This window comes from Sitophilus oryzae, unplaced genomic scaffold (assembly GCF_002938485.1).
Source record: "Sitophilus oryzae breed Bouriz unplaced genomic scaffold, Soryzae_2.0 scaffold_860_pilon_pilon, whole genome shotgun sequence".
In the NCBI taxonomy this organism is placed as follows: domain Eukaryota; kingdom Metazoa; phylum Arthropoda; class Insecta; order Coleoptera; family Curculionidae; genus Sitophilus; species Sitophilus oryzae.
This window is the reverse complement of record NW_022147484.1, coordinates 1,599,131-1,721,984: the sequence shown is the minus strand read 5'-3', so window position 1 is coordinate 1,721,984 and position 122,854 is coordinate 1,599,131. Positions and strand designations below refer to the sequence as shown.

The following is a 122,854-nucleotide window of genomic DNA, read 5'->3' as shown; positions in this document are numbered from 1 at the left end:
AGTTATGATTAAAAATACGATTTTGGGCGCGATTCTCACTAAAAATTCGGCGTTCCACTAAAAAAAAAAGAAAAATAATTTTATATTTGATTGTTTGGTGTAGAATTTTGAACATATTCTATGATTTAAGAGTATGATATTTATAACAAAGTACAGACCATCTAAAGTAAATACCTGATATAGTTTTGATTTCAGGATAGATCTTGTATTTTTAATAAATTTTTAAGGAAGGCTGAAAAATATATATTTGTTATTTATTTATTATCTCGGAAATTATGGAAATATATTTATTCATATTTTAGGACTATGTAAAGTGATTTGAAAGAAACCAAAAATCCGATAATATACAGGGTGTTCTATTTAAAAAGTCATCCCTATCCACAGACACTTTTTTTGCCACCCTATTGAAGTTATGTTTGCACTTAAACAAAATTTTCAAGTCATGCCCCAAGCACTGTTGCCGGACCCTGTATAAATGTAATTTATAGTATTTCAGCAAGTGTTAGTTACATTAGAAAATAAGTTTCTTTTAATTGAAAGTTAAAAATCGTTACAAAATGTAATTTTCTTGTTTCCTATATATACATAAATTAATAACAAAAAATAGTCTCAACATAAATACCTATATAGTGAAATCAGAAACGAGAATGTATCTTATACCATATACAAAAAATGTACTAATAACATTAAATGTAGCATAAACAGTAGTGTCTGCAGGAACTGAATTTCCGTTTGTTTTTTAACAGGAATTTAGTAATTTACATGCAGGAAAGAAAGAGTGAATTTTAAGAGAATGCTACCTATTGCAGCGCGACATATATTTTATAATATAAATATATAAATTAGTTTAGAAATTTTGTAATTTTGGACTATTAAATAACGCGTATCCAAATTACTAATGTGTTACAAATTATCCAGAGAAAGTTCAGTTAAAGGAAATGGAAAGGAAATAATAATCTTAAAGTAATTAAGCGAAAATGGTTTAGATTTTTTAATTTTTAAACATATTTACCACAAAAACATCTAGGAAGTATTAGGTGTATAGATTAAGAAAAATAACAGGGGCATGTATAATATATAATCTATACTAATATATAAAATCCATTAATCACAATCCTGCTCAAACCACTCAAAGTAAGAAGCTCAATTTTGGCATACAGGTTGATTCTAGGGTGTAGAGGTTCGATAAGAAGGGATTTTCCGAAATTCCAGTTCCAAGAGGGCGAAACCACCCCTCAAATATTACAATATATTTGATTTAAAAAACGGTCAAGTTTCCGAAAAAACGCTTAAACACGTATATTTTATTTTGTTTTTTACATATTTTAAATTTTTTTAAAAATGTATACAGGGTGTTTTGAAAAATCTGGTCATTGATTAATCACGATCCTGCTTAAAGCGCTTGACGTAAAAAGCTGATTTTTGGAAAATAGATTGACTTTAGGGTGTAGAGGCTCGATAAGAAGGGATTTTTCGAAACACGAATTCGAAGGGGGTGATACTATCCCTCAAATATTAAAATATTTTTTATTTAAGAACCGGTGAGTTTTTCGGAAAAACTCTTAAACTTTCTTTGTTGTTTTACATATTTTAAGATTTTTTAAAAATTTATACAGGGTGTTTCATAAAATATGACCATTGAGTAATCATGATTCTGCTTAAACTGCTTGACGTTTAAAGCTGATTTTTGGCAAACGAATTGAAAAAGAATTGATTGAAAGCTGATTGATTCTCGAATCTCAAATTCCAAGAGGGTGAAAACGCCCCTCAAATATTAATATATTTCTTATTTAAAAAACGGTTAGTCTTTCGGAAAAACGCTTGGACAAGCATGATTTATTTGTTTTTTTTACATATTTTGAAATTTTTAAAAAAATCATACAGGGTGTTCCAAAAAGTTGGGTAATTGATTAACCACGATTTTGCTTAAACTGCTTGACGTAAAAAGTTTATTTTCGGCAAACGGGTTTTTCGAAAGTGAAATTCCAACGCGATGAAACTACCCCTCAAATATTACCAAGTTATATAATAATATCGCCATATTGTTTTTTCTCATGCTGACATAAATGTGAGAAAATTTTATCCAGTTTGTATGTTAATGGAAATTCTTGCTTTGCTTTATCACCACCATTACAAGTGATTAATTCGACGCGAACGACGTCGCTGGTACACGCTAGTTATTGATATAAACCTTATGTTTGAACCATAAAATCCATAGGAATGTGATAATTATTGAGTATTATTTTGATTTAATTGATTTAATAGTTATTGAGTAATTATTTTCTTAATTCTCAGAGAAAAAAACATAAATAATGGTTTTAAATTTGGAAACTGCTACATCTCAAATATGAAATCAAAATGTATTTGATCATAAAGTACTTTATCCTACTTATGACTAGTCTCGATCTTTCGCATTTTCTAATTAACAATTTTGAATTACGCGATAATTGTTGTTTCTCTCTCAAAAGAGAAACGAGATATAATTAGATATAGGTATATGAATTTATGTCGATACGTCCACGGTTTCAGATTTTGATTTTGAATAATGGCACAACGGATTTCTACAAGCCATTAGTACACTTTATAGTGAAACTACACATTATCTTTTTGTTGACAACTTTGCTTTAACTAGACATATATTGGATTTATTTATTGACAGTTTTCTGTAATGTTATTATTAATTATATAAAATTACAATTGTGGCCAGTGCATTACTTGAAAATCACACATACGACTTTAACCCTAATGTTGTTGACACAAAACTGTATTATGATTTATTTGCTTTTATTTTGTTCTTAGGCGTATCCTAATATTTATAAAACTAGATTAACCAGGCTCGCAAACTATGGTAAGGATCGGTTCCAGAAAAATATACGGAACATTTTGATAGAATAGCAGAAATAATATGTCAAATAATTACGTTTATTAAATTTCAATATTCTTATTGCAGAACATTTATTTCATGCTTGATTCATCTTTTCAATGGAGTTTAGTGTTGAGAAATAATTTGTCAATGAGGCGTTGTTAACACGTTACACAGTTTTTTTTTGCAGTTAAAATGGGATTGAATGACATACACGGTGTTTTAACAAACATGTGCTATCTCTCGTGAAGAGGTTCCTCTCGTAAGAATAAGATTTATTTTTCATATTAACATAGGTTCGAGTCTGGTTTGTTTGGTAGTTACAGGGGGTTAAAACCTGTTTTTTTTTCGATTTATTATAATTTTCTTCCAATAGTGGAGTGCCCAGAGACTTTTACCTCGGAATTCAATTACTGTGAATGTATTAATGTGAAACCTTCTGTATTGTGTTTTATAGATAAAATACTAAAGTGTTTACCCTTTTTTTTTTCGTTGCTATTAATTTTTTATTTTAATAATTTTAGTAAATTCTTAATTATTTCCTTCTTAATATTTTGATTTTTTTAATTCTTTTTCTAAGTAAATTTATTGAAATAAATAAATCTAATGTATATTATGCACCTATTCTGCTTATATTCTAATCATTGAAATTTTGATTGAAATCGAATTATACAGGGTGGCGCGTCATATGCGACGCGGTTTTTGTAAGGAGAACAAAAGTTTGTATTGAAGTGAAATTTTCTGAGCTTATGTAAGTTGAGATATGTCAATGAGTATATGAGTCAATTTAAAGTATTTTCTAAAATTATGTAGAGTTCTACAGGGTGTCCCCAAAAAAAGTTACACATCAAAGTTATGTTTTTTGTAATGGAACACCCTATATATTAATTGATTTTTGGATTCAAGTAAAAAAATAACGGTTTGTTTCATTAGAAAATTATATGACTAAAATGTATAGTTTTTAAAATACATTCACCGGCACGAAAAATGGGCACCTTAAAACTTTGATGTATTTTAAAGGTTAATATATTTTATTTTAATGGGCCGATTTTGATGATTTTTTAAGCAGTTTGTTGCCAAATTATTTGACTACTTAGTATCTTTTTCCAAATTAAAAACAAAACTCCCCATCTGTTAATTATACGAGGGAAAACAAAATGTTGATATTTTTGATGAAAGTTTGAAACACCCTGTTAAAACAGCAAGAAATTTAAAAATTATTTTATCATCTAGATACATCCTTTCTCGATGGTTTGTTTTTTGGTTCATCCCATTAGCTTTATTTTTGTTGGAAATATTCGGTTTTAAAGAAGGCACTAACATTTTTCGTAATTTTTACATTAAGACCATGCCTTTGCTTTTGGGCCTAGTCAACACATCTAGTAAGTTCTGGTCTCGAAGCAGGCCTTCTTGACATAAGATTTGCTTCGTTTAATCTTCTTCTTGTACTCCGTTAGTTAATATTTACGGTTCTTAAGTGCAATTCATTATCAGTTTGAAAAGCTGGCAAACGGCGGTTTCTTAGCGATAAACTTACAATAAATTGATCGTCTCGATTAGAAGTTCTCATACGAAGGTTCCTGGACTCTATATTGACGTCCCCATGGACGTGGTCATAATTCAAAGACCATTTAATATACTCTATGGTATTAAGGTATTTTTAGAACCAGAATTTTATAGCAAATTCACTAAACTCGAATAAATAAATGATATATATTTGACTCACCCTGTATATCTATAAAAATATTTTTGAAATGTGAACTACCATTAAACATATATTTTGTAAAAGGTTTGGAGTGAAAATCTCAAATAGGAATCCTGATACAGAGCTTTTCCGGAAAACGGAGCCATCTTGTATGTATGCATTTGTATATGTGTGTGTTTATTTAAATACTAAAGTGAAAGCAACGAATTTAAATAGGTAAACTTTGTAATATATCTTATTAACAATACAATGCAAAAAGTTTTATAAAAATTCGTTCACAGTAAATGAATTCCGAGGTTTGTATCTCATAAGGGCTTAAAACACTCTACTACAAGTGCTTTTAGCGATTCGGATGAACTTTTGAGGGTGAAAGTTACAATAAGTGAGGCATATTTTAATTCTAAAAAAGTGTCGACATATTAATCCAATTCTATAGTAACCTTTAAACATTTTTAATGTAATTAACTTGTCAAAATGTTAAATAGGTGATCACTAATTCCTCATCGAAAAAAAATAAAAAAAAGTTGCGGAAATGCATAGTTTTAAAGTTACAGGATGTTAAAACTTTTAAAAAATAGGCCTTTTTAAATTACCTTAAATACCATTATTTTTTGGGTGAGTTTTTTGTAGGTAGCACTGTAACATGATTTTGATAGATAATAAAATTTAGTAATAAATTAATTTATTAATTTTATTCTTATTATAAATTTATTAATTATTGTGATTAATAAAATTGCGTTTATCCCATAGAGATCAAAATGGGCAAAATATCAAGATACAACTTTTAATCGACCTTAAATGGCCTACACAGGGGGAATATTCTAATAAGGGGGAAAAAGTCAGTGGCGCACATTATTTTTTTTAGAAAAATATTTTAGTGATAACCCATATTCACGTCCCTGGTAAACCTGTCGACCCTTTTTTAACATTAAAATATGTAGCACTCATAGTAACTTTTACCCTCCAAATTTCATTAGAATCGCTAAAAGCACTTAGAAGAAAATTACAATAAATCGACAAAAAACGAAGACTGACGTCCTGTAGCTACGAAACAAAGTAGAATCAGCCCCATGTTGATATGAAAAATAAATCTTATTTTTACGTGAAAATTCTCCCCACGAGAGATGGCACATGCTTTTTGAAACACCCTGTATAACTGATATACGAACCCAAAAACAGCTTTTTTGTGCTGGTTTATTTGATCTGATAATAATGACAGATATTTTACAAAAACTCTGTTCAAAATATAGAAATAAAATAGAAAACCATAACCAAGGTAAGAAAAGGAATATAGCCTTCTGAAGCTACTGACAGACTTCAGATCAAAGAAAATTGATTTATTTTTCCCTTGCACCTGTGAGAATGTGAAGACGACCTCAAAATAACCAATTATTATTATTACTTCATATCATTACTTGCATTTAAATGAAAATCCTACACTTTCAAACTTTCGTTCGCCTATCATCAATGAATTTTGAAGTTCTTAACAAGCTTGAAGGAAAAAAATACAAAGAAACGTCGCTTAACATATGGAACCTAGTTTGGTTTTCAGCTGTTTTCACTTGAATACCAAGCAAACCTGTTGAAAATACTATATGTAAAATACCTACTTATACGTACTGATAAATGTACAACAACTGTTAACAGTGTGTAGATTTTGAAGAGGCATTAATATGTATATTTTAATATATTCTACTAGCATTTGTCAAATTAGCATATTGATTCTGTTTAAAATTTAGTATTAGGTAATATATGAATGTACTTTACTGTCAAGTGCATAGTAGATTAAATTTAATAGAAAGAAAATATCTAAAAATGCATTTAAATGAAATTACAGTTTTTTTTTATTAAAACCATTTTAAATTTTAACTGAACTAATGCATATATAATTTTCTTTAGCGTGGGAGCTATTTTTTATAAATAATTTACTTATTAATTTTATTATTAATACAAATAAACTCGAAATGCATGAACAACCTATAACATAGTATTAAATTAAGAACCCAGAGAGACATCAACAGTTGTATAGACGAGAAACCTGCTACCATTCCTGCAAAAGATTGTATCCAACTAGAGGATACATGACAGTGATCATTTTAATACACAGCAAAATTGGTTTTCAGACATTTATTGAATGTTGTCTGTCAAAATGTTCTCTGATTTACAGACTTTAGTTTTACAAGTATGTAGAATGTAGAAATGTTTGAGAGGGGAGATAATCATCGCGACCTTAGAGATCTATTGTGTGTCCGCCTTTCTTGAGTTATAATGAGTTATAACTCATCATACAGTTTCTTGGCTTTGACAAAAGGTGTTGAGGTGTTCTGTTGTTTTCCTATTTTCCCCACAGAATCTGCATTCGCCTTTATTTCTTACCTTCAATCTACTGGTGTTCAAGAAAAAGAGAAAAAATCAAATCTCGCTCGTAAGTTCTGAAAAATTTCTTCAGGTGTCTTAGACCGTTGGATGATTCCCATTCCAGGTTAGGGATCAAGAACAGTTAACCTAATAGGACTGTTCATTCAGCCAAAAGTGTCTGCCAGGTGCATGCGAAAACTCCTCGCTTTGTGACGTCATTGTAGTCCTTGTCATGGTTATTAGTCCTTATCCGGCTTATCTGTTAAGAATCAAATGGTACCACCATGTCTCAAACGTATCAGTCCTTGAAAAAGCAAGCTGCGAGAGCGCTGAAGTCATGATTACTAAATCTCGCTTAAGATGGGCTGGCCACGTATGCAGGATGCAAGAAAAAATGCTTACCGACATCTCTTCTTTACGGTGAACTTTTAGAGGGTAAGAGGAAACCAGGTGGACAACTCAAAAGATACAAGGATGTTTTTCATGAAAACTTAAAGGGGATAAGTATGCAGCATCAATGGAAGGAAGCAGCGCACAATAGAACGCAATGGAGAATTGTAAATTCAGTTAATAACGACAACCAAAAAGTAAAGAGGCAACAAAGTAATGAGATTTTTATATGTCCGGAGTGCGGAAGAGAGATAACATCACGTATCGGGCTTTTCAGTCACAGAAAAGCTCATGACAGGAAACGCATGCGTAACCATCTTCTGATGCGTGTCAAATACTCGTCAGCGAGTAATGGCAGTAGTAGTAGTAGTAGTAGTTCTTATCCGACAACCAATAATACACACACGTGCATTATTGGTTGCCGGATGCGAAACGTTCATTATTTAGTTTATTTATTTAAACACCTTATATGTATGCAGTATAGAAAATTAACTGTATAAATCGTATTAAATACTCGGATAATGCATTTTTAAGAACAGCAGTTCTCAGCATCACCTTTTGCAGGCATTCTTTTTAGAGTACTTCCATATTTTGCTTTAAAATAATTAATAGACAATATCGTTAATTATTAAGCACTTTGTCACAATCCACAACACAAAATGAACGTATTTATACATTCTTTATATAGCTCTAAAACTTTAAAAACACCCTTTTCACATTTAAAATTGACAAAATAATTAACTCAAAATTTCTCAGCTGTTATTTTTATAAGTTTAACATAGGCAACTAATAATACACACTATCATGACAAGGACTGCAATGACGTCACAACTATCAGCTGAAGCGCGGGAAGAGGCGAACAATAATAATAATAATGAGGATGAGCAATCCTATCAGCGATATAGAAGGGATATATATCTATCCATATCTCTGAATCCTATTAGCAGATTGATGGTTACTGAGTTGATCGCTTTTAGTGCTGCTTGACTATCGGATAAGATGACTAGCTATTTCCTGTTTCCGATAGTTCCAATCTAAGATAAATTTTACGCATCTTTCGATAGCGTAAATTTCTGCCTAAAGGATGCTAGGGTAGCTGCTCATTGATTTTACGAGTATAATAATAATGGTACGTACGCCTCTGTTTAATAATTTGCAGTTTACCACTCACTATCTGGGTCAATTGCATTTAAAATAAATATTTTTTTCTACTTTTACGCAGTTGACTGTGTGTACAAATTAAACTTTATTAAATTATTATAACATTTATATTGGGGTTTAATTACATACATTAAATTTGGAAAAACGAATTGAACGATACAATCGCTCAGAAATTGTTTTATATTAATTGAAGCATTACGAAATCGTTAAATTGGCTTTCTTATTGTATTTAAATAGTACAAACACTATTTATATTTTTTTATCTTTTTGTTAAACCCCATACTTACTATGCGCTGATGCGGTTCGTCGGTGCGGTTTGTTAATGCGTCGATTTGATGCGCCAACGCGTCGATGCGATGGATTGTGCGATGGTTCGGTGGAATGTAGGTTTTTGGGCGAACCGTCAAAAGAAATATCACGAACAAATGACGAATTTTCAAACGAACTAACGAATCGCATCGATAAACCGCATCATACTCACTATGCGTGTATAGACGCATCAAATCGATACTTCGCGTAGTAAGAGTAAGGGGCTGTACAGTAGGAAATTTTTTTGCTGTTTTTCCTATAATGATATAAATCAATATCGATTGAGGTATTCAATTAGTTTCGGTCACTTCCTGTTTTCTTGAAATGACAACAACTTTTGATGAGCATCAGTCTTCTTTGCAGTCATTTCGCCTCAGTGTCAGTTGCTTGGCAGTAACATGATATTTTGGCAGTACAGGTACATTTTTTACCCAAGTCGTGAGACACCCCTCGATTTTCTTAAGTGAAAATGGCAGAAAGATTTAATTATGTTATGTCATTCTATTCAGAATATAATTTTCTATCAAATAAAGTAAAAAAAATACCAAGGGTTCCAATTAAAAAATCAAAAATTGTAGTTAGGAAGTCATTTCCGGTGAAACAGGAGTGACGGAAATTCATTGAATACTTCATTCAATCCCGATCCAATTTATGTCATATACTAACATACCAAATCGGTTTTTTTTATCTGAGAAAGTAAAAAAATTATAGGGGTGAGCCACTTTTGAAAAACACCTGGTATAATGCTCCGAGATTTATATAGGGTGGTCCGAACTGTATTCCGGAAACTTCGGCAGCATATTCTGCAGATAAAAGTAAGTAAAAAAGTTCGTATGAATGTATGTCCTAAAATGCTTAGTTTCGGAGATACAGGGTGTAGAAGTTTCATTGTGATTTTGATTTTTTCCGAATAATTTGTGAAGCAACTTTGGATGAAAATTGGGGTCTGGGAGTTTTTTGACATGAGTAATTTGATTTTGATGTCAATATGACTCCTATTTGTAGGGGGCATCACCTACAGCTATTTTAACTGTTTTGAAGAGTAATAACTTTTCGTCCGTACCTGTATAAAAGTACTGAGTGAAAAAGTGTACATTTCCGAGACTTTTTGCGTAAATAATAAAATCGGGAAATTTTTATTTTTTTAAATTAACCATAGATTTTTCTGCGAAGAAATGATAATAAAACAGTTTTTGTTGAACTTTTGGCTCAAAAACATTTCAGTCAACATGTTATATACTTTTATACAAACTTTTTTACTTATTTTTATCTACAGAATATACTGCCGAAGTTTCCGGAATTCGGACCACCCTGTATATGACAGCGATCTTCATTTACAAACAAATAATTCTAATGCCGTTTTTTTTTATATCGAATAGTATATTTATTAATGATTACTTTTTAAAACCAACTAGCGTGTACCAGCGACTTCGTTCGCGTCGAATTAATCGTTTAAAATGGTGATGATAAAGCAAAGCAGGAATTTCCATTAACATACAAACTGGATAAAATTTTCTCACATTTATGTTAGCATGAGAAAAAACAATATGGCGATATTATTATGTAACTTGATAATATTTGAGGGGTAGTTTCATCTCGTTGGAATTTGACTTTCGAAAAATCCGTTTGCCAAAAATAAGCTTTTTACGTCAATTAACTTTTTACGCAGAATCGTGGTTAAGAAATTACCCAACTTTTTGGAACACCCTGTATGATTTTTTAAAAAATTTCAAAATATGTCAAAAAACCAAATAAATTATGCTTGTCCAAGCGTTTTCCCGAAAGACTAACCGTTTTTTAAATAACAAATATTGTAATATTTGAGGGGCGTTTTCACTCTCTTGGAATTTGAGATTCGAGAAACCCCTCCTTATCGAACCCCTACACCCCACAGTCAATCCGTTTACCAAAAATCAGTTTTAAACGTCAAGCAGTTTAAGCAGAATCGTGATTATTCAATGGTCATATTTTATGAAACACCCTGTATAAATTTATAAAAAATCTTAAAATATGTAAAATAACAAAATAAAATATACGTGTTTAAGCGTTTTTTCGGAAACTTGACCGTTTTTTAAATAAAAAATATTGTAATATATGAGGGGTGGTTTCACCCTCTTGGAACTGGAATATCGAAAAATCCCTTCTTATCGAACCTCTACACCCTAGAATCAACCTGTATGCCAAAATTGAGCTTCTTACGTTGAGTGGTTTGGGCAGGATCGTGATTAATCAGTATGTCAGTCACTTAAGGATTTTATATATTAGTATAGATATAGATAAAGAATTTCACTCCATTCAAAAGAAATCAAAAGTAAACTAAGTAAATATTTTCAGTAGTTTATTTCTAATAATCTGTAGGCCAATCACGCAGCGCCAATCGATTAGAATTCGGTTTAACTGACCCGAATTTTCTTTTTCTATATTAAAAACAAAAGTACCCTAAATTCTCTCCGATCTAATAGCTATTAAACGATGACGAATTCAGTCATAGAAAGTGACAAATTGCTATAAGTTGGCCGTACTTTGGTTACGGAGAAGGATATTGGAAAACAGCGCAGTACTAAGCTCGGTATGATCAATCTGATATTAGTCGATACTTGCCACGACCCTATTATAGTTCGTTTATCCGTCAACACGACGAATTTGTATTCCAAAAGCCGACTGAGAAAGTTTTTTCGTGTCCGGAATTGAAGAAAATTCACTCTCTATCATTTCTATAATAATTTTATATGATTGGGTTTGAGTTAATATTTAAAAATTAATTGCAATTGTTTTTCTTAAAAATCAACAAACTAGACAGAGCCAACAATAAAGAAGAATAGAACAACCTGGTAAAACTTACAATAGAAAATAATTTTTAGCATTGTTCGGGCTTTTTATATTACCGATTCTGAACCGTCTTAGAACTTACAGCGCGTGAGCACATGAAAAAAATTAAAAAAAAATTAAAGTATTTACTTCTAGGATAGTTCAGAATCGGTAATAAAAAACCGAAATAAGCTTTTTGATAACTGATTTGACAACTGTAACGAAGTTAGATATTTTTAACAACCTGAGGTTATATATTATACTAACCTCTACAGATGCATGAGCAATGCATTTATCTTTATTAAACTGTATTAAAAAAGCACCTTTTATTTTTTATTTATTTCCCATAGGACTTTCTTGAAGAAATGAATCCGCCACAGAGGTATAGACATTTTTTGTAACATTTTGCCGCTTTCGGGGTACACAGCCGCTGACCGACCGCTGAGAATTTTGCTCAGGGGCTGACCTTTTTGTGTGTAAAAATTGATCTTTCAGGGAAGTCGCTTACTCAGCCACTCAGCCGCTGACCGCCCCCTAACCTCTAATAGCATGCTCTAATAGCAGAATAACTATTAAAATATCTAAAAAATTTACGAAAAAAAATACAGGGTGACCCATTAGGGCGATGGGGTTCAATAACGTCGTTGTTGACAAAGATATGAAAAAATGTTTTTATACAAATGTTGAATTGTTTATAAAGCTGTATATTCTAATAATATTTTGTTGTATACAGGAAATACAAAATAACTGCTTTAATACATTGACTTTTATGAGATTTTCAGGTAGTTTTAGCTCTTTTAAGTTCTTCTCAAAATCAATCTGAACCAGACCATCGGTTAGGGTTTCCATAAAGGGTTTTGGAAATCCCGCACAAGTGAACTCAGAAATCCGGAAAAATGAACTCTGAAATCCGGACAAAATCCGGACTCGTAGAAACTATGAATTTATTTATTAACTTTTATAGGATGCAAATAACAACCCCGTAACCAACAAAATATAAACTAAACAACTTTCACTTTCCAAGAGTGCACCAAACACCAAAAGTCAAAAATTTGAGCGCCAAAGTATAGAAATGGGTACTTTCTATACTTCTTAAATACGATGCAGCTGTAGCATGGTAAAGACTAAAATATTCAACAAAGCAAGAAATTAAAAATTCAAATATAGCTGTAAAATATTTTACTAAGTTAAATTGTTTTTGCGGTCAGATTTCCCGGACGCTTTTCCAAATCCGGACATGTCCAGGTAAATCCGGACATATGGAAACCCTACACCCTACCATTGAAACGATAAATGGCAAAACCTTAAGCCAAAAATGAAGAACATGCTTTCTTATAGTCAATCCAGGCAGCTGATATATGCCTCTGTTTATCTTGGACCTGCCGTCCTAGTACATTGTCTATCACCAGAAGTTCTTGACAGTTTTTTTATCCTCGACGGCATCCATTCTATTCGATAGCTATTATGTTATTGGTATCCAGATGCATAGTTATTTTGTTACATAATACCTTGTGAAGAGCTTATACAGGTTGGATCTTTAGGAAGCTATTTCGGATGGTAGATTAAACGTTGGAAAAGTGCTGCTAAATGTCTGTGCAGTGCCGAGAAATATTTTAGCCATAAGTTATGTAATTTATCTATTCCAGGTCTTTTCCAGTGTTGCGTTGTTGCTATAACTTTTTGAACATCTTCTATCTCTATCTTTATATCTGCCATCTGTTCCAGTTCCTAGTTTCTATCCTGGTTTTATATCTGCCATCTGTTCCATTTCCTGGTTTCTATCTCCTCTGCTAACTAGTATTCGTCGGAATGGTTCACCACCTTGTCCCCACATGCTGTTCTAAAATCTGTACATGTCTTCTTTTGCTGGTAGTCCATAGTCCATTATTTGAAATTTTTGTTTCCTAATTGAGTCTCCTATAGAACTTTTTCTGGTCTTTTTCAAACAATAGCGATACAATCTTAAATGCTCTTTACGTTTGTTAGATTCGTGATGTCTTATTTTTGTTTCCATGGTGGCTCTCTTTTGTTTTAAGCGGTCTTTACTAGTGCTAAGGCTCCTTCTGTCTGGGGCACTTATAATTATTATTTATTTTTATTGCTTTCTTAAGTGTGTTACTTTAATTAAGTGTGTTCTCCGACAGAGGATCGTGGAAAATGAGAGTCGTCTGTGTGAACCACCCTATGCGATGCCTGGTTTCCAATATATTCGATAGGTTTGCTATGATTTAAGTGATATGCTCTAAGTAAGAGTAGTCTACTCTCTTTGATTATATATTGTGAAATGCATAATCATTTTCTATTTAAAATACAAAATAGAAAATACTTTGTCAAAAGTATTTAAAATAGAAAATAGAACATGCCATTTTGAATTTTGTATAAGTACTTAGACCCTTCTCTACTGATGTATATGGTGATAATGATTGAATTTGAAATAGTTACCCAGAAATATCGGAAATATGTTTGATGTATCCATAATATTTATGGTAATAGAACTTCAGCCCATTACTATTTACTTTTTCTTTGTCCATTGCCCATCACTAATAGTTTGACAGTTGTCATTTGTTGATTTTTTAATTTCTTGGTGTTTTTTAAAATCAAACAACCGTTGTTTATTATTTATAAATGCAACATAAACTACTCTAAAATTAGAATCTTGTGTACCTATATGAATTATTATGAGGTGATTCAACAGGATGTAATCGTTTGTTGTGATTTATGTAGCAATTTTTGGACTGTAGCACTTGTTTGTTTTGATTTCTAACCTGTTAGAAAATCACCCACCTGTTACATCCGTTTTTAAAATGGGCAATTGGAAGAAGATTGAAAATGAAAACGGATTTATATATTATGTAAAGTAAGTTAAGACGCTATTTTTTAAATTACAATTATAGAATATCATAATATGTAGGCTGTATAAGTTTTTTTTAAATACTACTCTTCAAAGATTTCATTTCAGAAAAGTTCAATATATTATATTTAATTTTAGTGAAGAAAAGGGTATTAAACAATGGGATCATCCAAAATTTTCAGATGTTAAACAAGGAATTGATGAGTGCAATTATGTAACTTACCCCTCTTACAGACTAGCTTTAAAATTTCGAGTTTTGCAAAGAGGTTTATTTAGTAAGGGTTAATGTTTTCTTATGTATTTTTTTCTTAATTTTATTTCTTTCAGTGGAAGAAGTATCTTTATCAACTATAATTAGTATATTTGAAAGACATAAGCTAGGAAATAATGAAAATAGCTTAGTGTTAGAAACCTGTGATTTAGAATCAGTGCTATCGGATATATTTTTTGCAGCTAATAAAAGAAATCATACAAACACTGATATAGATTTTGCTTCAGAACTAGTTTTAAATTTATTATACAATACTTTTGACTGGTTAGTAGAAAACTCATGTAGTTTCTAATACAAGAAATAGTGATTTATTTAAAATTTTTCCAGTTTCAGAGAAGGAAATATTCAAGTTTTTTCTACTAAAATTCTAGTGGGATTGTTAAGTAACTGCACACTTTTGGATTATTATAAATATCTATTTTCTATATGTTCTGACCATAACTATTGCATTACAAGGGTGAGACTTAAGGCATTGCTAATGAAAATGTACGATATTATAAAATATTTGCACGAAGATGTATCTTTTGGACCTCAAGTGGTAAATTCTACAGTTGAGAACTGTTTTCAAAATGTAATAAATCTGTTGTTAGAAGAAGTATAATGTTATTTATTCTTTTTTTAAATATTTTAGTCTCCAGGTTTGGTAGGAATAACAGAAAGTAGTTTTGTTACGTGGCTGGAAAGTGAACCTGCGTTATTAGCTTGGATACCACAAATTTATAAATTGAAATTTGCTGAAACAAGTAGGTTATTATAATTTAATCAAAATAGTATAAATTATATTCTTTTTTCAGTTATGCATGCTGTTAAATGTACAACTTGTAAAACGAAGCCACTAATGGGTCTAAAGTATTCTTGTGTAAAATGTTCAAGATATATTCAGTGTCAGAGATGTTTTTTAACTGGACGTATTAGTCATTCTCATAAACTTTCTCATTCTGTCAGAGAATATTATGGAGAGTCAGTGAACAATAAAGTTAGTATATTTTAAATAAATTAGTTATTTTTATTTTAATTAATTTTAAATTGTTTTAGGAAAAATCTAATGATTTAATTAAAATTTTTTGTGGGTTATTTTGTTCCAATTCATCAGTTGCACATTCTGTAGTTATTAATCCCACCAGGTATGCATAGGGTAGTTATATTTTGTTATATGTTTTAATTTTCATAAATATTTTTTAGTTGTGTAATGAAAGATATTAAATTATACCAGTCTTCAATTTCAATGGACATAGAACCTCTATCATCACCTCAGACACAACTTCAAAGTGTTATAAGGCAATTGGAGTCTCAGAACAGAGAACTTCAACAAATGCTTATATTTGGAAATTACAATGACAAAGAAATAAAGAAATACTTGGAAGAATATCGTATATTTATGGCAGAGAATATTAAAAAACTTAAAGTATTAAAGAACCAAATTAATATTGTACACAAAACAAAATCTACTGGTAAAAATTCTCCAATTGAAATTCCTAATATACAATCTACACCTATAGTGCAGTACAATAATAATCCCAAAATAATGACATTAAGAAATTTGAGCCCAATCACCATGATAACTGAATTAGAAGACAATGAATCTCAGCTTGGTCATGATGATATTGATCGCCATTCTTTAAGCTTGCAAAATGCCAATCAAAATGAAAATAATGATTTTGATATTTGGAATAGAGGTATAATTTTTTTTCTGTTAGTTTTCCTATATTAATTTTATATTTTTTGATAGAAAATGGGCAGAATGCAAGAGAACCTGAAGTGTTTACAACTGTAAGTGCTCCAAGGTCACCAGTTAAACTTTTGCATAATGACTTAGACGAAGCCTTGGCAAAATTACAGCAGATTTTAGCCAATAATTTTTCTCTTGAAGATTCCTTGAATCCCATGGATAACTGCAATTTAAAATATGCAGTAACTGAAGTAGAAGGTATGCTGACATCCATTATTGATAACGTTGAATCAAGTAGAAGTAGTTCTGCTTTGCCATGTAAGATTAGAGCATAAGGAAAATAAGACTGATTTTTTAAATTTTATCTTTTCTATAATTTTATATGTTTTAATAAGAATGGTTTATGTGCAATTATTTTTATTATGCTGTTTAAAATATATAATAAAACATTTTTAATTTATAAAAAAAACAAAGTTAAAAATAAATAATCTTTATTAACTTTAAATGCAATACATTACTGGAATGTGAATTTAAGCAATTTACATAATCCATTATTTTTTTTTTATTAAATTAATGGTAAATAACAGAAATATATAAAACCTTAATATGTGCATAACTATCATTAATTATTTGTCAAAATATATATTTTTTTATATAAATTTCTGTCTAGTGTCCTTTGTTATTGCACTTTCATTGAAGGTACCCATTTACACATTTTGATAACATTATTTACATTTGGTCAGCCTGAAAAAATATTGGGAAAGTTGAGACAGGTTGGGGAAATTTACAAAATAAGGGGGAAACCTCTCATTTTAAATTTAACAGTATTTTACGCAGGGATGGCCGTTTACTCGTCTATTTTAAATGCATTTAAAAAAAGATGTAAAGAAGTAAACGAAAATGACATTCCTGTTTCTTTTTAGTACAAATTTTCAGTTGTTTCCCTAAATTTGGATTTCTATACGAAATACCGGGTGCGTCCCGAAAGTGGTTCACCCCTGAATAACTTTTATTTTTTTAGATAAAAAAAACGAGATTTGGTATGTTAGTATATGACATAAATTAGGATTGACTGATGTATTTAATTGTTTTTGGTCACTTCCTGTTTGACCAGGAATGATTACAACTTTTGATTTGTAAATGGTACCCTCGGTATATTTCTACTTTATTCAATAGAAAGTGGCACTCTGAATAGAATAACATATCATATTTCAACTTTTGACATTGTCGTTTAAAAAAATCGTATTTTAAATTTCAATCTAGAGTGTCATGTTAACACTAATTTTTATTCAAGGAGCTTTGGAAAAATAGATTTGATCGCCTAATGTTTTTCGCGTCTTGTCTATCTCAATTTTTAAAAATTGGACAAGGGTCACTCATTAGTATATTTGGAAAAAGCATTTTTTTACGAATAATTTGGTACCACACACTTGGCATTTCAAGTCAAATTGTCGATATGAACCGCATGTTCACACCGCAACCACAATTTCAAATAAACCATATGCGGAAGTGTCAAAAGTTGACATATAATATGTCATTCTATTCAGAGGGTCATTTTCTCTCGAATAAAGTAGAAATATATCAGGGTGCCATTTAAAAATCAAAACTTGTAGTCATTTCCGGTGAAACAGGAACTGACCAAAGACAATTGAATACGTCAATCAATTCTAATTTATGTCATATACTAACATAACAAATCTCGTTTTTCTCGAAACCTGCAATATATGAAAGTTATAAGGGTGACCCACTTTTGAGACGCATCCAGTATAAAATGTATGTTATCAATAAAATGACGAAGTAGTGGAATGAAATATAATAAAATATTTTGTTTATAACGGCCATTAACAGGTTTTTTTTACAGCAATTTTTTATAATTGTCCATCCCTGATTAAACTATATTAATAATTGAGAGTGACTGTAGTAATAATTATAATTTGTGATATAAGGAGGATGATATAACTACAGTCTCTATATCCCTGGATTATTTAATTTAATTTTAGCAATATGTATTAACAGTTTTATCGGATTACTTTGTTTAAACAATTAATCTTAGGCAAATTAGTATATTTAACAACAAAACTAATTCTAAATTTCAGTTTTTCTCGATCGATTGTAGGTCAGGCAAGCGTTAGGCCTTAACAACATTAAAACATTTTAAAACAGACGTATGTATACACAGGGTGGCCCAAAAAACTCCTAAGGTTTTCAGTGAGAGATTTTTTACTCAGTTTTCTTTGTAGAATATGCAGCTAATAGTAATAGTAGCACACATTTTAAACATATTTTCATAGATACAGGGCGATTAAAATATATTTTTAGGAGACCTAGTTTTTCAAATGAAATAAAAATAATCATTTATAAAACAGGAAATTAGTGTTTAAATATCTATTTTGTATATAAAAACTATTTGGATAATGTCATTTTGGTTATAAAATCCAAAAAACATAATTTTAACTAATCATGTATAAACAGGAAATTTAATCAAAAAATCATCATACAATAACCATGATATAGGTATTTTTATAATTGAAATTTTCTGACAAATTTACTCCGACAAAAAATGTACAGCATTCTATTGAAAAAAGGTCTAAAACTTTGTGGAATAACGACTACGTGTATGGGCTTATAAGTATATATGGACTTGATCCAATTCAGTTGATCAGCTAGAAACACTTTTTGTTCAATTCCGTGTCTATCGCCATTTTTCTAATACATCTTAAGGTTTGTTCTTTCAATTTCTAAATATCAGATAAGGATAGACGAAAACTAATATTGGTGTCTGGAGCTCAATTTTTATCAAAAACGTAATGGTGAAAACCGCACATCGATATCTGTTACCGTTTCGGAGTTACAAAAAGTTTTACAAAAGTTTTTTACGAAGTTTTTCAAAAATCTGCATTTTTAACAAATCGCTGTAATTTTTTTGCTGTGGAACATTTTGTATTTTTGTGAAAACATTCCCAAAGCACCTTTTTACGTAGAATTTATTGGTTTAAGTATAATTTTTTTAAAATTAATAATTTAAGAGTTATCAACAGAAAAATTGATTTTTTATTTGGGCCACCCTGTATATTTTTAATTAAGTGAAAAGAACTTAAAATTACCTTTCCAAAAATATAGCATACTTGATAATTTGCTCGATTCCTCTTCGAGATATAGAGTTTTTAAAAAATCGCCCACTTTGAATAAGTAGGCTTTGAACGGCGCCGGCTGTAATGCAAAAAAAATCTAGCTGTGAGGAGCAAATTAAAACGAAAATAATATTTGCACTGAGAGATGCAGAATTTCATAACAATTTAAACTATATTTAACAAAATCAACACATTTAAACTATATCTAATAACAATAAAAATTAATAGCAAACCAAAACATGAGATTTTGCTACAGGTGTTGAACACGTCGGCCGTCTTCTGTTATGACCAGACGGGACCATTTTTGAACATTTCTCGCGGAATTCATTAACTCAGTGGGGGTGAAAGACACCGTCGCATAACTGCTTAGTATTTTTAATTCTTGTCTAGATTATACGGGCAATTTAAAAATAAGAACATTTATTCGTCCGCAAAGATAAAAATCCACTAAGGATAACAGGCACTAGATAAGTCCGGCGGCCTCAACGGCCAACGGCTGGGATCTTGGTTAGCTATTCAATTAGTCTCGAAATTGGCTGCAAAAGTTTGCTTCAGCGTACTGAAGCGGTGCCTCATCTTGCTGGAAAACATATTTTCGACTTCCATTAGGGGCAGATCATCAATAATGTGTCCAAAACCTACTAGTTAAAAGTGGAGCACTTTTAAAATTTCTCTTTCGTAGGGGACTGTAACAAAATATCAAATGTGCTATATTTTTGGTAAGGTAATTTTAAGTTCTTTTCACCTAGTTAAAAATATACAGGGAGTCCCATATAAAAAATCAGTTTTTCTGTTGATAACTCTTAAATTATTAATTTTAAAAAAATTATACTTGAAACATTAAATTCTACGTAAAAAAGTGCTTCGGAAATGTTTTCACAAAAATTCAAAATTTTCCATAGCAAAAAAGTTACAGCGATTTGTTAAAAATGCACATTTTTGAAAAATACTCCGAAACGGTAACAGATATCGATGTGCGGTTTTCACCATCATGTTTTTGATAAAAATTGAGCTCCAGACACCGATATTAGTTTAATCTATCTCCTATAGAAAAGGGTGTTTCCCTTTAAAAGCGTCCAATTTGACCCACCCTGTACAAAGATAAATAATTATAAGATGAAACAGATATTTTAGTGTTGTTTTAAGTATTTTTTGATATTTGTATTAACTTTTGACTGTTCTCCATTTTAAATAAGAAAAAGACAAAATAAAATTAGATATTTGGTCAGCATATAAATCAAAACAAACTACAACGAAAGTAAGGTTAGAAGGTTGTACTAAATGTCATTCTAAGTCGATCCTATCTTGTGTATATCAAATGATATTATGTTTGTATCCGTTTGAATAAGTTCAATCCTACCGAAAAAGAGGATCGAGTTAAGAATTTGGATGCGCATTGAGATTTCAATCGCCGCCGGGATATTATTATTTGGTATACTTATTATTGGATGGACTAAAGTGAATCTGATCTGTTCAATCGGATTGTAACTAGCCGATATATACGTAGTCAATATACCATATGATCGAAAAAAACGGCGTCCAGTTGGCTGGGAAATGAACATCGATGACATTTCCCATATAAATTTACATATAAAATGACAGCGATCTTCATTCCATAGCCATCGCTGACGCCGTTTTTTCTCGATCATACGGTATTTGAATTACCGTGTAATATCTCTGAAAAAAATGAGCGCTGCTTTTGCTCACATATTTTACAAAGAAGATTAGTTTCTTTTTCAGGACACTGGGACACACTGTATATTTACTCTTCTTTCATATAAACTTTTAATTTCACAACATTAGCACCTTATTTTTCAAAGTAGCCTTAATAGACTGGTATTACTCTGTAAGCGTCAATTTTTTTTAACATTAGGTTCGTTCAAAAGTAAAATTAATTTAGGACTAGATAACTTCTGAAAATAGAATCAAAAACTTGTCCTAATAACAAGAACAAAAAATATTAAACTTAATTTCGTTTGGACGAATTGATCAGGTATTTGCAGCAATGCGTGAGGAGGTGTTTTTCTCCAGGCGAGTCTTGCAGTGGCGCCATTTCTCTGGTATAAATGTCCAGCCCGTATTGACCCTCTTCGGGAAAACTGATATTAAAGGTAATTATGTCATCGGTAACATTGTGCGAAACGAATTTTGACAGTCGTTTTTCTTCTACGCCGTTTTTATGGAGCGTGGCCATAAAATCTGTCAATTGTCGTGACATTCTGAACTGGATTTCTAGTTCGCGTCCAGCAAAGATAAGCGCGTCCTGAAAATAACAAAGTTGACAGTGAGTCGCCCTGTATAATACTACTATTAAATTAAGTGCAAAATAATGCGCTGGTTCACCACGATACATTAAGACTTTACTTTTGACAGGACACTCAGTTCGCTAACCATGTTAGTGTCATGAGATGTATCATATCTGTCATTATACAGGGTGGTCCGAACTGTATTCCGGAAATTTTGGCAGCATATTCTGCAAATAAAAATAAGTGAAAAAGTTCGTATAAATGTATGTATAGAATGCTTAGTTTCGGAGATACAGGGTGTAGAAGTTTCATTTTTATTTCGATTTTTTCCAAATAATATCTGAAGTAACGTCAATATTTGGATAAAAATTGGAGTTTGGGAGTTTTTTGACATGAAAAATTTGATTTTGATGTCAATATGACTTCTATTTGTAGGGGGCGCCACCTACATGTGTTTTAACTGTTTTGAAGAGTAATAACTTTTCGTCCGTATCTGTATAAAATTACAGAGTGAAAAATCTACATTTCCGTGATTTTTTACGTAAAAAATGTCTCCTGTGCTCCGAGCAACCGTTCACACGATATTTAGAATAGAAAATTTCTATTTCTAATGTATTTAACAATAGTCAATACATTACAATAACATTACAATTACAATAACATTACACTAGTCAATACATGTCATTTTTGACAAAAAAATATACATGTTGAGTAGATGTTGAATTTTGGGCCCAAAAACATTTATGCTTTCAGTTTAATAACTATTTACTCAACATGTTTATTTTATGTCAACGATGACAGGTATTGATAATTTCGTTTCCAAATATCTCGAGAACCATTACTCGTAGAGATCTTTACCAAGAGAACTTTTTTACGAAACAGACGTCGTTAATGTATATTTTTTTAATCAGTAGTGTTATACAGGTAGGGACGAAAAGTTATTACTCTTTAAACCAGAAAAAAAATGTAGGTGGCGCCCTCTACAAGTAGAGGTCAAATTGACATCAGAATTAAATTTCTCATGCCAAAAAACTCCCAGACACAAATTTTGATCCAAATAACGTTAATTTACTTCAGAAATTATTTGGAAAAAATCGAAATACAACTGAAATTTCTACACCCTGTATATCCGAAACTAAGCATTTTAGGACATACATTTATACGAACTTTCTTAATTTTTTATCTGCAGAATATGTTGCCGAAGTTTCCGGAATACAGTTCGGACCATCCTGTATTGTAGGATTGTCGGATGTCCTACGCATGAAAATCCGCCTTAAAGCTTTTTGGTGTACTGTGGTGAACTAGCGTTTTATTTTGGTGGTGTAATACCAACTATATTATTAAATTAAGTACCTAAAAATTATGGCCTACCTGGTGTGTAATAGGTACCAAACCAAACAATCTTGTCGCTTTTGTAGGTCCCCATTCTCCACTGGCGCAATCTGGTAACGGTACCATGACAGTTTGCAAATCTTCACAGCAAATCTTAAATTTGCACACACTTTTGAACTTCATAGGTTCGCCAGTCAAATACTCTTTTGGGGTAACTGCGTTCGCGAAAATATCGAGCAAGAATGCCCCACTGCAAGGCGCGTGAACTCTGAAAGCGACTGTATTGCCCACTACAGACTAAAATAGAAGATTAGTTTAATATTATGTGTATTATTCGTATTACTTGTACTAATTGGTACATACCTGCATGACAAATCTCTTGAGCGATACACTTTCAAAGCTATCACCATCGCTGTCATAAAATTTCAGGTTATAATGGAAGATGAGGGTACCTTGCATATGAGCTGGCATAGCTATTTTCACTGTGGCTGCTCCTAAAAAAACAGTATTTTGAGTTTTATAAACAAAAATATCGTTTGTTTATACATTAATTTCTTAAACATTATTTTGCTTTTTTTCTGAAAAGTGTAAGTGTAAAAGTGTGTGAGAACCCACTATTTCCTGATTACAAAAAATTACCTATATAATTGCCTAAATTTGACTATAAATCTTTTATTTCGCGGAATAAATAAAAAATATTTTTTTTTAAATGGAAATCATAGTTGGCTATGAACTTAAAAAATGCTGACATTTAACCCTTTATATATTACTTAACCCTAAGATATACGTATCTATTTCTAAAAATAAGAGAAATATTAAGTGTTTCGAATAGTAGGGTAACTATTAAAATATTGGAAAAATTCAGAATAAAATATACAGAAAATTAATTTTTAAATTTATGTCAAGGTGTATGGCGACATCTGTCGGAGGAGCGAACAACCGCTAAGCGTGTTTGTATTGTCAAGAAGCGTGGCGACTTCGTTCGGGAAACTGAATGGTGCGCCATCTGTTGGTGGAAAATGTCGAACGAGATAACGGATATTGCTAGAAGGGTAAAGAATATTACAGTAGGTTCTAGAAATTGCGAAAGTGTCCGTTGGGAAATATAAGTTTGAAGCGTGCCAAGTCATTCAGTTAAAAAAAACTAAAATTTCAAATTTGCTTCCAAATTCGTATGGGATGGGGTAACTAGGGATGAGAGAGGTGAAAAAGTGCATTTGAAAAATTTAAACACATTCTGATCTTTTCCAAAAATTACACACCTCTAAATTTGGCTTATTAAACATATCTTTAAGAAACATATGACAAATTTACTTCCAAACTTATATTTATGATAGTTGTCCTAGTGGTCAATAGCGATGAGGCAGATGATGTCGGTAAATTGGCAATATCGATGACAACGATAAATTTAGTACAGGTATGTAGAATATAGAATGAATAAGTGGTGGGCTAATCACCGCGATCTTAAAGATCTATTGTGCATCTTTCTTGAGTTAAAACTCATCATACATGGGGATCTTCCTGTTTTAGGGGGCAGGGTATTTTACATCCACCTCTGACAACAACGGTTCATCCTCCGGCTGAGGCACCCTTGAGGTGGAGGCTGGAGGATCTGTCTCCATTTTCTCCCCCTCTTTAACTTATTTTTTGCTTAGACCTAATACCGGTGTTGTCCCGGATTTATAATAGAGGATATATCTCTCTTTCTCTATCGTCTCCTTGGATTTGAGGGCAATTTCTATTGTGACCTGACCATGGCCCTCCTCTCTCCAGTTGATGACTCGCCAACTCGATGTCCTTTAATTGGAGCTCTATCAAAGCTGGTGATACACCGTAGAGTTAGTCGGTCTACTTCTACAGAGCTCCGCATTTAGAAGTGAGGCGAGAATACAATGGGGTGCCCCCTGGTGTCCCAAGGTTGAGACCAGTAAAATTCTAGTCTTCTATTTAGCCACGCATCCCTTTGATCTAGTCATCTTAGGATTTGATACATGTAATACATGACCACAGACAGTGTGGTGCCTGGTATGACGGACAGGATAGTGAGATGGGACAAGATAGTGAGATGCTCCTTAGACACAGCCAAAATGCCAGGGGGGATACTCCCTAGCACCTGACTAGGATACATGCAATTTTACTGGCTTATTTCAAAAATGATATCTCGTACTTAACTATGATTGGACTGCACACAAATTCAAAGTTTTAGAAACTCCCTGAATCTTGGCGTATTAGCTTATTGTACTTTTAAATTCACCTGTGAATCATTAATAAAAATTGCCTACCTGTAGAATCAGTAAACATGACTGCTTTTGTTTTGGGATCAGAGAAGTACAGTCCATATCGGAAGAACAACGATCTAACGAAGGGTAGTTCTTCAAACTCTTGAAGCGTGATGGGGTTCTTCAATAGCTGCCATTCGGATTGAAGCGGGAAGAACTCGTAGATGAATTCCTTTGGGTCCGTCAAAAAGTAGTGGTCATCATATTCATATCTAATTTTAATTAATTGCGTAAATAAATGGGGGAGAACAATTGAAGTTAATCAGAAAAACAGAATAATATGAAGAAAATTTGAATCCTAGATCAATACAAATACAAAGTGTGCCCAAAAGTTCGCAATAGTATAATTAGTAACAAAAAAAAAGTATGACATTTGCCATAACCGTCATGGCGGCCATATATTATGCGACATTACCAAATGTCAACATGCTTTTTTTCTTATTGGACATGCTGGAGAGATTCTACGTTAAGTTTTCTTGTTGAAGTTTTTCAGCATGTTCAAGAATAATAAAAAATCCCATGTCACGAACTTTTGGAACACCCTAGGTGGACGATAGAAATAAGTAAATATCAACTCATTCTTACCTTAAACTATCTGACTTAGTCTTGTTTCCCGCCTTTGGTGCTTCTTTGGCGTTTACCAAATGTCTTGCTCCCCAGTTGCACTGTACGAACCTCCACGCACCGGCTACATAAACTGCGTTCCAGGAATTCCTGAATCGGTTATCTTCGAACCTTACACCTGGTTGGTATCCGGCCGATTTGGAGTAACCTTTGATAACTACACAGTGCAGACCTGCGTAACTAAAATTGATATGTGCAGATATGATAAAGAGCATGGACTGTTTAAAATGAAGGTAATTGACAATTTGACGAATGATATACTTTCTTTCTATGGACCTTCATAGTCTTTTTTCTTTAAAAGCTAATAATAGACACTTTAATAGGAAATCTTCGCCAGACCAGAACAGGACATTTCAAGCTGAATAGGCATTTGCAGATTCTGTCAATCAGAAGAAGAAACTGCAAAGTACAGCCTGTCAGTGCGACAGCCTGGCAAATTTGCGGTATTGTACTAGACGATGATAAACAAAAATATAGGCAAAAAACTATACGGAAGGTTTAGTTTTGAAGTTATTATGCTTTTTGAAAAATTAGAACTCTTGACTGCAGAATGTAATCTAGAGATATGGAGGGGAGCACATTAGATTTGTAAAGGCGCGTTTTCACGAGTCAACTGATTATATGACCATCTAAACATGACAAATCATACCAATACAAAGTGTGCCGATTCATGTCTCAGTTGAGTACGGTTTAACCTGTGGCTTTCGACTTTCAAGTGTGGTTTTTAAAATGGCGTCAAGTAGACGTTCAGAAGAATATCCTGTGAAGTCATTATATTATATATTGTGAAGGTGTATGGCGAACATCTGTCGGAACAGCGAACAACCGCTGAGCGTGTTTTCTGCCGATAAAGATTGCATTGGTAATACAGGACACTTTTTGGAGCGCCATTTCTTAGACACTGGTGGAAAATTCTGGATGTTGTAAAGAACTTTCTGGACACAAAAAGAGAGTCTAGAATAGACATTGCAAGAAGATCCATTAGAGTATTTAAAGCGTTTTCTGCGCTTTAAATTTAGTTTTTTGAATAGTTCTGTAATAAACGAATTGTGGCAAATTGGCGATACTTTTCCAAGAAGTTAATTGTGTTTTATTATTTTAAATTGTATGCATAGTTGGAAAATAAATTCGTTAAGTTTATTGTGTGTGTTTGAATAAGAACCCACAGAATCCAAAATACTAAATTAGGGAAAGAAGAGTGATTTCTAGCTTAAGCCAAGTAGAATTAATGTTACGTATCAATGTTTCTTGTTTTCTATTAATTCTGGGTGCAGTAGCTTTATTAAATTATTAGAAGCACAATAGCACAATAGAAGTAGATCAGCGGCTAATCTATTTTCTACTTTTACGTCTAGTTTTCTTACGCAACTTTCTGTTAATTCTATTGCCAAAATTTTAGCATTTTGAAGTATGTACAGTCTTACGCACTGTCGCCATTTTAAATCAATTACTTGATCAGATTCCAAAGGTCATGTTGTAATAGGCCAACAACCACTTCATAAAATCAAATCAAATCTACGTAGTTCAATACAGCATTTTGACTTTTAAAAGAACCTCTAATTCTGGACGAGTAAAAACCAGTGTATTTGATACTTGTAAAGTTAGGTACTTTTAATGGTCGAAACGTAGCAGAATAAAGATAGGGATGTCCGAGATAAGAAAGCATTTTGTTCTATGATATAAATAGTGAATTTACCTGCAAAGTCTTTTGAATAACACGTGATAACTTTCAGTACCATTTTTAATGCCTCTAAGTAATCCCATTGGTGTGTCTCCTCGAAGGTTGTCATCGAATGACATTGTGTTTAGGTTCTTTACTGTTATCCATCTAAATATTGTCCTGGAGAAGGAAAATGGATGATTAAAAAATGCATGTACATACATAATTTTGACAATATTACTTTAGAATTTTTTTTATTATAATAAATGACAATATTAACCTTAGAAATCAAATTTAGGAATGTGATCTTAAAACTCTAATTGGGTAAGATCTATATACAGATTGAGAAAGTGTATGAAGCATTTATGTTTTATATTTTAACTTATTTTTGGTTCTAAATTATTCGTATATGGGTAATATAAAAATAATGTTCTTTAAAAATTTGTCAAATCGAAAATTAGTGCTGTTTTTTATTGAAAGTGAGCTATGTAGTCTGAGATAAAAACTGAGTTTATTTTTATTATAAAATAAAGGCCATCCTTTTTAAATAGCTGAAAAAATTATTTAGTTTTGAGTTACCCTGTATATATCAAAGAATATAGCGTATGTTTCTCTGATAGACATAATAAACTCTATTACGAATTACCTTAAATAAATATAAAGAAGTGGCAAATCCTGTATATTATATTATTATGTAAAAATAAAGGGTCCACAGTTATTCTTTTTGAGTGAGTTATACAGTATGTCCCCGGATTGTCTTTACAACAGGAAAACATTTTATTATTAACAAGAAAAATACACTCTATAAAAGTTTTTGCTTATTATAGAATGGTTAATCCTGTTTATAATTTTTCAAATTTCCATACCGTTTTCGAGAAAAAGAAAAAAAATGTATGAAAATATATGTAGTTAAATTTTCCCAAAAGTCCTAAAAATCAAAACGCGTTTCAATCGTAATATTATTTTTAGTATTTTATTCTTTGATATACTGTTGTTATTACAGAAATTTTGATGAACGTCATATTTTTTGCTGTTTTAATATGTTAAAGAAACACAAAATAATTTAGATCAATGCTACGGAAAAAGGTGATTATACATTTTCACTTTGTGCTTCTTTAACATTTTTGAGTATGACTTTAGTTAAAATTAATGATAACCAACTATCAAAGAATGAAAACGAAATTTTACCATAGAATCGCCTACGATACTGAAAAAAAATTCAACTATATTTTCATATTTTCAATTTTTCTCTAAAATGATATGGAAATTCGGAAATTTTTAAACGAGATTAACCATTTTAAAGCAAGCAAAAACTTTAATGAAGAATGTATTTTTCTCAAAAAATTAATGATAAAAAAGTGTTTCCTCTTGTAAAGACAAACGGGGGACATACATACTGTAGGTATTTTCAGAATTTGCTGGACGCGCAAAGATATTTTCGTGCCAACGAATTCTTCAAGGATACTATTGTCAGAAAGATATAATAAAATTACTTAATACTTATAATAGAACTGACCTAGCTTTTTCTATATCCGATCCACATCTACCAACTAATTGTCTGACAAGGTCAGTGAAAGATTTTTGGTCTTCTTGAGCAACTGAAATAGCGATTTGGTCTACGTTCGAGAACTCCGCAGGGTCATTATACACCTAAAATTACAAATATTATTATTATATCTAGTATTAAATATCTATCACCGTAGAAGTACAACTTCGATTACGAGCCCTAACAACTAAATGTTCGGACAAACAAAAATTTATTAAAAACCTTTATTTTAATTAACTGAATTATTTACATTTAAGAAATATATTAAAATCTAACATTTCTAATGAGTATTTAAATAGTTTAGTTTCTATAAACATTAAAATGAACTGTAGGCCAATAAATAAACAAAAGTATTGCACAATATCGTGACAACTAAATGTTCGGACACTTTAAAAAATAACTGTTCTCGTATGGCGTTATATCGACATGAACTTTTGTAACCACTGCAAGCCTGTTTGGCATTGTTTTTATTAATGATTGACATATGCCAGAGTAAAAAATTTGCCATAATTCACTTAATGTCATCGTCAAATGGGCAACGGTTTCTTGAGGATCGTGGCACAATTTTTGTTTTGTTTTATGCCACATGTCGCGATAACATTAACGTCCGGACTGTGCGAAGGCCATGAGAGAACCTTGATATTCACGTCCCTAAACCATTTTTTAGTAGTTTTAGCCGTATGGCATGCCCCGCCATCCTGTTGAAATATAAAATTATTGTCCTGGTCTTTACCAGAACAATTGGTTAAAAGGACCTTTGTCTTTCCCACTTGACACAAGAATATTTTTCAAAATTCTTTGATTTTTTGACGCATCAATTTGCCTTCTACCACCCCATACTTTTCTGGGCCTATTTTGGACATACACCCTCAAATCAAATCATAATTTCCTTAAGGAAATTTCACTGTCCTTCTGAGGCAATCTTTATCAAATAGACACTCTAGCGGTGTTCGATTATATTTATTATATCGATACTAAGGTGGCTCATGGGCATATGTAATCCGTGCACTTGCCATTTGCGATTGAAATTATTAGCGTCGGATTGGGAAATAATTAAATATTTTACCTTAATGTCATTTTTGTAGTTTGCGACATCAGAAGTTCCAATCCGACGCTGTTAATTCTAATCGCAAACTGCAAGTTCAAGGATTACATCTGCACGCATGCATGATCTTTATGAAAGATGGAGAGTGGAATTTCCTAAAGACATTGTGCTTTTAGAGTTTATGTCCGCAATGGGTCTAGGAAGGTATGAGGCGGTAGAAAGGCACAACTAATGTGTCAAAACATCAAGAAATTTCGAAAAACAGTTTTGTGCGAAGTGCGAGAGACCTTTACCAGAATATGAATTTTATATTTCAACAGGATGGCGGGGCATGCCATACGGCTAAAACTACTAAAAAATGGTTTAGGGATATGAACATCAACGTTCCCTCATGGCCTTCGCACAGTCCGGACCTTAGTGTTATCGAGACATGTGGCATAAAACAAAAAAAAAATTGTGCCACGATCCCCAAGAAAACCGTTGCCCATTTGACGAGGATATTCAGTGAATTATGGCAAAATTTTTACTCTGGCGTATGTCAATCATGTCAAAGTTCATGTCGATGTAACGCCATATGAAAACAGTTATTTTAAGTGTCCGAACATTTAGTTGTCACGATATTGTGCAATATTTTTGTTTATTTATTGGCCTACAGTTTATTTTAATGTTTATAAAAACTAAACTATTTAAATACTCATTAGAAATGTTAGATTTTAATATATTTTTAATGTATTTCTTAAATGTAAATAATTCAGTTAATGAAAATAAAGTGTTTTAATAAATTTTTGTTTGTCCGAACATTTAGTTGTTAGGGCTCGTACTAAAGGATGTATGATCAATTCCTGCTGGTAGCATAATAAAAATAATACTACTATATACTAAGTTACTATGTTAAAAAAATTGGATACCTTGGTCGACTCCACTTTAAATTAATACTTGGGATTCAGAACCATAAGTTAATAATATACGGTAGTAGAGCTTGTTACACTACCTTCTCTAGTATAACTAAAGATCTAGTCACAGTTTGTGATCTAGTATAGAAAGCTGTACCACAGTACCGTGCTACATCCAAAATTTAAACCCTATACAGGGTGTAATTAGAAAATGAGAATATCTCGTAAATAAAAAATACATTGACCAGGACCTCAAATACGTATCAAAAGATTGAAGAGGAAACATTGATTTCCTTGATGTTTATTTGTGATCTCTAAAAAACATTTCTTGGTTAAGAACCAGTTAAAATTACTAGGTTTCAAAAACGTTGCCTAATTTCAATAGAAAAGTTCAAAGAGAAAGAAACGAACTTTTCAACAATGTGTCACACAAGGTAGGTTAGCAATAAAAATAGTTGGAGTAGCTAGTGTGGCTACCCTAACGTTTGACCTGTTCAGTCAAAATGTATCAGGTAAAACATGGTATGCAGAACAAAGGACGTGCGTTTTAAGCTTAGGTTTTAAGGTTAGGTTAGGTCTCATGCAAGGTAGGTTAGCAATAAAAATAGTTGGAGTAGCTAATATCTGACAAACGAATCCAAAACAGCGGAAGGAATTCGGGCAAAAAAAGTCGATGTTGTCACGTTTAATTATAGAAAAGCAAAGTTGCTCGATATTACCTATAAATTGAATATATTTTAGTTCATTTCAGCATACATAATTATATATATGCTAATATGTTGACGTAGGTAGTTCTTATTGTAATAATGTATATTTATCTAATTAACTGATTTCGTTCATTCTGCCTATTATAAAAGGTAAAGTATTTCCTTATGATATCGTCCGCTTAGGGTAAGCTGGCAACGCTGAAAAAATTCATCATGGCATCCCGGATTCAACCAGTCTGATTGGTCGAGATTCTCGCACGTCTTGCCGCCATTACCCCCAACTTTATGCCCCTCTCTAGGAATAGTAGAAACAGTCACTACTATTGAAAAATCCAGTGGCGGGGTTATTTTATTGTGTTTTATATCTTTAACTTGATTTGTGTTTATTGTAATTAGTACACGCGTTTTAACAAATATTACTATATTTGGCAAATGATTAAACAAAATGTAGGTACATTTAAAGTAAAATAATATTATAAACTTTACTGGAAAATATTATAAACATTCCTGATATATTTTTATGAAACACCGCACGCTCGTGGATATTTTATGAATGAAATCGGTCATGATTTTAGAAAATCGCGATCCCCTCACCGTTGCCCCGTTGTTTCAGATCCGTTTGTCAGACTGTAGTGTGGCTACCCTAACGTTTGACCTGTTCAGTCAAAATGTATCAGGTAAAACATGGTATGCAGAACAAAGGACGTGCGTTTTAAGGTTAGGTTAGGTCTCATGTACCCGATTTCCGACGGTACGATGCAGATAGTACGGCGGCTTTTCTATTGGGTAAAGTAATTTGACTGACATCCTGGAAATAAACTAATTTTTTTTTGCCGAAGTCATACGTAGCTGAAACCAGATCAAAATTAACTTTTGTCAGATATCGTGAAATTTTAATGTCAAGTCATTCTTAACGTTATTTTAATCAGCACTTTTATTTTTAATTTTGACTCCTAAATGATTTAAAATACTGTATAATCGAAAAAAAACGGCGTCAGCGATGGCTATGAAATGATGAAGATCGCTGTCATTTTATATGGGAAATGTCATCGATCATAACTAGTAGCGTTAGTGTTACTAAACTTTATTCTAAGTTTTCTCAAAACAAGTTTTTGGGGTTAGACCGTTTTTGCTCTGGTACCCTCCAATTATAAATATTAATATCGTATCATCAGAAGTCGGATATATGAGGCCCCATCTTAACTCGAACTGACTCCATATAGAAGATCATCTAGAGAACTGCGGTCGGCTCTCTAGACGGTGTTCCGTTTTAACTGATTTTAAATTACTTTTTTTGGTGACTTGCAAAATATAGCAGTATAACATTATGTCTGAACCGTACTTTAGAGGTGAAACGTAGTGAATCAAAAAGTACCTCATTTTGGTACTCATTTCTCTGACATCTTGCAATGTGTATCTATGACTGGCTTCTTCTTTAAAATGTTTAGCGCGATAAAATTAAAAAAAAACATCTGCATACCTGAAATTTACTTAATGCTGGAGGTGCGGGAGGTGGGGCGTGTACTGGATAGGGCTGTGCCTCTTCATTATAACCTCCTTCGTTGTGGTCTAAATATAATGACTCTGCCTGCATGTACTCACTCCTTTTTTCGTTGATCAGCTCTAACATTTCGTGGCTTTGTTTTTCGACCAATGCTGCAGTAGCCGCCCTAGAAAATTATATTAGTTAGAAAGTGAGAAAAATATTCATTTCATGTCTTAGTTTTATTCGAAACCAAAAAATGAGACTAAAACCTAATAAAAGATTCTATTTAAAAATCATATTTATAGTAAAAAGTTGATTTTTTAGGCACTAGCATCTGGAGTATTTTTACACTCTAAAGGTCTATACCGGATGCGTCTCAAAAGAAGCTCACCCCTCACAACTTTTTAATTTTCTCAGATAAAAAACGAGATTTGGTATGTTAGTATATGACATAAATTAGGATTGATTGATGTATTCAGTTCTTTTCGGCCACTTCCTGTTTTACCGGAAATGACTAAGACTTTTCATTTTTAAATAGCACGCTCTGTATTTTTTTACTTTATTTGGTAGAAAATGACTCTCTGAATAGAATGACATATCATTTGTCAATTTTTGACACTTTCGCTTAAAACAAAATTGTATTTTAAATTTCAATCTAGAGTGCCATGGCTGTGTTAAAATCACTAATTTTTAATCAAGGAGCCTTAGTAGTGTCATGTCCTGGCAGGTTAAAAGATACCCAAATCGTATTTTTAATCATATCTCATTTTTTCAAATGGGACGAGGGTGGCTCATTAGCATATTTGGAAAAAGCAATTTTTTTACAAATAATTTGGTACCACACACTTGCTATTTCGAGACAAATTGGCGTTATGAATCGCATGTTGCAATTTCAAATAAACCATATTCGAAAATGTCAAAATTTAACATATGATATGTCATTCTATTCAGAGTGTCATTTTCTATCGAATAAAGTAACAAAATACCGAGGGTGCCATTTAATAATTAAAAGTTGTAGTCATTTCCGGTGCAACAGGAAGTGGCCGAAAACAATTGAATACGGCAATCAGTCCTAATTTATGTTATATATTAACATACCAAATCTCGATTTTTTATCTGAAAAAATAAAAAGATATAGGGGTGAGTCACATGATGGAACTCAGAACCCGGCTTGTTATATAACATAAGATAAGCTAATATCTATAAATTATCTATATTGTAGGTATACAGATTCCCCCTTACGAATGATCCCATAAGTCGGCAGTCTGGTTATGATTAGGCTGTGCTTTAATACCATATTATATTCGAAAAAACGGTGTCACAGTGGTTTTTGAAGGCCAAATGGTGTCGTATCTGCCTTTATTTGACATTCTAAAAAATTAGTATTTAAATGGAAAAATTTCTAAACAAGCCAATCGGTCTCCGAGTCTTAATATATTTTTCACAAATTTTTATAGCAGATGTTTATAAATTTAAAACCACGACAATTTATCTACTTTAATCTCTGCCTGGTTAAATTATTAAGACTGTCAACCTTACACCCATGAGCGCTCTTTTTTTGTTAAAGAAGATTACCGCTCATTAATGCTTATAATATTCCTACACGAATCAAGATAGTTGTTAACGTGTTGCACGGACGTTTTCATTAATATCATGTTTACTTGCCTGCTACCTACATATTAATTAGTTGTTTTTTATGCTATCGTGACATTCTGCACCGTTAGGTAGCCATTTTGTTTTATCGATAAATTTGGTTGAGTTTGGCGAGAGATTTTAGCTGAGCAGCAGCGAGAGTAGGGTAGGGCTGTATAAAAAATTTAAAATATATTTTTTTTTAGTTTTATGTACTGTATATTTTCTTTAGTTTAGTGAAAATAAGTCTGTAAACTTCGTTATAAGCATCTAAATAAAGTCGAACTATTTTATAATATTTTTAGTAAACGACTGTTCAGCTAACCTGTAGATATTCCAAATTGAGTTTCTGTCGTATAATATCTTTTTTAATTTATTTTCTATTTACAGATAAATATTTTGTCTTCAAAAATATAATATAGAGATTATCTATATATAGATAATCTATCCAAAAATCTATATATAGATAATCTATCGGAAAAAAAGCGGCGTCACAGTCGTCTTTCACAGTCTGAAATGAAAATGAAAGACAATTTCTGTGCCAACCCTCATTAGCGTAACTAGCAATTCATCCTGGAGGGAACCTAGGGTTGAACCCAGAGGGACCTAGGGTTTTTGTTTGTTAAAAAATGTTGAATAATACTATTGAAAATAAACATATTTTTTAAATAAAACGTTTACATGAATTTCCCTATCAATAAATTTGATAGATTTGGTTATCAAACCGTGTTGCCGTGGATTACTTAAATAACTACAAATTTTGTAAAAAAATAAAAACTGATACACATTTTTTGAAAAAAAAAATTAACTAAATGAAACTAGAGAGACTGTATGATGAGTTATAACCCGTTATAGCTCAAGAAAGGGGAACACACAATAGATCTGTAAGGTCGCGGTGATTAACCCCTAAACATTCTACATTCTACACTTTACAAACAAAACTAGAAAAAGTCATTTTTACTACATCACAAGCAAATAAAAATTAGTATTTAGTCAAGAGTCATAATAAAGTCAAAATTTAAGATTTCTCTGGGGGGTGCCTAGCAGTGATTGGGATGGGCTCGGCACCACCGAGCCCCTTGTAATTTTTCCAATGCCAATCCTTCGTTTATTAAACATTGACATAAAACTTTTTAAAAAATTAAGAAGTAGCTGCAAACCAGACAAGAATCAATTAAAATTAGGAATTTTATGGAAAAATGAAATTAGGAAATTTATGAAACATTTTTTACTTGATACATTTTCTGATGACTGATTGGCCTGTGTGGAAACTTTTTACTTCTTTTATCTCAATATTAATTTTAGTACATCAAATTTTGATTGCAGTTTTAAATTAGGTATATTTTTGTTGGGTTTTGTTGGTGTCCAAATATTTATTGAATCCAATGATTTCTGAACATTAATTATTAGTAAATTCAACTGGAAAGTATACCGAGTGCGTCTCGAAAGTGGCTCACCCATATAACAATTTTTATCTTTTCAAATAAAAAAATGAGATTTGGTATGTTAGTATATGACATAAATTAGGATTGATTGACGTATTCAATTGTTTTTGGTCACTTCTTGTTCCACCGGAAATGACTACATCTTTTGATTTTTCAATAACACCCTCGGTATTTTTTTACTTTATTCGATAGAAAATGACATATCATATGTCAAACTTTGAAAGTTTCGCTTTAAAAAAAATCGTATTTTAAATGCCAATCTAGAGTGCTATATGGCTGTGTTAAAAATACCAATTTTTAATCAAGGAACATTGGAAAAATAGTTTTCATCGTCTAATGTTTTTCGTGTCTTGTGCTGTCCCGTAAAATCGTATTTTTAATCATATCTCAATTTTTTCAAATGGAACGAGGGTGGCTCATTGGCATATTTGGATATAAAACATTTTTTTACGAATAATTTGGTACTTTCAAATAAACAATATGCAAAAATGTCAAAAATTGACGTATGCTGTGTCATTTTATTCAGAGTGTCATTTTCTATCGAATAAAGTAGAAATATACCGAGGGTGCCATTTAAAAATCAAAAGTTGTAGTCATTTCCGGTGAAACAGGAAGTGACCAAAAACAATTGAATACGTCAATCAATCCTAACCTATGTCGTATACTAACATGTATACGACATAGGTTAGGATTGATTGACGTATTCAATTGTTTTTGGTCACTTTTGGTATGTACCAAATCTCGTTTTTTTATCTGGAAAAATAAAAAAGTTATAGGGGTGAGCCACTTTTGAGACGCACCCGGTATTGAAATATTCTATTAGTGTAAGGTGTATTATAGTATTATAGTTAAAATACAGGTATAATATATATATATATATATATATATATATATATATATATATATATATATATATATATATATATATATATATATATATATATATATATATATATATATATATATATATATATATATATATATATATATATATATATAATATATGGTATAATTAAATTGAGTTTTAAAATATCATGCGATAAAACAAAGCGACTAGGTACGCAAAAATTACTCTTTCAAATCTATGTAAGAATGGAAGTGATTAATTAATTAGTGATATAAACAGTAATATTAGTAAACTCGCACCTTTCGTGTTCCAACATTTTTCTTGTTAAAGACTCCTTTTTTTTGTCTCTCCTCAACGTCATATTTTTCTCTAGGTCTTCTCTTTCTTGTTGGTGCCTCAAAGTTAAGATGTTTTGGTCATCTCTCCTCCGTTTCATTTGCATTTCCCTCTCGAACCGAGTCGTTAACCTCTCTAATTCCTTTTCCCATTCATCCTAAAAGGAGAGTCGTTATTTTAATTAAACTTACTTCTCAATATTAGATACATATTACATAGCATTAAAAATAAAAGACATCAAACATTTCTACAGTTTTATGTTGATATATTAACACAAATCTTCAGGTTCATGTTGTAGGTGAAAGGGAAAATAATAATTTTTAATTGATGACGGTTTAAAAAATACTATAGATAATAAAAAGGCTATAAAGTTTCTCTAGTGAGAGAAGAAACGATTTAAACAGAGGACATTAGAATAATACACAACTATTGTCACTGTTAGTGACCACAAAGCAGTTGGTGGCCGACAAATCTCTAGAATGTTAGAAATATTCACCAGGAATATAAAACAATCCCCAAAATTTACTCATAGATCTGATAAGCATACACAAGTAAACAGTCAAATCTGTAGTAGACCCCCTATAACTGACCATTACAAGCTCAATAAGGCGTTAAAATGATGGGATAACAGGTAAAGCCAACTACAGATTCTGCCAATCAGAAAAAAAAGATGACAGAACACACTCTACGTTAGTTTGATAGTCTGGCAAATGTGCGGTTCTTTGTACTAAGCGATAATAAGCCAATGGAAGAGGAATATGTATATTGAAGTGCAAATAACAAATCCCAAGTATAAGAGTTAGACAGATATTAAACTGAAATTGGCAATATTCCTAGGCTGGAGATTATAGGAAATTTTAGTGGCAAAAATTACATGTGCGAAGATTATTAATGTCGATAAAATAACGGCAGTAAATTGCAAATAATTTTATAATAAGGAACTAACTAACAGACAAAAAAGTATTTTACGCCCTGATATACCGGGTACGTCTCAAAAGTGGCCCTATAACTTTTTTATTTTTTCAGATAAACGAGATATGACATAAATTAAGATTGATTGGCATATTCAATTGTTTTTGGTCACTTCCTGTTTCACCGGAAATAACTACAACCGTTGATACTTAAATGGGACTCAATAGAAAATGACACTCTGAATAGAATGACATATGTCAACTTTTGACATTTTTGCTTAATTTGTATTTTAAATTTCAATTTAGAGTGCCTTGGCTGTGTTACAAACACTAATTTTTAATCAAGATTTATAGATATTAAAAAGATATTTGATCGTCTAATGTTTTCGCGTTTTGTGCTGGCCGGTTAAAAGATGCCTAAATCGTATGTTTAATCTTATTTCAATTTTTTCAAATGGAACAATGATGGCTCATTAGCATATTTGGAAAAAGCATTTTTTTACGAATAATTTGATATGACACACTTGGTATCAAATTGTCGTTATGAACCGGATATTACAATTTGAAATAAACCATATGTGAAAATGTCAAACATTGACATATGATATGTCATTCTATTTAGGGTGCCTTTTCTATCGAATAAAGTAAAAAAAAATACCAGGGATGTCATTTAATAATCAAAAGTTGTAGCCATTTCCGGTGAAACAGGAAGTGACTAAAAACAATTGAATACGTCAATCAATTCTAATTTATATCATATACTAACGTACCAAATCTCGTTTTTTTATATGAAAAAATAAAAAAGTTATAGGGAGTGAGTCACTTTTGAGACGCACCCGGTATAATTGGATACTTACCTAATTTTGACTAAAGTTTTTAGGACAAAAGGTTTAAAAAAGATACAGCCGGTACAAATGTGATCCGTAGTAGGTATTTCAATATTCACTTTTTAAAATAGATTAATTTTTAGTTAGTTACACTATTATAAAGTTTATTTACCTTTTATTACAATTTCTAGTAATGATAGTTTGTTTAAAGTATAAAAAAATATATTTGTTTTTTATATATTTTTTGTAATATTCTTAAAAACAAATTTCAATTTTTATATCCCCTGTAAAGAAGATTCAAACATACAATAAATTAAAAACTATTAATCTAGCTAGTCTTCTCATTATCAATTGACTATTATTATATTTTTTCAACAGTTAAATTTCAAATATCCTATATTCAGGGGCAACTGCTATATATAGTTTATGTAATTTATTATTTAATTATGAAATTAATAAAGTTTATCATCACATCCACACATTTGAATATTATTTAGATTAGAGCCCATAGATCTTCGTTCTTACTAGTAATTGGTTAAGACACCGCAATATCTATACTAAATTATAGCAATTAATTATCCCTGTCAATTATACATTTATTCAAATAAAGAGATCCACATTAAATCGATATTTTATACATAATATTATAATAATTTATGTAACATACGAAATGACAAAAAATGATGCTTTTTGTCTATAACTCCTAATTAATATCCTAAACAACAAATTTCTTAGTTAGGCCAACCACAGACTATTCATTAGACAGCCAGTCGACTTACGATCATTTACATGAAACTCTGTGTACCTAGCTAGATGTTTGCTTATCCTTTGTAAGGGGGGGTCGAGGGGGCGTCCATTTATTACGTGATGGTACCAAGGAGGAAGGGGACGTGTACAAGATGTGGGTCAGGTGCGATTTGCAGGGATACACTTTCGGGTGGGAATACTTTTCATAGATAATGCATCTCAAGAATCAGCGGATTGGTTGGTGGTAACGGCACCTAAGCTTAAGAATTAGTAGGGGCCTAGACTGGTTGCTGTGAAAGGACAACATCCGTAAAGAGGCAACCATTACGGTCTTTCTGCTGAGGAGCAAAGGGTAATACCACCTACCTTCTGAGCCTTATCCAAGCTCAGACCTCCAATGTAAGGACATCGAGTTGGCGAGTTAACAACTCGAGGGAGGAGGGCAATGGTCAAGTCCTCATAATAGGAATTGATCTCCTTCACGACATGTCTCACCAAGGGGAAAGGGGGTGTCAAAAAATCCTCAAAAACCCTACGCATTGCTACGCCCCCTAGAATGTAGAATGTTTAGGAGGGGAGTTAATCACCGCGACCTTACAGATCTATTGCGTGTTCCCCTTTCTTGAGTTATAACGAGTTATAACTCATCATACAGTCTCAGGGCTTTAACAAACTCCATCCTCGACATCAGCCGTAACAAAGTTCATTGCACGAACGGTCGCCGTCTCAGTGATGAGGTGTTCTCATAGACTTAAAATAAAATATAGACTGAGCATCTCATTCATAAATAGCTGGAACATGCGGTCAGACAATGTCTTGTTATTGTTGTGTTATTGTTTTAGGTTATAACGAGTGCGACACGAGCGATAGATAGGTTGTCTCTGTCGTAACGGTCGTTCCCTGACGACTCTGCCGAGAAACACAACACTGTCTTTCGTTTCTCAAGTACACCTGAACTCTCCGTATCATAGCCGGGTATTTTTTTTTATTTTAATGAAGCTATAATTAAATTAAAAATATATCATATTTAAACTTTTTTATGTTTTATTAAGATTTAGGACAGGTTTTTTAAATAAAAGTTTAGAAAAAACGTCTTAGAGTTAGAGAAATTAATAATAAATTATTAATTTTAGTCATTTATAACCCCTAATATTAATCAAAACAGGATCTATTCCACAGATATAATAGAATCGGCGACAGGGAGAGAAAAAAAAATGATTGTTGTAATTTTTTTTCTGGTTAAGTGATGTCTTATGTAAATTAGAGAAAACATAAATCTGTTCCATTAAAGCAAGGAAGGTGATAGGAAGTGGATAAAATGAAAACTACATTTATTTAACTCGGTACTGTCTTTATTATACCGGGTGCGTCCCAAAAGTGGCTCATCCCCATAATTTTTTTATATTTTCAAATAAAAAACAAGATTTAGTATGTTAGTATATGACATAAATTAGGATTGATTGACGCATTCAATTGTTTTTGGTCACTTCCTGTTTGGAAATGACTATAACTTTTAATTTATAAACGGCACCCTCGGTATATTTCTACTTTATTCGATAGAAAATGACACTCTGAATAGAATGACATATCATATGTCAACTTTTGACATTGACCTAAAAAGACACGAAACCCATTAGACGATCAAAACTATTTTTCCAAGGCTCCTTGATTAAACCTTAGTGTTTTTAACAACACCATGGCACCCTGGATTGAAATTTAAAATACGATTTGTTTTTAAGCGACAATGTCAAAAGTTGACATATGATATGCCATTCTATTCAGAGTATCATTTTTTATCGAATAAAGTAGCAATATACCGAAGGTGCCTTTAAAAATCAAAAGATGTAATCATTTCCGTGAAACAGGAAGATACCAAAAACAATTGAATACGTCAATAAATCCTAATTTATGTCATATACCTACTAACATACAAATCTGTTTTTTTTATCTGAAAAAATAAAAAAGTTATAGGGGCGAGCCACTTTTGAGACGACCCGGTATATTAAAAAATATTGCTTCATAATGTAATATCATTTTAAAATTCTTGTATGTTATTTTAGATTCTCAAGATAATTTTAGAATAAACCGGAATATATTTTTAATAAAAGCATTATTAATTATTAACAGGGTTATAATTATGATTTTGTTACAATGTAAGTAAGTAAATAATGTAATGTAAGAGAAAAAATTCAGATTTTACATTTTACTAAAATATTATCTAAATAAGCGCCTTTCTACAACAACGCCACTTACTCCTAATGGGTATATTGAGAGTTGCCTACCGGTCGAAAGTTGTTTCAAGACTTAAATGGATTATTTAAGTCAAATTTCTTGCAAATTTGGCACTGACGAACCATATTTTATAGTTCTTGAACAGAAAAAGTCAATAAAATAAACATTTAAGGACTACAAGCTAAGAAAATGCGTTAATACAGCCGGGGAGATAGCGGCAACAAAGCTTTACCGCACACGTGCGACACGTACTACAAGGTAATAAATGAATGAATAGGCTCTCTCGCCTCTAATCGGTGTTGTCATATTGTAAAGAACTTATCCTTTTTAAACAGTATCCGACTTATAATTTAGTAGTATAAGGACTATTTAATACATCTATGGAATATTAAAACCTACTTTATTAATCTGTAGTATTAATATCTCAATATATGTGTATAACAAGAAAAAAACTATTGATAATATTAAAGACGTGACAACATAGGCTGGATGAGGAAGGCTCGGTCGACTGTACCCAGAAGTAAACATGTGTACAAAAAAGAATGTTTGTCCGCGTTGAGTTGTAAATAGTGTAGTCTATATTTTATTTTAAGTCTATGGGTGTTCTTGTGTTTTCCAATTTTCCCCAAAGAATGTGCATTCGCCGTTATTTCTTAGCTTCAGCCTACTGAGGTGTTCGTTGAGGAGACAGTGTCCTGTTAGAAACCCCGTGACAATCCGAAGATTGTTTTTACTGAAGTCAAGGAAAATCTTTGATTTTTCTCGGTTGTAAGTTTTGAGGAACTTTTTCGAGTATTTTAGAGCGTTGGAAGACTCCCATTCCAGGTTACGGATGCTTTAGTTTTTAGTTAGCCGCTTTTAGTTAATTTCCGCTCGGGAAACAATAGGCATGTTCGGTATACCGGTACCAGGACCGGTACTTTTGAAATATTCCGGTACCGGTATCGACTTTTTCAAAACCCGTATACCCGTTTAGGTACCGGTATCGGAAGACCGGATTTGGTACCGGTACCGGAAGACCGGTTTAAATTGATCCCAAAAGACCGGTTTCAATCGATACCGGAAGACCGATCTCAATTCCAAGCCAACTGGAGGCCATCATTCGGTATAATACGGTCAGGAACATACAATGTAATTTATTTTGATGTATGTTTAAGGCATGTGCTAGTCTAGTTTGGTCTAGTAACCTAGTTTTCTTTTTTTAGTACATCTAAAATTCAAGTAAAGCTTTAACTCAAGTAAATCTTAAACTCAGGCCGGTATTCAATGGCGTCTACTCTATTATTTAAAATACGTAAAATAGCATCTTATTTCCGCTCCATTTATATCTACAAGTACAGCAGCTTCCAGTAGTTTTTCCATTTCTCATAAATAACGAGAATGTTGGACAAGAAATCAAGAAAATGTCTGAAACGTGAACATAAACAATGAAAATCTAAAGTTATGGTGCATTCTCACGACTCGTGTACTTACTTGTTCATCCGGTAATTCGGTTCCAACCGGTCTTCCGGTATACCGGTTTGGGACCGGTACTTTGTGATACCGGATACCGGTACTGAAATCTCAGGACCGAACATGCCTAAAACAGAACGGTTCTGGTTCAGTTAGTGGAGTGGTCGCTCCTTTTCTAGCTAGATCGATCATTTGCTTTTTCATTGCCTTCTATCCGTTGATGAGCGGACACCCAGAGTAGGAGGACTTTATTTTCTTTGCCTAATTTGTCGATGTCTGGTAAGTATTGTAAGACGCCCCTTAAGTATTAAAACAAGTCCGATTCAGAACTCCATTGCGGCTCGGTTTAGACAATTATTGAGACTGATGGGGCTCTGACTGATGCGTAAGTACGAGAAAACGCGCGCTGACTGCGACCTCGACTGGCTGTATATGAATTATCTGTGGTTATGCCTCTTTAGAACATAATTTTAATAAATATCTTTGTTAAATAAGTACTTACCCTGATTTCGTCTCTCATTCTTCTTTCTTCTTCCTCTCTTTGTCGTGCGAATTTTCTGTACAAGTCATCTTCCTCTTTTCGATGTTTCATTTCCAGTTTTCTTTGTTCATCTCTGTCCTGTAAAAAATAATACTCGTATTGTTATATTTGTTTAGCCAATTAACCAAAAATAAAATTATTTTAACAATAAATCAGATTCTTTATTGCCCTCCACCTTTTAAATAGAACACTGAACACTGTTTGCTAATAAAATTTGCTATACCATAACAAACGTGATCAACGCATAATGTCACACGAGTAGTAGTCTATTATACGCTGATGGTTTATGAAAAAAATAGATAATACCCCTGGATGTCTTTACCCGAATTAATATAAAATAATAAATAGATATTTCTATGCAATTTTTGGCGATACAGAAATGAACAAAAATTATAAGTTAACTATAAAATTGAAAGTTAATCATTATTTTTTGTAAGCAAAAGCTGTTTGAATTTCTTTAAAGTTCAACAAATATCTTTTACAGAATATTTTTTATCTTAAATATAAAATATGTAGTTAACGAATTTTTCATAGTTAAAATGCCCATCTCATTAATAAATATAACTAAATATACTTATTTATATAATTCTGCTGTTTTGTTTTTCCTCGTAACCAATACCCACGTTAGTTAATGAGTTATGTCATACAGAGCACACGGTCTTCCTTCATAGCTTTGAGAATATTAATTTTTCTATCTATTATTATTAAAAACCGTGGGATCAAACCGACCAACCAGAGGCGTAGTTTTAATTTGATCTGAAGCCATTATTAAATGTGAATAATAAACTTTAACGATAAGTTTAAGTTTGGTTCTTTTTGAAGTGAAACTTCTTTACGAGGGCTGGGAGTAAAAAATCAAGGCCGTGACACACGAGCTAGTGGTAACGATCGAAAAAGTGGTAAGTCAATGAGGAAGTTGAGATGGGTCTGACTGAGTGTCGTAAGTCGTAACTCGGGCCCTATGTGATCTAGGGCTGACATTCGGAATGTAGATAGGACTCGAAGAACATCATCAATGGCGAAAAAAATCGTCCGATTTAAATGAAATTTGGTATGTCGATAGATTGGACCAAGGCCAATTTAGTCGTCATTGTGACACTTAGTTTTGACGTAAGAAACGTCAAAAGTTGATGTCGTCTGATCGCGACCAAATTTGGTGGGTAGACTGTATTGGCGATGGCGAACACGCTTCAACCATGCAAAGTTGGACGCGACGTTTCGTTTACATCTTCATCAGGGTGGGCCTTTGTATGGAAGAAAATGCGGGTGGATTTCGGCATAATTGGGGACGGGCTACAGGATGGCGTCGGCGTCGCCGACGTTTCTAAATGGACGAAATATTCAGGTTTTTTCTTAATTATGGGTCGATTGGATCCAAACTCGGCACGTGGATAGAGGTATCCGAATGTTTTTTAATTGTTTTTATCCGAAATTTTCTCCCCAAATTTAGGGGGAAAAAATCTGTACGTTTTTTTAGGGAGTAAAATTTTTAGGGTTATTTTTCATGATAAAATTTCAGTGGAGTTTAAGATTTTTTTTACCGCTACTGTTGTTTATCAAAATTAATAGAGAAGTATAAATAAAACAAAATTATTTATTTCATTCATGTCATGCACCCGATTTTCAAAATTTTATTGTTACCGCTATCGATATGCGCAGACACGAGCAAAAGACAAATAAACCGGAAACTGTCTTTTTTGTCACTCTTATTAAATTTAATAAAGAACGAATATATATTCTACACAGAGATATGGAATATTTCCTTCCATATCTCTGATACAGTCTAACCCTAACCTCATATTTGGTCAAAAAATAAATAATTTTAATTTTCAACTGTTTTTGGTTTGGATTTAGTGGGGTTTGAAATTGCTTTAGGGGGACTAGACGTTTCAAGGTCAGCCACTTAAAGCGCACCATAATATGTTTCTGTAATAATATTATTTATTTTTTAATACTATTTTTTAGGTCTTTTTGGGGGTACTTTTGGATTTTTAGGAATATTTTGGGGAGTTTTGAAGTGAGCATTTTAGATTTTAGGGAGATTCACTTTTGAGAGTTGGGAACACTGCCGGGACAGACGGTCATTTTAATACAAATTTTGTGAAAGTGAATCAAATTATTTATTAATTTTTAATTTATTACTTTTTCAACATTTGAAACTACACTTTTTCAAACATGTTCTTCAAATCCTTCAATTTAATAGCTATTGGTGCATACAATTTTTTTTTGTAAATTACTTTAGTCAAATGATACTCTATAATCTAAGAATATGCTATTAATATTTACCACAACTTTCTTTCATTATTTGTAATTGTTTTTAGAATGTCAGTTCAATAAAACTGAAAAGAGTTGTTGTTATGAACTCTTTGAGAGTCTTGCTACATTTCATTTATTTTTTAACTGTTCCTATGGTAGCTACGCCACTGGAACCAGGAAACGCCTCGACAACAATAAGAATAGTGTTGCAGTGAAGAACTATCGCACAAGATTTTTTTATGTAACCAGGTATATAATTACGGCTTTGTTCGTAAACAAGTAAAAATCTTTCAATTAATCTGGTGAGCTATTATGACGAGCAGAGCAGCATCAGGTTGAAGGTCACGTATTGAAATAAAAAAGCTTATATAATCAGCACTTTAATTTGGTGTAATAAATACCTTTTGTTTCCATTTTGAAGAGACTTATTTAAGTTTTTGACTTTATAAAGAATTTTAAATTATACGACCAAACAATAATTAATAAGAAATTATCAGGAATCACAAATGTTTATGCATCTTGGTTCTGTACATGCTCATAGTTTATAGGAAATGGAGTAAAGAAGGACACCAAATATATCGACAAAGCGATAATAGTACAGGATCCGGCTGCAGGATTATTACGCTCATCATATTTTTAATCAAAACTTAATTTTTATGTATATTTATGAATAGAGGAATTCAGTTTTAATGGGGTACCAATAAAAAAGTTGCCGCAAATAGGGGCTGCCACAGTTCAAAGTTTCTCCTCTCTCTATATGGGTCCCGCAACCACAAATTACCTATAACAGATGCGAAAGAACACCCAATTACGCGTTCAGGTTTCTGTGACCTTCAGAAAGAGTTCGTAGACAATCCGCATCAATGTATAGTTTGGGTTATTATTTGTTTGGGTGAAAATAATCTGCACCAATATGTTATCGAGGCATACAAAAAGGTCCACAGACTTCGAGACATACGAAAAATCAAGTCCATTTAGCGTGTGTCGCAATTTTCACACCTTAAAAAATTAGTTTTTTATAGCTATAGCAACTGCAGCGACTATGAAAAAGCTGTTGATTTTCATAGAAAATAAGGGCACCTGTAATTCATTTGAGAATGTTATAAATCGCTAAAAGAGGTTTCAAATCTCTTGGATTTCTATTAATATTAAATACATTTTATTAAAAATTGAACTAAAATTGTTAGTATCATTAAAAACAATTCAAATTCAAAAATTGTATCAGTGAAATTCCCTCATTTAAGGTGGATATTAAAGTAAATATAAATACAGCTCATTCTAAGCTCTACTTATCTTTAAGAAAAATTTAAATCATTGTTGCAATTGGGTCTTAATGCCATTTCGAATGAACAATAGTATTAATACTGTACATTATAATAATAATAAATTTTATATTATAGTGTGTATTAAAACTACTAAAACACTTTTAAATTGGTATTATATTAACAACCTTTGTTTTTTAATCCAAAAAAAAGTTACCAATTTTCTCAATCAAAATATTTGTGGTCCTGAAAAGGACCTTCGTTTTCCCATGTTCGTCAAGGTAGGTAATGGGTAAACGGTAAAAAAAACAGGATAATGAAATTTAAAAAATTACAAAAATTGTTCAAAAGTGCCTCCCTCTTGCATTAAACAATAACCCAAACGATCATAAAATTCCCTCCTCACATTGGATAACATATCAGGGGTGACAGTGTCAAAGGCATTAAATATTTTCTGCCTTAACTGCTCCAAGTTTTGAATTTCTTCATGGCCGTAAATTTTAGATTTTATGTACCCCCATAAAAAGAAATCATTCACCGAGAAGTCAGGTGAAATTAAACGTCAGTCTAAACAAAACTGTCATTTTTGAAAACTTGTCAAAATTAGGACACACGCTAAATGGACTTGATTTTTCTATGCCTCGAAGTCTGTGGACTTTTCTGTATAATCTCACAGTAATTTAATAGATTGCTCGTCATATTATATCAGCTCGTCGGAGATTAGGAAAAAAAAGATATTTATAGTATAAAAAATTAATTTATTTAACAAAATTTAATTAAAGATGTGACAAAATAGTTACATTTCTATTAGTTCTATCGGACTTTTTTCGACTATATAAATCTTTATTTTTTGTAAACTTTAATGCATAAAATATTTTCAATCTAATAAATAATTTAATGATATAAATAAGAGGAAATTTCTCACATAGGTGGTCAAATTCTATAGTTTTCATTATATCAAACAGCCTCTGAATGTTTTCTTCAGTGCAAAACTCATCAAAATTTAATATAAATAATTTTTCCAGCCTGTAAATAAAATTAACAAATTTTTCCATTTTCATGATCAAAGGCTTTTAAATGGGTAAATAATTTCGAGTTATCCAGAGATTCGGATTCTTTCGCAAATTTTAGACAAATATCACATTGATGTATTTGAAGACCCTTTTTAATGATGTAGTCAAACATAATTAAAGGCATTTTGAGTTGAAAACATTTCTCAGAGGCTGTTTGATATAATGAAAACTCGAGTGAAAACTATAAAATTTGACCACACATGTGAGAAATTTCCTCTTATTTACATCATTAAATGATTTATTAGATTGAAAATATTTGATGTATTAAAGTTTACAAATAAAGATTTATATAGTCGAAAAAAGTCCGATAGAACCAATAGAAAGGTAACTATTTTGTCACATTTTTAATTAAATTTTGTTAAATAAATTAATTTTTTATACTATAAATATCTTTTTTTCCTTATAAATAAACACATTTGCATCCCATTTTAAATAAGATGTACAAATTACCAAAACTTAGAAATAACAGTTCAAAAGTTGAACAAAAATCCTACACGCGTTTTTAAAAAGAAACATATAACCACGCACTATGTCATTCCAGCAAGCGAATGCGACACAGCATAGGTTTCCGGACTAAACGACTGGTGTATTTACACCACTCAATAGGCGTGTCGGGTTTGCCGAGCAATATAACTAACTAATAAAAAACTTAGGAATTTTGGATAAGTGCAAACTCGAGTGCAAACCTAAAGTATGTATTAGGATGTATATGAAATATATTTTAACTTCTACAGGGTCGCGCAGAAAAATGGAGTGAATCGGGAAGATTTTTTTAAATGGAACATCCTGTATATTTTTGCATTTTTTGGCTTCCTTTCTGATCACTTTACATAATTCTAAGATATTATTAAATATGTTTTAATAGTATCAGAAATATTAATAACGCAAAGAGAGAGAAAATATGTTAAAAAATCAATCAATTAACTTTTTAAGCTTCTTTTTTTTCTTCTTCTTCTTCATACGTTAGGACCAAGTCCTGTGTTTTCTTCAAAGGTTCCCTAGGAACAGTTGGGACGATGAAGAGCAGTTTTAATAGCATATGTGCTCGTCTAGGCGGTCGAGGTGTTTTCGGTCGTTTCTCCATAGCAATTTTCGCTAACCAGTCATCTGGCATTGTGTCCACATGGTTTTTCCATTCTTCTCTCCCGTTTCTTGCTTCTGACGCTTATATATTTATTTTACCAAATTATATCCCTTAAATATCCTGATGTTAATGATGCCTTTGTTGTTTGGGTTTTTACTTCCTCCTTGAGATTCCTAGTGCTTGTTATATTTGCCCCTATATATTTAAATGGCATCACTTGTTCTACTCCCTGATCTTAGATCGCGAGATTGCTTCTTATAGGTTCTCTAGATATTGTAAGAGATTTTTTTTTGCCGTTTGTTGGAACTTATATAAAAGCTTTTGTAACTTATCTTCGCCTTCAGATATGATTACTGCAGTACATCGTTAGCATGGCAGATTATTTTTATTTCTTTATTTTCCAATCCTCCCCCAGCTTGCTTTAATTCACTTATGATTTCATCCATTATAATATTAAACAGGATTGGGCTTAAGCTATCTCCTTGTCTGATTCCAGTTGACACAATTGTTTTTCTGCTTAGTTTATTGGACGCTCTTACATATGTATGTGTATTTCAGTGTTATTCAGCTCTTCGATTACTTTTATTATATTCGAGTAAATTCTCCTTTTTTGGAGTAGGGTTATGACATCAGTTAATTGGATTTTATCGAATGCTTGGGTAAGATCAATGAAGCACGTAAAAGCTATCTTATTAAACTCTATGCCTTTCTCGGTTTTTTAGCGGATAAAAAATATGACATCTATTGCAGACCCGTTATTTCTAAATCATTGTTATTCATAAATTCCGGTTGACATTATTTCTTCTCCTAAAATTTTAGTGAAAAATTTTTGTACGGCACTTATCAAGCTGATATCTCGATAGTTTCCTGAATCTGCTTTTTCTCCTTTTTTAAAAATTAATTACGCGCGTCCAGTGCAAAAGTAAAAGTGTTTTGGTGTATTGTGGTGTAATAGTGTTTTTATTATGCTGTTGTAACACGAAAGGTGCCAACCCCCAACTATAATCATAAATACATTATATTATTTAAAACCCTGTAGATTCGCGCCACAGTACGAATACGACATTGCTTTCGATAACATTATTAATCGGCCAACGAAGTAGTAATTCACTTCATCAATGTCAAATTAATACACAACCCACAATTAGTCTCAATATTTACATGACGTTTGTTAACACCTCCCACGTAACTCGTAAAACGCTATATGTAAATAGGCCTTAATAAAACGAAATATCCATAAAATATTTAATGCGCAAAGATTTAAAGCTCATCCCAAGAGCGAAACGACTTGCCGTAAATATAAAAACGCGACCATCCATCTATCCATTTTAGGTCAGATTTTTTCCCATGGTTTCTTGCGGTGTAACCCACTTGCTACCACGAAATAATGACGTAATTGGTTCGGTGTAGAATTATTATGACGTCACGACCTGCTTTTTTAATTTATTAAAACTATTGTATTTGCATAAATTAGTGAAATAATACCATCTGTACATAAATACACAACACAAATAATACCATTCCTACAGTATATTGCTAGCAGTTTTATTAATGTAAGTGATTAAATAAATAGACTTTAAAATTTAATAGACTTTAAGATTTCAATATACTATTGAAACCAAGATAGATACACCTTAAAAACCGTTCACAATTAGCGTAACTAGGAATTTATTCTGGGGGAGGGTGAGGGGCAGTTTTGAGGCCAGGCGGTGCCTAGGGCTTTTGTTTTTTAAAAAATGAAGAATAATAATATTAAAAAATAAGTACATTTTTTGAATAAAACGTTTACATGAATTTCTCAATCACTAAATTTGATAGACTTGGTTATCAACCCCGTATTCCTGCAGATTATTTAAATACCTACAAATTTTGTAGAAAAATAAAAACCAACACACATTTTTGAATAAAACAAAATAATATTAACTAAAAAAAACTAGATAAGTCATTTTTACCATCACAAGCAAATAAAAATTAATTTAGTTAGCCAAGAGTCATAATTCAAGATTTTTCTGGGGGGTGCCCGTAGTACATTCAGTGGGTCCGGCACCCCCGGACCGCCATATAGTTACGCCAATGCTCACCGTTTAGAGGGCCAGGAAAAGACACGAAAAACATTAGACGATCAAATCTATTTTTCCAAGGCTCCTTGATTAAAAATTAGTGTTTTTAACACAGACACGGCACTCAAGATTTAAATTTAAAACACGATTTTTTTAAGCGAGAATGTCAAAAGTTGACATATGATATGTCATTCTATTCAGAGTGCCATTTTGAATAAAGTAAATGCTATCGAATAAAGTAAAAAAATACCGAGGGTGTCATTTAAAAATCGAAAGTTGTAGTAATTTCCGCCGAAACAGGAAGTAAGCAAAAAAATGGAATACGTCAATAAATCCTAATTTATGTACTAACATACCAAATCTCGTTTTTTATCTGAAAAAAATAAAAAAAATATAGGGGAGAGCCACTTTTGAGACGCACTCGGTATAGGATAGGATATAAAAATAGGTAATTTTAAATTAAAGGGTAGGCAGGTCGTTAGTTAAATAGGTAATTAAAAAGTTTATTTTTTTTAATAAATGTAAATGTGACTATTAATACTCAAGTACATAAAATATAAAAAATAATATATACAAAACTTAACAAAATACAAGAAAAACTAACAATAATTTATTACAAAATAATTAAATGTTAAAACAAATCAAATACAACCCTAGCAAACAGGGATTAAGTGGTATCATCTTTTTTATATGTAAACAATCTGAATTATTTCTGACGGCAACTAAAATTGGTCAAATTTCAGCTTATGGAATACCGAACGACCGCAACGTTTCATATATGCACAAAACAATCAAACAAGGTAAACAAATAGTTTATTTTGGCAATGACCGTTCTCTTGCCAACTGCTCTTTTCCACCGCCTCTGACCACGCATTAGTGACGTAGCTGCGGTTCCGACGTGACGTCATACGTAGCGGTCGCTTCGACATTTCGCCTCTTGAGCCATATAAGGTCGGAGCAATTAGACACGTAAACGAATGAATAACAAACATACGTCTTGGGTGTTTTTCTCGAGCGTCCCATGAAAATAGAGGTGGGTGAGCGCGTGAACGCTCAACTTTTGCGCAACGCAGTGGCGTAGGTGAAATAGATTTCGATAAAACGGGATTAGCCGGTGATCTGTGGGCATATTAGTGTATTGTTTTTTTAAATAACCTACACATACCATTACGATCGGGAAAATACAGAATCACGATGTATTTTGGTATCTAAAGATGCACTTCCCCTAGGAGATGCGAGACCTTGCCTTTGGTGGGGAAGCTCCTCTAGAGGAGAGCCAGCTGACAATTGCGCGAGATCAGCCTCAACAAATGGCACACAATCTACCAGCTCTTCTATAAGGGTCGGGACCTCTAGACCCAACGGGCTACACAAGCTACCGTTACCTCTACCCGGCCTATAATACGACCTGCTGAGAGTAGGTCTCAGTGGAGCAGGAGTACGGGGAAATAAATCCAACTGCTCCACAAAGGATTTGCGCCAGAGAAAGCAAAAGCGAAAACACTCCTCGAAAATGGGAGAGTAAAGGAACCAAGAAACGGAGTAACGCATCTCCACCAAAGGGCAAGAGAGGGAGCGGGAACCTCTTACCTTTGAGAGAAAAAAGTCAGGATGGAAAGCCGTCATGAATGAAAGTATCCAATGAAATCATTTACAGGCAGATCTAGTCAGTATAATAAATTTGTGTTGTTTACTTTTTTGTAAAGTAAATATTAATTTTAGTAAAAAAACAGATAGATAAACTATAAAATAAGCTAAAATAAGATAAAAACTATTTTTTATCAATTTCTTTACTATTGCTTAATGTTATGAATATACCAAGTTTATGAATATATTGTAGAAAGTCAAATTTTGCACTCTATGTCTAATTTTGTTTAAATATTTGCTTTCATTCTTGCAATTTAAATGCTTGTTAAATATTAATTATGTTTAAATAGCTTCTTAGACAAAAAACTATAGCGAAACAAAACCTCATTAGGTTGTTTCGTTATTTCTCATTTGTCTTGCTTGACTTGATTTAAGTGAAAAGTTTTTTATATTCTTATTTAAATTGATTTAATATTAATTTCATATTTTTTTCTGATAAACATATTCATTGTTACAGATATTACAGATACGTAAATATTAATGAAAGAAAGATCCTCATATAACATCCAATTGCAGTTTTTATTCACGTTATACACAGATATTTTTATGACTTAAAAACGTCTTGTGTTCCTTTGTACCAAGTGTTCTAATATGATCTATGTAGGGAATGTGCAATCCCGCAAATGCGGGATCTCTCTGTGATTCCGCGGGATTTACCGTGCGGGAGCTGCGGGATCGACACCAGGGGATTCCCCTTACGGCTTGGCCATTAAAAATAAGTTAAACAAACAGGTTAGTTATTAGATTCCTTTCTGGCGTGCGTAAGTGAAGAAAAGCGTTTAACTAGTACTTGTGGACAATTTCGTCAAATAAACTGCCGGATATAATTGTCGGGACAAGCAAAATTATAGGGTAAATTTAAAGTTGAATATCTCTTGAACTAAAAAAGATTTTGGGATGCGGTTTGGATCAGGTTTTAGATGCATCTATTGTGATTAAGATACTATGTGATTTTCGAAAATATATTTAGCGAATTCTCGTATACAGGGTGTTTTATAAGAGTGTGAAAATTTGGTCAAGAATCTTTTTTACCGCAAATTTACAGTTTTTAAAAAATCGAAATTTTTACCAAGTGCGACTAAACTGTATTGAAATTAGAAAGAACAATTTGATCGGTTTTTAATTTTTTTTTCGTTTTAGTGAAAATACGACGTTTTTTCGAAAAATATGCATTCTTAGTCATACGATGGTCCTAAATGGTACAAAAAGATTTGTACATTCAGCATATGCCAAAAAATTATTGATATAGAGTGTATCTAAAAGCAGATAACTAACACAAATTGAAAAAAAAAACCTTCAGCATCAGAATAATATTTTTATTTATAAAATAAGCAGATAAATTATAATAACATTTAAGTTTATTTAATATTAAATATATTTTTTGAACACCCTGTATACATCGGTCCAAATTTTTGTTCAGCTAGTTTAGGATACACGCTATATCAGTATATTGTGGGCCTATGGAAAATGTACAATGCCTTTTGTACCATTTAGGACCAAATGTATGACTATAAATGCATATTTTTCGAAAAAAACTCGTATTTTCCTTAAAACAAAAAATTAAAAGAAAACACCAAATTGTTTTTTCTAATTTCAATACAAGATTAGTCGTACATAGTTAAAATTTTGATTTTTCAAAAATTGTAAATTTTCGGTAAAAAAAATTCTTCACCAAATTTGTACACATTATAAAACACTATGTATACGAGAATTCGCTAAATATATTTTCGAAAACCACATAGCATCTTAATCACAATCGATGCGTCTAAAACCTGGTCCAAACCGCATCCCAAAATCGGAGAGAGAAAAGAAGAGCATTTATTGTTTACAATCCCGCAATTTTACGGATGCTCGGGATTGATTGCTTTAATCCCGCGGGTTTGCGGGATTGAGATTTTGGTGCGGGATTGCATTCCCTAGATCTATGATCTTAATTTACTTGATTAGAAGAATAGAACTTGAACATTTTTAACCTAAAATAGCTTTGATTTTATCTTTGAATAAAAAGATTAAGGAAAGATTATGATAGGTGCTATCCATTAGAGATGGGTAGGTCCGGATGGATATGCATCCACGGACCTCTCTCCGTTGCCGGTACTGATTGAATGCAGGTCCTACTTAATATCGACCCCTATCCGCGGAACTGCATTGCTGATTCGCCAATCGGCCAGCTCGGCGTCGTTGGCAGATAACGAAAACATAAGGATGGTGCGAAATCAATCAGTATTGGAGAGTATTGGAACAAAGAGGGAATTCTAACTGCTGCTGAGATGTATTTACTGTTTTTTAAGTTTACTTTCGTGGAATCATAACCGTATATGAAATTATTATGTATTATTTGAAATTCGTGTTGGTAATTTCCGGAAATTATAGAATATTTCATGATCGTACAGGATTCGTCAAATAAATCAGCAGACGAGGACTACCTTCAAATTTAGATTTAGTTGCATGTTGCAAAACATGCCATTTTATTTCTTAAAAATATCTGTTAAATGCCGATCTTTTTACTTCTAGTGAAGTAATCTATATGCGCCAGTCTCGACTATCTTCTATTATTTATAGTATGTAAAGTTCGTAATTTTTGGCCTCATAGTCATAAATTTGAACCGGGTACCTCTTCTAAATAAATAGAACAGCTAATATCAGATGATAAGGATTTAGAAAAAGGCAAATATCAGATTTAAAAAAAAACTACAAAACTTTTAAACGCGGATTGTTTCATGCAAAACAAAATTTAGATAAATTAAAATTAAAGGTTAGAATGATATAGATCCGGAGGAACTAGAACCTGGATGCAGGTCCATGAAGCTTGATGTAACTCGGGATCCGACTTTTTTAAAATACCAGATCTACCCATCTCTACTATCCATGCAATCGACATATAGGTCCCCATCCTTGGCAATTTTGTTTGACGTTCAATTTGAACATTTAAAATAGTTGAATTTTATTTTATCCATATATTAGTACCCAGATTTGTTTTATATTTTTTATTATTTATGCTAAAATCGGTTTTGTTTAGAGGTAGTAAATCTATAAGGAATTGTATCAGAATTTAAATGAATAGTGATACTATAGGGATTTACCGAAAAAGGCTGTGAAATAACTAACTGTACGTGGTATGGTCAATTACTATATCAATATACGTTACGGGTAGTAAACCAATCATTTATGAAATTCAAATATGAAAATAACTAATTATATATTTCTTTTTGCATTTCTTCTACGATTAATTACTTGCCAAAAATAATTAAGATATGTCAATTTGATTTACGTACGCGTATCTCTGTGTTATTAAATAATTATTATCACATACCTATCTATTTTTACCACGTACAAAGAATGTCAGAGGAGAGGCTTCCTTCAAAACAGATCCTCAACTGGACACAAGCGCGCAGCGGGACGACAAAAAAGGGGTAGACCCAAGTAGACCACGCAAGAGCTGGAGAGAAGGAATAGACAATGAGCTAAAAGAACGAGAGTTCGAAGACGACCTCTGGCTAGATAGGGAGCAATGGCGACTTGGCATCGGAAGACGTCGAAGAACGTTTTAGAATCGATTGATACAAATCTATTTTTATTAGAAATCGCACAACGCTCAAAGAAACAAAATTATACTGGGAATAACCAAGAGAGACCGTAAAAGGAATAGAGTGGGTACGACAAAAGACGATGTGTAAGAGATGTCATCCACAGAATCAAATCCCTTAAGTGGCAATGGGCAGGACGGACAACAGATGGACCACAAAAATTACAGCATGGTACCCACGAGGAATTAAGAGACCTAGTAGAAGACAAAACTTGAGATGGGACCATGATATTAGGAAATTAGCAGGGATAACTTCGGCCTGCAAAGTCAACAATAGACAACAATGGGTCCAAATATTAAAGTAAGGGAGGATACACCATAATTGGAAATGGTTAAATGATGATGATGACAATAATTTTATCAACTACTAATATATACTAACAACGTAAAATAAAATAACAAATTATTGAATCATGTTTGAGTCTACCCTGGATGATATTTTTACATGTTTTAAATGAAATTAGAAAGGCACTGATAAACCGGAATTTAAAGATGCGGCCAGACCTGACGAGACGAGAGCGAGGCAAAAGCGAGACAAGAGCGAGACTAGAGCAACACGAGAGCGAGACATCTTCTATCCATTCCTTGAAGCAAGCCTACCATGAGACAAGCGAGTTGAATTATAGTGAAAGGAACCCAAACACATATTAAAATCTAACATTTTAAAATTACTGTATACAGGGTACTTCAAAAAAGCGTTGCGGATATAACATATATTTATTAATCGGGATACCCTATATTCTACATACAATTCGTGAACTTTTTTTGAATATAATATATTATATTATCTAAAATTAATAGATTTTGTAATAATTCAATTTGTATAAATAAATGTTTAATTATCAGTGACGCAAAATTTGGAAATTCTATCGGAAAAAATGATAATACATACGGTGTACCATTTAAAAAATTTGAGTGAGTGAGCTTGCCAAAAACACGTCCAGACTGTGCCGCGAGTTTTCTCTGATCGGCCGTCGCAAAACCGACAGAGGATGGATAGCAACGAGGCTCCGTAGGTTGTCTCGCGAGGCTCTCGCGAGACTCGTTCACACTTAGCGAATTTGGAATGTCTCGCGCTCGTCTCGCGCTCGTCTCGCTCTCATCTCGTCAGGTCTTCTTGGCGCCTTAATTTAGTCATATTAGGTCTCCATCGCCCACAACCAAAACTTTTTGGTATTCTCCTTCTTTAATCTTTTTGTTCAAAGGATTTTCTAATAAAAAATTTGCACTTCCTAGAGATGTTTTTATATGTTTCTTTTTAATTTTCCGGAAAATTATTATTAATGTTCATTAGTTAATAAAAAATGGTTTCATCATAGAAAAGATAAACCTTATTTTTCTTCTGTGCCTGCAACCAACAAAAGAAAAGGTTTTCCAATCTCTGCTGTCATAATTAATGTCTGTAAACCTACACTCGACGCCAACCAACAAAGAACGTCCAAGTATAAGGTTACTACGTAGGAATCCGATGGTGTATCTGAAATAATAGTAATTCCACGGCCTTAACAATGTGAATATTTTTCATGAATAACGATACAGTTCACGAATAACCGTAACGGATTGAATTAATAAAAAGACTGACCCACTTAGTACGTTGACGAGGTTCGATTGAGTATTTTTTTGTTTTTTTTTTGAAACTTACAACATTGTGGTTAGAGAAAAAACTAAAACTAATATTATCAGTGGCCTTAAATTTGATTTTTAAATTCTTTAAAGTTTAATAGTCATTCTTTAATAGCTTTAATGGATTTTATATGATTATTGACGTAAAGCTTCCTAAGTTTGTCCAAAGATCCATTACGGTGCCAGTTGTACCTGTCATTTTAATTCAAAAGTAAATTATTGTAATTTTTAAACGTCATCCTGAAATCTTTCCTGACTTATTGGACAGACTTTATCTTCTGCTAATTTTATACCGGTTGGTGCATCCTCGTTGGAAACATAGAAAATTCTATACAAATTTTGAACTGTCCAAATATTGGTTCCCCTATTAATGTTACAGCTAAATCATAAATAGGTTTTTTAAAGGTCTGCCTGTACTGAATGCACCAGCCAGATTTGCTTAATTTTGGATAAACCGATTTTAAGTAATTTAAGTAAAACTGCTTCTATTTTTAAATTAAAACTGAACAGGTAACAATGCAAAACCAGGCTAATGCCAACGTACCTTAAGTTGTCAACCTATGATTTTATCATTGTTAAATGTAATTTGTTGTGCTATCTACACTACTACGTTATAGTACCTACACCTACGCTTAGTGTCTATTTTAAGACTTCGCTGTCCGTCCGTCCGTCTGTCACAAAGGTCTATCTTATGAACCGTTATAGATAGACAGTTGAAATTTTTACAGATAATGTATCTATGTTGCCGTTATAAGAACAAATACTAAAAACAGAATTAAATAAATGTTTATAAATAAAAAAGTACTTTCACTAAACATTATCTTTTAAGTAAGAATTTTACATAGAATCTTCCAAGTCCTCGGTGGCTGCGTGGTTAAAGCGTTAGGACTTTACGCTGCTATGACGTTGAAGCCGTAGTAGGGGTTCGTTTATGTTGGAGCGGCGATAAACGATAAGAGCAGCGATAGTAGCGAAGCAAAGAATATTATTATATTAATTTATATGCAGGTGTTTATATTGGAGCAACGCGTCGAGACACGCTTGGCAGTTGACCAACGATAAGAGCAGCGCTAATTCACTGCTTTTATCGTGTATCGCAGCTCCAACATAAACTTACCCTAAGGCAGGTTCGAATCCTAGTCAAGGCGACTTTTTTTTAATCGTTTTTTTTTTCATTTCTACATATTTTTACATATTTATTATTGATTAATACAATTTTTAGTAATGTGTTTCTTAATTTTTTTTAAATTACTTATACGCGCATTCAAAATTTCAGCTAAATTGGAAAAAAGTTTATAGTAATAGAGTGTCTAATGTATAGATAATGAATGATACGGAACCCTTCGTGCGCGAGTCCGACTCGCAATTGACCAATTTTTTACATTAATACGATGCCTTTGATTGTGGTTCTAGTCAACACACCTATTAAGTTGTGGTCCCTAAGCAGGTCTTCTTGACATAAGATTTGCTTCGTTTAATCTTCTTACAATCCCTTCACTTATATTAAATTCCTTAGGTGTAATTCATTACAAATTTGAAAAGCTTGCAAACGATTCGAAGCTCTCATACAAAGGCTCCTAGATATCTAGCATATGAACATGTATCGAAGAAGCCACTGTATTTCATGCACACCTTAATCTCTTAGCAAGAGAATTTTGATCTTTATCATCTTCAATTAAAACATTAAAACTATAGCGGATACAACTTCTGGACTTAAAACCATCTCTGCTTGAGTAACTACCCAACAGACAATAATAATATGATTTTTCAATAACAGTGGTATTGAAACATAACATAATTGATAAACACTATTTCATAGGTGTATTGACTGTCACCAAAACACAGGCATGATTTTAATGTAACAATTACGATAAGAATGTTAGTGTCTTCTTCAAAAGCGAATATCTAAAAAAATAAAGCTGTTGAGATGAACCAAAAAATAAACTATCGAGAAAAGATGCACCTAGATCATAAAATTATTTTCAATTTAATTATTTTTTTAACATATTCCACAGGGTGTTTGGTTTGGTTTGGTTTTTACCAAAATAACAATTTGTGTTCCCTCGTATAAATGACAGATGGTAACTTTCACTTTTAATTTAGAAAGAGATACTAAAAAGGTAAATAATTTACCTACAAATTTCTTAAAAGGTCATCAAAATCGGTCCACTGAAACACAATATAATATAAAACTTTAAAATACATAAAAATTTTAAAGCACCTTTTTTTGTGTCGGTGAGTGTATTACTTTCCAAACAAAACTCTCAGTCGCTATATGTTGTATAAGGTACCAACTCCACCGTGTATTGTCATCTTTTATCAGATTTATTCTACCACCTGATCGTTTCGTTCATTGTCATCGGAATATTAGATCTAATTGGTCAAACCTTTGCCGCCCGCACTCTTTGCAACTCACGACACTTTAGTAACGATATTTCATGTTTTAAATTAATGATGGCTTGTGTGCACATGTAGCTGTGCACTTGCAGCTCTGGATTGGAGTTATTTACCGAGGACTGATTTCACGAACTGCAATATTTAAAGATACTAAATTTTAATAGACGGTTTTTTAGCTTTTTAATAAAATAAAATTTAATAATTTGCAGATTTAGATTGACGATTTGATAGCCCAAAAAGAGTAATTAGCATGAAGAATTGTGTTTAGTCGCGTGACACAATTTTTCAAAGGCTGTGCAGTTCTAAAATCTTGAACCACTCGTCGCCACTACCAATTTAGCAACAAAAATGAAAAATAGTATAAGAATGACGTCAAATTATTCAAAAATTGAATTGTGTTTAAACGTTTTCTTTACTATTGTGAATTTCTAAAAATCTTTACCTCAATATTGTCCCGAATTAATGCCAGTAGTTCCGTCTGCGACTTGCAAGCGTAATTATATTTTATCTGCAGGAAAAGTTTTTGGTGCGTGAAAAAGATAGCTCGTTTTGTTATTATTATGCGAACTTAATTATTCAGGCACAATTTTAAACGTGAATCTAACTGTGGTTGATGTTAATCGTCAAAAACTGTGCATTCTTTGTTATATTCGTCATTAATGCAGTTGAGTGTAATTTTAGCCATTTATTTTTTTTATAGAAGTTTATCCGATATTATCCTTAATTTTTATACTAATACAAGAATATGCAATGGTGTTAATATTTGTAGAGATAAAATGCACTAAAAGTATTTCTAGTTAAAGTTTCCTTTTTGCTGCCACTGTTAATACGAGGGTTGTCTTTTATATTTTGCATATAGATGTTGAAAAAAAAAACAGTAGATAACTTTTAAAAATATTGTTTTTAGAAGTATTCTCCACCAAGAGAAATGGATTTTTGCATCCGTTGAAATCAATTCTGAAAGCAGTTACTCCACTTGCTTGTTGGTACCTTCAAAACTGTGTTTTTTTTAAGGCGCTGACTGCATCTTCTGGGAACTGGAACTTTTTACCACGCAGTTCATTCTTAATTTTTGGAAAGGTAAACAGTCGTTAGTAGTCAAAACTTAACTGTTTTCCGATCTGTATCAGAACTTGTATTATCATGGTGAGGATCATTTGTCATTGAGGGTTAGTTTTTCGAAACTCCCGAATTATCCCCGGCAAAAAAATAGATCGCCACCATCTTTTTGGAAACACTTCGAGAACGGATAACTTTTGTCGATTTTGGTTCTTCTCCCACCCACTTTATTTAAGATCCAATTAGCCGATTAACGTTTATTTCTGGTTCATATGAGTAAAAACAGCAGATCCAAATTGGAAGAACCAAACTGATCAAAAATCGTTCGGCAAGCACTCGAGTTTGTAATGCTTACCGAACGATTTCTGCTGAAGCCGTTGGGTTAGGAGCCTTGGCAGGTTTACCACCCATTGAGCTGCAAATACTCGCACTGGAAAGATGCGAAGTGTACAAGATGAACTTATAGGTTAATTCCTAACCCTGGTAAATGGTTGCATAAGGCTGCACGGCGAGGTGGAATTGCCAACGTGATGGACGGACTTACTGGAGAACTAAAGTAGTCGACAAAGACCTATAGCACAATTCGGAATATTATTTCTGGGAAAGAAAAGGATCTTAGAGAGTACATATGTCAACGTTTACTCTGAAGTAATGCGAAAGCCGTTCCAGAGTAAAATCGTGCAGCAAAGGAGGGGATTTAGTCAGTAGGAATCTCACACTGTCCACAACCATCACCACTGATGGACGTCTATGTAAGATCCCCTTCTACAAAAAAACTAGCAAATCCAGGATTTATCAATACTCATCACTGACTCACCATCATCACTACTGTATATATTTTTCCTGCTTTAAACCTGTGTAGAGTTTTTTGAGACCAATTAACTAATTGATTTCTATTCTTCCGTCATCAGATGCGGTATTCAACGAGAAACTATATTTTACATATAATTCTTAAAGCGAAATTTATTGAATTGAAGTTTTTGAAATGCCCAGTGATTCAATTTCACGATATGTAACATGCCGATCTTCTTAGATCAACTTACGTACAGCATAAACGTTTTCCTGGGTGACTGCCATTACTGGTAGACCTGTTTTTGCCTCGTCGCTAAGACTAACCTGTCCACGTTTAAATTTTCCATACCAATGAGAAATCGTCTACTGATGTGGTGCTTCATTGACAAAAACAGAAACCACCTCGGCACGGTATTCTTGTTGAGACAACTGTCTTGGAAAAATGTAAGAAATTATGTTTCGACTGACTCGTCAACTTCAAAAAGTCAATTTAGGTGCAGCTTTAAACGAAGCAGTCTAAAACTTTAAGGTGTTAAGTTAATTAAAGATGACAGCTAATTTTGACTTTTGATATGTGTTGACAGATGTCTACTATGTTTATAGTTTATATTTGCAAAATATAAAAGACAGCCTTCGTATGAACGTGATGGTCCTTGCAAGTGTCTAAATCGATATCAAAAGATTTCCGATCTCATCCGATCTTTTGAAGGCGCGGTAAGGAACCTTTTACCACGCAGTTCATTCTTAACTTTTGGAAAGGTAAAAAGTCGTTAGGACTTAGGTCGGGACTGTGAATGAGCAGATTTATAACTAATTTTTAACTGCTGCTTTTACAACAGCACCATGGCGTTGTTCAGACAATCACCCCTCTAATCCATATCGTCTAACGTCGCTTAAATACTTACGGTGATCAATAGTAAATAAGTGTGATAACATAGTTGAGCTGTTATGTTGTAAAGATATAGATTGATGATTATTAATCTAATAGACACATCGCTCTTAATCATGATTGAAAAGTATTTGTAACTTGTACAGTTCCAATGTCCAATGATTTTCTCTAAATTTAAAAATTAAATTTTATTACATCACGGTACAACAATTAGCTCAGTAATGGTATCTCAAAAGCACCGTTGCACATACATAATTCATTGAATTAGTTTACGTGTAAAGGAACGGACAGTATAAATGTCAAATTAATCAAGGCGATTGCTGAAAAAGTTTATTTGTAACAGTAAATGGAGTACTGCAATAACTATATTTGCCTCATTTATCTTTGTAATAGCTGAAACTTGATTAGTAAAGAATATGGCTAATGTTAATAGTAGCTGATCAAATTTATCGAATCAATACAAAGCATATACAAAGAATCTCATATTTTCAGCATTACGTGTTATTCATTTCTTTAAACGTTACATACAAGATATTTTAGATAAAAAACGGGACGGAAGAATACTTCGTAATAGAAAGCACGCCAAAATTTACTGCAGACCTGAGAAGCAAAGACAAGACTGTAGTGGGTCTACAAACAGGTTGCAATGAACCTCAATAGGCATTTAAAACTGATAGGATTAACAGACGAAGATATGTGCAGATTCTGTCAACCAGAAGACGAAATGACTATACATTCTATCTCGATAGCTTGGCTAAATGTGCAGTTCCTTCTACCGTATGATCGAAAAAACGTCCAGTTATTTGGGAAATGACGATCGATGACATTGCCCATATGAATTTACATATGAAATGACAGCGATCTTTACTTCATAGTCATCGTTGACGAAGTTTTTATCGATCATACGGTACTAATTAACAAAAAACTAATCGGAAGATTATTCAATCTCAAAGTTAATAGACTCTGTTAGTGATGAGCAAATGCAAGACCAAGACCATGAATCACCTGGCCTTGGTTTTGGTCTTGCAGTTAATAAGTAGTCTTGGTCTGGCTCCAAGAATCTTGCAAGTCTTACATTTTTTTTAAAAATTGTTAAATAAATTATTAAATAAATAGTATTTTTAGAAATTTAATGCAACTAAAACTTTAAAGAAAAAAATGATTAGAATATTTCTCTGACAAAATTTTCAATTTTCGATATATTTATTATATTGAATCAGTATTTCTTTCTTTAATTTTTTATGCAATAGTCGAAAATACACTATTTGTAAATACACTATTTGTAAATACACTATTTGTAAATTTAAACAATAATTTAGAGCAAATAAGTAATTTCTTATAAACCCAATACAAACTTGAAATCCTAATACACTCAGATGCAAAAAAATGCCACAGAGAGATTTTTGAGATAACCTAAAAAAATTCAAGACCGTCTTGTAGTGGTCGGTCTTGGTCTTGCAGATCAGACGCTAGACTTAGTCTTAGAACAAAAAGCAAGTCCAAGACCAGTCTCGCTCATGTCAGACTCTGTAAAAATGAGAGTACATAATATATAAATAATTTGGAAAAATGGAGTATGATAGATTTGAGAAGTTCGCAGTGGGAATTTGCCAAAAACAATCTCAAAATACGAAAGTGAAAAAATGTGAAGCTAATAATAGAGTCGTGTTTTAGACTAGAGAGATTTACTAAAAAACGTATATCGAACAAAAAAACACGCCGCTGTTAGTTGCATGATGCGTCTGTTAAATTCCACTGAACAATGGGATCGTACACGCATCATAAACACCGAATCGCTCACTTATGCTACATCCATATCAATGAGTGAAATCTGTTGTGGTCTTTTGTCCGGAAACAACAACGAATCAATCAAATCGCCAACTCCGACTCTATTCCTATTCATGTGTGCGTGCGTCTATGCGGCGATGTGTTAAAGCAGGCGTCACTATAATTTATATTTGATTGAAAAACGTGCCTTATTGTGCGCTCGATTGAATCTGTGCTACTAAATCTACTTCAGAGGTGTAACAAATTGATGCGCTATTGCGTTCATCACTTTAACAATTGTGAACTGAATTTTGTGGTCGATATTATCAAGTTTGTTACTAATATTTACAAGGTGTATAATAGTTTATTTTAAATAAGTTTTGTTAAGCCAAAAATAATATGCTTATTATTTTGAAATCCAGAAACACTGTTAGATCTGTAACTGAAATTCTAGTTCAGTGATACTCTGCAGAAGATGTAAATAGAAAACAAGATGGTTCGACAAACTATATTATTAGTCGGTCTTGTCTTTAATCGGAGAGTCTATCCTGAGTGAAGTGAGATTTACTGTAACCAATTTAAGGGAAAACAAAAAGATGTATAAGAAACTGAAAAGGCTCAGATTGACTGCAATGTTGTTTAGAGAATGCGAATCTTTCCAAAAAGCTTAAGAGTTTGGAACGGGAGGAAAGAAAATGAAGAAATATAAATATCGTTCTATATAATGTGTGGTCTACCTACACATAGTGTTGTAATAGGGATTGTTCTCATTTGTCAAGAAGGAACGTTTGCGACAACAGAGTATACCAAAGGTTGCTATACTCTGTTTAATTACTCAGGTAGTAAAAAAACTAAATCTTCTAGTTTTAATACTGAATCATTTTCTACCACATTCAAAGTAACATTACTCAGCTAAGATTTCGACAGACGATGACAGAAAAAACAGCAAATAATACCCATACCAATCCATTTATTTCACTAAAAAAGTTTCTAATATTTTTTAAGTTAAATATGGAGTAGCATATACAGACCGGACCACCGTAGTAGTAACATAGGCAGAACCGGACGAATTAGCGTATACCCGTCCACCGGATAAAAAGCAGGCGAAAAAATGTGATAAAATAAAAATAGGTCGATATGTGATAAGCAGTGGCGGATAGAGAGGGCGCCCATGGGGCCCGGCCCCCCCCCTAAAATCTATAAATTGGGTTAAATATTAAGCTTTTGGGTTAAAAATGGCGCCCTAAATAGCATCTTCTACATTACTTTTTATTTGGCCCCCCCCTAAAATAAATTCCTGTATCCGCCCCTGGTGATAAGAATGTTTCTGAATTTGTATTTATTCGTGTTTTAATAGCCAAAACGAATACGTAGATTCTCGCGACAGTTCTCGTGTAAAATTTATTTTTTAAGTAAAATAATGGATGTTTATGAAGTTCGTGAGAAAATTCAAATTGTAAAATGGTATTTCCGAAATAAGTCTTATCGGGATATACAAACAATTTTTCCACAAACTTTTGTAAACAGGCAAATTCCATCTTTATCGACTATATCAAGAGTTATTAATAATTTTGAAACACATGGGTGCGTGTCCCCACAAAAACACAAAAAGTCTGATGTGTTGATTAATGAAGAACAGGAGTTAAAGCAAGTGTTCGTTTGTGCTACCGCGGATCAAAATCCCACGTTTTCAAGTAATCAATAATTAGTATCAAATTGCTGAGGTGGTTGCCCTGCCCACAATGCCCGTATTGTTCAAGAATATTTGAACAATACTTTTCCCAACCGTTTAATTAGTGGATATGGAACTATTTTGTGGCCCGCTAGATCACCAGATCTTTCTCCCAATGATTTCTTTTTGTGGGGTTATGTAAAATCCAAAGTGTATGGTCATAATAGGGCTAATAATCTGGATGAGTTTCAAGTAAAAATACGAGAGGCTTTCCAAACTATTAAATAAATAAATGCCTTTATTGTCAAAAAATTTTTCAATTTGTAGACAAAGGTAAACTAACAAACAAAGTAAAAAAAAACAAGGTACACAAACAAACAAACAAAAGATAATACAAAACATTATACAAATAATATTGTCAGTCTTATTGTTAAAATAAACATTTATAAATGTTTATAAAGTCACAGAACAAAAAAATAAAAATAATATTCAAAAATAATATTCAAAAAAAAAATTCAAATTAGCCCTAATATGTTAGCCAATGTTAGACGGGGATTTTACGACCGCCTAGGCTTCTGTCTAGCACAAGAAGGTGGTCTTTTTGAACACTTGGTATAACTTTTTTTTATTTAAAGTAATATTATAGTTTTTTTTTTGGATTTAGAGAATTTATTTATTTTTAGTTTTGGCTTGTAAACACACTCAAATAATAAATATTTAAGTATTTTTATTTTAAACCTTTTATTCGTTACTTTAAGTGAAGGTAAACACTTAAAATGAAAATAATAAATACACGGCACTCCTCGCGTCATATTCCTAGTCTGTCACGACCGACCCGTCCAAGCACAACAGCAACTGCGTACTGCCTGACCAGCCGACTAGCCGGCAGTGACTCTCGAGTACGAACGCAAAACGGGTAAACGTAAATTCGTCCGGCAACTTGCTATGTTACTAGTAGCCTGGCCTTCTCTGATAAATCCTTTATGGGTCACCCCTTGTCGTTTTAACCAGTTTTATTGGCTTATTTCGAACATGACAGATTATATTTCAATATTATTGGAATGACGGGACGATTAACGATGCCTATGAACTCGATCTGGTTGAGATGGTATCATCTCAGGTTTGGTCTTCTTCTTCTTAATTCCTCGTGGATACGTGCTGTAGTTTTTGTGGTCCATCTGTTGTCCGTCTTTCTTGTCAGATGTCCCGCCCATTGCTACTGGAGGAATTTGATTCTGTGGATGACATCTATTATCTGGGTGTTTTGTAAACATTTTTGTAATGTTTTTTTTTATTCACTACTTTATTATTTATATTATTATATGCCATGTATACATTTAGCTACCCATTTTATGCTTGATTTTTTTTCTAAATTGCAGTAGTTAGTGCTGATAGTTGCTCCGTCATATAAATATGCCATGAAAGAAGGATAACGTGTCCTGAACATATTTGTTCTTAATTTGTATCTTCTTTTGATTCTAAATGTTCTCAAAAATCTCATTTTTTTAGACTAATAAAACCAGAAAATTCAAAATAGATTTTTAAAACGTAGCTGATTGATTTTCCAACTTAAAATTATTTAATTAATTAAATTAAAAAAAAAACTCTCCATAGGATTCAATACACAATTAGGAATGGTAAAATTTTCTATTTCTTTTGGGTACCTACATACATAGGTCGACTCAGCCTTAAATGAGTACTTGGGATTCACAATCCTGAGGTAATAATAGGCGGTTGAAGCGTAGTGTTAGCCACATTACCTTCCTTGTATACTGAATGGCTCTAGCATGGCAAGCTGTACCTTGATACTCCCGAGGCGTTAAACGATATACGTATATACGGGAGCTATTATTATTATTAAAATTTTCTGGGGAAAATATCGAAGCAATAACTTTAATAAAGTCCTTTACTTGGTTTGGTTCGGTGTGTAATTAACAAGAGTTTGGGGCAAAATAGGACAGCAATAGGATAACAGATTGCAATGCAAGAACAATTAAAGGGATGAAATCTGAACCCCAGAATGGGACATAATATCTACTATGCCATTAAGAAGAAAATTTATTTTGGAAAATCTGTGGTCTGTTCCTTTTAACTTTCGTACTAAATATATTAGCCTGAAGAAGATAAACAAGAAAATACATCCTATTTTTTAGAATTTATAATGAATATTTCTGAACATTAAAATTACTTCAACAGCTTTTTCTTTCTAACTAAATTATGTATATGGTATGGCATAAAACTATTATTATTTTGTATCATTTTCTACCTTCTCCATACTAACTATCATTTCTTCCGCATTAGCTTGTTTTATTAATGGTCCTCGGCAGCGTTTCTTTTGCTCGTAAACTCTCACTTAAAATAAGAAAAGAAAAAGAAACTAACGAACAAGTGCGGCCAACATACATGCGTATACCAAAGGCGAACAATAATTTAAATTTCTCATTCTCCTCGGTCTCTTTTATTACATTACCAATTTTAGTCGGGCGGATATGAACAAGTTGCGGAATTATTTGATTTTTTTTGATTTTTTAATATATCATGTAGAAACGGCATTTCTATCTTTAAAATTGTATGCAATAGCCAGGAAAACACTATTTGTAAAGAATTAAAACAATAATTTGAACAAATAGGTAATTTCTTTTATCATATAAATGTGAAACAAAAATGCAAGACTGCAACATCGAAAGAGTGTTGTTCACACTTATGATAACGGTCAGTGATACTTCTGACAGAAACGTTGTGTAAGCAAAATAAACAAAAATAAATAAAGACAATAGTCCAAAATTCTTTTAGTTTTAATACCGAAAGAGTCGCACGCTTGGTCATGATCTTGGCGTGTTCTTGCACTGTGCGGTCTTGGATTTGGTCTTGCAGTTTAAATGTTAATTAGTTTTGGCCAGTGCAGTACAGTTCAGTACAGTCACTTGGAAAAAAGTGTTGGTGAGCTAATTAATTCATGTATTTTAAAGTTTTATATATTGTGTTCTAGCGGATCGATTTTGATGATTTTTTAAGCAATTTGTAGCTAAATTATTTGACTTTTTAGTACCCCTTAAATTATACGAGGAAAAACAAAATGTTGATATTTTGGCGTCCGTTAATAAAGCAAGGAATTTAAAAATCATTTTATCATCTAGGGGTATCTTCACTCGATAGTTTGTTTTTTTATTCATCTCAATAGCTTTATTTTTTTTTGGAGATATTCACTTTTAAAGAAGACATTTTTTCGTATTTTTAGCCGACCATACCAACAGATATGGTAGGCTATTAAGATCGGCAAAAAAAAGTTTTTTTTAATTTCACCCAAAATGAGTTATTTTGGCTATTTAGGTCATAAATGACCTAAATACAAAATATTTTCATGGTGTCTGTGTGTTCGTCTGTCCGTCCGTCTGTAACACGATAACTCAAAAACCGCTAAACCGATTTTAACCAAATTTGGCACAAAAATACTGTAGCACCCGAGAAAAGTGTTTTGGTGTATTGTGGTGATTTGGTGTTTTATTTTGCTGTGTAACACCAAAGGTTCTAACCCTCAACTGTAATCTGACTTTTCAATGACAGTGACATTCCAAAAACAATAAACACTATTTTATAAGTGTGTTAATGAGAACCCAAAACAATGCTAAAATTGCTGTAAATCGTTACTTTGTTATTCAAAAGCGAATATCTCTAATAAAAATAAAGCTATTGGGATGAATCAAAAAACAAACTATCGAGAAAAGACGTGTACCCAGATGATTTTTAAATTCCTTGCTTTGTTAACATATTCCACAGGGTGTCAGTAGCGTGTCGTGGATAAAAGGGCGGAGGGGACGAAGACCTTAAGGGGCGCAATGATCAATAAAGGATCAAATAAATTACACTACATGAAAACTTTTATTTTTTTATTATTATATTTAAAATACATCAAAATCTTAAGGTGCCCCTTTCGTGCCGGTGAGTGGTGAGAATATTTTCGTATGAATTCGGATCCAACGTTCTAATCAACCACCACTAAATCAAAATTTTGGTTGGCAAACCCACCCAGGGCCGGATTTAGAGGGGTGCTAGTGGTACTAATAGCACCCGGCGGCAAATGTCGAGAGGCGGTAAGAGGCGGTGTTAAAAAAAATAAAAAAAATTATTTCGCCTCTTTGCGTTAGCAAAGCAGACTGAAATTATGGTTCCTATATTGTACCTATACTTTAAACATATTTATTTAAATCTTGAAAAAGTGCAAGATTAAAACATATATTTTTAATTGACAAATGGGCTACTATGCACTAACTAGAATTATTAAAAAAAGTGTCTTTGAGGGCTTGCTCGCTCGCCGACTAGAAACAATTATTATTCAGCACCTTTAATAACGCTGCCGCCCATGGTCGGCGCCGCGGCGTCCGCGAAATACCGATAAAAAATGTGCCGAAAAAAAGAGAATATTAGACCAAATTATTTGTGATTTGGAAAAAAGAGGACAGGCTTATGAAACTGCAATAAAGCCATTCCTATTTCTTTTTTCATTAAAATCTCTAGAGGATGAAAACATATTAAATGCTGCCAACGATTTAGCTTTAGTTTATCAATCTGACCTAGATCAACAATATTTTGGTAAGGAATGTGTCCAGCTATAAAATTTATAATTTCTCTTGACAAAGAATGTTCCGTGTTAAATCCAAAAAATTTGATGCATTTATTGCATTCCAATAATATTGCTTCAGCGTTTCCAAACGTCGGAATCATTTTAAGAACTTTCTTGGCCCTTATGGTGACAAATGCAAGCGATGAAAGGTCATTCTCTACTCTAAAAAGAGTTAAAACATATTTAAGGAACTCGCTTTCACAAGAAAGGCTTAACGCTCTTTCAGTATTATACATAAATTCCGACTTATTGAAATTGAAATCTTTGGATTTTAGTGAAATATTAGACAAATTTGCCGATACTAAATCGCGAAAAGTAGTATTTAAGTAAAGCAAAGTAGTTTTAGGTTTATATGTACCTATATTATTTTTATATTTTATGTGTAGGTTTGTAAAATATTTTAGGTTTAATAGTTACCACAGTCAGTTATACTTACTGTAAAACCAAGTTGTACGTGTTTTACACTTTTAATAAATTTAAGGTTTTAACTTTTTTGTTTAATCTTTTTTTTTCGTATGGTTTTGGTGTGTATGGTAATAATGCAAAATTATGGCGATTAGGGCGTGGCATCTCAAAAAAAAATTTACGTCACTATTTTGTCACTAAACGAGGCGTTGTTTAAAATTAGTACCCGGCGCTAGCTAAGGTAAATCCGGCACTGAACCCACCTAGTTTTCTGAAATATGTCTCAAAATAGGCAAGACATCGGGCAGACGACATTACTCTTCCTCGTGAGTCATCGCCGAAACGAAAACAAATTTCTCATTCAAAGAATCGCAATTCGTCCGTGTAAAGGACGGCCACGGACCAGCCGATTTCAAAGAGGTCGAGCGATGGCAGAATCTGTGCCAATAAGGCGCACCTCGTACACATGTGGTATTCAAAGAAGCCGTACCAACAAGTCCGTAACGAATATTTTGTTAGTTAATTCGATACACTTGTTCACTGGCGACCGTCTAGTAGAAATGTGCGATTATATTATCGATATTAATATAGAATGGTCAGTCAGCATAAAGTCATTCTGAAGGTGTCAAAGCAATAAATTAATTGATCTCTTCCAAAATAAAAAAAAAACTTTTCAATGAGGTACCCAAAAAATAATTTGTGAAATCATTAAATTAATTGTAGTAATTGCAAAAGAGCGAAATAAACTAACCGGCACGAAAAATGGGCACCTTAAAATTATGATTTATATTAAGTTTTATACAGTGTGGTCTGAACTGTATTCCGGAAACTTCGGCAGCATATTCTGCAGATAAAAATAAGTAAAAAAGTTCATATAAATGTATGTCACAAAATGCTTAGTTTCGGGGATACAGGGTGTAGAAGTTTCATTTTTATTCCAAATAATTTCTGAAGTAACGTCAATATTTGGATAACAATTGTTGTCTGGGAGTTTTTTGATATGAGAAATTTGGATTTTGATATCAATATGACTCCTACTTGTAGATGGCGTCACCTATATACTTTTTAACTAGTTTGTAGAGTAATAACTTTTTATCCGTACCGGTATAAAACTTGTGAGTAAAAAAAGATATATTTACGACGTTTTTTACGTAAACAAAGGTCTCTTGGTAAAAATCGCTACGGGTAAGGGTTCGCGAGATATTTGGAATCGAAATTATCAATACCTGTCATCATTGACATAATTAAACACGTTGACTAAATAGTTATTAGACTGAAATCTTAAATTTGAAATGTTTTTATGCCAATAGTTATGCCAAAGAAACTGTTTTATCATCATTTTTTTTTGAAGAAAAATTTATAATTAATTTAAAAAAATAAAAAGTTCCCAAATTTATCAATTCACTCAAATAAAACTATTTACTCAACATGTTTATTTTTAGTTAATAATGACATGTATTGACTATTTCCATTCTAAACATCTTGAGAACGTTTGCTCGTAGCAATTTTTACCAAAAGACGTTTTTTACGACAGAAATCACGGAAATGTATATTTTTTCACTCAGTAGTTTTATACGGGTGCAGACGAAAAGTTATTACTCTTCAAAACAGTTAAAACACATGTAGGTGGCGCGCGCCCCTTACAAATAGGAGTCATATTGACATCAAAATCAAATTTCTCATGTCAAAAAAGTTCCAGTCACCAATTTTCATCCCAATATTGACGTTACTTCAGAAATTATTTGAAAAAAATCGAAATTAAAATTAAACTTCTACACCCTGTATCTCCGAAACTAAGCATTTTAGGGTATACATTTATACGAACTTTTTTACTTCTTTTTATCAGCAGATATGCTGCCGAAGTTTCTGGAATACAGTTCGGACCATCCTGTATATTGTGTTCTAGTAGACGGATTTTGATGATCTATTAAGTAATTTGTAACTAAATTATTTGACTTTTTCAAAAATCTAAATTAAAAATGAAAGTTCCCATCTGTGAATTATACGAGGAAACATAAAATGTTGTTACTTTGGTGAAAGTTTGAAATACCCTGTGGAATATGTTCAAAAGGCAAGGATTTTGAAAATAATTTTATCATCTTTTTTTGATAGTTAATTTTTTTATTCATCTCAATAGCAATAACTTTAATTTTTTTGGAGATATTCGCTTTTGAAGAAGACTAACATTTTTTCGTAATTTTTACATTAAAACCATAATATCTATAAGAGACCTATAATATAGTGTTTATGATTTACGTAATGTCACTGTTATTGAAAAATAATAATATTATTGTCTGTTAGCTGTTGGACAGTCACTCTAGAAGAGATAGTTTTAAATCTAGAAAAATTGTATCTGCCATCCTATATCCTAGTATCCTAGTGGCTTTCTATATAAAATAAATTTTGACTCTAGTAACGCCATGTATCGATATGTTGCAGATATTCTCATCTCTACTGTTTCGAAATAAATTATTTTCGGAAGTACAGTTACTACTGCTTCGGTACCAACGATCATTTTGAACTGTCTGGCGATTTTTCGAAGAGTGATTTGTACGCCATCTCTTCCTAGACTTTGTGGATTAGTTACTATTATGCATACGCCTACTATATTTATTTATTTCAAATTTCTTTATAGGCTATAAATATGGTTTTAAAAGAGCTTCACGAAATCTTGAAATAAAATATTTTTTTCAAAACTCGCATGGTTATTTTTGCACGCACAAATTAATTTCGTTGTATGCATAGGATTATCCGAAAGCTGATATTATTTCCCATATAATTTTACATACAAAATGAGAGTGTCTTCATTTCCGAGCCATCTCATATCTTTTTATTTGCTCGAATGATATAAAATATTATTAGGTCTTTATTTTCCATGTAACTGAGGTGATTAACGACATATTTCAGTAAACATTTAAACAAATGGTATAAATAAATGGAATGTAGAAAAAAAGGTTGACAAACTCAATTTTAGATAAGATGCAGAGGAGTGCTGGTATATTTCGATGTTGAAATGTATTTAACAATCGAGATAAGTTTTAAAATAATTACTTTAATCTGCATAAGTTAGTACGAACCTTAAAATATGGGTGGAGTGCCACTTTTACGGCATGTTGTCAGAATAAAATTCGTTAATGTAATTCTAAAAATATTTCACCAACTTGCATTGTGTAACGGACAGATTTCAACCTGTTAAGTTATAACTATAAACTTTATAATTTCAATTTTACATACATCTAGGGTTTCCATAAAGGCTTTCTTAGTAGGCTTCAAATCCGGGCGTCGCGTCGCAAAAAAGAAACTATAAATTTATATATGAACTTTTACAGGTCGCAAATAATAGCCCCGGAATCAATAAAAAATAAACCAAAAAACATTCACTTTCCAGGAGTGCACCAAAAGCGAAAAATTTGAGCGCCAAATTATAGAAATGGGTACTTTCGTACATGCGTCGGTTAAGTAGAGCTGTAGCATAGAAACTAAAATATTCAACAAAGCAACTGAGAAATTAATTCAACTGTAACTGTAAAATATTTTACTAAGTTAAATTGTTTTTGCGGTCAGGTTTCCCGGACGCTTTTCCTAATCCGGGCCGGACCGCCCCGGACAATTTAAAAATCCGGACATAAGAACAAGAAGAAAGACATAAGACAGAGTAAGATCCCAGAGCGATCTGACATAACTTATTTTCACAAGGATGAAACCTTAGGCTCTCAGTAGTGCGCTCATGTGCTTTGAATACCGGCGTGTTTGGGGAGTTCGTTCTGTGACACCTTGGCAGATACAGGGTGAGAGAGGTAACTAAAATTAAGAGTTACTTAACTTATATTTGTATGGCTGATTTTTGTATAAATATTGTAGAATATTACTCTGAAGTAGTATCAAAAGTATCAGACACTTTCCATGGACCTGAACTTTTATCAGACGATAGCAAATAAAAAAGTGGATCTTTGATAAAGATAGACTTTATTAAAGCTCCACAAAAAATAAATGAACTATACTTCTTTTTGCATATCTGATTTTTACATATGTTAAAGAAAAAAAATTATGCATTAATGGGAATTATGCATAAATAGACAGCTATTATAAAGTTATATTTAATAAGTCAGACAAATTGTAATGACCATATGACCAAACATCCTCTAAACACAAAAATTATTCAGCCGTGACTATGAGCGCGGGAGAACTATCTGCATGCTTTTCCGAGTAAAGTATTTAAATATTTTAAAAATACTTACTGTTTTCGATTATCTTTGCATTTCTATTTAAATAAGATGAGCTTTTTATTAAAGTAATAATTAATATTATTAAAGTAAATTAATTTATTGCATATAAACTACTCAAAACAATTATCGCATATTTTCTAAAAAAATATTAATTTGAGAAACAAGATACCTTGAATTCTCTGACTTACGTTTTTAAATAGTTTGGATACTATAAAGGGAAATATTCGAAAATAAGTCTGGTGGTGACAGGTAATTCTTAGTCGGCCGACTATTATTAGTTGCAGATTTGTAACCAATAGAGTTGTTATGGAGCCGCGCTCACATGCAATCAAACAATATTTGGCTGATCGGCTCCAGTATGTATTGTTTTCACTTTTACAACTAAATAATTAGTCGACCAAAAATTGCATGTCATCCCTAGACTTATTTTCGAATACTTTCCCTTTACAGTATCCAAACTATTTATAAACGTAAGTCAGAGAATTCAAGGTGTCTTGTTTTTCAAATTAATATTTTTTTAGAAAATATGCGATAATTGTTTTGAGTAGTTTATATGCAATAAATTAATTTACTTTAATAATTATTAATTTAATAAAAACGCTCATCTTATTTAACTACAGATGCAAAAATAATCGAAAGCAGTAAGTAATTTTAAAATATTTAAATACTTTACTCGGAAACGCATGTGCATAGTTCTCCCGCGCTCCTAGTCACGGCTGAATAATTTTTGTGTTTAGAGGATGTTTGGTCATTACAATCTGTATGTGATTGATTAAATATAACTTTGTAATAGCTATCTTAATAACATATGTAAAAATCGGATATGTAAAAATAAAGTTCAATATTTTTTGTGGAGCTTTGATAAAGTATATCTTTATCAAAGATCCACTTTTTGATTTGCTATCGTCTGATAAAAATACAGATTCATGGAAAGTGTCTGATTTTTTAATGCTACTTCAGAGTAATATTCACACAAAAATCAGCCATACAAATTTAAGTTAAGTAACTCTTAAATTTAGTTACCTTTCTCACCCTGTATCTGCCAAGGTGTCACAGGGCGAACTCCCCAAACACGCCGGTATTCAAAGCACATGAGAGCTCTACTGAAAGTCTAAGGTTTCATCCTTGTGAAAATAAGTTATGTCAGATCGCTCTGGGGTCTTGGACTATATATACATCCAAATATTCTCTAGATGTTTGAAAGCCTAAACCCGATATATCTAGAATTGCGAATTGCTTTTCTAATTTCTGAAATCTCTATGTCTAAATTTATTAGAGAAATCTTCAAACTGAGAATGTTATGCATTAAGAACGTACCCAAAGTATCACTGTCCATTAAAATTCTACAAATGTAAAAGCAACTAGCTATTTCAATACTATACTCCGAGAATATTTAATTTTAAACTAGAATTTCTTTTGATGGTCGTTGGCAATATCGAAGCAAGATCAAGGTCACTATAAGAGGAAGTAAATACAAATTAGATTGTTTAAAATACCATCTACATACGATACGATAGCACAATAACCAGACCTGAAATTGACATTTTGTGACGATTTGTATTCAACTGTGTAACAATCAATAATTGATAGAATTGATCTCTGTATAGAAATATTTGCAGTCATGGCTTTAGCGAACGTATCATTAAACCGATGTGTAGATTGCTATCGATGTACGTTAAACTAGAACGCATTCTTCAGTTAATATGGTGATAAAACTGTTTTATAGTTTATATAACTTTATCACGTATTCAGACAGGTTTGATATTACGTGACTTAAGATGAAGAATGAAGAAACGTATTACCATCGATATACACTCAGATGCAAAAAATCGCAACGGAGAAATTTTTGGTCAATTTTAAAGTGTTATATTTCTGTTATTTTTAACCGTATTTTCACGGTTTTTTTAACAAGCTGTACATAATTATCTCAACTTTAATTCGTAAACTAAGTTTTTTATAAACTTTAGTATTTGGTATATTATACAGGGTTAATCGAGGGGTTGTTTTTTTTACAGTAACTTTAAAACACCCTGTGCAATAATTTCGTGTTTGAGAGTTTTCCTGAAATATAATTTTACGGTTAGGACCATGACTTCTGAGCATTTTGTTTTTTGGATCATGTCAATACATGCCTTGGTTAATTTTTAAGAGCGAAATGAACTGATTACTATTTATCAATTTGCAATTTTTTCAATTATCATTACTTTTTGATGTAATTTTTTAATATGACGAGATGGTTTTGGTAATTATTGTCATAACGTCATATTACGCTGCATTGGATACTCTATACTAAATTAAAAATAAACGTTAAATACTAAAGACACAGTCCTGGTTTTAATAAATATTAATAACGATAACAGAACTAACGATATTAAAGAAAACATCTGTAATAATGAAGTATACAAACAGAAAAAAATTGTAAAAATAACCTAATACATTGTATTGCCTCCCTCGGCTGTTATAACTGCCTGTATAAGTCCGTTCATACTATCATTGAGGCTGCATACATCATATTGCGATATGTTTTCTTATTCTTCTTTAAGGACTATGCGAAGTTCAATTAATGAAGCTGGTAGCGCTTTGCGACCTCTAACCCTCCTGATAATGAACAATTTATAGTGGTTTATAGTTTAAGATAATCTCCAAAGCCGCCTTGTCATATTGAAAAACTACTTTAAAAAGAAATGATAATTGAAAAAACTGCAAATTGTTGATGGCGAGTTCATTTCGCCCTTAAACATTAACCAAGGCATGTATTGGCATGATCCAAAAAACAAAATGCTCAGGAGACATGATTCTGACTGTAAAATTATATTTTAAGAAAATTTACACACGAAATTATTCCACAGGATGTTTTAAAGTTAGGGTAAAAAAACAACCACTCCAATAACACTGTATAATATGCCAAATACTAAAGTTTATAAAAAACTGAGTTTGCGAATTAAAGTTGATGTAATTATACACAGCCTGCTAAAAAATTCATAAAAATAGGGCTAAAAATAACAAGAATATAACACTTTAAATTTGACCAAAAATATCTCAGTTGCGTTTTTTTTTGCATCTGAGTGTATATTATATGAAACATTGGTCTCCTCTTGACGTCAGAGCCAAATTGTACTTAAAATGATTAATACGAGTAAAAAATAAATTTATTTGATGCAGTCTTTACCAGGTGGTTGGAGACAGAGGAAATCCCATGCAAATTTTGAACTATCCAAATATTAGTCCCCGTTGATTTTACAGCAAAGTCGTAAATAGGTTTTTTAAGGGTCTGCGTATACGGAATACACATTAAGAAAGGTTTTAGAAAAACTGCATCTATTTTTAAATTGAAACTGAACAAGTAAGGATGCAAAACCAAGCAACACAAGATGCATATTAGCTACTATAAGAAGTAGTGTAGACTGCAGAACAAATTACATTTAAAAATTATAGAACCACAATTATAGTTATAGGTTGACAGATTAAGTTATGTTAGCACTTCACTGGTTTTGTATTCTTACCTGTTCAGTTTCAATTTAAAAATAGATGCCGTTTTTTTCTAAATCAGTTAAAATCGGCATGTTCAAAATTGTTCAAATGTGGCATGTATATTCAGCATATACAGACCTTTAAAGAACCTATTTAGAAGTTCGCTGTAAAATCGACAGGGGAGCCAATATTTGGATAGTTCAAAATTTGCATGCAATGTCCTATGTTTCCAACCACAATGCACCACCCGGTATATTCTGGAAATTTCTTAAATTGGAATATGTCCATGATTTGTTTTCAGAAATATGTTCGAACACATCGATTAGAATTTTATATCGTAGTAGAAAATTTTATACAGCGTGTTACAGACGCCACCGACAATTTTTTGAAATGGCAATCTTAATTTTAACAATATGGTTGATTCAAACCTTTGTAAGTCATAATAAATAATAGGGATTGAAACACACACATTGGTATCACAACAGCATAATAAAACTATACTATTATTTTTCAACTCCGAAATATTTTCCTCGTTTTTTATGGGTAAACAAATTAAGGATTTTATACACTTTTCTAATTTGAGGTACACAAAAACAGGTTTTTTATTCTACATCTAAAAGGAAAATAATATAACAAAATCTGTTTAAAAATATATGGTTTGTCTCAAAAGTGGCTTACCCCTATAACTTTTTATTTTTTTCAGATAATAAACGAGATTTGGTTTGTATATGACATAAATTAGGATTTATTGACGTATTCAATTCTTTTTGGTCACTTCCTGTTTCACCGGAAATGACTACAACTTTTGATTTTTAAATGGGATCCTCGGTATATTTCTACTTTATTCGATAGAAAATGACACTCTGAATAGAATGACATATCATATCAACTTTTGACATTTTCGCTTTTTTTTGTAATTTTTTTTTTTAAATTTCAATCTAGAATGCCATGGCGGTGTTAAAAACACTAACTTTTAATCAAGGAGCCTTGGAAAAATAGATTTGATCGTCTGATGGTTTTCGTGTCTTGTTTTGGCCGGTTAAAAGATACCCAAATCGTATTTTAAATCATATTTCAATTTTTTGAAATGAAACAAGGGTGGCTCATTAGCATATTTGAAAACAGCATTTTTTATGAATAATTTGGTACCACACACTTGATATTTCGAGTCAAATTGTCGTTATGAACCGCATGTTACAATTTCAAATAAATCATATGCGAAAATGTCAAAAGTTGACATATGATATGTCATTCTCTTCAGTATGTCATTTTCTATCAAATAAAGTAGAAATATACCGAGGGTGCCATTTGCCATTTAAAAATCAAAAGTTGTAGTCATTTCCGGTGAAACTGGAAGTGACCAAAAACAATTGAATACAGTCCTAATTTATGTCATATATTAACATACCAAATCTCGCTTTTTAACTGAAAAAATAAAAGTGGGTAAGCCACTTTTGAGACGAATCCGGTATTAAGTATATTTCAAACAATTGATAAATTAAATGATCATTTTTGTACAATATGCCCGACGCACATTTAAAATCTAAATAATATCCTATAATATTAAGATTTCATATAGAAACAATATATCGTTACAAAACACACTCGCTAATAATTTGTTTTGGTTTGCTGTTTAGACTGACTCACTTCACGCATATCGGAAAAACACAGCAATTTTCATATAAAATTATGGCCGTTGCTATATTCAGGTTAATAGTAGAGCGCAATACGATATTTATTAGATGCGGTCTTCTATGGAGCAGGAAGTATTAATTTCGGAAACATAGACAGAGCAACTACGTTGTGTAATTATTTATTCCCGGTCTGCTTCAAACATACACACAAATGTCTGCTTTCTACACAAGCATCTATTGAAATGTACGAATGTATTTTTTTATAATGTTTGTTCGAATAGGTACGGTTTTGATTTAAATGTCTAGATAATAAGATGACGTTTACACAACACAGATATTTGTAATGTGATAAAATCGTGTTTTCACGCAGATTCTTATTCAAGATCAACGATGAAGGATAAATAGTACCTATGTTTTATATGTGTAGACTGGTACTTTTTATTATATTTAGTTTCTTCGACAAATAATGTAAATAGACAAAACTTCCTATAGACTTGGTGCATTTCAGTTCATTTTAAAAATTCCGACCGCAGCGCTAAAACGGCAGAAATGAGAAATGCCGGGTATAAAATATTTCACGCAGTCCTGTTACTGTTGATGTTGATCGCACTGAAATAATATGAAAATCGTGGCTTTGTCATAATATTTAAGTCTTTGTTTTTTTACTAGTGCAGTTATTGAAACTATAAAACACTCAGGTACGAGGTTTGTGTGCTGTAACGCTGTTTCGGGTAGTAAAAAATAAGTGAAAAAGAACCCGAACTAGGTGTCGTGTGTTGTATTGTGACAGTTTCAAATGTTGATAAAATTGCCGAAAAAATGTAAGCGTGTAAAAGAGAGCGTAATTAGGGCGTTATTGGGTGCAATACCATTCAATAACTCAACTTTCCCGGATATTTAACTCTTCCGAAACAACATTTTATAGCTTCACAGTTTCTCACACCAATTTGATCAAAAGCAAAAATTCAAGCAATTCGACGAAACAAATGAGTAAACAACGTGCTCACTACATAATCAAAAAATGAAATAAGCATATACTATGAGAGGATAAAATATAATTTGCAATATTAATGCTATATTTTTTAATCTACGCAATGTCTCATTATGACACATTTAACATTATCATTTGGATATCATTATGGCTTTCATAATAGCACTATATGAATTCATAATAACACGCAAATTTTAAAATAAGAAACAAGCAAAAAAAGGTACCTAAATACGTTTATTTATTGTAAACATTAATTATATAATATCAGTACAATTGGTTAAATTAATTCCAGACGATGACAGGTGAGTTGAATTTTTAGAAAGTAAATTTATTTCCTGAGTGCTTGAACTTGTTGAAGACATTTTTTTCTTATTTTTTTTTTGGAATTTTCTATATAGCTCTCTGCCATTGTGTTAGAGCGCCAACCACCATGTCTTTTAACAGTTAATAAATCCACTCCTGAATCTGCAAGCAACGACGCAGACGATCTACGGAAACAATGTCCAGTGTATTGCATAGATAAATGCAACAAGTTTAGATTGGAAAGCCCGTAAAAATTTTGGATCGCGAAATTATTTTGGGTCGCGACCGTTCTACGCGATCTGGCGCTGCTATAGCGGTCGCTAAGAACAACGGCAAACAAAAACAGAAATAATTTTCTCTTGTCAAAGTCAGAATCTTCAAAAATCATAATAATCTTTCAAAATCTAAACCGCTCTCAATAAAGAAATTCCGAAAAGTGTTTATAACGTCCATTTTCAAAGTAATTATTGCTATCTTGTGAGTTTAATTCAAGTTTTTTTTTCACAACCAACCGGTGATAATTGTGAAAAAGTGGCATTAAAAACTTAAAAAGCTGTGCTGTGAACTGTGAACTGCAAAAACCATCGTGGATCGTGGCATAACGTCGGTTTCCAATGTTTCATAGGTATTTCATACATGCGTCCTTATATAATATAAAGTTTCTTGTATGCAACACACTGTATTTTATTTATAAAATTAAACGAAAATAATAATAAATTTGAATAAACAAGGAATAAACAATATTTGGCGATATAATTCCGTAAAAAGCCGAACCGCTCCGAAATTTTCAAAAGTTTTGGGTCGCGACCGTTGCAAGAATAGCGCCAAATAGTGTTTACATTGTCCTTATGGGCACTTTCCAATATAAAACATTTATCTATGGTGTATTGTTGTGGATTTGAAAGACTTAGGAACAATGCTATTTTATACGGCATTTTCCCTAAAGTATTAATGCCAACGGGTTGCTTAATGCATTTTCCATTTCTGTACCCCACAAAAAATCGAGTATGTGTTGCTTGGCCGCATAGCTATATATCTTCCAACCATTTCCACCATATTTATTCCTTCAATATTCCCTTTCGTTATAAAAAAATCTCGCGATATCTTTGTTTTCGTAAATGGAATAATGACATGAATGCATTGTCCTTTATCAATGAAACTTTTGTCAGGAAATAAGTTTTATCATCGGCCTCCAACAAAAAAACGAGTTATGTCTTCTTTTCTTAAAATTCTTGATTTTTTGACCGAAATACTTCCGATTTTCTTTTTAGAAATGCAATTAAATGGACGTACTTACTAATATCTGTATTGTTCTCCATTGATATAACTGAACCTAGCATGAAATAATATACCAAGCGATGAAGCCTTCCTATGTTTTGAAAGATGTTCAAAATATGCCAGGAGAACTTTTTCGTTACTACTATTTTTGATTCCTTTCCCTTTACACCAATCTTCAAGTTTTACATAGGCTTGCTCGTACGTTTGTCTTGATTTTTCGGGAAGTAGGGAATCGACAACGTTTTGCGCAATACCATCATTATCCGAAGGGACACTTTCAGAATCAGAATCACCCATATTAATATTATTTTTTGCTTTTTGCTAAAACTGAACATTTAACACAAAATTGAACATCAATAATTGAGTTGTCAAAGTCAAAATGGAAACAATCAACAAGCACGGTTAACACGGCGTCGACTAATATGGACACCTGATAATTTTGAATTTTAATTTTTATGAGGCTCTGATATTTTAAATTAAATCAAATCTCTTTGGATCGTCCCTCGTGTCGCGTCGTAGATTAAATTTTGAATGATACACGTTCGATACGAACTTTTTAATGAAACTTGTGTAACTAAGCATATAACCTAAAAAAAGCCTAAACGCGTGTAACGTTAGTTATGTTCATTATGATGTTCGTATCGAACTTGTATCATTAATAGCTATTAATCAACTAGTAAGGTTTTATGAGAATCTTTTAAAATTATAATTATGTACCTTTAAAAAATTTCGGTATAGCCGTGCGTGTGGCCTAATGGTGTCCCGGCTTAAATCATACAGATTTTTTGTCACACTTTGTTTTAAAGATTTATAATATTATATTGTTTATATCTATTGACATATTTATAATATTTATTTGTTTCTATGTCAATAATTTATAATATAATAACTCAGAAATTAAGGCACATCTGTATATTTTTATTTGTAGATATTATATTTAATATATTTATGATATCGTGTCATTTCCCTTTTAAAAGTGTGAGAAACTCAATCTAAAAATACTACTACTCTGTATAGATTATGACATTACGGTATTTTTGAATGCTTGTTCGAAATACTGATTTTTAATATCTACATATATATATATAAGACTTAGAGTTTGAGTCTTTTTTCATTTAAAGTACCTATTTGATAAATCAGTCTCTTTGGGAATAATAGCCGTCCATTATTCCATTAATCTTTCAATTTCGAAATACTGAGTCACCTTGTACATCATGTCAATATATGGATATCATTGAAATCACTTAATCGACTTACCAAGTATACGTCTATAGGTTTCTCCCTGTTTATCTTGTAGCTTTTCTGTAGCTCCGTTTGCTTGAGCGCGTGCGCTATATGCAGGGCGCTCGCGTCAAACCTGCCATATTGGTATCCTGCGGGGGATCCCCCGTCAGGATATGACGTAGGACTGTAGTGCGGTCGATCGCCGTAAGGTGGCGAATAGGCCTGGTGGGAATTACCGTTGACGTGGGTCCGAACATGTATACCTAAAGCGAAACAAGTATTAAAGAAAAGAAGAAATAATAAACAGATAACAAAATAGAAATAGTAAAGAAAAGAAAAGTATAATTAATAAATACAAAAAAATATTATTTAAAAGATAATATTAATTGTTGTTGCTGCGTGGCTATAAATAAAATAATACACATCTAGAAAAATAATAAAGTTTTCTAACATTTTATTACAATAATAAAATATTTTATGTTTTAAACGGCACCATATTTAATGCCTCTTCATTTTATTGACTAAGATATTTTGTAAATTAGAAAATAGGTAATTACTGTAAGTTAAATGTGATTTTGTAGATTGCAGATAAGCTGTTGCTGTATAATAAAAACCTTTTCATTTTGTAATTAACAACGTATGTATGTGTTAAGTTTCTCTTTTATATTATTAAAAACTATGACGAGGATTTCACGATATATTTACATTCTAGGGTATAAAAAATAAAAATAAAATAATATACAGGGTGTTTCAAAAAATATGTGCCATCTCTCTTGGGGAGATTCCTCACATAAAAATAAGATTGATTTTTAATATCAACATAGGTCCAATTCTGCTTTGTTTCGTAGCTACAGGGTGTTAAAGTCTTAATATTTTTTCAATTTATTATAATTTTCTTCCACGTACTTTTTGCGTTTGAATGAAATTTTGAGGGTAAAAGTTACTATAAATGCGACATATTTTAAAGCTTAAAAAGTGTCGACATATTTACCAGGGACGTGCATATGGGTTATCACTGGAATATTTTTCTAAAAAAAGCATGTATGCCACTGACTTTTTTTTCTCTTGTTAGCGAAATAGTGTAAGCAGTTTAATGCCGATTAAAATTTGTCTCTTGATAAACGGCCTACACAATTTTGATATCTAAAGAAAAAAGTCAGGGGCGCACATATTTTTTTTAAATATTCCAGTGATAACCCATATGCACGTCTCTGATAAATTTATCGACAATTTTTTAGCATTAAAATATGTATCATTTATAGTAACTCTTACCCTCAAAATTTCATTCCAATCACTAAAAGTAAAAGTACTTGGAAGGAAATTGTAATTAATCGAAAAAATATTAAAACCCTGTAGCTACGAAACAAAGCAGAATCGGACCTATGTTGATATGAAAAATAAATCTTATTTTTACATGAGGAATCTCCCCACGAGAGTTGGCACATGTTTTTTGAAACACCCTGTATAATTTATTGTAAATAAGAATTTGATGAATTTTAATAGAAAATATGAAACACCATATTTTTTAAATTTTATACAAATTACAATCATATATACATTTTCAATTACCCTAAAATAATAGTAATAATTAAAAATAACAATCGATTTGTATTCCTACGCATTAAAAGAGAACGTTCTCGTTATTTTTGTTTAAATATTGTTCTTTTGAAATGGAATAGCAAAAAGTATTTTAGAAACATTCTAGATTTACTTATTTCTCTGAGTGGCCATGCCATGAGAAATTATAATTTTCTAACAGTTATTGGCTAATAGAAATCTATGCGTTTTAGCTCGTAAGAAAAACAAATATTATGCATATTACGGTATCGGATATCGTTAAATTTCACAGCGACAATATTCAGGTATTTATTACAATGTATGTATACTGAAATTCTATTCATACTATATATCACTCTCCAAGGTATACGTACCTACACTCTACAAGTAGGTCGTAAAAAATATTATAATTACTATATTCACCTTGTTTACCTTTGAAGTTAAAATATTTCTACGAGATATTAATTGACATTCTAGATAATAATGCTGTTTCTCCAAGTAGTTTTTTAATTACTGAAAAAATAAATTTATTATAACGGTTTTGGTTTGATTAATATCACAGTTTATATAATTATACATAACTAAATACCGCAATTAAATTGTTTCTCTATAAAATTTGAAATGTGTATGTATGTGTAAGTGGTTTTAAAATTTAAATTAATGTTTTACATATGTTTAGTTTTACATATATATTCTGTATTATAGATCCGGGACAACACCGGTGTCAGGTCTAAGGAGAGACCAAGTTGAAGAGGTGGAGAAAATGGAGACTGATACTCCAGCCTCCATCACAAGGTGGAAGTGCCTAAGGCGGAGACAAGCTCTTAGACTGTGAAAGGCACGGAGGGCTAAACAAACCCAAACCGTGGAAGGATGTATACCCGGATACCCGGAGGATGAACAGCTGTTGTCAGAGGAGGATGGGAAATACCCTGTCTCCCCTAGAACAGGAAGATCCCCATGCATGATGATTTATAGAGTGTATGATGAGTTATAACTCAAGAAAGGAGGACACAACAGATCTTTAAGGTCGCGGTGATTATGCGCGGTTATGAGTGAAAGGGGGGCTCTTTCTACATTCTACATTCTTCTACATAAGTATAATCGTGTTACAGTATACAAAAGCTAGGGTTGGATATATGCATCATTAAAATTAATCAATTTACTCAAAAACTACAAATTTTGAGGTAGGCCAACTATTTTTGTTTTTATGTGTAACTGAGTTACACATAAAAACTATTAATTGATACAAGCATCTAACTCTGTAGAAACAGAAAATTGAATGACAATCGATAATAATTTTGACGAGGTCATTCTCTAGATCTAATTTACTTGGCCCGTATTCTTCTTTATTTTAATGGCGCTTATTCCCAGCTGATCTTTAATGGTTTAGTTTAAAACTCGAGGAAATATATTTTTTGGAAATACACTCACCGGCATCGGCACGAAAATTAAAATTTGGCACCTTAAAATTTTGATGTATTTTAAAGTGTAATATATTTTGTTCTCGTAGGCCGATTTTGATGATTTTTTAAGCAATTTGTAGTTAAATTATTTGGCATTTTAGTGTCTCTTCCTAAATTAAAAATAAAGTTTCCTTCTGTCAATCAAATGGAAAACAAAATGTTGATATTTTGGTGAAAGTTTGAAACACCCTGTGGAATATGTTAGCAATGCAAGGTATTTAAAAATTTTATCATGTAGGTATATCTTTTCTCGATAGTTTGTTTTTTTATTCATCTCAATATCTATTTTTATGGGAGATATTCGCTTTTAAATAAGACTAACGATCTACAGCAATTTTAGCATTGATTTTGGGTCCTCATCAGCACACTTATAAAATAGTGTTTACTGTTTTTGTAATGTCACTGTCATTGAGTCATATTATTATTGTTTATTGGCGTTTACTCTAGTAGAGACAGTTTTAAGTTCTGAAGTATCGACCATTGTTTCTTTAAGTGATCATGGTAGAGATCAACTTTTGGACTTTGGACTGGAAAAAAATCATAATATGCTAGAATCACTGCACAACAGACAATAACAATATGATTTTTCAAAGACAGTGACATGTGACATTACATAAATCATAAACACTATTTTATAGGTGTATTGCCTAGCATGATACAAAGAAAACAAGGTATGATCGCTAGCGACTCCAATTTCGTTCAGTTTGCGCAAATCACCTGTGACGTTATACGCCATACAAAAAAAATATCCATATTGTTCAATTGCCACTAATAAAAAAAGACCTAAAATAGGGAAGAATTAGGACATAACATCAAAAGTTCTGTCAAATCCAACGACTAAAGAATACATATATATTAGCCATTGGTTAAATCATTGGCATAATTTTATTTTGCACGACATCGACAGTTTGACGTTTAGTGGCTAAAATTTGATGGTAGCCGAGGCTCTTACGAATAAAAATTAACGGTCTATCGACACAAAGTTGCACGAAGGAGTTTTGGTTGCTTTGGTTAGCCTTTTTTGCCTTTTTTGGTTGTGAATCTTTTGTTTTTTTAATATAAAATCAATTTGGGATGTCTTTTTTAGTGAGTTGTAGGCAACCAACGATACATGTGACGTCAAATTGTGCAAAATAAAAATACGCAAATTTGGAAATCATTGAGCTTGACATTTTAAAAGCAATTTTCACATTTATTATGTATCATCAGTTTGACAATTTGAAATAGGCGCGGAGCTTGTCGACCAATGGTGCGTTTATCAGTGGTGATGTAGTGACTAACCCGCGCAATATCAATACCTTGTTTTCTTTGTATCGTGTAAAAAATACGAAAAAATGTCAGTGTCGTCTTCAAAAGCGAATATTTCCAAAAGAAATACAGCTATTGAGATGAATCAAAAAACAAACTATCGAGAAAAGATACATCTAGATGATAAAATAAATTTTACCTTCCTTGTTAACGTACTCCACAGGGTGCTCCAAAGTTACTACACCAAAATATCAACATTTTCTTTTCCCTCGTATAATTGATAGATATGGAAACTTTTATTTTTCATTTAGAAAGATATACTAAAAAGTCAAATAATTTAGCTACAAATTACTTAAAAAATCATCAAAATGGTCCACTAGACACTCACCTCAAGTCCTCCCCTCACAAATTTATGTATAAAATTTTAAAATATATGAAAATTTTAAGGTGCCCATTTTTCGTGCCGGTGAGTGTAGATTTGTGTGTCTGGAAACGCCTTTATCCTTTTTTAATCCCTCTGCAATTATTACTAATTTTTGACAAGTTTTATGTCAATTTGTAGTAAATGACGTTTAGAAATTGACCTCGCCAAAATTAGCATCGATTGTCATTCTACAGCCGTAGTCTTTAGCGCCGTTTTTTTTCGATCATATGGTATTATATTCTATTCTACGATTTCCAATACAACAATTTGTTATAAAAGTGTTGGATATAAACACTGTTGGGAAAGTGTAAGTTATTCGTAAACATCAGCAGTATTTTTGGTAAGACAAATGGGTAAACTTGACAACAAAAACACTATAAATATGAATGTTACGCTGAATTACCGGAGAAATCCGCAAACTATTACAATTCAAGTGAAATGCGGCGCGGAATTAACAATCATAATCGGAAATTACCGAGGATTATGATCGTAAACATTTAAATAGCGATCGACAAGTGATGTGTAAAGAAAATATATACGCAACTACTGTCGGAGAAAACCGACCTCGGTTGCATAAAAGTACAAATTACATTCCGATTTAAAATGTTCCGACTTTCTTGAGCGCTTTCCAATTATTAAATTAAATGTAGCGTAATGAGAGCTACGTACAATAGACTGCATTTCTTTATTAAAATCAATATAATCAATATTTCTATATAATTGGCCAGTTGTTAATTTGTTTTTTGTTTAATCTATCCATCATTTCATGAACCTCATAATATTATAGTTGGGGGTTGGAACATTTGGTATTACAACAGCAAAATAAAACACTAATTCACCACAATACAACAAATCACTTTACTTTTGCACTGGACGCGCGTTTCGCGACCATGTTAGGGTCATCAGCAGATCATTAAATTGTAAAATAAAATAAACTTTGAAATCAAAATCAGATACCTATACAGGGTGTCCCAATATTCCGTGGACATAGAACTACTACGTATTTTTGGAATCAAAATAAGTTCATTGGACACAATTTACCTCTATATAGAAAAGTGCTTCGTTTGTCCGTTAGAGGGCATCAAACTAAAAAAATATACATTTTTTCAGATATTTTAAACGTTATTCCGATTTGAATGAGATTTGGGGGTCTAAGTGCTTTAACATTTGACTTTCATATAAATCAAGAAATAGAGCGGGAAGGGTGAAAACTACCCCCACCCATACATAAATTTTAGTATAAATATTTTCCAACTCAACCGACGAACGATTTTTTTTTCGTAAAATGGTCTTTCTAGTATTTACTACATTTTTGTCTCTTGTGAAAAACGCCATCGCGCATACTTTTTGAGGAAAAAAAATATTTTTCTAAAGCTGACTTCCAAAAAATGTTTTTTTTACACATATGAAGCTATAGAGGCGCATAAAATCTATTATGCTCTAATACTCTAGTTCGCGAAAATATGGAATTTTATGTTAGTATCACAAATAATTATATTTGACAATAAGCTTCATAAAGAGCTTAAAAAATTAATAAATTTTAAATTAATTAACGTTCGGGTTTATTTTTAATTGATGCCCTCTAACGGACAAACGAGGCATTTTTGTATAAAGGTAAATGTGCAATTAACTTATTTTGATTCAAAAAATACATAGTTGTTCTATGTCCATGGAATATCGGAACTCCTTGTATATTTTGTAGATCTGCCTTTAGGAAAAAAAAAATTCTTCAAAAAAAAATTTCTCAAAAACTATGTAATGTTGCGTTTTTTTTACAAGAGACAAAAAATGTAGTAAATACTAAAGGGTCCATTTTAGGAAAAGCAAATCTGTCGTCGGTAAAGTTGGAAAATATTATAATAATAAATACTAAAATTTATATAGGGGTGGTTAAGTTAGGTTAGGTTAGGTTGTAATATAGGTATACAATTGTTTACCTATATTACAATGTCTATTGTAATATAGGTTTATTGACAATGTTTATTCTACCAGTTGTAATATAGGTATACAAATAGGTTAGGTTGTAATATAGGTAGGTCATTTAATAGTACCTAAATTAATAAGTTATTGAATATTGTAATAATACTATAATTAACCTTGTAATTGATTACTTTATTTTACTTTAATTCATATTAATTTGTATTTATAAATACATCTATAAGATTTCCGATGTAGGAATGAGTTTTCAATAATAATAAAGCACTAAATAGGTTAATTTCTGAAATGACAATTTCATTTGACAGTTATCTTTTATCTTGACTGGTGCTCATAAGTAAATACAGGGTCATAAGAAAGGAGAAATATTTAAAAAGAAATCGGCGATAACTTGTAAACGAGCTTATCAAAAATATCTAATGTTATTCTTTTGAATGTGGGTTTTAGTGCTCTTCAATAAACCTAAATAGAATTATTCTCTAAAATAATTAGTGAAGCCAATAATTGACCCCATTAAAATTTATGTCCCGCTCGACGATGCAACACCCGGTATAGGTGTATATAGGGGTGGGAGTAGTTTTTACCAGGGGGGTGACAGTGAAATAGGAAAATTGGAAACAGTCATTAGTGTCATTCCTGTCATCTCCTGACGACAAGTATGGCCGCCTAGACAAGGACAGCAATGTTTCTGTCTAACTGTTGTCTAACTTCACAGTTTAGAAATGACAGATTTGTTCTAGAACAAATTTCGACGCCATTTTCATTTTCTCCGTTTAGTTTTGTTTTGTAAATTCAATTTGATATTTCGGCTGAAATTTATAAATATAAAGGTAATAAAGCATATAAAATATATATTACATGAAAAATCCTGGAGAAAAAGACGTTTCTGCAGTACTAGGTATGTCCCATGTATATTAAAAATAGGTAGTAAATAAACACTATTTCTATATTTTTTAAATGCAAGAAAATTAGGAAGAAAATTTTGTTATATGTTCATGATCGGCGATTTTTTTGAAAATGGAAACAATTTACAGAAAGGTAAGATCATTTTAAACTATAGCCAGTATTAGTTATCTCCAGTATGTGCGATTTATTGTTAATAATACACAATAAATTTGTCTGATACAATCTGATTTTTATCCGATTAAAAGTCTCTTTTTGCTTCTTTTGGATTTATAAACAGGTTTCTTTGGGAATAATGGAGCTTTTTTTAAATAGTATATTTATATTTTTCTGTTTTCAGGTTTGGTTTGGTTTGGTATAAGGCTCCCGTTTTTATGTTCCTGCCTCCGTTTTCTGTTTCTGAAAGCTGCGAATACGTGTATTTATTTACAATTACTGTAAGCATAGAATAATATAGTTACCACAACTGTGTGGTAACTATATTATTCTATGCTGTAAGTCATGCTTATACCTTACTAATTTACGTTAAAACTGCACATAATTAAGTAATTGATATAAAAATCATTCAATTCTTTATTTTTTATATTTATTTAGTCAGGTTGTCTCATATTTCAAATAAATATGTTTGAATAAATTTTTATTTTGTTTTATTTATGATAAGAAAGAGTACAAAATACATTTAAACTAAAAGAGGTGCCCGCCATTGAATAACCGGAAACGGAAATAAAGATGAAGCCATCGTGTCAACCTGTCAATTGAAAATTAGTTCTCCAGACGACAACGAAGGCTTTCGGTGGCGTATCGTGTTTCGACGATTTAACACAGATACACTTCTTTCTAGTTAATTATTTTATGGTTTTTACCTTTTCCGTATTTTTTCTTGATTTTTGGGAGTCAAATGTTAAAGCACTTATCAAAATATAGACACCCAACCAGAGCAGCAACAAGTCAGTTTTAAAAAACTTAAGTCATTTCTAAAACCAAAATTATTTAAGTCTTAAATCAAATTCAACATAAAGTTCAAATGATTTAAGTCGTAAGTCTTTGACTTAAATCATTTTATTTCAAGTCATTTTTGTAAGGACTAGAATCAATTTAACGTAGCCAAGTTATTAAACAGATTTAAATCAAAAAAGACTTAAGTTTTCTGTGAGTTTACAGCTATGCACCCAACATCTTATTCAAATCAGAATAACGATTCTTAAAGTAACTGAAAAAATTAGTTTTTAAAGTTTAATGCCCTCTAGAGGACAAACAAAGCACTTTTGTAAATTGTGTCCAATGAACTTATTTTGATTCCAAAAAATACGTATTAGTTCTATGTCCACGGAATATTGGGACACCCTGTATTATATAACTGTCAAGGATTTTGATTTGATTCACTATTTTTTTTAATATAAATATTTTAAATCTCTATTATGTTACATGATTTGTTAAGTCTAAAGATATTATTAATAAACTAGCTAATAATCGAGTTTGCTATATCTTTCCAACCACAATACAGCAATGTTTATACTTATTTTGGTATAGTAAACATCACCTAACAATATTTATATCCTCTTTGTATGCGAAATAAGCCATAAACAACAGCTTAAACAATGCTGTTTAGGTTTCCTTAAGATTAGCCGCCTATATTTATCATTCCGCGTACTGCACTGATTCTAATCGGATTAAATGAAGACCTTTTATTCTATTATCCAGACAATGGCAACCTTTGAGTCCTTGTAATGCAATTTACAATTTTTAAGACTTAATAAAGAAGTATAGACAATTGCATGTACAGCATTTTTCAAATAAAAGTAAGGTAATATTGAATACACAGTTATGCTACTGCTATAATAATTCTATCCAAGTATTCATGCATGGTGGACGGACGTGCGGCCCTAGGGTAGGAATCCTTGACAGTTCTGTTTGACGTTTCATTTCACTCATTTGAATTTGATTTAAAATGTGGATTTGTTTGTCTTGCTTTGTCTCTACTGGGCATATTTTATATTATTTATTCTACAACTGGTAGTTGTTTAGAGGATTAGAGGTAGTAAATCTAGAAGGATTTTTTTGTGTCAGAATTCTAAGTCAGAAGTCTATTGCGATTTATCGAAAAATACTGTAAAATAGTTGGTTGTCTAACGTACCGCAGATTTCGGTAAAAAATCAAAAAAAATAATGAAATAATTTTTCATTGGTAAGTGACTATATAATATACAGGGGTTTCAAAAAACATGTGCCATCTCTCGTGGGGATTGTCCTCACGTAAAAATAAGACTTATATTTCATATCAATATAGGTCCGATTCTGCTTTGTTTCATAGCTACAGGGTGTTAAAATCTCAATAATCTTTCGATTTATTAGAATTTTTTTCCAAGTACTCTTAGTGACTTGAATGGAATTTTGAGGGTAAAAGTTACTATAAGTGTTACATATTTTAATGCTTAAAAAGTGTCAATAAATACATCAGGGACGTGCATATGGGTTATCACTGGGATATTTAAAAAAAAAACATGTGTACCACTCACTTTTTTTCTTTTGATATCAAAATTATGCAGGCCGTTTGATGCCAATTAAAAGTTATCTCTTGATATTTTGCCCAATTCGGCCTCCTCGATGAGATAAACGCAATTTTATTATCACAATTAATAAAATTAAAATTAAAATAAAATTAATAAATTACATATTTTACCTAATATATTATTATTAAATATTATTACTGTTAGTTATTATTACTATTAGTCCAACACAGCAATTTCAAGTAAAAAATAATGTTATTTAAGATAATTACAAAAAACCTAATTTTAAAAAGTTTTAACATCCTGTAACTCTAAAAAAATGCATTTCCATACTCATGTTTATAGGAACTTTTTCTCATATTTTTTGATCAGATATCAATGAATTTCTATATCTATATTAAAAACTTTTGCAAGTTAATGATAATAATTTTTTTTAAAGGTTGCTTTTAGATTTGGATCAAGGTAAATTAATAAAATTGCGTTTATCTCATTAGGGAAGCCGAAATAGACAAAATATCAAGAGACAACTTTTAATCGGTCAAACGGCTTACACTATTTCGCCAACAAGAGAAAAAAAAGTCAGTGGCGTACATGCTTTTTTAGAAAAATATTGCATAGATAACCCATATGCACGTCCCTGGTGCATATGTTGACACTTTTTTAGCGTAAAAATATGTCGCATTTATAGTAACTTTTACCCTTAAAAATTCATTCGAATCGCTGAAAGTACTTGGAAGAAAATTATAATAAATCCAAAAAATATTAAGACTAACACCTAGCTATGATACAAAGCAGAATCGGATCTATGTTGATATGAAAAATAAATCTTATTTTACGTGAGGAATCTCCCCACAAGAGATGGCACATGTTTTTTGAAACACCCTGTATAATATACATACGTGTAGTAAACCGATCATTTATGAAATGCACTTAAAATTATCTAGTTATATATTTTTTCTTGCATTTTTGCTTTTATTTACTACTTATCTATTTTCATTAGAATTATATATTTTTATAACAATTTTAATACCTACCAACATTTATTGGCAACTTAAAATAAGACAACAAATTATTGAGTTTTATTTAGTCTACCCTACATTATATTTCTACACGCTTTGAACAAAATTAGAACGGCACTGATAAACCAGAACTTAAGTCGGCCATTTTAGATCCCCATCGTGCTCGACTTAAGTTTTTTGATATGCTTCTTCCTTAATCTTTTTATCCAAAGATACAATATGATCGAAAAAAAAACGGCGTCAGCGATCTATGAAATGAAAATCGCTGTCATTTTATATGTAAAATTATATGGAAAATGTCATCGATCGTCATTTCCGCCTATTATAAGATATAAAGGGGATTTTTCAGCTTCAATAAATAAACAAATATTGAAACATAAAGGAAATAAAGATTTTTGTAGGTTGATTATGTTTTGCGACCTTACCATCGCTTTCAAAACTGCTTCTTCCTGGTCCTCTGATCTGCTCGTTCACAAAATTCGTCGACTTGGGCACATTCAAAGCACTCCGAATAACCACCGAAGACCCATCTAAATGTCCAGGTCCAATTTTAGGTACGTGTCCACTACAGTACACTTCTTTGTCTTCCTGCCTGTGCTGGTTATTATAATAAGTCTTTAGGGTGAGCTTGGTGCCGCATACAGCGCATTTGAAACATCCACTATGGAAGAAGGTGAAGTCTTTTAGGGGGCCCACTCTGTCAACTTGATACACTGTTTCGTTGCAACGCAGACAGGTGCTCTCGTAGAAGTTCGGCCTGTACATGGCCTTGTAGCTACTTTGGATCATAGTGGTTGTGGATGGATGGTTAAAGATGGTAGGTCAGACGAGGTAGGTTGAGGTAAAGTTTCTGAAAGAATAAAAAAAAAGAAATTAAATCAACTGTACAAATTAATTTAGTTAAACTAGTGCAGCAAACTCTCATGTACAGGGTGGGTCAAATTCGACGCTTTTATATGGAAACACCCTTTTCTATAGGAGATAGACAAAAACTAATATCGGTGTCTGGAGCTCAATTTTTGTCAAAAACATGATGGTGAAAACCACATATCGATATCTGTTACCGTTTCGGAGTTACGGGGTGTTTTTCAAAAATATGCATTTTTAACAAATCGCTGCTACAGGTGTTCGACATATCGACCGCCCTCTGTTATGGACAGACGGGGCCATTTTTGAACATTTTTCGCGAAATTCATTACCTCAGTGGGGATGAAAGATACCCTCTCATAACTGCTAAGTATTTCTAATTCTTGTCTAGATTATACGGAAGAATAAGGCACCTTTATTTTTCCGCAAATATATCCATAGGATTAGATCCATGGGCACTAAGTCAGGCGGCCTCGACGGCCAGCGGCTGGGATCTTGGCTAGCTATTCAATTATTCTTGAAATTGACTGCAAAAATTTGCTGATAACAGCGTTCTAAGGTGGTGCGTCGTCTTGCTGGAAAAATATGTTTTCGAGTTCCATTACGGGCATATCATCAATAAGAGGTCCAAAGCCTACTAGTTAAAAGTGACAAACTTTTAAAAATTCTGTATTTCGAAGGGGATTATAACAAAATATCAAGTGTGTTATATTTTTGGAAAGGTAATTTTAAATTGTTTTCAGTTAATTAAAAATATAGAGGGTGTCCCAAATAAAAAATCAATTTTTCTGTTGATAACTCTTAAATTATTAATTTAAAAAAAAATATACTTAAACCATTAAATTCTACGTAAAAAGGTGCTTTAGAGATGTTTTCACAGAAATACAAAATTTTCCATAGCAAAAAACATACAGCGATTTATTAAAAATGCACATTTTTGAAAAACACCCCGTAACTCCGAAACGGTAACAGATATTGATGTGCGGTAAAAACTGCCATTTAAAAAAAATGTAACTTTGATGTGCCACGGCTTTATGACCGACCCTGTATACTTAAATTTATTTCCCGCTAATAGATATTTATAAATCCTATAACTTTTATATTTAACTTTTTGCGGTACCTCCTATATTTACCTAATAATCGACAGTTTCCATACATAAAAGTTTTGATAAAAGCAACCCTGTACATTTTTTTACGAATAACGGGTGTAGGGTCTTCATGTTACAAATATCGAATACTGATGCAAATTTGGAATAGTCTAAATTATATTTATCTTGCTGCTTTTCGATTCTATAAATGTATGTAAATTTCTTCGGCACTGATTGCTCGATGGTTTTTAACATGTAAGGTGTCGATAGATTTGTCTTAATCTGGTCTCAATACTAGGATAGGTATAGGGTAACATGAGCAGAGATCAAAAGACAGGAACAATAAACCCTAATAATTTTAAATTAACTTGAATTTGAATTGAAGCTACTAAGCAGTACCTAAAAACAATGAATTAAACCGTTATTAAGCTTTATTGTGTGCGCGGATATTTAGAATTGTTTTTGTAGAAGACGATTTCTAATGTAGTTACCGTATAATTTAAATACCTGAAACCTTATTTTGAAAAAACTCTCTTAAAGAAAATGACTCTTCAAAACTAAACAGAGTGAAAGTGTTAAAATATCTAATCCCAATGAACTATTCATTGACACCGAGGAGATATTTTCAATTACAAATATCGTAAACATGTGGCAATAAATTACTCTACCTGTATAGCCATCTTTTTATGCTTGAATTCATTAATGCTTAAAATTGTTGTCGATTTAACTAGGTACGACAAATAAAATATAATTGTATAGGTGAACTACTTCTATAGGTAGTGATTTCTAAAATACATAATTTAAAACATCCAGTGACCAGGGGTGGATGGGGAAGTGGAAACCGGCCCGGGAATAACAGGCAACCGGCCCAAATCCACAAAAACAAAATGATCATAACGAAGAAACATATTTTATTTATTAGTATATAAGTAAGGGAGAAGGGAGTGTTTCGCTCGGACGAAAAAAGCTCTTTTGCCTTCGGTTTTTTAAAAAAATTGAAATTTTCTTGATCAAAATTTTCAAAAAGATCAATATTGGGTCGGACATCTAAATTTTTACTACAAAATGGCTCAGTTTTACAGGATTCTACTGCTTTATTTCCATTATCGATAACAGTAATTTGATCTTGAATAGACTACGATTTTGAGAAACTTTAAGACTTCCTGATTCATTCAGCTCAGCTGGTCCAATCCTCAGTAAAATACATTGTTTGTAGCTTTTCAGGTATATACTATCTTACACATTGTAGAAATAAATGCTCTCTTTTCTGGTAGAGCGGAAGCCTCGTCGTGCACAGGTGTTTTTAACTGAATGAACCGCGGTCGCCATTAAAATTAAAACTGCTGCATTTTTTAGGTTATTATATAGTTCTTATCACTTTTCCTCTATACTTTTGTACATTTCGCATCTTGTATGATAATGCGATGTCTCAAACAAAAAAAAATCTGGGCAATACCTAGGCAGTTAGGTATTGCCTAGGTTTTTTAGGTGTAGGCACATGCAGCAGTGGATATAAATGTGTTCTGAGGTAAATGCTATGTTACAGTCCATAATAAGAATATTTCGAGACATATTAATATTTTATTATCTAATCTAGTTTAAACCTTATTTAACTCTTCTCTGCTGTGTCAGTAATTTTTAGTAAATTAATTTTAGCAACATTTTAAACAACAATTTAGACTTGGCTTTAGTTCTCAGACTTGGCTTTTAGTCCGTCCCCAATTCAAACCAAGCATAGAGATAGCCATCTTCATGTTTTCTCCGTCAACCGCAGATTTCGCGTCAAATTCGTCTACCTTTTTACAAAGGTGAGCTCGAAAAATATTGCACCGAGGCCCCCAGTTGTCAATCTACGCTACCGTATTCTTATATACACTTAGATCGAAACTATTTAAATTTACCTAATGCTATTCATTCTTTTTTCTGCTGCCAATCAGTCATATTTTATTAGTTATTAATAAAAAGAATACTTAGTGGTAAAACTATACAGGGTGAGTCTTAAATAAGTACAAATATTTTCGGGGGTGGTATATTTCGACCCCAAGAACACGTCATAAGGATTTGTGAGGGTTTTTTTGCAAAGAAGATGTTAAAAATCGTGCATTTTCTTTTAAAATTTTCCTGTATATTTTAAAAAACTTTCTAGAACTTCCTGTTCACCGCAAATTTTCCCACGGTATAGTTTCTTAATCTCTGATATTACGGCACTAAAAGAGATGCAAATACAGAAAAATTTAGGTGGCTCAATTTTTTTTAAAAATATTTTTTTTTTTTAATTTTCAAACTTTAATAACTCGGTTGGACTTATTTGAAACACGGTAAAAAGAATAAATTATGTTTCTTTTAATGAGATCTACCAGCCCTGCAAATATTTACACTTATAGACTAACCTTGTATAATATAAATCTTCAAACCGATCAAACAGCAGATGTTTATTAAAATTATAAGTGTCTCAGAGACATCTTATAATAGTTATTTTACAAATTGGTGTTTATGTTTAAAATCAACTGACAATTATACTGATGCAAATTGATTAGTTAGTTATGGAGTCACTAAGAATCTTACATCACTTTAATTAGAAGATTAACCATTTAATTTTTGCTAATCCAATCTTTTTTTTGAGCTCTGATCGGAACCGGCCCACCGGCCCATCTTCCCACCGGCGCGGCCCACCGGGAATTTTTCCGTTTTCCCATATGGCCCATCCACCCCTGCCAGTAACTAATTTTAAAACGCTGTACTTAAACTGCCGTTAAACGGTAGCCTACTGAAATGACGTTAATAGATATGACGTCGTTGATGTGACGCACTTGATGCCTTTTTAATGCTTTGGTTAAAATGCCGTCGAACGGTCGCGTACTAAAATGCGGTTAATCAATTTGTGTTTCATTTTCCGTTGCCCTTTTGGTATGTTTTTTTCGTCGCCTACGTATTATTGTAGTAACAATTTGTGCTAAGTGCTATAAGTTGATTTTAATTAAGGTGTACATCTGGATATTATCGGTTCAGGATGGAGTAAGTGTTTCAGTTAGTTATCTGATTGTTAATTTATCTATAAACATTTTTAGGTTAGTTAGGTACCTAATTATTTTTCATGATTGAAATTAGCATGCTGAAAATTGGGGATAGGTTCAGCTCATTCGCTGACGCAAAGAAAGCGATTGAGGAACTTGGTGAAAATACGTACACAACATTTTGGAAACGAGATGCCCGTACGATTGCGAGCAGTAAAATTGTGAGAGAAAAAATCTCTTTGATTTATTATCAACTTCTATATGCATGTAATCCCGGTAGAAAGAAGTTTAAGGGCAGTGGGAAAAAAATTCGACAGTCTTTGACATTTAAAGAAGATTGCTCAGTACATGTAAGATTCAAAGCATCGTCTGATGGAAAAGCACTCGAGGTAACATCGGTTCAAATGAAGCACAATCATGTCACTTCGAAGGTAAATTTACAGATTAGTTGACATATAGTATGCTTTTAGAATTCTTGCTTGAACAGTATTTTATTCATAAAAGATATATTTTGTAGGTTCAACATGCACGTAACCCTAGCCAAAGAAAACTTTCCAGTAACATGAAGGAAAGCGTCAAGGATTATTTGAATATGAAGGCCAATAGAAAAATGATACAGCAAAAAGTTGAAGAAAGTACTGGTAAAATTGTTACTTTACAAGATTTAACAAATATGAAGATATCCGATCAATCAAGAAAAGAAAACTTAGATGGCTGCTTAAATATACTTAAAGCTAAATACGGTAAACTAAAATATTCTATTATCGTCTTATTAGTCCCAATAACTACTCAGTTTGAGGTGCCAATGTAGCTGTTTTGCGAGACGAAGACAATAATTTCAGAGGACTTTTCATTCAAAGTCCAACCATGAAAAGTACAATGAAGGCTTTTCCAGAATTTCTTGCTGTAGATGCTACATATAATTTATGATGATGCAGTTGTATTTGAAAGTAAAAAATCAGTCTTCTGTGGAACACTCTGAGGTTTGTGACGAGACGGACCTTCAAGACAGAAACAATATGAGTGAAGCGCTCATATTAGATAATAGAAATACATCAACTCTTGGTTAGTCACCTGTGGAAGCACCTGAGTTTTGTAACGAGCTGGTTATAGAGGAGGAAATGACGAGATGAAGCGCATCAACTTTCCTATATTAGTGATTCAGTTTTAAATGACGTCAACAACCAGTCCCATCAAATAGTTGAAGTCAATGATTTCGCTTTGACAACAATTAAGATGCCTGTTTCAATAAAAAAACGAGGACGTCCAAAAGGACAGGACTTAACAGTCATAGGACTACCAAAGAAAAAGAAAAGATGTACTGTAGCATTTGCTAAACAATCCTATCATGAAAAACAAAATGTAATCCTGAATTGCTTCGTTAAGGATCGTAACATCGTTAGAGACATCACAAATGGGAAATTTCTTGAAACTGTAGACCTTAAAATGCTCCCCGAAGAAATATCACATGCCGTTCTTGATGAGGCTGTTGATATCCACATGATAAGGTAAGTCTAGCGATACCTAATAATTACCAAATTAATAACGAATAATGTAAATTACGATTTTTAGAAGTTTTTGCACGGAGAAAGCCTTCGAAAAAATAACCAATCTAGTTGAGCAGAAACGACTTCAACAAAGTTGGTTTTGTTCTGTGTGCAGTGAAGACACGCAGAAAAATCATATGTCACTTTGTTGCAGTAGATGCCTTCTATGGAGACATATCCGTTGTGCAGGATTGACTATGCGACTTAAATCAAAACTGTGGTTTTGCAGAGAATGCTATCTGTAGCATTATTATTTTTAAGTTGACGTAGTATTATTTTAAGTTGTCAGTTTATAATTTGCAATAAAAACCTGAAAACCAATGCCATATATTACATTTTATCGCAAATACATTTTCAAACCTACAACGGCAACATATACGTCTACCTACATATACACCGTTCCAAGTTAATTTTATTCAGAATAAGCCATGACGGATTTTGGACAACATTACATTACAAATTATTAAGTATTAATCAGAGGCCTACTCTGCATTAAGGATTAACGGCATTTTAGTACGCGACCGTTCGACGGCATTTTAACCAAAGCATTAAAAAGCCGTCAAGTGCGTCACATCAACGACGTCATACCTATTAACGGCATTTCAGTAGGCTACCGTTTAACGGCAGTTTAAGTACAGCCATTTTAAAAATTATCTTATTTAATTCTGATTATTTGCTTATTATTTTGTTACTTTTTCTATCGTAATAATAATTAAAGAACATGAAGTAAATTACTATAAATATCGATAATAGCCTTATGAGACTATGGTTTATTTATAAACATTGCGTAGGTGACATTAAAATAATAATCGTAATGTAGATATTATATCCATTCATTCAAGTTCTTTCATCTGTTGTTTACCCAACAGCTTCTAAATGTCTGATGAATAAGAATATATTTATTGTTTCTTGTGATTCTCATTAGAAATGAATTAACCTATATATTATAGTTAAAGAATTAAAGAAAAGTACTTAAGAGTATTTTACTTAGGAATTCACTAATTAGTAAGACCTTCTATATCGCGTTGGTGTCATTTAGAATGTATGTCACTGTCTAAAAGCATATGTTGTTCATTTTCTTACTTGGATTTTGTTTAGTCTAAAAAGTATATAAATTATTAGTTAATAAATAAATCAATACATTATTTTAGTTAATAAAGTTAATAAATAAATCAACCGGTATTTTCTAAATTTAAGTGATTTAAGTAGATGAGGTGTCTAACAAATGAAACCATATAGCCAAACTTTGTTATAGTAGCAATCATCAAAATCTAAAGTTGGAAATACTTTTTTTAACATTAGCTTTCTCAATAATTCATTGCCGTATATAATTTATATTTGTTTTGTTATTGATTATTTTAAAACAATAGGAGTTATTCATCAGCAGATAGATAATCTATCATCGCCAATAAACATACGTATCTGTCCATCTAAAAGAAAACAGTTGTAAAAAATCTGTTACGTCTTTGATCTAACAAAAAAAAAAGAGAAACGCATTCTTCAAAGAATACGAGTATACAGAGTATCTCAAATTTCATAGTGCTAAGTATACCAGTTTGGATGAAAATACCAGAGCACATTTTCAGATTTAACGTTATAGCCTAAAATGTTTGCATCCTTATAAAATGCACTATTTGAAGAATGTAGAAATTATGTTTTGTGAAAATATTAGGAATAACTGACTATATACAGGATCTGTTTCCTACGACGTTCTCTATGGGTATCTCGGAAACTACTGGAGATAGAGAGTCGGTTAAATGGGGGAAAGAATTGCAGTTTTGCGGGGTCATAAATATGCGCCTTTCAGATTTTTGAAAAAGTTCATGGCTTACTAGATATTTGGAAAAAATCAAATTTTGGCTATTTTAAAAATTGTCCTTTATTCCATTATAATCTATTTTAGACAAAAAGTTTTCAGATAAAAGTTGTAGATAATCACATCCCTAATGAGTTTGTGTTCTCCGATTTTTTCTAAAGCCTGTCATTTTTGACATATTACACAAACATGTTTTTTTAAATGGAAACAATAGTTAGCTATGACTTCATAAAAAGGGCCATTTTTTAAACTTTTCAGCAAGATAAGTTATAATATGTTTTTTTTTGACAAAATTACTGAGTTATAGCCAGTTATTATCTTTCTTAACTAGTTCCACTGTTAGCCATGGAAAACAGTTCAATTGTCGTTGCTCTCAGAAATGTGAAACTGTCACATCCAAACTTTGTAAATTAAAATAAACAAAAATTGTAAATATGAATTTTTCAAATGAAGAAAAGCGTGTAGGATTATTACTTCAACTTTTCCTGGTCATACAGTTTCGAGGATACGTTAACCGGTGAACGTTACTTACGCTTTTTATAGAACGGTTTTCAAGACATGTTAGAAAAGTTAAATATAGATACTCGCGCATTAATAGAGTGGTTCCAACATGCCTTTTATTATGACACAACCAAACCAACCCCACAATGAAAGAAATGTTAAAAAAAAATTATATCATAATTATGTAGACTCAGGGATAGAAAGAGGGGTGCTAATTGCATGGGCCTCCTCGATCACCTGACCTATCCATTTTACTTTTTTTATGCGGTATGGTTAACAACAAGGTTTACAAAACAACTTATGAATTAAGAGAGGCACTCGAAGAGACGATATAGGAGAAGTTTAATTAAGTCAACTGATCAGTCTGTGAAAATAGCTAGAAATTCAGTTTTAAAAAGATGCATTTATGTACTCAAAACAATGACGATTTTTCTGAACATTTTCTAAAATAACTTAAAGTGTATGTAGTGATATTATTTTTTTAAGTTTTAGTTTGTGCAATGTAAATTGTAAAGAGTCATTTAATAATATATTTTGTCTTTTTATAAGTTATAAATCATAACAAAATAAGAACACCGCATGACGTCATGGCCAACTATGCTTTCCATTTAAAAAAAAAACATATGTTTGTGTCATATGTCAAAAATGACGGGCTTTAGAAAAAATCGGAGAACACACAAACTCATTAGGGATGTGATTATCTACAACTTTTATCTGAAAACTTTTTGTCTAAAATAGATTATAATGGAATTACGGACAATTTTTAAAATAGCCAAAACTTGTTTTTTTTTTTCATATATCTAGTAAGCCATGACCTTTTTTCAAAAATCTGAAAGGCGCATACTTATGACCCCACAAAACTGCAATTCTTTCCCCATTTAACCGACTCTCTATCTCCAGTAGTTTCCGAGATACCCATAGAGAACATCGTTGGAAACTCACCCTGTATTTATTACAGCTTTTTAAATTATCAAAGATATATATATATATATATATATATATATATATATATATATATATATATATATATATATATATATATATATATATATATATATATTATATAAGACGAAGCTTTTCAGGTTTAGTCTCCGCATTTTAGACCATCCTATATATATTTATGAGTTATGACTCATTTGAAATGTAAAAGATCGAGCAGACTGGGACAGGTATAAATCGCCATTTGTGACATTAATCTGTCCAAGATTTTCACCTGCTAAAATGGGCAATATTTATCATATTAGTCGACATGTTTTACCGTTATGCGAACTAGGAAGTTTAATTTAATAATCTTTTAATGCGATCGGAGGCTTTAGACACAATCAAGATTATGCTATGAATTTAGCACAGCTAATGTTACACTGTATCAGTTGCAGCAAATTCCACACTTTGATAAAGATGTTTCTATTTCTAGAATATACAAATAAAAGAAGATTAACCATATATTTTTTAACCTACATGTTATGTATCGTGTGATTGAAACAAAAATGGCGTCCAGTTGGCATGAAAATAACCATCGATATCATTCCAGGTGTAATTTTACATATAAAATGACACCTATCTTCACTTTCATGACAGCTCTGACGCTGTTTCTTTTTTTTTAGAAGCAAAATGACAACAAACAGTTTATTTTTGTGTTTGATTTGGCCACAAACTTATCTAATTTAATCTTTTTTAACGTCATGGGCGTAATTTGAAGATATTTATAAAAAGATGAAAAAAAAACACCGTCAAAGACGGCTGGAGAATGACAATCGATGATAATTTAGGCTATACGTCATTACTTGGTTCGTAGCTCTTTATTTTTTAATGGCACTAGTTGGCTTTAAGCATGTTGTAATTTATTTTTATATCAAGTAAAAAAGATTTTTAAATGGTGTAGTTTCCTTTTTAATCTCTCTATAAATTGTGTTTTTTTGTTTTTTTTAGGATTATTTCTTGGGTTTATGGTCCGAAATAAAATCAAATTTCTCATGTCAAAACCAAACCAGACACCAATTTTTACCCAAATATTGACGTTGCTTCAAAAATTGATCACCCTGTATATACAGGGTAGTTGTCCAAGTTGTATTTCGGAAACTTCGGCAGCATATTATGGAGATAAAAATAAGTAAAAAAGTTCTTATAAATGTATGTCCAAAAATGCTTAGTTTCGGAGATACAGGGTGTAGAAGTTACATTTTTATTTCGATTTTTTTCCAAATAATTTCTGAAGCAACGTGAATATTTGGATAAAAATTGGTGTCTGGTAGTTTTTTGACATGAGAAATTTGGATTTCGATGGCAATATGACTCCTACTTGTAGGGGTGCTACCGTGCTACCTACAGCCTACAGGTTCCTTAACTGGTTTGAAAAGTAATAACTTTTCGTCCATACCTGTATAAAACTACTGCTTATAAAAATATTCATTTAGGTAATTTTTTGTGTAAAAAATGTCTCTTTGTAAAAATCGCTAGGAGCAACCGTTTTCAAGATATTTGGAATGGAAATAGTCAATACATGTCATTATTGACAAAAATTGTGCATGTTGACTAGATCGTTAGTACCTAGTCTTAAATAATAAATTTGAAATATTTTTGTGCCAAAGATTCAACAGGAGCTGTTTAATCGTATTTTTTCCTAGAGAAATTCATGTTTAGCTTAAAAAATTAAAAATATTCCAAATTAATTATTTCAGTCAAATAACTATTTAGACAACATTGCTTATTTTTTGTCGATAATGGCATATTTTGATTATTTCCATTCCTAATACCTTGAAAACGGTTGCTCGTAGCGATTTTTACCGAGGGACATTTTTTACTTGGAAAATTACGGAGATGTATATTTTTTTACTTAGTAGTGTAATACAGAGACGGACGAAAAGTTATTACTCTTCAAAACAGTTAAAAAAGGTGGAGGTGGCGCCCCCTACAAGTAGGAGTCATATCGACATCAAAATCAAATTTCCCATGTTAAAAAACCGACGTCAGAAGACGTCGTAGAACGTTATAACCCCGATATTTTTATGTTATTTTTTAGTAAATAAGGTTTAGAGACTGAAATTATCTTCGATTGTCATTTCCTAGCCGTCTTTGACGCCATTTTTTCGATCATACGATATTTAGAAAATATATAAACAATTTCAATAAATAAGTACCTAGTATTTTTATCTTTACATCTGCGTTGTATATCTTGGGTACCGTCATGCCGAATAAATTAAATAAAACACGTCATATAAATTCTAATCTGGTACAAAAACATTATTATGCTGCATTCAGATCACTAACCCAAAAACTACAGTACAAATGTAAAATTATATCTATATTTGATTATACGATGTGAAATTCCAGTCTATTTTATTATTTATATTATTGTTTAGAAAGTGCCTTCGAGCAAGTTACTTATCCATAAAATAATTCGTATAACAATTTCACCGATGTATAAAGAAGTCCACGTACGCTATCCTAGCACACTTTTCTATTATGAGAAATAGGATTCAATGTGTCACAACATACAGCTGCAAAAGAAGATGATGCAATAAAAAGCTTCCTATAAACTCGTTGGGATTGTTAATAACTAGTTAAATGGTTTCGATTAATAATTTTTATGAAAAATTTTTTTCACGTTGCAAAAAATACCAAGATAAAAACTCAGGGTAAGAACCATATTCACGTTGCGCTAAAGCGGTTCGCTAATGCGGCCTGTCATTAGCCCCCCCCATACACGCAAGGGATTTTTAAGCGATCGCTCCCGTAGTCCTGATATAACATTCCGTATCAGCCGATCCGGTCGTTAGATTACAGATATTTTGTTATTCACAAACGCGCACAATCTTTCATATCCGATCGTCAAAGATATTAACTACGCAGTTTATTTTGATTTGTGGCATAATTTATCGTGCGATCCGATATTTTAAATGGAAAACAATTGCGGCTATAAGTCTATGTATTGTGCAATGACCGATCCGGTTGTTCAGAGTACAGATAATTTGGTATTCACAAACTTGCATATCTGATTTTTCATCAGGTTATAACTCACAATAATCGGGACTGGCCTAGGACTGCCACATATCCGATATTTTTCTACGATAGTCCACTAACGCACAGATATTAATGAGAGGTAAGGACCAAGGCGGACCAAATATTTTAAAAATCCATGTCCTATATTTATATGTGAGGCTAATTTTACCCTAGGAGATGCAAGACCCTGTTGTTGGTGGAGAAGCTCCTGGTCAGGTGCTGGGGTCAACACCGGTGCTGTCAACACCGTCCCCCTAGCATAGCGCCTGGCTTGGGTTAGGTTAGGTAACAAGCATCTCACTTTTTTCATTTTCACTCAACTTTTGACATTTTCGCATATGGTTTATTTGAAATTATAACTTGCGGTTTGTAACGAAAATTTAACTCGAAATACCAAGTGTGTGGTATCAAGTTATTCGTAAAAAAATGCTTTTTCCAAATATGCTAATGAGCCACCCTCTTTCCATTTGAAAAAATTGAGATATGATTACAGATACGATTTGAGCATTTTCTAACTGGACAGGACAACTAAAAACATTAGACGATCAAATCTATTTTTCCAAGGCTCCTTTATCAAGAATTAGTGTTTTTAACGTAGCCATATCACTCTAAATTGCATTTTAAAATACAATTTTTTATTAAGAGAGAATGTCAAAAGTTTACATATGATATGTCATTCTATTCAGAATGTCATTTTTTATCGAATAAAGTAAAAAAATACCGATGGTGTCATTTAAAAATCAAAAGTTGTAATCATTTCCGGTGAAACAAGAAGTGACCAAAAACAATTGAATACGTCAATCAATCCTAATTTATGTCATATACTAACATACCAAATGCCGTTTTTTTTTCTGAAATAATTAAAAAGTTATAGGGATGAGCCATTTTTGAGACGCACCCGGTATAGGACACGAGTTACGACGCCGACGCCGACGCTCCAAGATCGTTACTACTTTTCCTCCCGCGAGCTCTTGTGTCACCGCCGTGTCGGCTCGTGTGTCACGGCCTTGAATTTTTACTCACATAGCGCGCATAAAGAAGTTTCACTCCAAAAATTAGGTTGTTTAAAAAGATCAAGAAATATATCAATAATATTGTATACAAATACGATATAATCGAAAAAACGGCGTCTTTGGAATATCATTTTAGAGCAAGCAAAAATTGTTATGAAGAATGATTTCTTCTCAAAATGTTTATAATAATAAAATTATTATTCAAAATGTTAATAAAAAAGTTTTTCCTCGTGGAAAGAAAATCCTGGGAAATACTGTAGAAAAAAAATACTAATTTAAAAAATAACCTCCTAAAAAAGTAAGTCTGTCCAATGAGTCAAGGAAGATTTTGACAGACGACATCCAAAAAAAGTGCCGAGACGTGTGCATTAAAATAACAGATATAACTGTCACTGTCATGTATCCTCTCGTTGGAGAAACTACAATATGATCAAAAAAGAAACGGCGTCAGCGATGGCTATGAAATGAAGATCAATGTCATTTTATATTTAAAATTATATGGGGAATGTCATCGATCGTCATTTCCAAACTGGACGCCGTTTTTTTCGATCATATGTAAGTTGTTTTTTTTTTGGTATCATCTTTCTGAATTGACACGAGCCGCTACTGTATTAGTTGCAGTTTTAACAGGCCTGCTAAAATTAAAAAAGTACGAATGTGTTTTTATATTTTCTTTCGTAGTTTTAAGGAAATTATTTAAATACCATTATGTAAAAAGGTGGAGTGGACTACAGTGAATGTTTTTATGTAAGTTCATGGTCGTTGAACGACATTAGTCCAGAAATATGCTGATTCTTTTATATAATCCGAAGAACTATCCTCGGGCTATATATGAATTTCAATCTAATGAAGATTGGAATGTGCTCAGTCTGAATACGAAAAAATGCCTGGAAGGCTTTAACAGTCTTACAACTTTCTCAGAATACCGCTGGACATGTTATTTTACATATTAGTAAAATCTATTAGTACTTAATAATAGTCAAAATTATGAAGGTGATAATAGGTCAGCTAAGTAAAATATTAACAAATTTTAAAGAAAAAATCAGATGTTCTATTAAAGTAAGATTAAATTTCATAAAAGTTTTAATGTTTTATTGACCATTTTTGAACATTACTTACGAATGGTGTAACACTATTTTATAAAAGATCTACTTTATTTAAAACTTTTTTTTGTGAAAAGCTTCAGTAATAGTAGGAAACCTTTATTTACTTTGTATACAGGGGGTTGTTCACCACATACGACACGGAGTATTGTAGCTAAACGATTAGATTTTTACAAATTGTATGTTTTGGGTTCGTTGCAGGACTGTTAGAGCTACAATTTAGAAATATTTTTACAAGATACAGAGTGTCCCAAATAAATAAAAAATATCAAAGTTGTATTTTTTAATACAATAAAATAAAGGTAAATTTGATTAAGGTTTATCACACTTAAACCTTACCGTTTTTGAAATATTTTCAATTTTGTGAAATTGCAGTCAAAAATTTAAGGCTTCATTTCTCCAAGGGTATCAAAGTTTTTGATACTAAATATTTACTGAAGTCTATTTGTTGATCAGTTATTAGGTTGCAATAATAAAAATAATACTACCTCATACAGAGTGTCTAAAAATTTATTTAAAATTATTTCTAGCTTTAAACGGCAATAACTTGTTTAATTTAAATGGAATGCCCTGTATATTTTAGTAGAATCAGATGCACAATTTAATTGTCTATCAAATTGTATTACGCCACTTTTTACCTATGCCTTCAAGTTTTCGTATAAAATACATTTTCTTATAACTTAGACCTCATTTATCAATATATCCATGGAATATTGACATTTTAGATGGTTTTTAAAGCAACAATGGTACAAAATGTACAGGTTAGTAATATTATCGTTTTTAGCAAAATGATAATATTACTAGCCCATTTGTATGCAAAAAGAAAACTATTTAAATCTTTATAAAAGAGTATACCATTAATTAAATATACCACCATTATTTCCGCCCAAATACTAATTAATTACATAGTTAATTATGTTCGTTAATAAATTATTCTAAATAAATGTGGATTTGAATCAGAAATCAATATAATAATAAGTTATGAAAATGAATGTCTCTGTTGTTATAAATAAGCATTTGTAAAAAATGAAATATCTTTTTAAGGTGTTACTTTTTACCACAATGTTTAATACACATACAAAATTCAGTTTTTTAGTATTTGGAGTAATTATTATTAATCAACGCAAACAGTCAATTAATGTAGTTTGAATACTGGAATAATATTAATTGGTCCTCTTTAACAAATATTTAAACAGTTTCTTTTTAATTTTTAATGAAATAAACAAACTATATCGACAATATTAGTATCTGTACTCTTTAAAAATTTCGTACATCTTTAAAAATAATCTAAAATGTCAGTATTCCATGGGTATATTGATAAATGAGTTTTAAATTACAAGAAAATGCATTTTCTACGGAAACTTGAAGAGATAGGTAAAAAATTGTATAATACAATTTGATAGACAATTAAATTGTGCATCTGATTCTCATAAAATATACAGGGTATTTCATTTAAATTAAACAAGTTATTGCCGTTTAAAGATATTAATTATTTAAAATAAAATTTTGGACACTCTGTATAAGGTAGTATAATTTTTATTATTGCAGCACAATAACTGATCGATAAATAAACTTCAGTGAATATTTAGTATTAAAAACTTTAATAGCCTTGGAGAAAAAAAGCCTTAAAATTTTGATTGCAACTTCACAAAATTGAAAATATTTCAAAAACGGTAAGGTTTAAGTGTAATAAACCTTTATCAAACTTACCTTTATTTTAATCGTAGAAACTATAAATGTAATAATATACAGGGTGTTCCATTTAAGAAAATACAACTTTGATATTTTTTATTTATTTGGGACACTCTGTATCTTGTAAAAATATTTTTAAATTGTAGCTCTAATAGTCCTTCAACGAACCCAAAACTTACAATTTGTAAAAATCTAATCGTTTAGCTACAATACTCCGTGTCGTATGTGGTGAACAACCCTGTATATCTAAAAATTGAGTGCTTAATATAGCAGACGTGATGAAATTTAATTTAATTTAAACGTTTTATTGTCACTTACTTGATAATTCTGACTTTTCTGGGAACACAATGTTTAACAGGCTTTAACCCAATCATTATCGATTGAATTTTATCTTAGTTATTCTTAAAAATTTAATAATATTTATTATACAGCACTAATCGATAATTAATACGGCAACTAATTTATAAATCATACTAAATAATGGTACCTATCAAAAAATGGGTATGAGTAGAAATATTTAGTTTTTTAAAAAGTTCTAATTACTGCACAACAAAATTTGTAATCAATATTTTATATAGATGTTATATAAATATTTATGTACACCCCAATCTTCGGCTTAACATATTTTGATATGTTTACGCATATACAGGATCCAGCAATAGTGCGTCGGGCATCTGTAGTTCCTGGAATAAAAAATTTGGGAATTTTGTTTAAGTGCAAACCTAAAGTATGTACTAGGATGTATTTCAGGAAAATATTTTAATTTCTATAGGGTGGCTCAAAAAAGTCCGACTGGATCGGGATGATTTTATTTCAAATGGTTTTATTTCAATTCTTAACAAGTAAATAAAAAATATATATTTTTCAATATTACTTAAAAAAATATTAAAAATACTAGTGTGCTGAAATCAAAACTACATTAGGTTTTTACTTTCGATTCTATATACTTACTTTGCTAAAAATATGACAATCGTAAATCATACAGGATGTTCAAAATTGTACGGCAAACTTTCTAAAATATAAAATAATTTTTCTTCGTTTTTTTTTTTTTTAAATGGAACACCCTGTATATTTATTTTCAGGAGAATTAAAGTTGACCATTTTTGTATTTAGAGTATTTCAAAATTTCTACGCTCTCGCAGATATTCGCTGTTTTATATTTCATATGGCATTTTCTACAGTAAATATTTATCAAAGCCACCCGATGATTTTTCTCTCGTATTTTGCCGTTGAAAGAGCCATATGTCTGTAACAATACTACGTGTATCTGTGAAACCATTAAAAATTTTAAAGTACTTTAAATACAAAAAATGTTTATTTTTTGACTCTCCATCTAATAAAAAATAATATACAGGGTGTTCCTTTAAAAAAACAAAGAAAAATTATTTTATATTTTAGAAAGTTAGGCGTAGAATTTTGAAGACCCTGTTTGATTTAAGATTATAATATTTATAGGAGAGCAAGCACTAGACCATCTAAAATAAATACTTAAAATAGTTTTGATTTCAGGACAGTTCTTGTACTTGTAATAATTTTTTAAGGAAGGTTGAAGAAAATATTATACCTATTTTTTATATATTTATTAATATCTATGAAATTATACACATATAGTTACTCATATCTTAGGATTATGTAAAGTGATATGAAAGGAAGCCAAAAGTGCAATAATATATAACGTGTTCCATTTAAAGAAAATCATCCCGATCCACTCACACTTTTTTGAGTCACTCTCAGAACTCTTTCACCTAGAAAAGCTAAAATATTTTCCTCAAATACATCCAAGTACATACTTTAGGTTTGCATTTAAACAAAATTCTCTATTTTTTTATTCTAGGACCTACAAATGCCCGACGCTCCATTACCGGACCCTGTATATATAGAGACATCAACAGTCGCATACAAAAGAAACCTCCGAAAATTTTGAACATCGTTTATCCTTCAGTCTAGACCTGTGATGCTTTAAATTATCATAAATTTTTATTCTGACATGTGCAGCCCATATTCTATTATTAACAATTTATTCATAAATATCTAGATTTAAAATAACTCGCTTGGTAAGTATGCTCGATCAGTTATAAACCTGCCCAAATATTAATGCAAATATGCACAATAACCAGGTGTTTCGACATATGGTGTGGTATGTTTTTGAATAAGGTTAAGAAAAAGTATAGTAATTCCAAAAAAACAATAGATAAAACTATTAGTTTTATACTTGTTTTATGTGTCCTGCTTAAGTATTAAAATTGTATAATATTGTTATTATAAAATGTTTACTTGCTTTTATGTATATGTTATGTTTTCATATACGTGGAATACGATAGGACAAAAATTGCTAACAGCATTACAGTGTCCTTTGAATTGGCAGTCATAGTTTCTGTCAAGCCAACCTCTAGTTGTCATTATTTATTAAAAATTGGGGAGAAACCCGATATTTAAATGTAAAAAATCGACGTTTCCTGACATTATTAGGCCGTATTCCATTCTTTGGTTTCTATGTCTTGTCTGAAACTTTTATTATTATGATTATGGAACACGGTTCTTAAAAACATCTGTCAATATTTTCATCAAAGTAATCAGGGAAAAGTAAAGTATTCTGTAAACATATTTTCTGACTCATCAGTCGGGTAAAATTATCATAAGCCAAGCAAGGAATTTCTTGCTATGGAGCTTACAGAATCGTACTGCTGGTTTCCCGGTCTTTCTGTCAATTATTTGTCATTCAATCTCGTTTTTGTAACAAAAAAAGCTTGAAGTGTCTGAAGTGTTGAACAGAGTTTTTTTCAACATTAAACTTCCATTGAAAAAACAAATCAAGTATGAAATAAAAAGTTCTATAAAAAAAATATTGAAATTAAAAAACGTCAATATTTGACATTTCTAGGTACTATATTTTTAAACTGAGTATTTTACCGATATTTTTCAGGAACCGATTCTTATCGTAGTTTACCAGTCTGGTTAACCTGATTTTACAATGGAATTGAATGAAATACAGCCTGATAAACTAATTAATGCAGCAAAGATTATTTTTTGAAAATAAATTTGTGTCTGGAAACTTCTTTCTACAATAAATATTGATTTTTGACAGATTAGTATGTAAATTATTAATGAATAATGTTGGAAGTCTGTGCGATAGTAATTATTATAAATTCTCATTTTCAATGCCACTTTTTTTAGAACATACGGTATATTTTATCATATGTTATTTAAAACAGATGAAAACAAATCTGTAAGAATTTATTGCGTTGAAACAAAAAACTGGAAGTATATTATTTTATCCCACAATTACGATGATTACTATCATCACTAACCAACCTAAAGCACAAAGCCAAATCGAATAAAACCTGACCACAACAGCAGCGAGCAGCAACGCCAGATAACCTTCAAGAACGTACGTAGTACGTTACCATTTACTCTTTTTTTATTATTATAATTTCACTTCGATCCTCTCAACATTTGACACTTACAACTGATTAGGTAGGCAGGAGCGACCACTTTTTTTCGCACACCGCTTCTTAGTCGATGTTATCCTGTCGCGACGACGTTTCGTGTCCTGTTTTTGTTCCTTTTGCGGTCACACGCCGGGCGGTTCACCACGAACGACCGGTTGCGCTAAGTTTCGCGACGCACTGAACCTACTCCGCGGCCATGTTGCGTTCTGGACACTGAGATCTGGCGGTTGGGGACCGAGAGCCGCGATGTACCAGCCATCGTTGCCGGATCTGTCGGGTTCAAATTCCCCAAAGATATGAGCCGCAGGAAAAATTTGGACACATAGTTTACCAACAACGTACTCCTGTTCATTTTTTGTTGTTGTGCACTGTTTCTATCTACTTTAGTTCTGCAACTTGTTTAATATCGTACCATCTACTTTTTCCCAGTTTTTCTTTTGATATTCCTGTTCCTGGTCTCCATTATTATTTGATGCGACTACGAGACCAGAACTATATATGATCTTTCCGTATCATATATAGCTTTATTCTACTGCACTCATTTACACTAACATGTTTCATCGTTACAACATATTTGTCACCACATTATTCCTGCCTGTTTTCTGTCGTAATCCCAGTTTATCAGCGATTAGGGCATCCCCTCGGTCTTATTACGCCCCTCTTGTGCCATTTTGGTGATGGTCCATCTTCCGTCAACCCTTCTCTTTAAATGATCTGCTCATTGCCATTTGAGTAATTAATTCTGTATTCATATATAGTCCTGGTCTCTTATCTACTATGTCTTGTTTCTTATCTTTATACTCTATCCTCTTGTTGTTGAGTTAGATTAAGAGTGGGTTTCAGGTGGGACCCTCAACTGCGGCCAAAGGGCCTATTGTGGCTCTCTACCTTGCTGACTTTGTTTGGACCATAGAGTACCAGAATATCTAGTAATTCATTCTCACTTAGCTCAAAACAAATTTTTATGATATACAACCTTTCTGATATAAATTTCCATTTGCGTACATATTTTCTCTCTTCTTTCCTAATAATACATTCCACCCTGCCTGTGCATGTCACTCTTGATTGACTCCACTGAGTACAATCTCCGTTTAATTCTTCACATCTGCACCCTTTCATTTTAGTTTCCGTAACTTATAGTATGTTTACTTTCTTCTTGGTGTTCCTCTTTGTTATTTCAAATTCCTGTACGTTTCATAGATACTATGAAATTTCCTTATGTATCCAAGTTGTACAGCCCATTCATGACTGGTCAGATCATTATCATCATCATTATGGTTATTATCTACACAGTAGACCTCCCTTCTTTGTGCCATTCATTCTTATCTATTTATTACATATATGATGTCTCTGATCCAATTTGAAATTGTATACATTAAAATGAGAGACAGGACGGAACAATATATGAAGCAGTATTGGAGAGAAATATGCCTTCGTAGTTTGGCCTGAGATAAATAAAATCATAAACCACTTCGATGTAGAATTTAGAATGTTTAGGAGGGGGATTAATCACCGCGATCTTACAGATATATTGTGTGTTCCCCTTTCTTGAGTTATAACGAGTTATAACTAGTGATGGGAAAAACGGATTAATTTCAATAATCGAGTATCAAGCGATTGCAATAACCGAGTGATCACTCGAGCGAAATATAGCTCGCATTTAAAAATACGGTTTTTTGTCCGTCGCATGTTATAAGTACTCGTTACTCCAAGCGCCAAGCAGTAAGCTGCGTACGCAGGGCACATATTCTTTCGGTAACGAACGGCAAGTAGTAAGCGGCGAGCGATTCACTTGATCGCCTGATCTGATTTAGTTTATTTCGAAGCATTGTCGATGTAGGTCGTAAAATTTTGTCTCTCTGATACGCAACGGATAAATATACCGGGTGCGTCTCAAAAGTGGGTCACCCCTATAACTTTTTTATTTTTTCAGATAAAACAAGGTGTGTTAGTATATGACATAAATTAGGATTGATTGACATATCCAATTGTTTTCGGTCACTTCCGGTTTCACCGGAAATATTTTTTTATTTTTAAATCGCACCCTCGGTATTTTTTTACTTTATTCGGTAGAAAATGACACTCTGAATAAAATGACATATCACATGTCAACTTTTGACATTTTCGCATATGGTTTTTTTTAAATTGTAACATGCGGTTCACAACGACAATTTGACTCGAAGTACCAAGTGTCTGGTATCAAATTATTCGTAAAAAAATTCTTTTTCGAAATATGCTAATGATCCACCCTCGTTCCATTTGAAAAAAATTGAGATATGATCAAAAATGCGATTTGGGCATCTTTTAACCGGCCAGGGCAAGACACTAAAAACCTTAGACGATCAAATCAATTTTTCCAAGACTCCTTGATTAAAAATTAGTGTTTTTAACACAGCCATGGCACTCTAGATTGAAATTTAAAATACAATTTGTTTTTAAGCGATTATGTCAAAAGTTGACATATGATACGTCATTCTATTTAGAATGTCATTTTCTATCGAATAAAGTAAAAAAATACCGGGGGTGCCATTTTAAAATCAAAAATTGTAGTCATTTCCGGTGAAACAGGAAGCGACAGAAAACAATTGAATGCGTCAATCAATCCTAATTTATGTCATATACTAACATACCAAATCTCATTTTTTTATCTAAAAAAATAAAAAAAGTAATAGGGATGAGCCACTTTTGAGACGCACCCGGTATATACGGCGTCGTATAAATTTGCTACCTGCAATGTATGTACAAAATTCGCTCGGCTTTTTATCGAGTAAGTCACATTAAAATCGGATTTCAATTTATTTCATTCTAGGATCGCTTGCGTTCGTCGCTTGGTACTCGTCACTTGCATCGGTCGTTCATAATCGAGCGATGTCGGTTATTTCAATAATCGAGTACTCCAGCGAATTTTCGCTCGAGTTATCCCGTCACTAATTATAACTCATCATACAGTCCCAGGGCTTTGACAAAAACCAGTATCTGAGACGGCTCCACAGAGGCCAGCTCTCCATCTCCGACATCAGCCGTACCAAAGTTTATGACACGAACGGTTGTCGTCTCAGAGCACTTAGAGATTAGGTGCTCTGGTGTTTCTCCATTTTTCCCATAGAATCTGCATTCGCCGTTGTTTCCCAGCTTCAATCTACTAAGATGTTCGTTGAGGAGAGAGTGTCCTGTCAGAGCTGGAAGCTCACAGGAAACTTGTCTTTTTTTGACTTAAATCATTTTAATGACTTAAATCTTTGATTTTAAGTCATATTTCGAAAGCTGACTTAAGACTTAAAGTTTGAGTCATTTTCAACTTGTGACCTTATTCCGAAATAAGTCTTTATTCCGAAATAAAAAAAGATTTAAGTCATTAAAAAAAGATTTAAGTCTTTTAAAAGATTTAAGTCTTTTTGGAAAAGATTTAAGTCTTTAAAAAAGATTTAAATATTTTTTAATGACTTAAGTTTTTTACAAAAGACTTATATCTTTTAGAAGATTTAAGTTTTTTATGACATAAATATTTTAGAAGATTTAAATATTTTATGAGATTTAAGTCTTTTTAGAAAAGATTTAAGATTTAAGTCAGTAAAAAAGATTTAAATATTTTTGTAATGAGAAGTCAGTTTACAAAAGACTTAAATCTTTTAAAAGATTTAAGTCTCTACAAAAATGACTTGACTTTAAAGATAATGTCAAAGACTTAAAACTTAAGTCATTTGAACTTTGTACTGAAATTGGCTTAAGACTTAAATCATTTTGATTTTAGAACTGATTTAAGACGTAAGTCTTTTTAAAACTGACTTGTTGCAGCTCTGTGTCCTGTCAGAAACCCCCAAAAAGGACAATCCGGAAGATTGTTCTTACTTAAATCAAGAAAGAAATATTTTTCTAGGTTGTGTTCCTCAGAAATGTTTTCGGAGTGCCTTACACCAAGTTGGAGGATTCCTATTCCAGGTTACGTATGGAGTTTTCCAGGTTCCTTCTTGAGTTCCGCTTTGGGTTGTTTCACTCTTGGAAACAGAACGGTTCTGGTCCAGTAAGTGGAGTGTCTGCCCTTTCTAGCTAGATCGTTTTTTTTTTTTCATTGCCTTCTATGGGCAATTTCATTGCCTCTATCCCTTTGGTGAGCGGACACCCAGAGTAGGGAGGAATTTTCATTGCTTAATTTGTTCAGCTTATCTAGGCACTATTTCACCAGCCTTGAATTGATGATTACTAGATCGCTTTTAGTGCTGCTTGACTATAGAAAAGATGGTTATCTCCTTTTTTCGATAGTTCCTATCTAAAATAAATTGTAATGCGCATCTTCGATAGCATAGATTTTATCTCGAAGGATTTTTCGGGAACCATTGATAATATGGAATCACTTCGATATCATTATATAATATGGACACCTTATAACTTCAGGTCATGTATCTTTTGCCACCTACATGATTTTTCACTGTTATCATTAATACTAGCAAACTTGGCAACCTGGATATCCGTTCACCTGTCCAAGCTGATCACCCACCGTGGCGATCGGATCGGACCTGTTAGGTGGGGCCCGAGCCTTGGGGCGACTCGGACGCGAATTTTTGTTCATATCGGAGAGGATAGTGGTGGTCGCTTCGGTAATTTTCAACATAGAGTGACGTGCGTCTAACCGAGCTTAAAGGTAGTTGTGTTCAGATTTATTGTTACATGTGATGAGACATTTCACATAACATTTAACAAGGTTCTAATATTTTAGGTCTGTCTTTAACTGGATGATCACAAAAATTAATTGGTGAAGCTTTTTTTCCGGAGACTTTTTTATTTCGTATGCGAAGAGTATATGGGTTTACATCAATTGTAACTATTGTTAACTTGTACCTTGCATAGCTTTTTTACTTTTCAAGAAAAATCTGCCTTTGGACAGCTTCTATTTTAGCGATCTCAGCCCACAGTTGCCTGTGTATATTGCAGTCAGAACACGCCCGGCATTATTTTGATTTAGATCATGTATTTCTCTAGTTCTAGTTTGGATGGTGCTGCTGAAATATTAAAATTTAATAGGAGATTTTCCCTAATTCAGAAAACGATTACAAGAGTTAAATATTAATTAATATTTATACAACCTATTCCGTTTGGTTATGGGGGTGCAGAAGAAAGGACTTCAGCTCTTAAGAGTACATTTCACTAGTCCGAAAAATAAAGCAAAATAAACGTTAGGCATTTAACGTTTTATGTAAACTGGCTAGGTATTTTTACCACAAGTGAAGAAAAAGAAATTATGATAAAGTTTTTTTTTTTTTTTTATATTTTCATTTTTAGACTTTTTATTTTAAGATATTGATATCAACATCAACAAAATATCTCTTTAGGTATGTTTGGAATAAATTTTCTCGTAAATAAAGACATAATTTAAAAATTCCGTTACAATAATGGAAACCCTTTAATAAAACAAGCGTAAACCTTAATCAACGGAAATATATTGAAGTTTCGTGATTACAGTAAAGGGATATACAGGGTTTCCTAGAAATAAGTGCAAATATTTAAGGGTGGTAGATATCGATAAAAGAAACACGAGAAAATATACTTTTGACGTTTTTCAAATTAGTCCAGTTATTTTACTCTTTGAAAATTTCCCAAAAATGCTTTTGCTACAATTTTGAGAACCACTGATTCTTTTCTGGATTTTCTTCTTGTACCATTTTGAAAAATTCGAGAATTTTTGTAATTATGGTTTCTAGTTAAAATATAATTTTGATAATATGGCAACATAGGTAGTAGCTGCCATATTACCAAAACATAGTTTTAATTAAAAACTAAAAATCTAAATTTTAAAAAAAAAAAAAAAAATTTTCAAAAAAATTTTTTTCGCGAAAAAACCTTCATAGGCGTGTTTCTGAGGTTGAACTATACTACCAGTTAAAATAATACTTGCACATATTCTGGGACACACTGTATAATTTAAGAATTTTTTCCAGAATAAGTGTATAAGTATATAATTTCCAGAACCATAAATAAATCTTAGTTTACAGTGTTTCAAATCGATCAATTCAAATTGAAATGTAACATTTCTGGGACGATATATATGAAGAAAGAACAGTATAAGCGAGGCCTACAGGGCAAGAAG

General features: G+C 32.0%; 3 protein-coding genes across 3 annotated transcripts; 2 read left to right on the top strand and 1 right to left on the bottom strand.

Annotated features, from left to right (window-relative positions):
- Window positions 1-14,164: 14,164 nt before the first annotated feature.
- LOC115890295 (dystrophin-like) lies at window positions 14,165-16,801 on the top strand. The gene is made up of 9 exons (XM_030910474.1): window positions 14,165-14,451; window positions 14,584-14,720; window positions 14,773-14,980; window positions 15,044-15,287; window positions 15,348-15,459; window positions 15,511-15,692; window positions 15,752-15,840; window positions 15,899-16,392; window positions 16,446-16,801. The coding sequence occupies exons 1-9, from the start codon at window positions 14,399-14,401 to the stop codon at window positions 16,718-16,720; spliced, it is 1,794 nt and encodes a 597-aa protein (XP_030766334.1). The 5' UTR covers window positions 14,165-14,398; the 3' UTR covers window positions 16,721-16,801.
- A 3,785-nt stretch (window positions 16,802-20,586) lies between these two features.
- On the bottom strand, window positions 20,587-116,970 carry LOC115890261 (hillarin). Its single transcript, XM_030910445.1, has 13 exons — window positions 116,788-116,970; window positions 97,109-97,533; window positions 85,658-85,887; window positions 44,266-44,382; window positions 37,558-37,751; window positions 33,329-33,518; window positions 29,174-29,307; window positions 27,694-27,837; window positions 25,959-26,177; window positions 25,377-25,585; window positions 23,458-23,588; window positions 23,134-23,391; window positions 20,587-21,779 (listed from the first exon to the last, which is right to left on the bottom strand). Exons 2-13 carry the CDS (start codon window positions 97,470-97,472, stop codon window positions 21,483-21,485), a joined length of 2,487 nt encoding a protein of 828 aa, XP_030766305.1. The 5' UTR covers window positions 97,473-97,533; window positions 116,788-116,970; the 3' UTR covers window positions 20,587-21,482.
- Window positions 102,784-103,444, top strand: LOC115890281. The gene is made up of 2 exons (XM_030910460.1): window positions 102,784-103,160; window positions 103,225-103,444. Exons 1-2 carry the CDS (start codon window positions 102,889-102,891, stop codon window positions 103,442-103,444), a joined length of 492 nt encoding a protein of 163 aa, XP_030766320.1. The 5' UTR covers window positions 102,784-102,888.
- Window positions 116,971-122,854: the final 5,884 nt, after the last annotated feature.

Excerpts from the sequence above, each read along its gene's own strand:
- LOC115890295 (XM_030910474.1), top strand. The coding sequence starts at position 14,399 with ATGGGCAATTGGAAGAAGATTGAAAATGAAAACGGATTTATATATTAT. Across the intron at positions 14,452-14,583 it reads GGATTTATATATTATGTAAA|TGAAGAAAAGGGTATTAAAC; the intron begins GTAAGTTAAGAC and ends ATTTAATTTTAG. Across the intron at positions 15,841-15,898 it reads GTAGTTATTAATCCCACCAG|TTGTGTAATGAAAGATATTA; the intron begins GTATGCATAGGG and ends AATATTTTTTAG.
- LOC115890261 (XM_030910445.1), bottom strand. The coding sequence starts at position 97,472 with ATGATCCAAAGTAGCTACAAGGCCATGTACAGGCCGAACTTCTACGAG. Across the intron at positions 26,178-27,693 it reads TTATTCAAAAGACTTTGCAG|TTACGCAGGTCTGCACTGTG; the intron begins GTAAATTCACTA and ends TATCAATTTTAG. Across the intron at positions 23,392-23,457 it reads TCAAGAGATTTGTCATGCAG|TCTGTAGTGGGCAATACAGT; the intron begins GTATGTACCAAT and ends CTTCTATTTTAG.
- LOC115890281 (XM_030910460.1), top strand. The coding sequence starts at position 102,889 with ATGCCTGTTTCAATAAAAAAACGAGGACGTCCAAAAGGACAGGACTTA. Across the intron at positions 103,161-103,224 it reads GTTGATATCCACATGATAAG|AAGTTTTTGCACGGAGAAAG; the intron begins GTAAGTCTAGCG and ends TACGATTTTTAG.